At 48.2% G+C, this 143,569-nt stretch overlaps 5 protein-coding genes across 6 annotated transcripts in view; 3 read left to right on the top strand and 2 right to left on the bottom strand.

The window, feature by feature from the left end:
• LOC132828667 (zinc finger protein 239-like) overlaps positions 1-256 on the top strand; it is a 10,602-nt gene extending 10,346 nt beyond the window's left edge. Inside the window, exon 2 of the mRNA XM_060845724.1 lies at positions 1-256. This exon is cut by the window's left edge and continues 2,816 nt beyond it. The gene's annotated coding sequence lies outside the window, so the exon portion shown is untranslated.
• Positions 257-26,831: 26,575 nt separating this feature from the next.
• On the bottom strand, positions 26,832-47,526 carry LOC132828671 (zinc finger protein 135-like). The gene is made up of 3 exons (XM_060845735.1): positions 47,430-47,526; positions 44,491-45,502; positions 26,832-30,016 (listed from the first exon to the last, which is right to left on the bottom strand). Exons 2-3 carry the CDS (start codon positions 45,243-45,245, stop codon positions 29,425-29,427), a joined length of 1,347 nt encoding a protein of 448 aa, XP_060701718.1. The 5' UTR covers positions 45,246-45,502; positions 47,430-47,526; the 3' UTR covers positions 26,832-29,424.
• A 169-nt stretch (positions 47,527-47,695) lies between these two features.
• On the top strand, positions 47,696-72,715 carry LOC132828666 (zinc finger protein 211-like). 2 transcript variants are annotated; one of them, XM_060845723.1, is made up of 3 exons: positions 47,696-47,962; positions 49,294-50,351; positions 72,400-72,715. In XM_060845723.1, the coding sequence occupies exon 2, from the start codon at positions 49,469-49,471 to the stop codon at positions 50,309-50,311; it is 843 nt and encodes a 280-aa protein (XP_060701706.1). In that variant the 5' UTR covers positions 47,696-47,962; positions 49,294-49,468; the 3' UTR covers positions 50,312-50,351; positions 72,400-72,715. The 2 variants fall into 2 exon arrangements, with proteins under 2 accessions (XP_060701706.1, XP_060701705.1); XM_060845722.1 differs by lacking the exon at positions 72,400-72,715 and adding an exon at positions 66,646-67,117.
• A 28,064-nt stretch (positions 72,716-100,779) lies between these two features.
• Positions 100,780-115,574, top strand: LOC132828615 (gastrula zinc finger protein XlCGF57.1-like). The gene is made up of 2 exons (XM_060845672.1): positions 100,780-101,654; positions 114,502-115,574. The coding sequence occupies exons 1-2, from the start codon at positions 100,780-100,782 to the stop codon at positions 115,388-115,390; spliced, it is 1,764 nt and encodes a 587-aa protein (XP_060701655.1). The 3' UTR covers positions 115,391-115,574.
• Positions 115,575-123,028: 7,454 nt separating this feature from the next.
• LOC132828664 (gastrula zinc finger protein XlCGF7.1-like) lies at positions 123,029-124,079 on the bottom strand. Its single transcript, XM_060845719.1, has one exon. It carries the CDS (start codon positions 124,069-124,071, stop codon positions 123,115-123,117), a length of 957 nt encoding a protein of 318 aa, XP_060701702.1. The 5' UTR covers positions 124,072-124,079; the 3' UTR covers positions 123,029-123,114.
• Positions 124,080-143,569: the final 19,490 nt, after the last annotated feature.

Here is a 143,569-nt window from a genome sequence, read left to right as displayed (position 1 = left end):
TTACACTTCAGAGGGTTAGTGTGGACTTGTTTGGCCGAAGGGCCTGTTTCCACACTCAAAAAAAGAAAGAGGAAAAAAAAGTCTTAATAGGGTTGGAGTTGCAGTAAATGTCTCTTGGCTGCTAGTCTCTCGGAGATTTCATTTGGTATGTTTTCTTCTCTCTCTCTCTGTATGCTGCTGGAGTGGGCATATGAGACAATCCGAATTTGCCTTTTTGCTGCAGGGTGTGTTTACAGGACGTTACTATATTGGAGCAGTTAATTAGTAATAGTTACTGTATCTTTTATTCTGTTAAATCTTCTGATTGAATTAAAGTATTCTAAGTTCTTCCTTTTGATGTATTTGAACTATTATTATGAAGTTGAAAGTGCGTACTGCACCTTTAAGAGAGAGTGGATGCAGTTCTGAACTGACAGCTTACAAGCCCCTGTGCATCTGACTAGGTGGCAGTCCCAGAGTGTAATGGAAAATTGAATATAGGTAACATAAGGCTGTGAAAGGGATACCTGAGTTTTGGTTGCTGTTTTGACAACAATTCAAATTTAACTAAGCATTTAAATTATGCCCCGGGATACTAAAACCCTATTGAGTTTGAATTTATTGTTTTGCCAACTTCAAACCAATGAGATGATCTGATGTTGGAGACATGAAAATGTGGATATATTGAAAATGAGAGAGAGAGAGAGAGCAACTCTCATCGAGACTGATTTTAGAATTGAGGAAACCCTCTCTATCAAAGGGACCTTTTCATCTGAAAGATACTCGCAGTGAAAAGAAAGATGATGACCCAGGGAGATCAATAGACAATAGGTGTAGGCCATTCAGCCCTTCAAGCCTGCACTGCCATTCAATATGATCATGGCTGATCATTCCTAATCAGTATCCTGTTCCTGCCTTATCTCCATAACCCTTGATTCCACTATCCGTGAGAGCTCTATCCAACTCTTTCTTAAATGAATCCAGAGACTGGGCCTCCACTGCCCTCTGGGGCAGAGCATTCCACACAGCCACCACTCTCTGGGTGAACCTCAGCTGCAAGAGGGAAGACAGAAGACGACAGTGGCTGTGTGGTTTTGAAATTAAATTGATGTAATTTCAATAAGTGTCTTATTGGAACAGCACATTGTTATAGAGATGGAGGCAGATAATAAGCAGTTACGCACCAACACCCTGGAGTTGTTCAGGAAGAAATAGATGCTGCAGGGAGTGGCATGTATTATTTCTCCCTCCAACTCTATTTTGATTTAGTCCCTGATCTCCCCTTCACTGTTTGATCACATAGCATTGCCCTTTGATGTGAAGGACACTGCTTGTCACTGGGCAACCTAGTGTTTCCTTTCTTCCTGGTGATGGAAACTGAATAAAGGTTCATGCACTTGTGTCTCTCACCTGCACACACACCCCATGGGTGCTGGGGAAAATAAGCACTACCGCAGTTAGGCAGTAGTGTGGGGGTAAAAATAAAGCCGTTATGAGGAAGTTGGGGGTGGGCTTAGCATTGAGAATAATTGTTTAATATTCAAAAAAAAAATGAAAAAATAATTTGATGTTATTTTCTTTAAATAGTGGAATTTGCAAGTTCTGTATCACTCATATTTTAACAGATTACGAGGGGAGCATTTTGGTGCATAATTGCTTATTATCTGTCTCCAATTCTAACAATATGCTGTTCCAATAACTCTCCAAATTTAGGTTCGATTCCCCACAGTGTGGAAACAGGCCCTTCGGCCCAACAAGTCCACACCGACCGAAGGGGCAACGTTTTCACACAGAGGGTGGTATGTGTATGGAATGAGCTGCCAGAGGGAGTGGTGGAGGCTGGTACAATTGCAACATTTTAGAGGCATTTAGATGGATATATGATTAGGAAGGTTTTGGCGGGATATGGGCCGGGTGCTGGCAGGTGGGACTAGATTGGGTTGGAATATCTGGTCGGCATGGACGGGTTGGACCGAAGGCTCTGTTTCCATGCTCTACATCTCTATGACCCTCCAAAGAGTAACCCACCCAGACCTATTTCCCTCTGACTAATGCACCTAACATTATGGGCAACTTAGCACGGCCAATTCACCTGAGCTGCACATCTTTGGACCGTGGGAGGAAACCAGAGCACCCGGAGGAAACCCACGCAGACACGGGGATGGGGGAGGAGGGAGAGAGAGAATGTACAAACTCCACAGAGTCAGTCGCCCTGAGGCGGGAATTGAACCCAGGTCCCTGGCGCTGTGAGGCAACGGTGCTAACCACTGAGCCACCGTGCTGCCCACAAAGGGTGTTGACTCTGTAAAAAGAAAAGTAAACAGGGAAAAAAAATTAAAGAATAAATTAACGGTGTTGGAATAAATGGCTTTCTGTCTAACGTTGACCCGTCGAATTGTATCCGGAACACTGCACCTCAAACTTTAAATAACAAGTTAGAATCTAGGCTACCTTCTTAAAATATGTTGGGGGTGAGGGGGGGCTGGTCTGGTCTGTAACAGAACACACTGACCATTGTGTTCCACTGTTCCTTAAGCTGCTCCAAAGCATGGAAAGGTGTACACCTCTGACTCGAACATCAAGAGGACTGAGTTGCCCGATGGACTGCTGTTCAGGACTTAAGCAAATCACACCCGGTTCCATCAGTAACAGGGAAATAAAAACTCTTTTATTGCAACAAACACTTTAAGAAGAAGCTGAGAAAAGAAAGGGTTTGTAATCGACTTCAACTCCACTTTTGTTCCTCTCTCACCTTGAACCTCTGCCCTCCAGTTTTGGATACCCCACCCTGGGTAAATGACCTTGGCTGTACATGATTGTTTCCAGGTCACCCCTCAGCTTCCAAAGATCCAGCCTATTCAGGCTCTCCCTGTAGCTCAAACCCTCCAGGCCCTTTTGTCTGAGGGGCAGTAAGTGACCAGTGGAGTCTATCAGGGGTCTGTGTTAGGGCCTCAGTCTTGAAAATAATTATGTCAACGACTTAGACAAGGTGCAGGGAGGCATGGTTGTTTAATTGTAGAATCATATATTCAGAAGTGGCCCATCGGCCTCGTGTTGAGTCAGTGCGGTCACAAATCTTAGCAGGACGTAAGGGTAAGGTCCTAGGGAGTGTTGCTGAACAAAGAGACCTTGGAGTGCAGGTTCATAGCTCCTTGAAAGTAGACTCGTAGGTAGATAGGATAATAAAGAAGGATTTGGTATGCTTTCCTTTATTGGTCAGAGTACTGAGTACAGGAGTTGGGAGGTCATGTTACGGCTGTACAGGACATTGGTTAGGCCACTGTTGGAATATTGCGTGCAATTCTGGTCTCCTTCCTATCGGAAAGATGTTGTGAAACTTGAACGGGTTCAGAAAAGATTTACAAGGCTGTTGCCAGGGTTGGAGGGTTTCAGCTATAGGGAGAGGCTTACAAATTATGAGGGGCATGGATAGGGCAAATAGACAAAGTCTTTTCCCTGGGGTGGGAGAGTCCAGAACTAGAGGGCATAGGTTTAGGGTGAGAGGGGAAAGATATAAAAGAGACCTAAGGGGCAACTTTTTCACACAGAGGGTGGTACGGGTATGGAATGAGCTGCCAGGGGATGTGGTGGAGGCTGGTACAATTGCAACATTTAAGAGGCATTTGGATGGGTATATGAATAGGAAGGGTTTGGAGGGATATGGGCTGGGTGCTGACAGGTGGGACTAGATTGGGTTGGGATCTCTGGTCGGTATGGACCGAAGGGTCTGTTTCCGTGCTGTACATCTCTATGACTCTACAGTGTCGTTGCCAGCAGCACAACACAGCAGGGTCAGAGGTCAGAGGCAAGGTCAGAGCACGACATCAGACGATTCAGGGCCTGCGCCACAGAGTGATCAGGGAACTCCCAGAACAGGGCCCCCCTGATCCGAACCACGGATGCAAGCACTGGGTTTACACAGGGACTGGCCACCCAACAGGCCCATCCCTGGCAATGGACTCCTCCAGCTGCCGGAATGGCAATGGGTTGGGGGAGAGAGAGAGAATTGTGGCCACACCAAGGGCGGAGACCCTTTCCGGGCCGTTCGGAAATTCCGACGAGGGCTTTGGCAGAGGAAATGGTCCCGCTGGATTGGAGTCGTACCTCAACGCGCTTCCCCTGAACTTCAGCATCCGTCATTGGGTCTTCGAGAGGAGGGGAAGGGGGAGCTGGACCAAGGCAGCCTGTATCCACATGCCCTAGTGGCACCTCTACTGTGTCGCCTGGGAGGAGTCGGTGAGTGGAATCACTGGGGCAGGCACAGAGGGGCTGACGGACTGCAGTTTGCAACCACTCTTTCCCCCGGGGGGATAGAACACAGGACGTTCCAGCGCAGCACAGGCCCTTCGGCCCTCGATGTTGCGCCGACCTGTGGAACCAATCTGAAGCCCATCGAACCTACACTATTCCATTCTCATCCATATGCCTATCTAATGACCATTTAAATGCTCTTAAAGTTGGCGAGTCTACTGCTGTTTCAGGCAGTGCGTTCCACACCCATACTATTCTCCAAGTAAAGAAACTACCTCTGACATCTGTCCTATATCTATCACCCCTCAATTTAAAGCTCTTGCTAGCCATCACCATCTGAGGAAAAGGGCTCTCCCTGTCCACCCTATCTAACCCTCTGATTATCTTATGTGTCTCAATTAAGTCACCTCTCAACCTCCTTCTCTCTAACGAAAACAGTCTCAAGTCCCTCAGCCTTTCCTCGTAAGACCTTCCCTCCATAACAGGCAACATCCTAGTAAATCTCCTCTGAGTCCTTTCCAATGCTTCGACATCCTGCCTATCATGCGGTGACCGGAACAGAGATTTCCCGTGACCCTGCTGCTCCTCTGTGGGTACCCCCATCCAATCCCATTCCTGGAATCTCATGTTATCCTGGAGCACCGTATCCAACTGTGGAACGATGGGGGTGGATTGTCCATGCTAAATTACCCATAGTGCATAGGGATGTGCAGGTTAGGGTGGATTGGCCATGCTAAATTCCCCAGAGTGCCCAGGGATGTGCAGGTTAGCGGGATTGGCCATACTAAATTCCCCAGAGTGCCCAGGGATGTGCAGGTTAGGATAGATTGGCCATGCTAAATTACCCATAGTGCCCAGGGATGTGCAGGTTAGGGTGGATTGGCCATGCTAAATTACCCGTAGATCTTAATTGGGAGTTTTATCAGATTAGTGTTATAGAAGGGAAGGTAACACATAGGTTAGAGTGAGGCATTGCAAATAGTGGTTAGTTAATTATTCTCTGTTATACTTTTAAGAAATAAAGTTATTAATTTTTACTTCAAATAGTTCTTGGCCTATTTTAGCTGTAAGCTTTACAGATAACTGCACGGGAATCCTTTCTGCGTTGCTGGTTTGAAATTAAGCAGGAGGGTTTACCCCACATCATAACGCAGGAGTCCGACAGTGATGGTGGAAGGTTGTTTTTCAGACTGGAGACCTGTGCTCAGCGGTGTTCCACAGCGATCGGTGCTAGGCACTAGTAGAAATGGTTTGGATGAGAATGTAGGAGGTATGGTTAGTACGTTTGCAGGTGGTGGAGTGGACACTGAAGAAGGTTACCTCAGCTGACAAAGAGGCCTTGGTCAATGGCCGAGGAGCGATGAACTTTAATGTTGATAAATGTAATGTATTGCATGGAGGTAAAGCAAAGGCAAGACTTAGACCATTAAAAGGAGGCCCTTGTGCAGTGGTGTCGAGACCGATGGGTTCAGGTACACAATTCTTTGAAGTTTGGATCGTTTATATGTGGCGTGTTTAAGAAGGCATTTAGCACACCTGCCCTCATCGCTCAGACCTTTGAGTGTAGGCGTTGGGATGCCACGTTAAGGTTGTACAGGACATTGGTGAGGCCTTTTCTGGGTGAACGTGCCCAGTTCCGGTCTCCCTGTTCCAGGAAGGATATTAACCCGGAGAGGGATCAGAAGAGATTCGCCAGGAATGAAGGGGTTGAGTTGTAAAGAGAGGCTGGACCCTAGGAAGGTTGAGGGGTGACCTTATCGAGATTTATAAAACTATGAAGGGACATGGATAAGGTGAGGCGTCTTTTCCCCAGGGTGGGGGATTTCAAGACCTGGGGGCCTGTTTTGAAGGTGAGAGGAGAAAGATTTTAAAAAGACGAGATGGGCAACTTTCTTTTTTTGCACAGAGAGGGGTTTGTGTGTGGAATGAGCTGCCAGAGCAAGTGGTGGGTGCAGGTTCGGTTACAGAATTCGAAAGTTATTTGGATGAGTACATGAATAGGAAAGGCGGGGAGGGATATAGACCAGGAGCAGGCAGGTGGGGCAAGTTTAGTTCGGGATTATGGATTGTTTCTGTGCTGTGTGGGTCTCTGCCAAGCTCATGTAGAAATCTGAAATCTCAGATCGGATGGCTTTCATCGATTGGATCAGTTGCAATCACGGCCATTTGATCGTCTTCAGCCTTGGGGAACGAATACAAGGAATTTTCAGACGGTCCGGGGGAGGCGGCGGGAATATCTCAAGGCTTTTCACCAAGGGACCCAGTAATGTTCAGGGGAGCTGATGGTTCGAGACCCATGGCTCTCTGGAAAGAGGAGGCTAATGGTGACCTTGAAACTATTGCTGAATGTCAGGCAAATCTCACCTGGTTCACTAATGCGCTTTCGGGGAGGAAATCTGCCATCCTTACCTGGTCGGGCCGACATGTGACTTGACGCCCACAGCAACGAAAGGGCGCGGAAACAAGCCCTTCGGCCCAACTTGTCCACGTTTTCCCAATTTAAACCCGTTCCCCCACTTGCCTGCGTTCGGTTCATATCCCTCCACACACTCCGCGGGAGAATGTGAGGTCATGCACTTCGGTGGGAAGAATAGAGGCGAGAACCAATGGGGAGAAATTCAGAAGTCCGGAGTTCAAAGAGACTTGGGAGTTCGAGTCCAGGAGCCTCTCGAGGTAAACTTGCAGGTCGGATTGTTAGTTAGGAAGGCGAATGCAATATTGCACCTTGTTTCAGGAGGACTGGAATATAAAAGCAGGGATGTACCTCTGAAGCTTTCTCAGGCTCTGGTCAGGCCACATTTAGGGTATAGTGAACAATTTTGGGCCCCATACCTCAGGAAGGACATCCTGGCCCGGGAGCGGGTCCAGAGGACGTTCACGAGAATGATCCCAGCAATGAAAAGTTGAACATCTGAGGAACATTTGAGGTCTCTGGGGTCTATACTCGATGGAGTTTAGAAGGCTGGGGTGGGAGCTGATTGAATACCGAACGGCCTGGACAGAGTCGATGTTGAGAAGTCGTTTCCATTGAAAGGAGAGGCTCAGACCCAAAGGATGAAAGGGAAGGCCTTTTAGAACAGAGAGGAGGAGAAACTTTTTCAGCAGAGAGTGGTGAATCTGTGGAATTCATTGCCACAGATGGCTGTGGAGGCTAGGTCACTGAGGACATTTAAGACAGAGATAGATAGGTTCATGTGTATCAAGGGGATCAAGGGTTATGGGGGAATGGGGTTGAAAAACTGATCAGCCATGATTGAATGGCAGAGCAGGCTCAATGGGCTGAATGGCCTAATTTCTGCTCCAATGTCCTACCATTGTATACCTATACCATCCACATCCTTGCGGTAGACCTCATATTTTCAATAATAGCCCATGTAAGGACAGATTTGTTGTGATTTATAACTCAGTGAACAAGCTTTAGGATAACTGTAGAATGTCTTCATGGATTCAGTTTAACCTGAGAGTGGACACGCCCCCCATTCCCCCCCCCCACCCCCTTGATTATGATTGGTCAGCAGTGCTGGGATGTCTCTTTGCAATTGGCTGACGGGTGCAACATCTGACACAGTTCAAGCTCATGGAATCACAGAGATGGACAGGCCTGTGGTCCAATCTGAGCCCTCCGGGATGCATTTCCAGACTCTCTTCGCTCCCCCTTTTTTCAATCACAGAATCTCTACAGTGTGGAAACAGGCCCTTTGGCCCAACGAAGAATAATCCGACCAGACACATTCCCCTACATGTACAGGTACATCAATCCACCCTAACCTGCAGATCCCTGGGCACTATGGGTAATTCAGCATGGCCAATCCATCCTAACCTGCAGATCCCTAAGCACTAAGGGTAATTTAGCACGGCCAACCCACCTTAACCGGCACATCCCCGGACACTATGGGTAATTTAGCATGGCGATTCCACCCTAACCTGCACATCCCTGGGCACTATAGATATTTAGCAAGGCCAATCCACCCTAACCTACACGCCCCTGGGCACTATGGGTAATTTAGCATGGTCAACGTGAAGGCTTCACAGGAGGCTCCTAAGCACTGAGGATGTCACTTAGACAGGGGACAAAACATCTGCAACGCAAATTCCTAGCTCAGCGAACAGAACCACAATAACGAGCTACAAATCTTCTCCCAAACTTTGGGCTGAGAAATGGCCGACGGTGTCCAACCTGGGTAAATGTGAAGTGTTGCATTTTGGAAGGTCGAACTCGAATGCTGAATATAGGATTGAAGACAGGATTCTTGGCAGTGTGGAGGAACAGAGGGATCTGGGTTTTCTAATACCATTGACAAGTCTGTTGATGACACCACCGTAGCCAGTTGAATCTCAGATGGCGACGAAACAGACTACAGATGGGAGGTGGAAAACCTGGAAAAATAGTGCACTGAGAACAACCTAGTTCTTAATGTTAGCAACACCAAGGAACTCATTATTAACTTTCGGAGGGATGTTACTCATGTACCCTACACACTAACAGCACAGAGGTGGAACGAGTGGAGAGTGTCAATCTCCTGTGGGTGTTCGTCCACAACAAGCTTTCTTGAACTCTTCATGTGGACGCACTGGTTACAAAGGCCCAGCAACGTCTCCTCTTCCTCAGGCAGCTGAGAAAATTTGGCACAATGGCGAAGACCCTTACCAACTTTTATAGGTGCGCCATCGAGAGTGTTCTGTCTGGATGTATCACTCCCTGGTATGGCAACTACACCATACGTGACAATAAATTCAATTCAAGTACATGGATCCCTCAAAGTTGCCACCCAAGTGGATAGGATTGTTAAGAAAACAGGGTGTTTTGACTTTCATTAACAGGGGGATTGAGTTTAAGAGCCGCGAGGTTTTACTGCAGCTCTACAAGTCCCTGGTGAGACCACATTTGGAATATTGTGTCCAGTTCTGGTCGCCCTACTATTGGAAAGATACAGAGGCTTTGGAGAGGGTGCAAAGAAGGTTTACCAGGATGCTGCCTGGACTGGAGGGCTTGTCTTATGAAGAGAGGTTGAATAAGCTCGGACTTTTCTCTCTGGAGAGAAGGAGGAAGAGAGGAGACCTGATCAAGGTTTACAAAATAATGAGAGGAATAGATAGAGTCAATAGCCAGAGACTTTTCCCCAGGGCAGGATTGACTGGGACGAGGGGTCATAGTTTGAAGATATTAGGAGGAAGGTATAAAGGAGACGTAAAAATGAACAACTTTATTCTTTAAGTCCAACAGAGAATATTAAAACCAACAACCATTTACAACTCTTCCCTCTTAAATCTATCGTTTACCTCCCACTCGACAATACTCGGCCGATAAAAAAAATTTAAGATTTTATAAAATGAAATAATGACATTTCAAAACCAGCTGCAAATGTGTTGCTGGTCAAAGCACAGCAGGCCAGGCAGCATCTCAGGAATAGAGAATTCGACGTTTCGAGCATAAGCCCTTCATCAGGAATAAGAGAGAGAGAGCCAAGCAGGCTGAGATAAAAGGTAGGGAGGAGGGACTAGGGGGAGGGGCGATGGAGGTGGGATAGGTGGAAGGAGGTCAAGGTGAGGGTGATAGGCCGGAGTGGGGTGGGGGCGGAGGGGTCAGGAAGAGGATTGCAGGTTAGGAGGGCGGTGCTGAGTTGAGGGAACCGACTGAGACAAGGTGGGGGGAGGGGAAATGAGGAAGCTGGAGAAATCTGAATTCATCCCTTGTGGTTGGAGGGTTCCCAGGCGGAAGATGAGGCGCTCCTCCTCCAGCCGTCGTGTAGTTGTGTTCTGCCGGTGGAGGAGTCCAAGGACCTGCATGTCCTCGGTGGAGTGGGAGGGGGAGTTAAAGTGTTGAGCCACGGGGTGATTGGGTTGGTTGGTTCGGGCGGCCCGGAGGTGTTCTCTGAAGCGTTCCGCAAGTAAGCGGCCTGTCTCACCAATATAGAGGAGGCCACATCGGGTGCAGCGGATGCAATAGATGATGTGTGTGGAGGTACAGGTGAACTTGTGATGGATATGGAAGGATCCCTTGGGGCCTTGGAGGGAAGTGAGTGTGGAGGTGTGGGCGCAAGTTTTACATTTCCTGCGGTTGCAGGGGAAGGTGCCGGGGGTGGAGGTTGGGTTGGTGGGGGGTGTGGATCTGACAAGGGAGTCACGAAGGGAGTGGTCCTTGCGGAACACTGATAGGGGAGGGGAGGGAAATATATCTTTGGTGGTGGGGTCCGTTTGGAGGTGGCGGAAATGGCGGCGGATAATACGTTGTATGCACAGGTTGGTGGGGTGGTAGGTGAGAACCAGTGGGGTTCTGTCTTGGTGGCGGTTGGAGGAGCGGGGCTCAAGGGCGGAGGAGCGGGAAGTGGAGGAGATGCGGTGGAGGGCATCGTCGATCACGTCTGGATGGAATCTGCGGTCCTTGAAGAAGGAGGCCATCTGGGCTGTGCGGTGTTGGAATTGGTCCTCCTGGGAGCAGATGCGGCGGAGACGAAGGAATTGGGAATATGGGATGGCGTTTTTACAGGGGGCAGGGTGGGAGGAGGTGTAGTCCAGGTAGCTGTGGGAGTCAGTCGGTTTATAATAGATGTCTGTGTTGAGTCGGTCGCCCGAGATAGAAATGGAAAGGTCTAGGAAGGGGAGGGAGGAGTCTGAGACAGTCCAGGTGAATTTGAGGTCGGGATGGAAGGTGTTAGTAAAGTTGATGAACTGTTCAACCTCCTCGTGGGAGCACGAGGCAGTGCCGATACAGTCATCGATGTAGCGGGGGAAAAGGTGGGGGGTGGTGCCAGTGTAGTTGCGGAAGATGGACTGTTCCACATATCCTACGAAGAGGCAGGCATAGCTGGGGCCCATGCGGGTGCCCATGGCAACTCCTTTAGTTTGGAGGAAGTGGGAGGATTGAAAAGAGAAGTTATTCAGGGTGAGGACCAGTTCAGTCAGTCGAAGGAGGGTGTCAGTGGAAGGGTACTGGTTGGTGCGGCGGGAAAGGAAGAAGCGGAGGGCTTTGAGTCCTTCGTGATGGGGGATGGAGGTGTACAGGGACTGGATGTCCATAGTGAAAATAAGGCGTTGGGGACCGGGGAAGCGAAAATCCTGGAGGAGGTGGAGGGCGTGGGTGGTGTCCCGAACGTAGGTGGGGAGTTCTTGGACTAAAGGGGACAGGACCGTGTCGAGGTATTGGGAGATGAGTTCGGTGGGGCAGGAGCAGGCTGAGACAATGGGTCGGCCGGGGCAGGCAGGTTTGTGGATTTTGGGCAGGAGGTAGAAACGGGCGGTGCGGGGTTGTGGGACTATGAGGTTGGAGGCGGTGGATGGGAGATCCCCTGAGGTGATGAGGTCCTGGATGGTCTGGGAGATGATGGTTTGGTGGTGGGAGGTGGGGTCGTGGTCAAGGGGGCGATAAGAGGAGGCGTCCGCGAGCTGGCGTTTGGCTTCAGCGGTATACAGGTCAGTGCGCCAAACTACCACCGCGCCTCCCTTGTCTGCGGGTTTGATGGTGAGGTTGGGATTGGAGCGGAGGGAGTGGAGGGCTGCACGTTCTGAGGGTGAGAGGTTGGAGTGGGTGAGAGGGGTGGACAGGTTGAGTCGGTTGATGTCACGGCGGCAGTTGGCTATAAAGAGGTCGAGGGCGGGTAGGAGGCCTGCACGGGGTGTCCAGGTGGATGGGGTGTGTTGGAGGCGGGAGAAGGGGTCGTCAGAGGGTGGGCGGGAGTCTTGGTTGTGAAAGTAAAGTTTTGCTGCTTCTCCTCTGTAGATTGTCTGCAGGACGGCCTCGATGTTCTGCTGCACAAACTCCCCACAGGCAGGTACCTTTCAGACAGCTCTTCAGCTCGCAGTCTGCATTTGTTGGGCTTTGGGCAGTTCTCCTCCTAACTATTCAAACGGTCCGGTTTTATACCCCAAAATATCAGACCATTTCATTGGTTTTACTATTGTCAAAATACTAAATTCAAATTTGATTGGATTTTGGTATCTTGGGGCATAATTTAAACCCGATCGGCCAAATTGGAATTTGTTTTTTTTTGTTTCATGGCAACCCAGCTACTGCTATTTGTTTCCCAAGTGTTACATTGTTATCTTGTTCTGTGCTTTGTCTGTCCTTGCTAACATTTCAACTCTCTTAAAGGTACAGTACACCTCTCCACCTTCAGAACAGTCAAATCAAATCCAGAGGAAGGGGTGGATACAGGTGCAGTTACAATGTGTAAAAGACATGTGGATAAGGACATGAACTGGAAAGGTTTGGAGGAATCTGGGCCAGCAGCAGGCAGCTGGGACTAGTTCAATTTGGGATCGTGGTCTGCATTGACTGTGCTGTGCAACACCATAACAACATTCTTGTTTTACATGATTAGCAAGGTTAGATCACGTGGAATACAGGGAGAACTAGCCATTTGGATACAGAACTGGCTCAAAGGTAGAAGACAGAGGGTGGTGGTGGAGAGTTATTTTTCAGACTGGAGGCCTGTGACCAGGGCAGTGCCACAAGGATCGGTGCTGGGTCCACTACTTTTCATCATTTATATAAATGATTTGGATGTAAACATAGGAGGTATTAGTTAGCAGGTTTGCAGATGACACCAAAATTGGAGGTGTAGTGGACAACGAAGAGGGTTACCTTAGAGTACAACAGGATCTGGACCAGATGGGCCAATGGGCCGAGAAGTGGCAGATGGAGATTAATTCAGATAAATGCAAGGTGCTGCATTTTGGGAAAACAAATTTTAGCAGGACTTATACACTTAACGATAAAGTCCTAGGGAGTGTTGCTGAACAAAGAGACCTTGGAGTGCAGGTTCATAGCTCCTTGAAAGTGGAGTCGCAGGTAGATAGGATAGTGAAGAAGGCGTTTGGTATGCTTTCCTTTATTGGTCAGAGTATTGAGTACAGGAGTTGGGAGGTCATGTTGCGGCTGTACAGGACATTGGTTAGGCCACTGTTAGAATATTGCATGCAGTTCTGGTCTCCTTCCTATCGGAAAGATGTTGTGAAACGTGAAAGGGTTCAGAAAAAATTTACAAGGATGTTGCCGGAGTTGGAGGATTTGAGCTACAGGAAGAGGCTGAACAGGCTGGGGCTATTTTCCCTGAAGGCTGAGGGGTGACCTTATAGAGGTTTACAAAATTATGAGGGGCACGGTTAGGGTAAATAGGCAAAATCTTTTACCTGGGGCCGGGGAGTCCAGAACTAGAGGGGAAAGAGATAAAAGATACCTCAGGGGAACATTTTCACGCAAAGGGTGGTACGTGTATGGAATGAGCTGCCAGAGGAAGTGGTGGAGGCTGGTACAATTGCAACATTTAAGAGGCATTTGGATGGGTATATGAATAGGAAGGGTTTGGAGGGATATGGGCCGGGTGCTGGCAGGTGGGACTAGATTGGGTTGGGATATCTGGTCGGCATGGACGGATTGGACCATGCTGTACATCTCTATGACTCTATACAGACCTTCCCACATGCAGTTCCTTAAATGAGTCACACATCCACCTTAATTCCACACACTCCCTTCCTGTTGAGATAATGCTGTCACTTTAAGGTCAACCTGGAAAAGTGTGAAGTGATTCACTCTGGAAGGTCAAATGTGAATGCAGAATACAGGGTTAAAGGCAGGATTCTTGGCAGTGTGGAGGAACAGGGGGATTTTGCGGTCCGTGTCGATAGATCCCTCAAAGTTGCCACCCAGGTTGATAGGGTTGTTAAGAATGGTGCGTTGGCTTTCATTAGCGGGGGGATTGAGTTTAAGAGCCGTGAGGTTGTGCTGCAGCTCTATAGAGCCCTGGTTAGACCACACTTGGAATATTCTCTTCCATTCTGGTCACCTTGTTATAGGGAAGGATGGAGATGCTTTAGAGAGGGTGCAGAGGAGATTTACCAGGATGTTGCCTGGATTGGAGGGCTTGTCTGATGAAGAACGGTTGAGGGAGCTCGGGCTTTTCTCATTGGATTGAAGAAGGATGAGAGGTGACTTGACAGAAGTCAAGATGTTAAGAGGCATAGAGAGAGTGGATAGCCAGAGACTTTTTCCCCAGGGTGACAATGTCTGTCACAAGTGGGCATAGTTTTAAGGTGATTGGTGGAAGATTTAGGGGAGCTGTCAGAGGTCGGTTTGTTCCTCAGAGAGTGGTGGGTGAGTGAAATGCACTGCCAGCGACGGTAGTCGAACCAGAGACATTCGGGACATTTAAACGACTCTTGGAAAAGCACGTGGGAGATAGGGAAGTGAAGGGTACGTAGGTTAGTCTGATCTTAGAGTAGGATAAAAGGTCAGTTTTTCATCGAGGGCTGAAGGGCCAGTACTGTGCTGTTCGGTCCTTTTCTCCCCCTCCAAGAGAGGTTGTAAAGGCAGAGGCGCCGACATGTCAATGGTTTGACAATGGTAAGGGGAGTGGCCAGTTCTCCTAGTTCAGGTTTTCTCTAGTGTTGGTTTAGCTGTAACAGTAAAGCTCCTGCTGTCCAGATGAAGGTTCCAAGCTTCTGCAGATGATTCTTGACTGACTTTTCTCTCTGAAATCTCTCCTGCCCATAAGAATCTGGGTTGGCATTTCCCTTTTTGCCAAGGGTGGGGTGTTGATGGGACATTACTGGATTGGACAGCTCCTTAGTTAAGTTACTGTATGGGGTCAGTTGAGTTTTCCAATAGTTGAGTTATTCTAGATTCCATTCTCATCTGTTTGTGTCTCATCAACCGTGGTATCTGTTTTGCTTATAGCGGAGTGTTTTGACTAACTGCATCAGACCTGGAACATCCACTTCACGTCTGCCTTTACAATAAGGTGGTGGGATCTGGGCTACACGCTTAACATATTTTGAGGCTGGGGGGGTCTGGCCTAATCCATAACACTGTCAAGAGATTCTCCCCCCCCCCCCCCCCACCCTAATGATCCCAGTTGATACCACAATCCTGGCCAAATTGGATCTCAGGCAGAAAATCCGATTTGTGGACGATGCGTTTTATTTTTGCAGTTGGTCACCGTGGAGATTATCCACTGAAGACATTCACACAAACGCCACTACCTTGTTTTCCAAAAGAAAGACAAATACCCTTTTTCTTTAGAAAAACGTCATGCGGATGGCAAATTTGAAAGCTCTCGACACAAAAGCAAGACGAAAAATTCAGACTTTTTCCCAGCGTTATCCTTGACGGATACTCAGTCCCAATGGTGTGTCACCCCTTTCCTAACTTGGCGGCCCCTAATTCAACTGACTTGTTCCCTCCTTTAGGAATTTTTTTTCCAGCTTCCGAGAGTCTGGATCCCTTGCCCACTCTGATAGCCAGATAAATTCTACAAACCCTCTAAATATCTTCGAATGGGAACCTCTCTCCTCCTGCAATGACTCTGTCTTTCAGCCCAGAAACCCGATTCTTCTGAACTGCTCTAAGATTTCCCATGGCCACTGACCCATCTGGACACGGTAAAACCCAGAATTGCAAACACATCGATTAGCTCCATAGGCATCTGATCGAGGTATGAAGTCATGTTTTCTTAGAACTAACATATTTAACTCTTTATAGAGAGGCACGACACAGAAACAGACCCTTCGGTCCAACTCATTCATGCCAACCAGATATCCTGAAGGGGAGAGGGGAGGAGGCAAGGTGTAGTTCTGGATTGGGACAGCGCCCACCCACAGAGACAGCAGGTAGCTCTTTCGGATTTTCGGGCCCTGGCGGGGGGGGCGCTGTCGGCGGGAACCCGATTCCCGGGCGTCACTTGTGGACCCGCTGGTGCCTCCGCAGGTGGGAGGCCCGCTTGAAGGCCCTCCCGCAGGCGGGGCAGGCGAAGGGCCGCTCGCCGGTGTGGGCCCGCTGGTGGGTCAGCAGGGCCGAGGAGTGGGCAAAGGCTTTGCCGCACTCTGGGCAGGGGTAGGGCCTCTCGCCGGTGTGGACCCGCCGGTGCCTCCGCAGGCTGCAGGACTGGGTGAAGGCCCGGCCGCACTCGGGGCAGCGGAATGGCCGCTCGCCGGTGTGGAGCCGCCGGTGGGTCAGCAGGCCGGAGGAGTGGGCGAAGCCCCGGCCGCACTCGGGGCAGCGGAAGGGCCGCTCGCCGGTGTGGAGCCGCCGGTGGGACTGGAGGCCGGCTGCCTGGCTGAAGGCCCGGCCGCACTCGGGGCACCGGTAGGGCCGCTCGCCGGTGTGCTCCCGCTGGTGCCGCAGCAGGGCCGAGGAGTGGGTGAAGGCTTTGCCGCACTCAGGGCAGCCGAAGGGCCGCTCCCCGGTGTGGAGCCGCTGGTGCTGCAGCAGGGCCGAGGAGTGAGCGAAGGCCCTGCCGCACTCGGAGCAGGGGAACGGCCTCTCCCCGGCGTGCAGCCGCTGGTGGGTCCTCAGGCTACAGGACTGGCTGAACCGCTTCCCGCACTCGGGGCAGGGGAACGGCCGCTCCCCCGTGTGGACCCGCTGGTGCCGCCGGGCGGCAGAGCCGTGGGCGAAGCCTTTCCCGCACTCGGGGCAGGAGAAGGGCCTCTCCCCCGTGTGGGCTCGTCGGTGCCTCTCCAACGCCGACGGAGTGCAGTAGCCCTTCCCGCAGTCCCCGCACTTCCAGGGTTTCTCCATGAAATGGGGGGCGGGGGGGAGGGCGCGGAGCTGATGGTCCTCGCTGTCGATCGATTGGGCGGCCCCTCAGCTCTCTCCCGGCATGGGCATCTGCCAGTCCAGCCCCTCGGAACCGACGGAAAGGGGGGCTGCGTCACCCCTTTCGGAAGTTCGCTCCGGAGAACCGAACGGGCTCGCGGACTCCTGTCTCCCAGTTACCCTGAAAAATCAGACTGAGGGTCAGAGAGACGTACGGCAGGGAAACAGACCCGCTTCGACGGCAAAGGATATATTTCCCCACCCCCCCCAGCTCCGACGGCCTGGATCCCTGGGCTGTCGCGACAGCCGGAGGGATTCGAGAGACCCTCTCAATATCTTCCGACGGCCACCTCCCTCCTCCTGCGATCGGTCTGCCTTTCAGACCACTGTTCAGATAGCCCGTGGCCACTGATCATCTGTACATCGCAAATCCCTGAATGGCAAACCCATCGATTAACTCCACAGGCATCTGATCGAGGTGTGGAGTCACACGCTTTCTTAGAAATAATGGATTTAACTTGTTACAGAGATGTACAGCATGGAAAACAGACCCTTCGGTCCAACCCGTCCATGCTGCCCAGATATCCAAACCTAATCTAGTCCCATTTGCCAACACTTGGCCCATATCCCTCTAAACCCTTCCTATTCATTTTCAAACGTAAATATATTCGTATATTTAAAACGTGATCGTCTGGATGGACTGTCAGGATGCATAATTCTAGTTTCTATTCTCCTGTCCCAATAATCTCAACTGACACACCCCCTCTCCCCCCTATCCACAATTGGCTGTACATAATGTACACGCTCAGCATCCACTCGAAGGGTCTAACTGCAGCTGACTGACAGATCCACACTCTCTCTCTGTCGAGCGTAAGAATTTGAAGCAGGATTTGGATAGTTACTTAAGCATCTTCAGCCTTGGATGCTCTCCACAAGTTTGTCCAAGGATGTGCTGGATAGGGTAGATTGGGTATGTGAAATTACCCATAGTGCCCAGGGATGTGCAGGTTAGGGTGGATTGGCCTTGCTAAATTACCCATAGTGCCCAGGGATGTGCAGGTTAGGGTGGATTGGCCATGCTAAATTACCCATAGTGCCCAGGGATGTGCAGGTTAGGGTGGATTGACCGTGCTAAATTACGCGCAGTGCCCAGGGATGTGTAAGCTAAGGTGGACTGGCTCTGCTAACTTACCCACAGTGTCCAGGGATGTGCAGGGTCGGGTGAATTGGCCATGCTACGTTACCCATAGTATCCAGGGATGTGTAGATTAAGGTGGATTGGGCATGCTAAATTACACATAGTGCCCAGGGATGTGCAGGTTAGGGTGGATTGGCCATGCTAAATTACCCAGAGTGCCCAGGGATGCACAGGTTAGGGTGGATTGGCCATGCTAAATTACCTATAGTGCCCAGGGATGTGCAGGCTAGGGTGGATTGGCTATGCTAAATTACCCATAGTGCCCTGGGCTGTGCAGATGAAGACTCACATCAGACTAACAACCCACTGAGATCAACAAGGAGGGAGTTGTGGAAGTAGTAAGAACCAGCATACTGATGCATGATGGGACACTTGACCAAGGTAAGAAGTTAAAATCTCACAACACCAGGTTAAAGAGAATGATTGTATGCAGCAGAGTGTGTGTTTGCATGCTTGGCAGAGTGTCTTCATGAGCGTGACAGAGTATAAGACTTTGAGAGTGTTTGTGCATGGGTGTGAGTGGGGTGTGTGTGTGTGTCTCAGAGACAGTTTCAGAAAGAGTCTGGGTGAGTATGTAAGAGCGTGTGTGTGTCTGTGTGTCAGTGTATAGTGTATCAGGGTGACCTGTAATGTGACATGACCCCAAGGTCCTAGTTGAGGCCATCCTTGTGGGTACCGAACTTGGCATAGAGACAGATTCTAACCTCACATCTGTAATGCATTGTCTGAGATGAAATGTCACTTTTTTTTGTTAAATAAGACTTTTAAGCTATCTTGGGAATGTGAATTGAAAGTAGGAATTTTATATATTAATGAACGAAAAACTGCAACCCATTCTAAAAGATAAAAGACTAAACCGCAGTCTAGGGTTGTTCAATATATCCTACCAGTTGCATGACACTGATCTTTTGCTATAAATTATGTGTCTTATGATCCTGTTCCGCAGCTACCTGATGATGGAGCAGCACTCCGAAAGCTAATGCTTCCAAATAAACCTGTTGGGACTATAACCTGGTGTTGTGTGATTTTTAAACTTTGTCCACCCCAGTCCGACACCGGCACCTCTACACCAAAACGTGGCCTAGTTCTCAAGCTTGCAGCTGGAGTGGAAAGATACTGCTCGAGGTAAAGACTGAGGTTGTGCAATTATAGTTTGCTGAAATGTAGGGAGTGTATCTTATCCTCGTTAATCTCTCTGTCCTTGAGCAACATCGGGAACAAAGGGAGCAGCCCCACTGTGCCTTCCCTTCTCTTGAATTATTGTATTCAACGTTACAATGCACAATAAGCAACGTTGTTGGTATCGCTGTGTTAAATATAGGCTGCCTGAGGCGGCCTCTCCGTGAATTCACGGGAAGGTAAAGCTTCCTGAAACCAGGCTCCAAGTCTCAGACGAAGTCATGTCCTCACCACCCCCTTTACCCCAGTTTCCTTTCCCTGCAAACCAACAGCTGAACCCCAGAATGTAAAAAAAAGAGGGGGGGGGTGGGAAAAGAGAGAGTGTTGTACTCACAGATGTTGGAGAGAGGGAGGAAGCTGCAGTCTGGGCTGAAGCTCAGTCTTCATTCAGAGAGAGAGAGAGAGAGAGAGAGGATCAGGAGCAGCAGCAACATTTTGCTGGGAGAGGGACAAGCAGCAGCTCACTGGGCAACTTCCGCACTCGGACACTGAAGGGGGCGGGAGGCGTTCTCTGATTGGCAGGAGGACCAAGCTCCTTTCGGTCCTCCCAGGTTCCCTATTGGTCGGTGGGGGCGCAGCCCTTTGTGACGACACCGTCCCCCCCATCCAAGCACACGCGCAGTCCCCAACTCTCCCCCTGGGATCCCAGCTGTAGGTTTCGCTGCAGACTGTGTCAGTCTGGTTTGGAAGGACAGCACTTTGCAACGGGATAGACCCCAGGGGCGTTGGTAACTGAGGACCAGCATCAATGCACTCCCTCAGGGACACACACACACACACACGCTGCTGTGTTTTATCCTCCTCCATTCCAGGCACCAGTTCCTTCCTTGGGCGCCTGCATCAAACCCGTTTGCAATCCAGCTCCCACCGTCTGACCTCCACCTCCCACCAATTCCTCTCTGCCACTGTCTCCGCTTCAACCAGCACTCGGTCAGAGACAGACTGAGTTCATCATCCTACATTCACCCCCACCCCACCCCCCAACTATGTTCCAGGATTCCCAGTTTTTCCTGTCCGTGGGTGGCTGCTCCTGGCCCATATCCCTGAGAGACCACTGTGACTGGAAAAGCTCAATGTCAAACCAGTTGGAAGTCATCAAAGCCTTGAACAGTTCCATAGACTGAAAGTACACTGCACTTTCCCTAGCTGCAGAGTTTGTACACATGTCCTGAATGTGTGGCTTCAACTCATCACCGGGAAGACTGACAACACTCACACCATAGATTCCCTACTGTGTGGAATCAGGCCCTTCGGCCCAACCAGTCCACACCGACCCTCCGAAGAGTAACCCATCCAGACCCATCCACCTACCCTATTACCCGACATTGACCCCTGACTAATGCACCCAACCTGTTGGAAAGATGTTGCGAAACTTGAAAAGGTTCAGAAAGGATTTACAAGGATGTTGTCAGGATTCGAGTTATATGGAGAGGTTGAATAGGCTGTTTTCCCCGGAGGATCGGAGGCTGAGGGGTGACCTTATAGAGGTTTACAAAATTATGAGGGGCATGGATAGGATAAGTACACAGTCTTTTCCCTGGGGTGGGGGGAGTGCAGAACTAGAGGGCATGGGTTTAGGGTGAGAGGGGAAATATACAAAAGAGACCCAAGGGGGCAACTTTTTCACACAGAGGGTGGTACATGTATGGAATGAGCTGCCAGAGGAAGTGGAGGGCTGGTATAATTGCAACATTTAAAAGGCATCTGAATGGGAGATTTGAATAGCAAGGGTCTGGAGGGATATGGGCTGGGTGCTGGCAGGTGGGACTAGATTGGGTTGGGATATCTGGTCGGCATGGACAGGTTGGACCGAAGGGTCTGTTTCTGTGCTGTACATCTCTATGACTCTAAATACACATCCCTGAACATTATGGGCAATTTAGCATGGCCAATCCACTTAACCTGCACATCTTTGGACTGTGGGAGGAAACCCATGCAGACACGAGGGGAGAAGACGTGCAATTTCCACACAGGCAGTCACCCTGAGACTGGAATCGAACCTGGGTCCCTGGTGCTGTGAGGCAGCAGTGCTAACCACTGAGTCGCCTGTGAAGTTTGGGAAATGTGAAGACTGTGGGAAAGCATTCTCCAAGCACTCCATTCCTGGGAACATCTCTTTCGATCTCTCTCCAGCTTGATATCCTTCCTATCACAGGGAGGCCATAGCTGGACACAATAATCCACATAAGGCCTCACCAACAGCCAATATGAGGGCGGCATGGTGGTACAGTGGTTAGCACTGCTGCCTCACAGTGCCTGAGACCCGGGTTCAATTCCTGACTCAGGCGACTGACTGTGTGGAGTTTGCAGTTTCCTCCCACAGTCCAAAGATGTGCAGGCCAGGTGAATTGGCCATGCTAAATTGCCTGTAGTGTTAGGTAGGGGTATGGGTGGGTTCCACTTCGGCGGGTCGGTGTGAACTTGTTGGGCCGAAGGGCCTGCTTCCACACTGTAAGTCTAATATCAACTTGGACTGTTGAGGAGACCTGATAGAGATTTACAAAATCCTTAGGGGTATAAATAGGGTTAAAGGTAGATTTTCTTTCCCTCTAGGATGGGGGATTTCAAGATTAGGGGGCAGGTGAGAAGAGAGAAACTTTTTTAAAAAACACAAGCTGCAATTTTCTTTTTACACACACAGGTTCGTCTGTGGAATAAACTGCCTGAGAAAGTGGTGGATGCGGGCGCAGTTGCAACATTTAAGGGACACTTAGATAATACAGGAATAGGAAGGTTTGGAGGGATATGGGTGAGGAGCAGGCAGGTGGGACTAGTTAGTTTGGGTTTATGTTCAGTAGTTGGACCAGACTGTCCGTTTCCCTGCTGTCTGACTCGATAAGAATCTATCCAACCTAGTTTTTATTTGAATTGACTTCCAGTAACACTCTACAAGTCAGCATCCAAGGTGTTTGGATTTTCGCAGACCCCGGAGAATTGGACCAATGGGGTTTTGTGGCACAATAAGTGTCCCTAACTATGGACCAGGAGGCCTGAATTAAAGTTTTGCCTGCTCTAGAGGGGTGTAATAACATCTCTGAACAGGTTGGTTCAAAAATAACCAACATCATACCAAAGGGAAGGTTACTACACACACTGAATAATCAGTCTCTGTTCATGGCTTTGCTGAGTGGACTTTCCAATGTGTAACATGTACAAATAGAAATATCCCCTTGTTGCATTTCTATAGCGCCTTTCACAACCAATGAGCTGCTTCCAAATGTAGTCACTGTTGCAATGTCTGGATTTAGTTTGAAACCGCCATTCACTGTTATAAACATAAGAACTAACACTCTGGAGTTGTTCAGGGAGAGGTGGGCGCCGCAGGGAGTGGAGTGCATCATTTCCCCCTCCAACTTTATTTTGATTTAGTCCCTGCCCTCCCCTTCACTGTTTGATCACACAGCATTGCCCTTTGATGTGAAGGGCACTGCTTGCCACTAGGCACCTTGGTGTTTCCTTTCTTGCTGGTGGTGGGAATTTGAATAAAGATTTGTGCACCTTGTGTCTCACACCTGCATACACACAAAAAAAGTAACATAAGAACTAGGAGCAGGAGTAGGCCGTCTGGCCCCTCCAGCCTGCTCCATCACTCAATAAGATCATGGCTGATCTCTTTGGTGGCCTACGCTCCATTGGCCGACCCGCTCACCATGACCCTTAATTCCTTTACTGTTCAAAAACGTATCTTTACCAGAAAAACATTCAACGAGGTAGCCTCAACTGCTTCACTGGGCAGGGAATTCCACAATCCCATGGGTGTGGTTCCTCCTCAACTCGGTCCTAAATCTGATCCCCCTTGTACTAGTTTCAACCGCCTGTAGGAACGACCTCCCCACTTCTATCTTATCAATTCCCATCGTAATTCGACAGAGTCATAGAGATGTACAGCATGGAAACAGACCCTTCGGTCCAACCTGTCCATGCCGACCAGATATCCCAACCCAATCTAGTCCCTCCTACCAGCACCCAGCCCATATCCCTCCAAACCCTTCCTATTCATATACCCATCCAGATGCCTCTTAAATGTTGCAATTGTACCAGCCTCCACCACATCCTCTGGCAACTCATTCCATACACGTACCACCCTCTGAGTGAAAAAGTTGCCCCTTAGGTCTCTTTTATATCTTTCCCCTCTCACCCTAAACCTATGCCCCTCTAGTTCTGGACTCCCCCACTCCAGAGAAAAGACTTTGCCTATTTACCCTATCCATGGCCCTCATAATTTTGTAAACCTCTATAAGGTCACCCCTCAGCCTCCGACGCTCCAGGGAAAACAGCCCTAGTCTGTTCAGCCTCTCCCCAAAGCTCAAATCCTCCAACCCTGGCAATACCCTTGTAAATCATTTCTGAACCCTTCCAAGTTTCACAACAGAAGATCGCCCTGTCATTCTGATAAGAATATAAGAAACAGGAGCAGGATACCATGTCAAACTCTAATGTACAGTTTCTTGCACAGTTCAAGTCGAAAGCCAGTCAGACAAAAGAATGATGATTCAATGATGAACTTTGATGACAGTACAACAAAACAAAGAACTGCAGGGGCTCACAATCTGACATGAAAGGAAAAGCAGACAACGCTGGAGAAACACAGCAGGTCTGGCAGCAACTGTGAAAACAGAAACAGAGTTAATGTCTCAAATGTTTAGAAGACTGAGAGGGGATCTGATTGAGATATATAAGATTATGAAAGGATTGGACACTCTGGAGGCAGGAAACATGTTTCCGCTGATGGGGGAGTGCCGAACCAGAGGACACAGCTTAAAAATATGGGGTAGACCATTTAGGACAGAGATGAGGAGAAACATCTTCACCCAGAGAGTGGTGGCTGTGTGGAATGCTCTGCCCCAGAGGGCAGTGGAGGCTCAGTCTCTGGATTCATTTAAGAAAGTATTGGAAGGAGCTCTCAAAGATAGTGGACTCAAGGGTTGTGGAGATAAGGCAGGAAGAGGATACTGATTAGGAATGATCAGCCATGATCATATTGAATGGCGGTGCAGGCTCGAAGGGCAGAGTGGCCTACTCCTGCATCTATTGTCTATTGTCTAAATCCTTTCTTCGGAACTGAAGGTCCTTTCCCGGACTGCTTTCAGGTCTGGAGGCAGCTCACAACCTCTTGCTTTCTCTCTCCACAGATGCTGCCAGACCTGCCGGATTTCTGTACGCTCAAACGTAAGGCTGACTGCTTGTGAATCTGTGTTGCTGGAAAAGCGCAGCAGGTCAGGCAGCATCCAAAGAGCAGGAGAATCGACGTTTCGGACATGAGCCCTTCTTCAGGAATGGGGAAAGTGTCGTCATTCCTGAGGAAGGGCTTTTGCCCGAAACGTCGACTCTCCTGTTCCTTGGATGCTGCCTGACCTGCTGCGCTTTTCCAGCAACACATTTTCAGCTCTGATCTCCAGCATCTGCAGTTCTCACTTTCTCCTGCTTGTGAATCAGATTAAACAAGCTATCCTCTGAACCACTATAACCCTGTGTTAACCAAATGCATTAAAAGGTTATTACTTACCAGTCAAGCGCACGAGTGAACCTTAATTCAGTTGCAATCAATCACTCAAAAATGGGTCAGTTGTCATATCAGAACCACTTGAGATTTATTTGCTGCAGAAATGTGTACACGAACGATGTGCGATTAAGACAAACGAGGACTGGAGGTTTGAGTTCGAGGGAAAGGCTGGGCCTGTTTTCACTGGAGCGTCGGAGGCTGAGGGGTGACCACATGGTAAAATCATGAGAGGCACGGATAGGGTGAATAGCCAAGGTCTTTTCCCCTCCAGAGTAGGGGAGTCCAGGACTAAGAGGGGTTTAAGGTGAGAGGGGAGAGATTTAAAAGGGACCACTTGCTGACAAACATGAAGGCTATGACTTTCCCAGCTCTCTCTGCGGGTGATCAGTCCAGCCTAGTATGAAGCCTCTCTGGCAGCTCCAGTGGATTTCCGTATCAAGTGCCTCACTCCTTCTGTGAGAGTCAAGCGCTCGGAGCCAGGCCTCAGGAGCCTCTGATCCTCCAATGAGGAAGTCCTTCAGAACATCTATGTCTATCCCCAAAGTGACCATGACCTCCTGTCACAGGGGCCTGGAAATATTGCGTGCAGTTTCTGGACTCCCTCCTCTGGGAAGGATGTTGCGAAACGTGAAAGGGTTCAGAAAAGATTTACAAGGATGTTGCCAGGGTTGGAGGATCTGAGCTACAGGGAAGAGGCTGAACAGGCTGGGGCTGTTTTCCTTGGAGGCTGAGGGGTGACCTTACAGAGGTTTACAAAATTATGAGGGGCATGGATAGGATAAATAGGCAAAGTCTTTTCCCTGGGGTTGGGGAGTCCAGAACTAGAGGGGCATAGGTTTAGGGTGAGAGGGGAAAGATATAAAAGAGACCTACAGGGAAACTTTTTCACACAGAGGGTGGTATGTGTATGGAATGAGCTGCCAGAGGGAGTGATGGAGGCTGGTACAATTGCAACATTTAAGAGGCATCTGGATGGGTATATGAATAGGAAGGGTTTGGAGGGATATGGGCCGGGTGCTGGCAAACAGGACAAGATTAATTTAGGATAGCTGGTCAGCACGGACGAGATGACTGAAGAGTCGGTTTCTGTGGTGTACGACTCTGCGACCCTCAATAGGCCTTGACATTTGAAACTGCCCGAATAAAGCTTTGTATAGAATCAGATAAAGGGATTGTCTAAAGCAGATTGGCTGTATTCCAATCTGAGATAATCAGAGTCCCCAGTCCAAGGAACTAGGCAGCCAGTTAAATTAATCTGGTAACCAACCTGATCAGAGTCATAGAGATGTACAGCATGGAAACAGACCCTTTGGTCCAACTTGTCCACACCGACCAGATATCCCAACCTAATGCAGTCCCATTTGCCTGCACTTGGCCCATATCCCTCATTTTGTCTCTCCACCCTGGAGGCTTCCTGCCTCTACTCCTGATGAAGGGCTTTAGCCCGAAATATCGACTCTCCTGCTCCACAGATGCTGCCTGACCTGCAGCATCACACTCTCAACTCCGATCTCCAACATCTGCAGTCCCCACTTCCTCCATATCCCTCCAAACCCTTCCTATTCATATATCCATCCAGATGCCTCTTAAATGTTGCAATTGTACCAGCCTCCACCACATCCTCTGGCAGCTCATTCCATACACGTACCACCCTCTGCGTGAAAAAGTTGCCCCTTAGGTCTCTTTTTTATCTTTCCCCTCTCACCCTAAACCTATGCCCTCTAGTTCTGGACTCCCCCACCCCTATCCTAGACTTTGCCTATTTATCCTATCCATGGCCCTTCATAATTTTGTAAACCTCTATAAGGTCACCCCTCAGCCTCTGACTCTCCGGGGATAACAGCTCCAGCCTGTTCAGCCTCTCCCTATAGCTCAAATCCTCCAACCCTGGCAACATCCTTGTAAATCTTTTCTGGACCCTTTCAAGTTTCACAACATCTTTCCGATAGGAAGGAGACCAGAATTGCTCGCAATATTTCCAGGCCCCTGTGACAGGAGGTCATGGTCACTTTGGGGATAGACATAGATGTTCTGAGGGACTTCCTCATTGGAGGATCAGAGGCTCCTGAGGCCTGGCTCTGAGCGGATAGCTCTCACAGAAGGAGTGAGGCACTTGATGTGGAAAACCACCAGAGCTGCAGTCACTGGAGCTGCCGGAGAGGCTTCATACTAGGCTGGACTGATCACCCGCAGAGAGCTGGGAAAGTCGTAGCCTTAATGTTTGTCAGGAAACCTTTCACCTTCAACAAACTTAAAACTTCTCAATTTAACTATCCAGAGATTTCTGCACTTTGAGTCATAGAGATGGACAGCACGGAAACAGACCCTTCAGTCCAACCTGTCCATGCCGACCAGATATCCCAACCCAATCTAGTCCCACCTGCCAGCACCCGGCCCATCTCCCTCCAAACCCTTCCTATTCATATACCCATCCAAATGCCTCTGAAATGTTGCAATTGTACCAGCCTCCACCACTTCCTCTGGCAGCTTATTCCATACACGTACCACCCTCTGTGTGAAAAAGTTGCCCCTTAGGTCCCTTTCCCCTCTCACCCTCAACCGATGCCCTCTAGTTCTGGACTCCCCTACCCCCAGGGAAAAGACCTTGCCTATTTACCTTATTCATTACCCTCATGATTTTTATAAACCACTAGAAGGTCACCCCTCAGCCTCCAACGCTCCAGGGAAAGTGACACAGTGGCTCAGTGGTTAGCACTGCTGCCTCTCAGCGCCAGGAACCCGGGTTCAATTCCAGGCACATTGTCCCCCACCCCCGCCTCCTCACATCTGCGCGGGTTACCTCCGGGTGCTCCGGTTTTCTTCCACAGTCCAAAGGTGCACTGGTTAGGGAGAGTTGGCTGTGCTAAATTGCCCCATTGTGTTCAGGGATGGATAGGTTAGGTGCATTAATCAGGGGTAAATGTAGAGTAATAGGGGTGGGGCATTGGGTCGGGGTGGGTTACTCTTTGGAGGGTCGGTTTGTTGGACCAAAGGGCCTGTTTCCACACTGTAGGGAGTCTATTAAAACAGCCCCAGCCTATTCAGCCTCTCCCTGTAACTCAAACCCTCCAACCCTGGCTACGTCCTTGTCTTTATCACGTCGCGCCTGACCCAAAGCGAATTTATTACATGACAATCAGTGGAGGGGTCTGAATCGAGGTTTGCTCATCAACAGGATAAAAGACCCTGTGCAGGGGATTCCCTTTGGAATCTTCCAGCCCACACCCTGAAAGGGAGCAGTTTTCTCTCTCTCTCTCTGACTCATTTAATTTCATTCTGTCAGTTTCCAGTTGGGTTTCAGTTTCCTGTTTGGGGTCGGACGGGAGGCGGGTTTGTCTCCTCGACCGAGCGTCCCGAGTTCTCAGTTGCACAGGTACCTGAGCTTTGAGGAACAGATCAAAACCATTGGACACAGGAGCGGAACCTAGGCCACTCGGCCCATCGGGTCTGCTCCGTCATTCAATCGTGGCTGATGAGTTTCTCAATCCCATTCTTTCACTTTCTCACTGTAACCCTCGATCCCCTTGATACTCAAGAACCTATCCATCTCAATCTTAAATATCCTCAGTGACCTGGCATCCATTGCTGTCTATGGCAATGAATTCCATAGATTCACCACTGTCTGGCTGAAGACGTTTCTCCTTCTCTCTGTTCTAAAAGCCCTTCCCCTTTACTGTAAGGCTGTACCCTCAGCTCCTTGTCTCTCTTCCCAATGGAAACATCTTCCCAGCGTCCACTCTGTCCTGGCTGGTCAGTATTCTGTAGGTTTCAATTAGATCGGCCCTCAAATTTCCAAACCCCATCGTGGATAGTCCCAGAGTCCTCAAATGTTTCTCATATGTTAAGCCTTCCATTCCTGGGGTCACTCTCGTGAACATTAAAGATTTGCCAGCTGTCTGTTTACCCCACTCCCAGCCTGCGGAGAGTTCCGAGTCTTATTTATCCCAAGCCCCGACTGTCCCAATCCATATTTGTTTTGGATGCGAATTGTGCAAATACATTTTATTTTAGTCTCACTTCCTGAGGTTGGGAAAATGCTATGCCCCGTCCAAGATTAAATAAATCTCCTGCCTCAGCTTCTGGGGATCATTTCAGTGGAAATGTGTAGGCCTGGGCGCAAAGGTGGCTCCGTGGTTAGCGCTGCTGCCTCACAGCGGCAGGGACCTGGGTTCGATTCGACCCTCGGGGTGACAGTGCAAACGCCATACAGACAGTCAACCCCACCCCGTGTCTGCGAGGGTTTCCTCTGACAGTCTAACGATGTGGACTGGCCGTGCTAAATTACCCATAGTGCCCAGGGATGTGCAGGTTAGGGTGGATTGGCCATGCTAAATTACCCATAGTGCCCAGGGATGTGCAGATTAGGGTGGATGGGCTGTGCTAATTTAGCCATAGAGCCCTGGGATGTGCAGGTTAGGGTGGATTGGCTGTTTTAAATTATCCCACCGTGTCCAGGACATGTAGGCTGGGCGGGTTAGCGGTGAGAAATGCTGCGTCACAGGATCAGGGGAGGGGGAAGGTTTGGGTCTAGGTGAGATGCTCTTTGGAAGGTCGGCATGGACTCATCGGGCTGAATGGCCTGCTTCCACGCTGTTGGGATCCTACGATTGCTTGAGCACCGTCCGCGCTGGAAGCCAAGTGGGAGAAGGGGGGGGTGGTCTGTTCAGGAGAAAGGAACTCTCCCACTCCACCCCGTTGTCTGAGTGAACCCGGCTCAGGCCCGGGGGCGACTCACGGCAGCTCGGGCAGGAGGATCCAAGCCCACCCCCTTCCTCCAAGTTTTCACTTGTGCCCTCGCTGGTGCCTCAGTAGGTTGGACGAATGAATGAAGGCTTTCCCGCACCGAGAGCAGGCGAACGGTTTCTCGCCCGTGTGAATCCGCTGGTGCCTCAGCAGGGTGGACGAATCGTTGAAGGCCTTCCCGCAGACGGAGCAGGTGAACGGCCTCTCCCCGGTGTGAGCCCGCCGGTGCATGAGCAGGTTGGAGGCCTGAGTGAAGGTCTTCCCGCAGGCCGGGCAGCGGAACGGCCTCTCCCCGGTGTGCACCCTCCTGTGGTTGAGCAGGTGAGCTGACTGAGCGAAGCCCTTGCCGCACTCGGAGCAGGCGAAGGGCCGCTCCCCGGTGTGGTCGCGCTGGTGCCGCAGCAGGTTGGAGGCCTGAGTGAAGGCCTTGCCGCACTCGGAGCAGCTGAAGGGCCGCTCCCCGGTGTGGACCTGCTGGTGCCGCAGCAGGTTGGACGACTGGGTGAAGCCCTTGCCGCACTCGGAGCAGCTGAACGGCCTCTCCCCGGTGTGGACCCGCTGGTGTTTCAGCAGGCTGGATGACTGAGTGAAGCCCTTCCCGCACACGGAGCAGCTGAACGGCCTCTCGCCGGTGTGAACGTTACGATGCGTTTCCAACGCAGACGAGAAACTAAACCCCTTCCCGCAGTCCCAACACTTCCACGGTTTCTCCATGGCGTGGGCGTCCTTGTGTTTCTCTAGGCCTGATGATCAGTCACAAAGTCATCCATGGCACAGAACCTCCACACAATCTCTCCCTGCGGTGAACAGTGTTGCAACGATTTCAGAATGAGCAACTGATTAAAGCTCTCCCCACAGTCAGGGCACTGGAACACACCCACTTGCGGGATTATTTCAGTGCTTTCCCAGTTAGCCAGCTGCTCAGAACAATCAAACACGTGTCCTCCTCAAATCAAAGGCTGAAGCTATTCAGGTCCCGATGAATCGAGATGTTGCATTTGGTTTGGGAGTTCCATTTGCAAATCCTCTCCTTCAGATATCCTGCAAATGGAGTTTACAAAAGTTATCATTGTCAGGAAAGAATAGACATTGAGAACAGACAATTCTAGCTTCTGGGATCGTTCTATCATTCCATAAAGAGCTGTAAATATCCCTTACACTCACTCTCCCTGCATTCTCAGTTTGCTGTACATAATAAACACCCTGTCCATTTTTCTCTAAGTGCCAAGTCATCCTCAGGACAGAACCTATAAGCTTCTTCCTGCCTTCAATGCAGATGGCTGTAAATAATCCTACAGGCTGCTCACCTATGCTTACAGTCTAGTGTAAAACTCAATTATATGGAGTACTTTATTAGCGAGGTGCTGGAAAAACACAGCAGGTCAGACAGCATCCGAGGAACAGGAGAGTGGATGTTTTGTGCGTAAGCTCTTCATCAGAAATGTGGCTTATGCCCGAAACGTTGACTCTCCTGCCCCTCGGATGCTGCCTGACCTGCTATGCTTTTCCAGCGCCGCACTTTTCAACTCTGACTCGCCAGCACCTGCAGTCTGCACTTTCTGCAATGAGTGAGTGATCATGACCTGAAACTGTTTTCCCATGAGCATGGGGGACACAAAGGCCATTAATAATTATAAAGTGAAAACCAGATCAGCACTTGACGAAAGATAGCTGGGCTAAAGGAATATCAAGGACAAATGGGACTGACTGTGTTTCTGCATAAAGGGTCAATATGGACATGAGCTTCTGAATGGACGCTTTCTGTACTGTAAAACACATCACTGAAACATATAATACAGCAAAAAACTGAAATAACGGTATGATTGAGAAGATGCATTATTACAACAAGGATAGAATGCACATGGACCAGATAATAACAAAAATAAATTGCCAATGAAACTCAGCAGGTCTGGCAGCATCTATGGGAAGAAAAAAAAAGAGTTAATATTTCAAGTCGAGAGAGACAGAGAGAGAGACAGAGACAGAGAGAGAAAAGGATATTAATCCCTGCATGCAAGAAAGAAATTCTTGGACCAACCTTTCCAGAGTCTGTCTCCTCCCTGGATCCAATTCACTTCGGCTGGTGCCATTCAATCTAATTGAGCGTCAGCAAGAGGAATGGGAAAGAGGGTGTTGCACTCACACTTGTTGGACAGAGGAAGGAAGTTGCAATCTTGGGGTAAAGCTCAACCTTCATTCAGAGAGAGAGAGACAGAAGGCGGCATCTTCAGAAGTTCAGGGTCCAACATCCGCATTCAGACAATAGGGGGGCTCTGATTGGCAGGAGGACCAGGCTCCTTCCGGTCCTCCAGGACTTCCCATTGGTCAATTCCCCCACCGAGCGAACAATGGACCCTGATCCCACTCTGGTATTGGTCAGCGGGAAAGCATGCGCAGTTTGTTCGCCTCTGCGACATACGCGCTCTCCCGGGGCAGTGCTCTGCTCGAATGATCAAATGGTTTCTGTGGCGCGCGGCCTTGTGGGAGCTCCAGTCGCCATTACGGGCCTCGCCCCGCCCGGTCTGCAAACACCCAGGACTCAGAATAACTGCGGGGATGGGCGCAAAATGAACTTGACGCAAAGTAATCTTCTCCAACTTTATAAAATCATGAGGAGCATGGATAGGGTAAATAGACAATGTATTTTCCCTGGGGTGGGGGAGTCCAGAGCTAGAGGACATAGGTTTAGGGTGAGAGGGGAAAGTTTAAAAGAGACCTAAAGGGCAACATTTTCACACAGAGGGTGGTGTGTGTATGGAATGAGCTGCCAGAGGAAGTGGTGGAGGCTGGTACAATTAAAGCATTTAAGAGGCATTTGGATGGGTTATAGAAATAGGATATGGGCCAAGTGCTGGCAAATGGGACTAGATTAATTTAGGATATCTGGTCGACCTGTACAAGCTGATCAAAGAGTCTGGTTCCTATGACTCTGTGACATACAGGTAGTCACTGGATTTCTTTGTAACACTATAATTAGCACAAAACAGTTTGTTAACTTCAAGCGTAAGGATTTAACTATCGTGTTTACATAAATTGTTTTACTTAATGATGAGTAGTTTGATCAATCGGATTGCAACTGGAACACAGTGCCTCGCATTTACCTTAGAAATAAGAAAAAGCAAAGTTCTAGGCTTGCCTTCTCAGTATACTTTGAGGGGGTCTGGTCTGGTCTATAATAGTATCTGCAAGTTTGTTACTGACAGAACAAAGGTTGATTCTACATTTCTGATATTTACAATAAGACTGTTTCAGTGTTTCTTGTATCAGGGAACGTAATTTTTTTTCTGTTATGGGTAATAATTGTTATTCATTGTTAAATTACGTTGGCAGCATCCAGAGAACAGGGTTTGATTGCTACGGTAACCAGATTGTAAAATGAAACATGCGACCTATCAATCCAGGTCTCACTGTAGATTCAGGCTTGCCCAGTGTTATATTCAGCTTGGATCATTGGCATGGCATTGACATAAAAGCCAGAGGGGAAATGAAAAAGAGTTTTTATTTCAGTTGTTGATGGGGCATGGATGCCATTACCGACACCAGAATTCATTGCCCACCCCAAATTGCCCTGGAAAATGTGGTGGTGAGCTGCCTTCTTTGACCACTGCAGTCCTTGGGTGTAGGTACACCCATGATGCTGTCACAGTAAGGGGTTTCCAGAATTTTGACATAGTGACAGTGGAGGAATATAATTCCAAATCGGTACGGCTTGCAGCTGACACAGAAACGTACAGATTATTTCAATGGTTGCATCGGTTACAATAACCACTCTGGGTTATATGCTCAGCTGTGAGTCAGAAGACTGGGGATTCAAGACCCACTCCAGAGGCCTGAAAATAGAAATAGGAGCTACCATTTCTTGGATCAGACACTAATTGGTTGGCCCCTCTCTGATGGACTTAAAAGGTTCTCAAAACCATCATTTCCCAGAAGAGCAGGGGAGTTATGGCCAGTATTACCCCTTGATGACTGAACAATAGAAGAGTTGTTAAATTGAAACAAGGGTAATGTGTGTACATGTTCTTTCTCTCTAAAAATACAAGTTCATAAACTATATGTCTTCATATCTGCACCTTCCAGTGCACACATTTGTATAGCTGCCTGGAATAAACGATGCTGGACAGTTAAGTTGTCAGTCATAACTGAACTGGTGCATGCTCCAACAACCAATCCACTTGTTAATCAATTTGCACTCACTTCTCATCCAATATAAAATCATGTTTCCCTTTACATTGATAACCTTGCAAATGCACTGATGCATACAAGGTGAAAATCTTTCATCAAACATGTCTCTTTTCAGCAAGACTCTAAATTCTGAATAAATACAGACTCTCAATTTTGAACAATAACTTGGTGTTTGACATCATTTTGAATGCTTTTTGAACATCCAAACACTATATCCTGAATTATTTGTTGATAAAAGCACGGTTAGTAAGTTTATGGATGACACTAAGATTGCTGGTGTCATGGACAGTGAGGGAGGTTATCTAAGATTACAGAGAGATCTTGATCAATTGGGTCAATGGGCTGGAGAATGGCGGATGGAGTTGAATTTGGATACATCTAAGGTATTGCATTTTTTGTAAAATAAACAAGAGCAGGACTTATATAATTAAAAGTAGGGTCTTTGGTAGTGTTATAGAACAGAGAGACCTCGGGGTTCAGGTATATAATCCTTTGAAGTTTGCATCACATATTGACAGGATGATTAAGAAGACGTTGAGCATGCTCGCTTTCATTGCTCAGACCTTAGCATGTTGCAGTTGTACAGGATTTTGATGATGCCCCTTCTGGAGTACTGTGTCCAGCTCTTGTCACCCTGCTATAGGAAGGATATTATTACGCTGGAGAAGATTCAGAAGAAATTTACCAGGATGCTGCCAGGAATGCGGGACTGAGTTATGGGGATAGGCTGGGACTTTCTTTTCACTGGAACGCAAGAGGTTGAGAATTGGCCTTATAAAATCACGAGGGGCAGAGATAAGGTGCCTTTTCCGTAGGGTGGCCGTGGAACTCCCTGTGAGCTAAGTGAAAACAAAGACGATCATTGGTAACAAAATAAAATTGGATGAATACTTGAGAGAATTGCAGGGTTATGGGGAGATACATTGGGGATAACTGGAGAGTCCTGCAGAGTCAGGATGGATTCGAGTTGCTGATTCGACTCCATCACTGGAAATACAGTCATAGAGATGTACAGCATGGAAACACACCCTTCAGTCCAACCCGTCCCTGCCGACCAGATATCCCAACCCAATCTAGTCCCACCTGCCAGCACCCGGCCCATATCCCTCCAAACCCTTCCTATTCATATACCCATCCAAATGCCTCTTAAATGTTGCAATTGTACCAGCCTCCACCACATCCTCTGGCAGCTCATTCCATACACGTACCACTCTCTGCGTGAAGAAGTTGCCCCTTAGGTCTCTTTTATATCTTTCCCCTCTCACCCTAAACCTATGCCCTCTAGTTCTGGACTCCCCGACCCCAGGTATTTATCCTATCCATGCCCCTCATAATTTTGTAAACCTCTATAAGGTCACCCCTCAGCCTCTGACGCTCCAGGGAAAACAGCCCCAGCCTGTTCAGCCTCTCCCTATAGCTCAAATCCTCCAACCCTGGCAACATCCTTGTGAATCTTTTCTGAATCCTTTCAAGTTCCACAACATCTTTCCGATAGGAAGGAGACCAGAATTGCACACAATATTCCAACAGTGACCTAACCAATGTCCTGTACAGCCGCAACATGACCTCCCAACTCCTGTACTCAATACCCTGACCAATAAAGGAACGCATACCAAACGCCTTCTTCACTATCCTATCTACCTGCAACTCCACTTTCAAGGAGCTATGAACTTGCACTCCAAGGTCTCTTTGTTCAGCAACACTCCCTAGTACCTTACCATTAAGTGTATAAGTCCTGCTAAGATTTGCTTTCCCAAAATGCAACTTGTGTGCAGAAGACCAGAAATAATTGAAAACGAAAATGAGAGAACCTTAAGTAAAAGTCAGATACACATGATAGGATACCAGACATGCTATTGTCTTGTACTGATTTAGCATTTAATAAAATTATATTCCTTTAAAATCAACAAAATTGTACTGGTGAACACGAGGAGGGTCATCCTTTGAACCAGACAAATAAATGTTACAAACTGTAGGAGCAAAAACATGTCATTGTCCATCAGAAAGAGGCAGACACAGAGCAAAACCTTACACAGTCTGCACTCTCCCTGCATTCACTTCCAGACAGAGAACCCACACTCCGCAGCCCTCCAGCTGAGGACACTTTGCAAAACTCCCTCCTCCAAACCACGCAGTTTGATTCCAAACAAAGCACAGGGTTTCACTTTCACTGAAACTTGCTCCTCTGTCCAATACCTGAGCGTAAAACCCTTTATCCCCTCGCCCATGGGAAAGACAGAGTTGTGGAACTGGAATCCTGTCTTTGTTTTATGAACTATATCAAGTTAAATTTATCCTTTCTGTTTCTCTGTTAACAAACGCTCTACTTATGATGAGATAATGTGGCCGAGTAGTGTGACCCATTTGGAGTGACACAGCGGTTAGCACTGTTGCCTCATAGTGTTAGGGACCTGGGTTCGATTCCAGCCTCGGAGCGACTGTCTGTGTGGAGTTTGCACATTCTCCCCCTTATGTCGGTTCCCCCGAGTGCTCCGGTTTCCTCTCACGATCCAAAGATGTGCATTCCAGGAATTGACCATGTGTTCAGGGATGTGCAGCTTAGGGTGAATTGGCTGTACTAAATTACCCATAGTGCACAAGGATGTGCAGGTTAGGGTGGATTGGCTGTACTAAATTACCCATAGTGCACAAGGATGTGCAGATTAGAATGGATTGGCTGTACTAAATTGTCCCATAGTGCACAGGGATGTGCAGGTTAGGGTGGATTGGCTGTACTAAATTACCCATAGTGCACAAGGATGTGCAGATTAGAATGGATTGGCTGTACTAAATTACCCATATTGCACAGGGATGTGCAGGTTAGGGTGGATTGGCTGTACTAAATTGTCCCATAGTGCACAGGGATGTGCAGATTAGAATGGATCGGCCATGCTAAATTACCCAGAGATGTGTAGGTTAGTTGCATTAGTCAGGGGGTAAATGCAGACTAATAAGGTAAGGGATTGGGTCTGGGTGGCTTACTCTTCAGAAGGGTCAGTGTGGACTTGTTGGGCCGAAGGGCCGGTTTCCCTATTGTAGGGAATCCATGTTGTCAGTCTCTCCGGGTTCAATGATAAGTTGAAGCCACAAACTGCAGCGCTTTCCACAGTCAGTTCACTCGACCACTCCCAACTGGTTTGACATCGAGTTTTTCTGGTCACAGTGGTGCCTGTAGGGATTCTAAGTGTGCTAAACTGCCCGTAGTGTTAGGTGCATTAGTCAGGGGTAAATGTAGGGGAATGGGTCTGGGTGGGTGGCTCTTCGGAGGGTCGGTGTGGACTTTTTGGGCCTGTTTCCACACTGTAGGCAATTTCACAAAGCTGGGTACTGATAGTTATATACGGGTGAGAGCAAGTGTCATCAGGGAAGGAATTCCAGGATTTTGACCCTACTGAGGACTGAAGGAACGGTTTTGGAGCATGTGCAGACAAGTGGGGATTAAACATAGAACTGTACAGCATAGAAACAGGCCTTTCAGCCCATAATGTTGTGCCAAACACGATGCCAATTTAACCCAATCCCGTCTGCCTGCCCATGGCCTTGTGTTTACCGAAAAGCCCCTTAAACCTCCCTCCACCCCCAACGTACATTCCAGACTACTTCCACTCTGAGTAAAAAAAACTTGCCTCTCACATCTCCTTTGAACACCCCCCCCCCCCCTCCCCTCCCCTCACTTTAAATGCATGCCCCCTAGTATCAGACATTTCAACTCTGGTGAGAAAAGTCAGTTGAGAATCACATCAGGGCCAGCACAGAAATGCTAGGTGGAAGAGCTCGTTCCTGTGTTGCACGCTTCTCGAGTCATGCAGCACAGAAACAGACCCCTTTTGTCCAATCAGTCCATGCCAACCAGAACCCCGAAGTAAACCAGCCCTAAGCTGCCTGCTCCTGGCCTGTATCTTTCCCAAACCTTTCCTTCCTCCTGTACTTGTCCTTTTAAATGTTGGAACTGTACCCGCACCCACCACTCCCCTGCAGAAGATCATTCCAGGTGTGAACCCCTCTATTCATTTCTCCCCTTGAAGCAGAGGACTGGGAGACCCCCGATTTCTGGTGTCCTTCCTAACAAACAAACATGAAGCACTAGCTGCGCTCATTGTGAATTTGGATTTCCTTTTCCGGTGTTCTCTGCTGGGATTATACCTCTGTGTCCAGGTGGTCAACCAGTGAGGGGGAGGCAGGAAATTGTGAGCCTTCATTGACTGAAAGCTGTTAAAAGGGGAGAAAGGTTCTTCAGAATTCGTCACCCACCCCTCTGACCTATCACCTCCATCCCCACCCCCATTCACCCATTGTACTCTATGCCACCTTCCCCCACCCTCCCCTCTGACCTATCACCTCCATCCCCACCCCCGTCCACCCATTGCACTCTGTGTTACCTTCTCCCCAGCCCCAACCCCTCTCCCATTTATCTTTCCACCCTGCCTCCATTCCTGATGAAACATCGATTTTCCTGCTGCTCGGATGCTGCCTGACCTGCTGTGCTTTTCCAGCACCTCTCTGATCTCGACTTTTCAGAGTTTTGCAAAGGGCTGGAGGGTGCAGTGTGGGCCGACTGCCCGGAGCAGACGCAGTCCGGGTTCTCTGCCTGGAAGTGGAATGCAGGCGGTGTGAGGCTTTGCTCTGTGTCCGCCTCTTTCTGATAGACATTGACAGTTTGTGCCCTCAGTTGGGAACCTTCATTGGTCTGAACGGTGTTCGTGGGAGGAACTGCTCAGCAGAAATTGCAGCAGAGCTGGGGAGAGATGTCTTGCTCTATGGGAACAGGGAGATAAACAGGAGAGCCTGGGATCCTAGCAGACACCCAGGTATCACTGCCACTGTGTTGTCATCCCTTAGCAATTATCTCTGGTCACTTCCAGAATGCGCAGTTTGGAGAGACTGTCTTGCAAATCTTTTTATGTAGTTTTCAGCAACGTTGGTATTACCAATCAGATTTTTTTATGTCAATCTACACATCAATTACAATTACCAGTAATTACTGCTACTCACCCAACTGAAGCTCCCATTATTTCTTGTCTAATTCACCCCACATTGTGGTTACTGTTTGTGGGCTGGTGGATCACTCCCTAAAAATGCCCTCCTCTTTCACAATACTATGAGATTTATTATTTTGTCCTGGGTTGTACTTTTTTAAAATCAGAGAGAGGTTTTGAGCCATAGGTCCCCAGCGGTCTGGTCCAAGCCGCTAAGCAGCTTGTGAGATCCCTGGGTGTATTTTTTTTTTATTCGAGTGGGAACAATACAGGCAGCTTGAATGGGTGGTGTCAGGCTCTCCACACAACCAGGGATTTAGGTTAGCTTTCAGTCATTTGGGGGGGAGCGGGTTTGAAGCTGCTACATCTCTCTCTGTTACAGCTAAAAGCTTCCCTTCCTGCTGTCAGAATCGCATATCTATTTCACTGAATTTGCCTTTGCCAAGGGTGTGATTATGGCATGTTACTATATTGGAACAGTTGCTGTTCAACGGTTAAACAATCTATTGTTGTGTTCAGTTTTCCAATAAAGCAATAAGTTATACCAATCTTTCTTTCTTTCTGCTGTATTTTAACCATGGCAAAAGTGAGGACTGCAGATTGGAGTCGAGAGTGTGGTGCTGGAAAAGCACAGCAGGTCAGGCAGCATTCCAGGAGTAGGAGTATCGATGTTTCGGGTAAAAGCCCTTCATCAGGAATAGAGGCCCTTATAGAGAGAGGAGGAGAACGTTTTCAAGATGCTTGTTCTTGTAGAGAGAGAAGGCGGCCCCATTCCTGATGTAGGGCTTTCGCCCAAAACACCAACTCTCCCGTTGTTCGGATGCTGCCTGACCTGCTGTGCTTTTCCAGCACCACAGGTCAGATGAATTGGCCATGCTAAATTGCCCTTAGTGTTAGGTAATGGGGTAAATGTAGGGGAATAGGTGGGTTGTGCTTCGGCGGGTCGGTGTGGACTTGTTGGGCCGAAGGGCCTGTTTCCACACTGTAAGTAATCTAATCTACTTAATATCTGCTGATCTAGAGTCCAATCTACATTGACCAAATGTCCCCACTCTCTCCCAGACAAAACTTTTCACTGTACCCAGGTACATGTGACAATAATAAATCAGATCAAATCACACACGTTTCTTGAAAAGATGCAGAGATGGTCCTCAATTTAATCCATTACTTTCCTTTCAAGAGACTTCCTATTTTGTTATGAGTCTACCTGATGATAATCCTGGGGGGGGGAAAAAAAGTCAGATCTCAGTGTGGAACCTGGAGAGACAGACCAGAAGTTTTATTTCTGAGATCGGTGGGTAGTTACCCAACAGATCCACGCCTGACTGCCAATTCCTCGAGCAAAGCAACACAGGTTCATCGGAATCATGCAAAGAAAAACCAGAAGATTTACATAAATGCCAATTTTGAATGATCTCAACGTAGAAAGCAGGAGAAAAGGTTCAACTGGTGTCCACCAACACCCTTGAGCTGTTCTGGGAGAGGTGGGTGCTGCAGAGAATGGAATGTATTATTTCCCCCTCCAACTCTATTTTGATTTAGTCCCTGCCCTCCCCTTCACTGTTTGATCACACAGCATTGCCCTTTGATGTGAAGGGCACTGCTTGCCACTGGGCACCCTGGTGTTTCCTTTCTTGCTGGTGGTGGGAATTTGAATAAAGATTTGTGCACCTTGTGTCTCACACCTGCATACACACAAAAAAAGTAACATAAGAACTAGGAGCAGGAGTAGGCCGTCTGGCCCCTCCAGCCTGCTCCATCACTCAATAAGATCATGGCTGATTTTTTTTTTTTTTCTCTTTTTTTTCGGAATTAACCCCCACAATACCGCCTAACTGCGGTAGTGCTTATTATTTTTAACCCCAGCACCCATGGTGTGTGCGCGCAGGTGTGAGACACAGTGAGAGACAAGGTGTACAAATCTTTATTCAATTTCCACCACCAGGAAAAGTAGGAAAACACCCGAGTGGCCTGTGACGAGCAGTGCCCTTCACATCAAAGGGCAATGCTGTGTGATCAAAACAGTGAAGGGGAGGGCAGGGACTAAATCAAAATAGAGTTGGAGGGGGAAATGATGCACTCCACTCCCTGCGGCGCCCACCTCTCCCTGAACAACTCCAGGGTGTTGGTGGACACCGCGTGCTCCTTCTCCAAGGACACCCGGGCCCTAACGTAACCGCGGAAGAGGGGCAGGCAGTCGGCCCTAACGACCCCCTCCACGGCCCGCTGCCTGGACCTGTTTATGGCCAGTTTGGCCAGGCCCAGGAGCAGACCCACGAGGAGGTCTTCAGACCTGCCCTCCCTCCTCCGCACTGGGTGCCCGAAGATCAGGAGCGTGGGACTGAAGTGCAACCAAAAGCAGAGGAGAAGGTTTTTCAGAAAATCAAAAAGGGAGTGCAAACGCCCACACCCAACATACACATGGTCCACGGACTCCACAGCGCCACAGAACAAGCAGTTGGGCTGGGAGTCCGTGAACCACCGCAATCTGCGGTTGCAGGGGACTGCTGCGTGCAGCACCCTCCACCCCAGATCCCCGAGAGAAAGGGGGAGGACTCCTGCGTAGAGAGCCCTCCACTGGGGATCCCCACCGCCCGGTGGCAAATGGGCACGCCAGGGCGTGTCCGGGCGGTGGATGAGGGAGAAGAGGTGGACGGTGTGCAGCAGCAGTCTGTACAGGACCCGCCTTTTAACGTCCTTGAACGGGACAAAACTAAAATTACGGAGGCGGCTCAGGTTGTGGGGCACAGGCTCCCGCGGGAAGTACGGGACCTTGGGGCCGAAGATCATGGCTGATCTCTTTGGTGGCCTACGCTCCATTGGCCGACCCGCTCACCATGACCCTTAATTCCTTTACTGTTCAAAAACGTGTCTTTACCAGAAAAACATTCAACGAGGTAGCCTCAACTGCTTCACTGGGCAGGGAATTCCACAATCCCATGGGTGTGGTTCCTCCTCAACTCGGTCCTAAATCTGATCCCCCTTGTACTAGTTTCAACCGCCTGTAGGAACGACCTCCCCACTTCTATCTTATCGATTCCCATCGTAATTCGACAGAGTCATAGAGGTGTACAGCACGGAAACAGACCCTTCGGTCCAACCCGTCCATGCCGACCAGATATCCCAACCCAATCTAGTCCCACCTACCAGCACCCGGCCCATATCCCTCCAAACCCTTCCTATTCATATACCCATCCAGATGCCTCTTAAATGTTGCAATTGTACCAGCCTCCACCACATCCTCTTTTTCATCTTTCCCCTCTCACCCAAAACCTATGCCCTCTAGTTTAGATTAGATTAGATTACTTACACTGTGGAAACAGGCCCTTCGGCCCAACAAGTCCACACCGACCCGCCGAAGCGCAACCCACCCATACCCCTACATTTACCCCTTACCTAACACTACGGGTAATTTAGCATGGCCAATTCACCTGACCCGCACATCTTTGGACTGTGGGAGGAAACCGGAGCACCCGAAGGAAACCCACGCAGACACGGGGAGAACGTGCAAACTCCACACAGTCAGTCGCCTGAGTCGGGAATTGAACCCGGATCTCAGACGCTGTGAGACAGCAGTGCTAACCATAGTGCCACCATGCCACCCATAAGTGGGGGAGTTCTGGACTCCCCCACCCCAGGGAAAAGACTTTGTCTATTTATCCTATCCATGCCCCTCATAATTTTGTAAACCTCTATAAAGGTCACCCCTCAGCCTCCTACGCTCCAGGGAAAACAGCCCCAGACGCTCCCTAAAACTCAAACCCTCCAGTCCCGGCAATGTCACTTTCTGCACCCTCTCAAGTATAACACATCCTTCCTGTAGCAGGGAGACCAGATTTTTTTGCAGTGTCCTAATCAATATGACACAACATGACCTCCCAACCCCTGTACTCAATACTCTGACCAATAAAGGAAAGCATACCAAACGCCTTCTTCACTATACTATCTACCTGTGACTCCACTTTCAAGGAGCTATGAACCTGCACTCCAAGGTCTCTTTGTTCAGCAACACTCCCTCGGACCTTACCATTAAGTGTATAAGTCCTGCAGAGATTTGCTTTCCCAAAATGCAACACCTCACATTTACCTAAATTAAACTCCATCCACCACTCCTCAGCCCACTGGCCCATCTGGTCAAGATCCCATTGTACTAAGATAATCTTCGCTGCCCATTACACCACCTAATTTGGGTGTCACCTGCAAACCTTCTAATTATACCTTCTATGTTCACATCCAAATCATTTTATATAAAAGTAGAGGACCCAGCACCGATCCTTGTGGCACTCCATTGGTCACAGGCCTCCAGTCTGAAAAACAACCCTCCACCACCACCCTCTGTCTTCTACCTTCGAGCCAGTTCTATATCCAAATGACCATCTGCGCTTGGATCCCACGTGATATAACCTTACTAACCTGTCCACCACACAGAACCTTGCCCCACACTGTGCTGACGTCCATACAGACAATGTCTGTCGCCCTGCCTCCATCCGTCTTCCGTATCACCTCTTCACAACAAAAACTCAATCACCTCAGCGAGATACAATTTCTGTATTCAAAGAACAAATAACCTTACAGAAACTGGACCTTCGGCCCTCCAAGGCTATGCTGATCCAGATCCTCGATCTAAACCTGCTGCCTATTTTCTCAGGATCTGTATCCCTCTTCTCCCTGCCCTTTCATGTATCTGTCGAGATACATCTTAAATGACGCTATCGTTCCCGTCCCTACCATCTCCGCTGGCAACACATTCCAGGTACCCAGCACCCTCTGCGTAAAGAACTTTCCATACATATCTTAAATCTTTCCCCTCTCACTTTGAACTCATGACCCCAGGTAACTGAGTCCTCCACTCTGGGGAAAAACATTTCTTGCTATCCACCCTGTCTATACCTCTCATGATTTTGTTGGCCTCAATCAGGTCCCCCCTCAACCTCCGCCTTTCCAATGAAAATAATCCTGATCTATTCAAACTCTCTTCATAGTTAGCATCCTCCATACCAGGTAACATCCTGGTGTACCTCCTCTGCACCCTCTCCAAAGCATCCACATCCATTTGGTAATGTGGCGACCAGAACTGTACGTGGTATTCCAAATCTGGCCGAAACAAAGTCTTGTATAACTGTAACATGACCTGCCAACTCTTGTACTCAATACTCTGTCCGATGAAGGAAAGCGTGCCATATGCTGCCTTGACCACTCTACTGACCTGCATTGCCATCTTCAGGGAACAATGGGCCTGAACACCCAGATCTCTCTCTACATCAGTTTTCCCCAGGACTTTTCCATTGACTGTACAGTTCGCTCTTGAATTGGATCTTCCAAAATGCATCGCCTCACATTTGAACTCCATTTGCCATTTCTCAACTCAACTCTGCAATCCACCTGTATTCTGCTGCATTCTCTGACATTCAGATCCTCCCCTCCACCCCCCCCCCAAAAAAAAACCAGCTCCCTGGTCTCTAAAGAGAAAAAAAATGCCACCCTCACAAAATTGAAACGTGCATTTCTGTCACCATTTTAAAATCCACATTCCTAAACGATACAATGAATATTTTACATCTTTAACACAACAGGGGGAACAACTGCTGGTGGTCACTTCGACCAATCAGAGGGGGAACGCGCTGCCACCAATCAGCAGCCCTCACTTGGCCCAGAAGAGAGTGCCGTTCCCTCAGAGGCTTGGCATTCTTGCGCATGTGTCCTGACGCGAGGGGGAAGAAGCATCCACTGCGTTACTCAGCAGCAGGAGGACGCCCCCCCCGCCACTTCCGCGGCTAGTTTCCGCAGGAGCGCGCTGGGTTCAAAGGGCATCAGGGCCCTCGCTGCAAACAAAGTGACGGCAGCCAGTCCAGCAGAAGGGAACCCTCGGCCCCTTCCCACTTCCAGAACGGGATGCGGCGCACAGCCCCCCTGGACGTGATTGGCAAAGGCGCGGCCCGCTTAGCTGTGGACCCGCTGGTGCCTCCGCAGGTGGGAGGAGCGGGTGAAGCCCTTCCTGCACACCGGGCAGGCGAAGGGCCTCTCCCCGGTGTGGACGCGCTGGTGCCTCAGCAGGTGGGAGGACTGAACGAAGGCCTTCCCGCACTCGGGGCAGCCGAAGGGCCGCTTGCCGGTGTGGCTCCGCTGGTGCTTCAGCAGGGCGGAGGAGTCGCTGAAGGCCTTCCCGCACTCGGGGCAGGGGAAAGGCCTCTCCCCGGTGTGCACCCGCCGGTGGGTCTGCAGGCTGCAGAGCTGGCTGAAGGCCTTCCCGCAGGCAGGGCAGGAGTAGGGCCTCTCGCCTGTGTGCACCCGCCGGTGCCTCAGCAGGGCGGAGGAGTGGGTGAAGCCTTTCCCGCAGGCAGAGCAGGAGAACGGCCGCTCCCCCGTGTGGACCCGATGGTGGCTCTGCAGGCTGCACGACTGGGAGAAGGCCTTCCCGCAGACAGGGCAGGAGTAGGGCCGCTCCCCGGTGTGCAGCCGCTGGTGCCGCTGCAGGGCGGAGGAGTGGGTGAAGCCCTTGCCGCACTCGGGGCAGGTGTACGGCCGGTCCCCGGTGTGGACCCGCTGGTGGGAGAGCAGGCTGCAGAGCTGCGCGAAGCCCTTAGCGCAGGCCGGGCAGGTGAACGGCCGCTCCCCGGTGTGCACCCGCCGGTGAGTCTCCAGCGCCGACGGGGAGAGGAAGCCTTTCCCACAGTCCGCACACTTCCACGGCTTCTCCATGGGCCGGGGTGGGGGGGTGAGGGGAAGAGGTGCAAAGGGGAAGGCCGGAGGCTTATTCACTTCGAGGACGCATCCCGAGTCTCTCCTCGCTGACAATTCTTCAAAGTCAGAGCGCTGGCCTACGCTCACCGAGTGCGTGCCGATTCTTCCGTTCCTCTCCCAGATATTCCAAACTCGATCCGACAAACGCGCCCCAAATTACTCTGTCAGACGTTCGGTTTCGGCTCTCCATCTGCAAATCCTCCCCTCCTAGAATCCTGTGAAAAGCAGGAATTGTTGTCAGTACTGAAGACGCCAAAGACATTCCAAACAGCCAATCCTAATTTCCACAAAAAACTTTTCTCTCTCTCATCCCCTCAAAGCTGCAAATCTCCAGCCCACACACTCACCCTCAATCTCTCGCTCTGCTGTACCTCATCCTGAAAGGGTCTGATTAATGCTGATACACAAACCCCACCCCACTGGACACTGAGTGTGAGAATCGGGAGCAGGGGTCTCTTGAAGCTTGTGCCAACAATGATCAGGTCGTAACTGTTCTGTTGTGATCTTTAGACCATTTTCTTGCCGTCCTCCCCCATAACCATCTCCTTCTTGGTCGCTCAAAACAATCAGCTGAACTCCACCTTGAATATATTCGACGGTGCCCAGCCTTCACTGCTTTCTGCACTCCACAGACGAACAATCTCCTGAAAGAATAACTTCCTCAGCTCACACTGGAGACACCTTATTTGTAACCTGCGATACCTAGGTAAAGATTTCCCAGTTTGTCCATCAAACAAAAATGTCTCAGATTTCAAGCCATAGATTTAATAACGTCTGTATGCAATCATTGCCACTCCTGCTCTTTGACGACATAAAAAGGAAGTCCGAAAACAAATCCGTACAATTTCTAAAGCTCACGAGACTGTGTCACTGCATCATCGATGCAAGGAGCGAATGAGAAAGGAGCTGCTGTAAATCCAAATCTAACTGTGGAGAGTGGCACACAAAGAGCTCTCAGAAAAGATGTGACCCACCCCCCCAGTTAGTCCCCTTACAGGTTTATTATTCCTGCATCTGTCCTTGATTGTTACAATGCTCAGTCCTTCGAACACACAAGTTGCTTACGCTGGAGGTTCTCTTCTGGAGTGTGGTGTCCAGTTCTGGTTAGAGAAAGGATATTATTAAGCTGGGGAAGGTTCAGAAGAGATTTACCAGGATGTTGCTGGGAATGGAGGGTTTGAGTTCTAAGGAGAGGCTGGATAGGCTGGGACTTTTTTTCAATGGAGTGCAGGAGATTGAGGGGTGACCTTATGGGCGTGTATAAAATCAGGAGGGGTACAGATAAGGTGATTGGCAGGTATCTCTTCCCAAGGGTGGGGGATTTCAAGACTAGGGGGCATAATTTTAAGGTGAGAACAGAAAGATTTGAAAAAGACAGGAGGGGCAATTTCTTTACACAGAGAGAGTGGTTCGAGTGTGGAATGAACCCCCAGGAGGAAATGATGGATACGGGTACGGTTACAACATTTAAAAGACATCCAGATGTGTACATGAGTAAGAATTGTTTGGAGAGATATGGGGCAAGCGCAGGCTATTTTAGTTTGGGATTATGTTTGGCATAGACTGGTTGGACCAACATTATTGCTCAGCACTATTCAATGTTTACACCATCAAGGGATGACAGAGTTTAATATACTGTCCAGTTAACTGATAGCTAGCTCCTGAAGAAACCACCCCGTTTCATGTAGAACATGAGGAATGGGCCTATACATTTAGACAGGCCGAGGGAGTAAAAGGGTGTAAGAGACAAAAAGAAACAACAACTCCAGATCCTCACCAAGGCCCTGTACAGCCACAGGAAGACATCCCACTTCGAAGCTCGATTCCTGCTGTGAGGGAGGCGAATATATAGCACTTGCCTTGCTCATTGCTTGCTGCACCTGCCTGATGACTTTGGTTTTGACTGGACGGGTTTTTGCAGCCCACTTGGCACGCTTTAAACAAAGCTCCTCCTTTCTGTCAAACGTCTTCAACTTCGGATTGAACTGCATCTGCCATGTTGGCCAATTGACCCAGACCACCCTTTCCAAAGTTTGCCCCCCCCCCCTTTGATTCACCTCCTTTCCCTTCACTCCCTGCAAGCCAACAGTTTAATTCCAGAACGAGAAAAGGTGGTTAGAAAAGAGAGGGTGCTGTACTCACAGATGTTGGACAGAGGGAGGAAGCTGCAGTCTGGGGTGAAGCTCAATCTTCATTCAGAGAGACAGGAGCAGCAGCAACTTCAGGAGCTCATGGTCCAACTTCCGCATTCAGACAACGGGGGGCTCTGATTGGCAGGAGGACCTGATTCCTTCCGGTCCTCCAAGGTTTACTATTGGTCAATCCGGACATCGCTCTTTATGACGTCAACGCGCCGTCCTCCCGCACATGCGCAGTCCCCCTCCCCAACTCTTTCCCCTGGGATCCCAGCTGAAGGTTGCGCTGCAGACTGTGTCAGTCTGGTTTGGAAGGACAGCACTTTGCAACGGGATAGACCCCAGGGGCGTTGGTAACTGAGGACCAGCATCAATGCACTCCCTCAGGGACACACACACACGCTGCTGTGTTTTATCCTCCTCCATTCCAGGCACCAGCTCCTTCCTCGGGCGCCTGCATCAAACCCGTTTGCATCCTCTCCCGCCCTTTGTCTACCCGAAGACTTTTCACCTCTCGCTCTATGAGCAGGACAGGAAGAGGTAAGCAGTGGGACGGTCGATCAGACAGCCTTCAGGACAATGGGGAGTGGGATATGAGCTACACCAGAGCAATGAGAAGGAAGGCAGGGGATGTGGGGTGGAGATTTACAGCTTTTGGGGAGGGGTCGAGAGAAGAAGGAATGTTGCAAGGGAACTGGAATTGTCTGTTCTGAATTTCTATGCAAAGGTGGGGACTGCAGATCAGAGTGGTGCTGGAAAAGCCCAGCACCAGTACCCACTCTATTCTAGACTCTGTTCTGAATGTCTGCCCTATCTTTTTGTATGTTCCATTTCCGAGATATTTTAAGGGGAGGAATTTCAGACACAAAAGTCAAACTAAGTGTAATCGAACAGGCCAACCTCCCTCAAAGTATATTGAGAAGGTAGCCTAGACCCTAACTTTTTCTTAGTTTAAAGATAAGTGTAAGGTATTGCATTCCAGATGTGATTCAATTGGCTAAAGCAAAACACAATTTATTCATACGCTCTAGTTAAAATACGACAAAAGAAAATAAAATTGGCTTAGCTGTAATTCTATTGGACAATTGAATAGAATAATGGATTAGTTGACGTTGAAACAGTAACTGTTCCAATATAGTAACATCCCATAAACACACTCTTGGCAACAGGGCAATTTCAGAAGACTGACTATCTCTCATTCAACAGGAAGAGATTCCCCCAGTCTTTAGTTGTAACCAAGAGGGGGGAAAAATAGCTTCTGCTTCTTAAAGACCCCATCAGCAATCGCTGAAAGCTAAAATTTTTTTAAAAACCTGCTTCGGTGGGAGCTGGACCACACCCATTCAGGCTGCTTCTATTGTTCAAACTTTCTTAATAAAAAATAAACAATACAAGGCCTCACAAGTTGTTTAGCTTATTGGCTTTCCAAATAGACATCTTGGCATCTCTGTCTTCAAGTCAAAAACTGTGGAGAGTTAGAAACAAAAAGAGTGGTGCTGGAAAAGCACAGCCTGTCAGTATGCATCAGAGGAGCAGGAGAGTTGACGTTTTGAGCATCAGCTCTTCATCAGGACGGGGAGCCCTTCATTCCTGCTGAAGGGCTGATGTTGGAAACGTTGACTCTCCTGCTCCTCGGATGCTGCCTGACCTGCTGTGCTTTTCCAGCACCTCTCTTTTTGTTTCTGACTCTCCACCATCTGCAGGCCTCACTTTGGCTCTCTCTGAAAACCCTTCCTTTAAAAAGAACGAAATGGATCCCTTAAGGCCGTAGTATCGTCGCGTCAGAGTTGCTTGATTTATCAGGACGTGACTACCATCAGCATTTAAGTTCGGAGGAAGTAACTGTTTGTTGGTTCTGTTTGTTTCAAAAGGTTGTAACCACCTGGGATAGCTTTGAAGTGCACGTAGAGAGCGTTCCTGTGAACAGACGGTGAAGAGAGTTTTACCCAATTGCACAAGCTGATAAGGCAGCATTTATTGTGAGCAGAGACTGTGTGCTTGGCTACTGTCTCGAGACGAGGATCTCGCTTCCCGGGCGCCTGCGTCATGGAGAAACCCTGGAAATGTGGCGATTGCGGGGTTGGTTTCCGCTCCCCCTCCGCGCTGGAGATCCACCGGCGCGTCCACACCGGGGAGCGGCCGTTTGCCTGTCCCGACTGTGGGAGGGGCTTCACCAAGTCATCGTCGTTGCAGAGACACCGGCAGGTCCACACCGGGGAGAGGCCCTTCAGCTGCCCCACCTGCAGGAAGGGCTTCACCCACTCGTCCGCCCTGCTGACCCACCGGCGGGTCCACACGGGCGAGAGGCCGTTCGCCTGCCCTGACTGCGGCAAGGGCTTCAGAGACTCCTCCACCCTGCTGAGGCACCAGCGGGTCCACACCGGGGAGAGGCCCTTCAGCTGCCCCGAGTGCGGGAAGGCCTTCAAGGACTCGTCCACCCTGCAGAAGCACCGGCGGGTCCACACGGGGGAGAGGCCGTTCGTCTGCTCCGAGTGCGGGAAGGGCTTCACTCAGTCGTGCCACCTGCTGACCCACCGGCCCGTCCACACCGGGGACAGGCCGTTCTCCTGCCCGGTGTGCGGGAAGGCCTTCACCAAGTCGTCCAACCTGCGCACCCACCAGCGGGTCCACACCGGGGAGAGGCCCTTCAGCTGCCCCGAGTGCGGGAAGGCCTTCGGCGATTCGTCCACGCTGCTGACCCACCGGCGGGTCCACGCGGGGGAGAGGCCCTTTGCCTGCTCGCAGTGCGGCAAGGCCTTCACACGCTCGTCGTACCTGCTGACCCACCAGCGGGTCCACACCGGCGAGAGGCCTTACGTCTGCCCGGCCTGTGGGAAAGGCTTCACTCTGCTCTCCGTGCTGCTGACGCACCAGAGAACACACCGGTGACAACCAAGCTAAGTTACTCATGCCGCCCAGGCATGTGCAGGTACGGGTGTAATAGACGTGCTACATTACCCAGAGTGCTTCGGGATGTGCAGGTTAGGGTGGATTGGCCGTGCTAAATTACCCATAGTGCCCAAGGATGTGGAGGCTAGGGGGGATTGGCTGTGCTAAATTACCCACATTATGAAGGTATGTGCAGGTAGGGTAGATTAGCCATGCTAAATTAGCCAGAGTGGTCAAGGATGTGCAGGTTAGGGTGGATAGGCCATGCTAAATTACCCTTAGTGTGCAGGGAAGTGCGTATTAGGGTGGATGGGCCATGCAAAATTACCCACATTGTGAAGGGATTTGCAGGTTAGGGTAGATTAGCCATGCTAAATTACCCATAGTGCCCAGGGATGTGCAGGTTAGGGTGTATTAGCTATGCTAAATTGCCCACAGTGACCTGGAATATGCAGATTAAAATGGATTGGCCATACTACATTCCGCACAGTGTGTAGGAATGTGCATGTTAGGGTGGATTGGCCATGCTAAAGAGCCCACAGTGCTGTGGGATTTGCAGGTTAGAATGGATTGGCCATGCTAAATTACCCATACTGCCCTGGAATATACTGGTTAGAATGGATTGGCCGTAATACATTCCCCACAGTGTCCAGAGATGTGCAAGTTAGGGTGAGTTGGCCATACTAAATTACCCATAGTGTCCAGAAATGTGCAGGTTAGGGTGGATAGGCCATGCTAAATTACCCTTAGTGTGCAGGGAAGTGCGTATTAGGGTGGATGGGCCATGCAAAATTACCTACATTGTGAAGGGATTTGCCGGTTAGAGTGGATTGGACATGTTAAAGAACCCACAGTGCCCAGGGATTTGCAGGTTAGAATGGATTGGCTGTGCTACATTCCCCATTGTATCCAGGGATGTGCAGGTTAGGGTGGATAGGCCATGCTAAATTAGCCATAGTGCCCAGGAATGTGCAGGTTAGAGTGGATTGACAGTGCTAAATTACCATAGCGTCCCGGGATGTGTAGTTCCGGAGGGATTGACGGTGCTAAATTACCCACATTGTGAAGGGATGTGCAGGATAGAGCGGGTTGGCTGTGCTAAATTACCCACAGTGCCTTGGGATGTGCAGGTTAGGGTGGATCGGCTGTGCTAAATTACCCATCGTGTCCAGAGATGTGTAGGTTAGGGTGGATTAGCCATGCTAAATTGCCCACAGTGCCCTGGAATATGCAGGTTAGAATGGTCTTGCCATACTACAGTCCGCACAGTGTGCAGGGATGTACAGCTTAGGGTGGATATGCCATGCTAAATTACCCATAATGCCTGGGATGTGCAGGTTAGAATGGATTGGCCATGCTAAATTGCCCATAGTGTCCAGGCTTGTTGCAGGTTAGAGTGGATTGGCCTTGCTAAAGTACCCACAGTGCCCTGGGGTTTGTAGATTACGATGGATTGGCCTTGCTAAATTACCCACAGTGCCCTGGAGTTTGCAGATTAGGACGGGTTGGCCGTACTACGTTCCTCAGTGTGCAGGGATGTGCAGGTTAGGGTGTATTGGCTATGCTAATTTGCCAATAGTGTCCAGGGATGTTGCAGGTTCGAATGGATTGGCTGTACCATATTCCCCACAGTGTGCAGGAAAGTGCGGGTTAGGGTGGATTGGATATGCTAAATTACCTATATTGTGAAGGAATGTGTAGGTTAAGGTGGATTGGCCATACTAAATTGACCACAGTATCACAGGGATATGTAGGTTAGGGTGGATTGGCTATGCTAAATTACCCATACTGTCCAGGAGTGTGCAGGTTAGGGTGGATGGCCATGCTACATTACCCATAGTGCCTTAGGATGTGCAGGTTAGGGTGGACTGGCTATGCTAAATTACCCGTAGTGTGAAGGGATGTGCAGGTTAGTGTGAATTGGGTAATTTAGCATGGCCAATCCACCCTAACCTGCACATCCCTTAACACTATGGGTAATTTAGCATGGCCATAGTGCCCTGGAATGTGCAGGTTAGAATGGATTGGCTATGCTAAATTGCCCATAGTGTGCAGGGATGTGCATATTAGGGTGGATTGCTCATGCAAAATTACCCGTTGTGCCCAGGGATATGCAGGTGAGGGTGATTTGGCCATGCTAAATTGCCCATACTGTCCAGGAATGTGCAGGTTAGTGTGAATTATCCATGTTGAATTACCCATAGTGTGCAGTGATGTGCATGTTAGGGTGGGTTGGTCATGCTAAATTACCCATAGTGCCCAGGACATGTAGGTTCGGGTGGATTGTCCAAGCTAAATTACTCATCGTGCCCAGGGATGTGCATGATAGGGTGGGTTGGCCATGCTAAGGAACCCACAGTGCCCTGGGCTTTGCAGGTTAGAATGGATTGGCCATGCTACATTCCCCATAGTGCTCAGGGATGTGCAGGTTAGGGTGGATTGGCTGTGCTAAATTACCCATTGTGCCCAGGGATGTGCAGGTTAAGGTGGATTGGCCATGCTAAATTACCCACAGTGCCCATGGACCAACAGATTAGGGTGGACTGGCCATGCTATATTACCCATAGTGCCTTGGGATGTGTGGGTTCGGGTTGACTGGCTATGCTGAATTACCCATAGTGTGCAGGGAGGAGGAGGTTACACTGGATTAGCCATGCTAATTTACCCGTAGTGTCCAGGAATCTGCAGGTTAGGGTGGTTTGGCCATCCTAAACTACCCATAGTGTCCAGGAATGTGCAGGTTAGGATCGGTTGGCCATGCAAAATTAACCATAGTGGCCTGGGATTTGCAGGTTAGATGGATTGGCCAGGCTAAATTACCCATTGTGTCCAGGGATATGTAGGTTAGGGTGATTTGGCCATGGGAAATTGCCCATACTGTCCAGGAATGTGCAGGTTAGTGTGAATTATCCATGTTGAATTACCCATAGTGTGCAGTGATGTGCATGTTAGGGTGGATTGGCCAAGCTAAATTACCCACAATGCTGTGGCATGTGCAGATTAGGGCGAATTGGCCATGCTAAATTAATCATAGTGTCCAGGGATGTGCATGTTAAGGTGGATTGGCTGTGCAAATTTACCCGTTGTGTGAAGAGATGTGCAGGTTAGAGTGAATTGGGTAATTTAGCGTGGCTAATCCACCCTAACCTGCACAACCCTTAACCGTATGGGTAATTTAGCATGGCCATCGTGCCCTGGGATGTGCAGATTAGAATGGATTGGCCATACTAAATTACCCAGAGTGCCCTGGGATGGGCAGGTGTGGGCGGATTGGTTATGCTAAATTACCCATAGTGCCCAGAGATGTGCAGGGTAGGGTGGATTGGCCATGTAAAATTACCCATAGTGCCTTGGGATATATAGGTTAGAATAGATTGGCCGTACTAAATTATCCATAGTCTCCAGGGATGTACAGGTTAGGGTGAATCGGCCAAGCTAAATTACCCGTACTGTGCAGGGATATGTAGGGTAGGGTGGTTTGGCCATGTTAAATTACACATAGTGCCCTGGGATGTGCAGGATGGAATGGATTGGCCATGCTAAATTTCCCATAGTGACACAGGGATGTGCAGGTTAGGGTGGATTGGCTATGCTAAATTACCCATAGTGCCCTGGGATGTGCAGGTTCGGGTGGATTGGCTGTGCTAAATTACCCATAGTGCCTTGGGATGTGCAGGTTAGAATGGATTAGCCATGCTAAATTACCCATAGTCTCCAGGGATGTGCATTTTAAGGTGGATTGGCCATGCTAAATTTCCCATAGCGTCCAGACATGTTGCACGTTAGAGTGGATTGGCCTTGCTAAGTTACCCACCGTGCCCAGGAGTTTGCAGGTTAGGATGGATTGGCCGTACTACATTCCGCACAGTGTGCAGGAATGTGCATGTTAGGGTGGATTGGCCATGCTAAATTATCCACAGTGCCCTGGAATATGCAGGTTAGAATGGATTGGCCATGCTACATTCAGCACAGTGTGCAGGAATGTGCATGTTAGGGTGGATTGGCCATGCTAAGGAACCCACAGTGCCCTGGGATTTGCAGGTTAGAATGGATTGGCCATGCTACATTCCACATAGTGCCCAGGGGCATGTAGGTTAGGGTGGATTGGCCGTGCTAAATTCGCCATAGTGCCCAGGGATGTGTAGGTTAGGGTGGACTGGCCATACTAAATTACCCACAGTGCCCATGGACCAACAGATTAGGGTGGACTGGCCATGCTATATTACCCATAGTGCCTTGGGATGTGTGGGTTAGGGTTGACTGGCTATGCTGAATTACCCATAGTGTGCAGGGAGGAGGAGGTTACACTGGATTAGCCATGCTAATTTACCCGTAGTGTCCAGGAATCTGCAGGTTAGGGTGGTTTGGCCATCCTAAACTACCCATAGTGTCCAGGAATGTGCAGGTTAGGATCGGTTGGCCATGCAAAATTAACCATAGCGGCCTGGGATTTGCAGGTTAGATGGATTGGCCAGGCTAAATTACCCATTGTGTCCAGGGATATGTAGGTTAGGGTGATTTGGCCATGGTAAATTGTCCATACTGTCCAGGAATGTGCAGGTTAGTGTGAATTATCCATGTTGAATTACCCATAGTGTACAGTGATGTGCATGTTAGGGTGGGTTGGTCATGTTTAATTACCCATAGTGCCCAGGGCATGTAGGTTAGGGTGGATTGGCCAAGCTAAATTACTCATCGTGCCCAGGGATGTGCATGATAGGGTGGGTTGGCCATGCTAAATTACCCATAGTGTGTAGGATGTGCAGCTTAGGGTGGATGGCCATGCAATATTACTCATAGTGCTTTGGGATGTGCAGGTTAGGGTTGATTGGCTATGCTGAATTACCCATAGTGTGCTGGAAGGTGCAGGTTATGCTGGATGGGCCATGCTGAATTACCCATAGTATCCAGGAATCTACATGATAGGATGGTTTGGCCATCCTAAATTACCCATAGTGTCCAGGAAGGTGCAGGTTAGGATCAGTTGGCCATGCTAAATTACCCATAGTGCCCTGGGATTTGCAGGTTAGAATGGAGTAGCCATGCTGAATTATTCATGGTGTCCCAGGATGTGCACAGTAGGGTGGATTGGCAACGGAAAATTACCCACAGTGCTGTGGAATATGCAGGTCAGGGTGGACTGGCAATGTTAAATTACCGATAGTGTCAGAAATGTGCAAGTTAGGGTGGATTGGCTGTGCTAAATTACCCATAGTGTGATGGGATGTCCAGGTTAGTGTGAATTGGGTAATTTAGCATGGCCAATCCACCCTAACCTGCACATCCCTTAACACTATGGGTAATTTAGCATGGCCATAGTGCCCTGGGATGTGCAGATTAGAATGGATTGGCTATGCTAAATTGCCCATAGTGCCCTGGGATATACAGGTTAGAATGGATTGGCCATGCAAAATTCCCCATAGTGTGCAGGGATGTGCATGTTAGGGTGGATTGCTCATGTGAAATTACTTTTGGTGTCCAGGGATATGCAGGTGAGGGTGGGGTGGCCATGCTAAATTGCCAATAGTGTCCAGGGATGTGCATTTTAGGGTGGATTGGCCATGCTAAATTACCCACACTGTGAAGGGATGTGCAAGGTAGGGTGGATTGGCTATGTAAAATTACCCATAGTGCCCTGGGATGTGCAGGTTAGAATCGATTGGCTGTACTAAATTACCCGTAGTGTGCACGGATGTGCAGGTTAGGGTGGATTGGCCATGCTAAATTAATCTTAGTGTCCAGGGATGTGCAGGTTAGGGTGGATTGGCCATGTGAAATTACCCATTGTGTGAAGGGGTGTGCAGGTGGCCAATCCACACAAACCTGCACATCCCTTAACACTATGGGTAATTTAGCAAGGCCATGGTACCCTGGGATGTGCAGATTAGAATGGATTGGCTATGCTAAATTACCCATAGTCTCCAGGGATGTGCAGGTTAGGGTGAATTGGCCATGCTAAATTACCCGTATTGTGCAGGGATATGCAGTGTAGGGTGGATTGGCCATGCTAAATTTCCCAAAGAGACACAGGGATGTGCAGGTTAGGGTGGATTGGCTATGCTAAATTATCCATAGTACCATGGGATGTGCGGGTTAGGGAGGATTGGCTGTGCTGAATCACCCGTAGTGCCTAGGGATGTGCATTTTAAGGTGGATTGGCTGTGCTAAATTACCCACACTGTGAAGGGATGTGCAGGTTAGGGTGGATTGGCCATGCTAAATTGCCCATAGTGTCCAGCAATGCACAGCTTAGGTTGGATTGGCCATGCTAAATTTCCCATAGTGTCACAGGGATGTATAGGATAGGGTGAATTGGCTATGCTATATTACTCACACTGTGAAGGGATGTGCAGGTTAGGGTGGATTGGCCAGGCTAAATTACTCATCGTGTCCAGGGATGTGCAGGTTGGGGTGGATTGCCCAGGCTAAATTACCCAAGTGTCCTGGGATTTTTTTTTAGATTACTTACAATGTGGAAACAGGCCTTTGGCCCAACAAGTCCACACCGACCTCTGAAGCGCAACTCATTCCCCTACATTTACCCGTTCACCTAACACTACGGGCAATTTAGCATGGCCAATTTACCTAACCTGCACATTTTTGGACTGTGGGAGGAAACCGGAGCACCCGGAGGAAACCCACGCAGACACGGGGAGAATGTGCAAACTCCACACAGAGAGTCGCCTGAGATGGGAATTGAACCCGGATCTCTGGCGCTGTGAGGCAGCAGTGCTAACCACCATGCTGCCCATAATGCAAAGTGGCCCCAGTGGGATGTGCAAGTTAGGGTGGATTGGCCTTGGTAATCACCCATAATGCCAAAGGGCGTGTAGGTTAGGGTGGATTGGCTGTGCTAAATTACCCATAATGCCAAGGGGTATGTAGGTTATGGTGGATTGGCAATGTTAAATTACCCACATTGTGAAGGGATGTGCAGGTCAGCGTGGTTTAGCCATGCTAAATTACCCATGGTGTACCGGGATATGCAGGTTAGGGTGGATTAGCCATGCTGAATTACCCATAGTGTGCAGGGAGGTGCGGGTTAGGGTAGATTGGCCATGCTAAATTACCCATAGTGTGCACGGAGGTGCAGGTTAGGGTGGATTGGCCATGCTAAATTACCCATAGTGCCCAGGGATGTATAGGATAGGGTGGATTGGCCGTGCTAAATTACCCATAGTGTGCAGGGAGGTGCAGGTTAGGGTGGATTGGCCATGCTAAATTACCCATGGTGTACCGGGATATGCAGGTTAGGGTGGATTGGCCATGCTAAATTACCCAGAGTGCCCAGGGACGTGCAGGTTAGGGTGGATTGGCCGTGCTAAATTACCCATAGTGTGCAGGGAGGTGCAGGTTAGGGTGGATTGGCCATGCTGAATTACCCATAGTATTACCCATAGTGCCCAGGGATGTGCAGGTTAGTGTGGATTGGCCATGCTATGGTGTCCCGGGAGGTGCATGATAGGGTGGATCGGCTTTGCTAAATTACCCACAATGCCATGGCATGTGCAGGTTAGGGTGGATTGGCCATGCTAAATTACCAATAGTGCCCAGGGATGTGCAGGTTAGGGTGAATTGGCCATGCTAAATTACCCATAGTGCTCAGGGATGTGCAGGTTAGGGTGGATTGGCCATGCTAAATTACCCATAGTGCCCAGGGATGTGCAGGTTAGGGTGAATTGGCCATGCTAAATTACCCATAGTCTCCAGGGATATGTGGGTTAGAGTAGATTAGTCATGCTAAATTACCCAGAGTCTCCAGGGATGTGTAGGTTAGGGTGGGTCATGCTAAATTACTGATAGTGCCCTGTGCTTTGCAGGTTAAGTGGGTTGGCTGTGCTAAATTACCCATGGTGTCCCGGTATGTGCATAATAGATTGGATTGGCCAAGCTAAATTATCCATAGTGCCTTAGGATATGGTTAGACTGGATTGGCCATGCTAAATTACCCACAGTGCCCAGGGATGTGCAGGTTAGGGTGGATTGGCCATGCTAAATTACCCATAGTGCCCAGGGATGTGCAGGTTAGGGTGGATTGGCCATGCTAAATTACCCATAGTGCCCAGGGATGTGCAGGTTAGGTGCATTAGTTGGAGGAAAATGCAGAGCAGTTGGGATGGGGAAATGGGTCTGGGTAGGGTAATCTTCAGAGGGTTGGTGTAGATTCGTTGGGTCAAATACCTGTTTTCACACCGGGATTTCTATGAGCCCAGGTCTGCACCTTCCCCACTGCAGTGTTCCGCAGAGACTGAGGAAATGCATTTTGTGTAATCTGGGATGTTTTCCTGTATGTGCACATCGATTTTCCATTTGTCTGTGTCCCATCAAGTCTCCTGGTATCCGCCTCAATCTGTCTCACCCCTCGGCTCCCCCGCCCTCCATCAGCGTGTCCTTCTGTTGTCCCACCCTCTCCCCCTCTCCCCCTCACCTGCGCTCTCGCCCCCTCTCCCCGCACCACCTCCCTCTACCCCCCCCCTCTTCCCCACCTCTCTCCCCGCCTCTTCCCCCTCTCTCTTTCTTCCCCCCCCTCTTTCCCCCCTCTTCACCCCTCTCTCTTTTCCCCCTCTCTCTCTTCCCCCCCTCCCCCCCTTCCCTCCTCTCTCTCTTCCCCTCTCTCTTTCCCCCCCTCTCTCTTTCCCCCTCTCTCTCTTTCCCCCTTCTCTCTCTCTTCCCCCCTCTCTCTCTCTTTCCCCCCTCTCTCTCTCTTTCCCCCCCCTCTCTCTCTTTCCCCCCTCTCTCTCTCTTTCCCCCCTCTCTCTCTCTTCCCCCCTCGCTCTCTCCCCCTCTCTCTCTCTCTGCCCCCGTCTCTCTCCCCCCTCTCTCTCTTCCCCCCCTTCCCCCTCTCTCTCTTCCTCCCCTCTCTCTCTTCCCCCCCTCTCTCTCTTCCCCCCCTCTCTCTCTCCCCCCCTCTCTCTCTTCCCCCCCTCTCTCTCTTCCCCCCCTCTCTCTCTCTCCCCCCTCTCTCTCTCTTCCCCCCTCTCTCTCTCTTCCCCCCTCTCTCTCTCTTCCCCCCTCTCTCTCTTTCCCCCCCTCCCTCTCTCTCGCCCCCTCTCTCTCTCACCACCCCCTCTCTTTCCCCCCCTCTCTCTCTCTTCCCCCCTCTCTCTCTCTTCCCCCCTCCTCTCTCTCTCTTCCCCCCTCTCTCTCTCTTCCCCCCTCTCTCTCTCTTCCCCCCTCTCTCTCTTTCCCCCCCTCTCTCTCTTCCCCCCCTCTCTCTCTTCCCCCCCTCTCTCTCTTTCCCCCTCTCTCTCTTTCCCCCCCTCTCTCTTCCCCCCTCTCTCTCTCTCTTCCCCCCTCTCTCTCTCTCTTCCCCCCCTCTCTCTCTCTCTTCCCCCCCTCTCTCTCTCTCTTCCCCCCCTCTCTCTCTCTCTTCCCCCCCTCTCTCTCTCTCTTCCCCCCCTCTCTCTCTCTCTTCCCCCCCTCTCTCTCTCTCTTCCCCCCCCCTCTCTCTCTTCCCCCCCCTCTCTCTCTTCCCCCCCTCTCTCTCTTTCCCCCCCTCTCTCTCTCTTTCCCCCCTCTCTCTCTTTCGCCCCGTCTCTCTCTTTCCCCCGTCTCTCTCTCTTTCCCCCCATCTCTTTCCCCCCTCTCTCTCTATTTCCCCCCTCTCTCTCTCTTTCCCCCCCTCTCTCTCTCTTCCCCCCCCTCTCTCTTCCCCCTCTCTCTTTCCCCCCTCTCTCTCTCTCTTCTTCCCCCCTCTCTCTCTCTCTTCCCCCCCTCTCTCTCTCTCTTCCCCCTCTCTGTCTCTCTCTCTCTCTTCCCCCCTCTCTCTCTCTCATCTCCTCTCTCTCTCTCTCCTCCTACTCTCTCTCTACCCCCCTCTCTCTCTCTTCCCCACTCTCTCTCTTTTCCCCCCCCCCCTCTCGTGTTCCTATTGGGACTTAACTGAATTGTTTGATTTCCCTACTGAAGATGTTCCGAACGTATCGTTTCTGTTCTGATCTGGGAATAACTGCCCTTGGATTGTAGTTGAACATTGCTATCGGATATCCACTGACACGCTCGTGACATTGTGGATGAGAGCAATAAATTAATACCTTTCTCTTGGAGTTAAAAATCACACAACAACCAGGTTATAGTCCAACAGGTTTAATTGGAAGCACTAGCTTTCGGAGCGATGCTCCTTCATCAGGTGATAGTGGAGGTTAAGATTGTAAAACACAGAATTTATAGCAAATGTTTACAGTGTGATGATACTGAAATTATACATTCAGAAAGACTGTCTCTCACAGGGTAGTTCACACCTTCAGTGCATTATCTGAGCTGACATGATACCGGTTGTTAAAGTTCACTTGAGAATGTAATGTTTAAAACAATTTTTGCAATTTAGAGTCATAGAGATGTACAGCGCGGAAACAGACCCTTCGGTCCAACCCGTCCATGCCGACCAGATATCCCAACCCAATCTAGTCCCACCTGCCAGCACCCGGCCCGTATCCCTCCAAACCCTTCCTATTCATATCCCCATCCAAATGCCTCTTAAATGTTGCAATTGTACCAGCCTCCACCACATCCTCTGGCAGCTCATTCCATACACGTACCACCCTCTGTGTGAAAAAGCCCCTGAGGTCTCTTTTATATCTTTCCCCTCTCACCCTAAACTGGTGCCCTCTAGTTCTGGACTCCCCCACCCCAGGGAAAAGACTTTGTATATTTACCTTATCCATGCTCCTCATAATTTTGTAAAGCTCTATAAGGTCACCCCTCAGCCTCCGACGCTCCAGGGAAAACAGCCCCAGTCTGTTCAGCCTCTCAAATCCTCAAACCCTGGCAACATCCTTGTAAATCTTTTCTGAACCCTTTCAAGTTTCACAATATCTTTCCGATAGGAAGTAGACCAGAATTGCACGCAATATTCCAACGTGGAAGAGCTCAAAGCAACGTGGTCATTCTAACATCTGAGAGATTTAACAAGCAATCCAAGTCTTTTTCAATATATCATTTCAGTTACATCACACTGTGAATCTTTGCTATAAATTCAGTGTCGTACCATCTTACTCTCCACAACCACCTGATGAAGGAGCGGCGCTCCGAAAGCTAGTGCTGCCAAATAAACCTGTTGGACTATAACCTGGTGTTGTGTGATTTTTAACTTTATCCACCCCAGTGCAACACCGGCACCTCCAAATTATTTCTCCTGGAGGTATTTGCATCCTTTGTCTTGAAGTGAGGCTCCCTTTGTCTTGAAGTGAGGCTCCCTTTGTCTCACCAGCTTTCAAGATGAGGGTTGTACAAGGGGGAGCAAAGCGAAAATGTCATTGTCCTCTGGCACAAACACTTCGGCCCAACCAGTCCAGACTGAACGGAATCCCAAACTAAAACTAATCCCACCTGCCTGCTCCCGGCCCCTATCCCTCCAACCCTTTCCTGTTCCCGTCCGTTGGGGCTGGGATAAATTATGCCGTGGGGGTGACTCGCTCATAACAGTCCAATTTAAATTAGATTAGATTCCCTACAGTGTGGAAACAGGCCCTTCGGCCCAACAAGTCCACACTGACCCTCCGAAGAGTAACCCACCCAGACCCATTCCCCTACATTTACCCCTTCACCTAACACTACGGGAAGTTTAGCACGGCCAATTCACCTGACCTGCTCATCTTTGGACTGTGGGAGGAAACCAGAGCACCCGGAGGAAACCCACGCAGACACGGGGAGAACGTGCAAACTCCACACAGACCGTCGCCCGAGGCTGGAATCGAACCTGGGACTGTGGTGCTGTGAGGCAGCAGTGCCAACCACTGAGCCACCGTGCCACCCGTAACTTTGGGGAACAATGAACTGCGCCATGCAGACCTTGAGTTCTTGACTGTTTATTGGTGAGCTCACTGGGAGAGACGAGTTGGCCTAATGGTCACAAGTCACTCTGACGAGATGCAGAGAGTTGCGTGATTGTGTAGGTTACGATCATTTAACAATTAGCAAACTGTTAATTGCAGTATAATGAGTAACTGGGCACTTTGCCCAGTCACTAGCCTCAGTTACGTAGTGTCTGGACAGTGCTGGTTAGCAGCTGATAACCAAGTGTTAGTATAACAGTAGATTCTTGTAAATAAAAAGAACCTTCCCATACTGGGAAAGAGTTTCACTATCAGGTGCTAGTAAAGCCTCAGGTTCAGCCACCACACTGCGCCTGGGAATGTACAAGAAGACACGAATATGAAAATTAAAATGGATTCCAGGCTTTTAGTATGCGACAAAGATGGCTGCCTGAGTTATAATGAATCTCCCACAATGCCTTGATCCAAATGTCTTTCAGACGTTGTAACTGTGCCCGTGTCTGCTGCTGCCGCCACAGGAAGTTCATTCCATGCCTTTTGGGTAAAGGAAGTCAGCCCCCCCCCCCCCCCGCCATGTCCATTTTAAATCTCTCTCCATTAAAAACATGCCCCTAAATCTTAACCTCCATCTCCCCCACCCCAAATCCTCCAACCCTGACACTCCAGGGAAAACAGCCCCAGCCTGTTCAGCCTCTCCCTGTAGCTCAAACTCTCCAACATCCTTGTCAAGCTTTTCTGAACCCTTTCGAGTTTCACAACATCTTTCCGATAGGAAGGAGACCAGAATTGCACCCAATATTCCAACAGTGGCCTAACCAATGTCCTGTACAGCCGCAACATGACCTCCCAACTCCTGTACTCAATACTCTGACCAATAAAGGAAAGCATACCAAACGCCGCCTTCACTATCCTATCTACCTGAGACTCCACTTTCAAGGAGCTATGAACCTGCACTCCAAGGTCTCTTTGTTCAGCAACACTCCCTAGGACCTTACTATTAAGTGTATAAGTCCTGCTAAGATTTGCTTTCCCAAAATGCAGCACCTCGCATTTATCTGAATTTAACTCCATCTTCTCAGCCCATTAGCCCATCTGGTCCAGCTCCTGTTGTAATCTGAGGTAACCCTCTTCGCTGTCCACTACACCTCCAATTTTGGTGTCATCTGCAAACTTACTAATTGTACCTCTTATGCTCGCATCCAAATCATTTGTGTAAATGACAAAAAGTAGAGGACCCAGCACCGATCCTTGTGGCACTCCACTGGTCACAGGCCTCCAGTCTGAAAAAACAGCCCTCTATGTATTTGGATTTTTTGGAAAGCATTTATTAAGCCAGCTATGTTGGGTGCTCCTCAACAAGACGAGAGCCCATGGTGTTGGAGGGAATAGATCAGCATGAGGAAGTGGTGGACTCAGGTACAGTTACAACATTTTGAAAAGACGTTTGATAAGAAGGAAAGGTTTGGAAGGATATGGGCCAGGAGCAGGCAGGTGGGACCAGTTTACTTTGGGGTCATGCTCGACGTGGACTGGTCGGACTAAAGGGTCTGTTTCAGCGCTCTCGGACTCTGTGTCCCTCGAAAATCGGCTGATTGCCAGAATTGGGATAAAGGGGGCATTTTCATGAGGGCAACCCCTAGTGAAGTGCCGCCGGGATTACAGCCGGAGCCATAATTATTCCGATGAGGAAAGGGGACTGGGCTGTCGAGACCTACAGCCACAGACAGAGGCACTTGGGCTCATTGAATCTACTGTGGTCAAAAATATCTGTTTTATCTCTGTTCTACCCAAATTGGCACGGTGGCTCAGTGGTTAGCACTGCTGCCTCACAGCGCCAGGGACCCCGGTTCGATTCCAGCCTCGGGCGACTGTGTGGATTTTCCCCTTCTCCCCGTGTCTGCGTGGGTTTCCTCCGGGTGCTCCGGTTTCCTTCCACAGTCCTAAAGATGCGCAGGTTAGGGTGGATTGGCCGTGCTAAATTGCCCGCAGTGTTCAGGGACATGTAGGTAAGATGCATTGGTCAGGGGTAAATGTCGGGTAATAGGGTAGGGGAATGGGTCTGGGTGGGCTACTCTTCGGAGGGTCGGTATGGACTGGTTGGGCCGAAGGGCCTGTTTCCGCACTGTAGGGGATTCTAAGTTTGTGACTGGTGCACAGAATCTGTGGAGGGAAATCGACAGGTCAGGCAACAACTTGTCCGAAGGAATCCAATGTAGGAGAAAGTGACTGCCAATGCTGGAGATCGGAGTCCAAGTGTACAGTGCTGGAAAAGCACAGCAGGTCAGGCAGCGTTCCGAGGGGCAGGAGAACCGACGGTTCACTCAGGGACCTAATGAAGGTCTGAAACCTGAAACGTCGATTTTCCTGCTCCTCGGATGCTGCCTGACCGGCTGTGCTTTCCCAGGAATACAACATAGGCAAGTAAGTCCGTGGAGTCCCATCAGCATTGGAGACAAACCCTCTGGTCCAACCAGTCTGTGCTGACCATAATCCCGAACTAAACTGGTCCCCCCTGCCTGCGCCTTCCAAACCTTTCCTATTCATGTCCTTATCCAAATGTCTTTTCAATGTGTCTGTAATCGTTCCTTCTTTCTCAGGAAGACTAGAGGAGCTGAATATTATTTAACTAGTGTTACGACACAACAGGGAACTCTTCAATCTAATGCCCGGAAACGCTCACCTTGCCTCGAAATGTGAGTGAGAGAGAACTCCCCAATTCCACTATATAACGAAAATAACATCAAGTTAAAAATCACCCAACACCAGGTTATAGTCCAACAGGTTTAATTGGAAGCACACTAGCTTTCGGTGGGGTGTGACTTTTAACTTTGTACACCCCAGTCCAACACCGGCATCTCCAAATCATGACTAACATCAATTTACTTTTTTCTTTTAAATCTAAGGATGAACATTAAACAATTATTCCCAATTCTAAGCCCCTCTTTCCCGTAACTGCTTATTATCTACCTCCAATTTCTGTAACCAATATGCTGTTCCAATAAGACACTTAGTAAAATTACATGGAATCATAGAGATGTACAGCACGGAAACAGACCCTTCGGTCCAACCCGTCCATGCCGACCAGATATCCCAACCCAATCTAGTCCCACCTGCCAGCACCCGGCCCATGTCCCTCCAAACCCTTCCTATTCATATACCCATCCAAATGCCTTTTAAATATTGCAATTATACCAGCCTCCATCACTTCCTCTGGCAGCTCATTCCATACACGTACCACCCTCTGCGTGAAAGAATTGCCCCTTTTATATCTTTTCCCTCTCGCCCTAAACCAATGCCCTCTACTTTTGGACTCCCCGACCCCAGGCAAAAGACTTTGTCTATTTACCCTATCCATGCCCCTCATAATTTTGTAAACCTCTATAAGGTCACCCCTCAGCCTCCGACGCTCCAGGGAAAACAGCCCCAGCCTGTTCAGCCTCTCTCTCTCTAGCTCAAATCCTCCAACCCTGGCAGCATCCTTGTAAATCTTTTCTGAACCCTTTCAAGTTTCACAACATCTTTCCAATAGGAAGGAGACCAGAATTGCATGCAATATTCCAACAGTGGCCCAGCCAATGTCCTATATAGCCGCAACATGACCTCCCAACCCCTGTACTCTACTCTGACCAATAAAGGAAAGCATACCAAACGCCGCCTTCACTATCCTATCTACCTGCAACTCCACTTTCAAGGAGCTATGAACCTGCACTCCAAGGTCTCTTTGTTCAGCAACACTCCCTAGGACCTTACCATTAAGTGTATAAGGTCCTGCTGAGATTTGCTTTTCCCCTCCACCCTCCAGCAACCCTCCAGGCGCCGGACGCAGCTACAGAGACGGAGCGCGGTTTCTGGGCGGGTGCTGGATGCTCCCCTGATCTTTGGCGGCATCCTGGTGGGAGGGTGGGTCTATCCGGCTCCTCCGCTCCATGCCCTTGCCCGGCTGGTGCGTGGGCAGGGGTGTGTCGGACAAGGAGGGATGCTCCATCCCATTGGCCAGCAATGGTTTGCTCCCGGCACATCTCCCGTTTTCAAACACATTTTAACAGGAGACCTGTGTTTGTTCCCAAGATCTTTTCCCAAAATGCAGCACCTCGCATTTATCCAAATTAAACTCCATCTGCCACTTCTCAGCCCATTGGCCCATCTGGTCAATTTAATTTCAAAACCACACAGCCACTGTCATCTTCCCTATTCCAGCTGAGGATCTCCCTGGGTCGTCATCTTTCTTTTTACTGCGAGTATCTTTCATATGAAAAGGTCCCTTTGATAGAGTGGGTTTCCTCATTTCTTGGGGAGCAAGATGTTAGCTCTTCCTGCCTTGCTGTCTTGTTAGCATTTGCTCTCTCTCCAATTTTCAAAATGTCTGTGTTTTTATATCCCCAACATTGCATCATCTCATTGGTTCAAAGTTGGCAAAACAATAAATTCAAACTCGATTGGGTTTTAGTATCCTGGGGCATAATTCAAACTGACTGGTTAAATTCAAATTGTTGTCAAAACAGCAACCAAAGCTCAGGTATCCCTTTCACAGCCAAATGTTACCTCTTTTCAATTTTCCAGCACACTGTGGGACTGCCACCGAGTCAGATATAGAGGGGCTTGTAAGCTCTCCGTTCAGAACAGCATCCACTCTCTCTTAATGGTACAGAACATGCCTTCAGCTTCAGAACACTGGAGAAAAAATACGGAAAGCCATAGAAGTAAAGGGATTTGGGAATTCTCGTCCACCAATCTCAAAAGAGTGAGCATTCAAATTCAGCGGGTGATGGGGAAGACAAGTGGTGTGTTTATTTCGAAGGAAATAGTGAAATCAGGAGATTTTGCTAAAATGTATTCTACGAGGCACCAGTTCGACCACATTGAGAATCCCATGAGCAGCTTTTTTGTCTCTGAAAGAAATTTATTGCAGGCGTCGGAGACGGTCCAGAGATGGATACCAAGGGACCGTCTTTGGAGAGGTTGAGTGCCTTGGGCCTGCCTTTAGAAGGAGAGGCAACCATATTAAAATAAAAGACTCTTTGGGGAGACTTGAGAGGCTAGGAATGGAAAGGTCGTTTCCCCTTGTGTGGGAGAGTGTAGAACCAGACGGGGCGCCATCTCAGGGTGAGGGGTGGCCCGTTGATGACCAGGACGGGCAGGAATTTCCTCTCTCTCCAGGCAGGGGGAGGAGTGTATCTGGAAGTCTTCACTGCAAGGGGCTGCTGGGTTATTGAGGATATTCAAGGCTGAGACCTTTTCTTTCAGCAGTAAGGGGATTATGGGTTATGCGGGTGTTTGGGGGTGGGGGGGGGGGGCGCGCGGAAGGAAGACAGGAAAGTGGAGTGGAGGGTGATCAGATCATTCCGAATGGTAACGCAGGCACGATGGGTAGAGTGGCCGAATTATGTTTCCGTACCTCCCAGCCCAAATGATCTGGGGGGAATTCAGGCCTGCCAGAAAAGGCCATGGAGTGAGTAAAATTAGTGGGAAGAGAGAACAATTTGCATTTGGATGGAAAAGAGCTTGAGAGAGGTGATTGTGAGAAATATTTGGGGTGGCTCAGTGGTTAGCACCGCTGCCTCACAACGCCAAGGACCTGGGCTTGATTCCAGCCTCAGGGTGACAGTCTGTGTGCACACTCTCCCCTCCCCCACTGTGTCTGCATGGGTTTCCTCCGGGTGCTCCGGTTTCCTCGCACAATCCGAAGATGTGTAGGTTAGAGTGGATTGGTCCAGGTAAATTACCTATAATGCCCAGGGATGTGCAATTTAGGGTGGACTGGCCATGCGAAATTACCCACAATGCTCAGGGATGTGCAGGTTAGGGTGGATTGGCCATGTTAAATTACCCACAATGCCCAGGGATGTGCAGGTTAGGGTGGATTGGCCATGTTAAATTACCCAGAGTGCTCAGGGATGTGCAGGTTAGGGTGGATTGGCCGTGCTAAATTACCCATAGTGCCCAGGGATGTGCAGTTTAGGGTGGATTGGCCGTGCTAAATTACCCATAGCTTGATTACAGATCACCGAGGAAGGATTGAAAGAGAGAATTAAGAAGAGCAAAGAGAGGACACGAGCTGTCTTTAGCAAAGTGAATAAAGGAGAACCCTGAAGCTTTCTATAGGTATGTGAGGAATAAAAGGATGATTAGGGTAGGAATAGGGCCAGTCAAAGACAGAAGTGGGAAGTTGAGTGTGGACCCTGTAGAGGTCAGAGAGGTGCTAAATGAACATTTCTCATCGGTGTTCACTCAGGAAGAGGAGAAGAATGAGGTACGAGATATTAGACTAGAAAGGATTGAGGTTAGTTATACACAAGTGTTATCAATTCTAGGAGGAGTGAAAGTAGACAAGTGCCCTGGGCCGGATGGGATTTATCCAAAGATTCTCTGGGAAGCGAGGGAGGAGATAGCAGAGCCTTTGACTTTGATATTTGAGTCTCCAGGTTTAGTACCAGAGGACTGGAGAATTGCAAATGTTGTGCCCTTGTTCAAGAAGGGCAGTACAGATGACCCCGGTAATTATAGACCAGTGAGCCTTACTTTGGTTGTAGGAAAGGTTTTGGAAAGCATTATAAGAGATAAGATTTATAATCATCTAGCAAACAGCTATTTGATTTCAGATGGTCAACATGGTTTTGTCAAGGGCAGGCCGTGTCTCACAAACCTCATTGAGTTTTTTGAGAAGGTGACCAAGCATGTAGATGAGTGTAGGGCAGTTGACGTGGTATACATGGACTTCAGTAAAGCCTTTGATAAGGTTCCACATGGTAGGCTGTTGGAGAAAATGCAGAGACATGGGATTGAGGGTGATTTAGCAGTTTGGGTTAGAAACTGGCTTCCTGAAAGAAGGCAGCAAGTGGTGGTTGTTGGAAAATATTCAGTCTGGAGTCCAGTTACTAGTGGTGTGCCACAAGGATCTGTTTTGGGACTACTGCAGTTTGTCATTTTTATAAATGACCTAGACGCAGGCATAGGTGGATGGATTAGTAAATTTGCAGATGACACTAAAGTCGGTGGAGTAGTGGACAGTTTGGAAGAATGTTACAGGTTGCAGAGGGATTAGGATAAACTGCAGAATTGTGCTGAGAGGTGGCAAATGGAGTTCAATGCAGATAAATGTGAAGTGATTCACTTTGGGAAGAATAACAGGAAGGCAGAGTCCTGGGTCAATGGAAAGATTCTTGGTAGTGTGAATGTGCAGAGGGATCTTGGAGTCCATGTACATAGATCCCTGAATGTTGCCACCCAGGTGGATAGTGCTGTTAAGAAGGCATACGGTGTGTTAGGTTTCATTGATAAAGGGATTGAGTTCCAGAACCGCAATATCATGCTGCAACTATATAAAATGCTGGTGCAGCCACACTTGGAATATTGTGTACAGTTCTGGTCCCCATATTTTGGGAAGGATGTGGAAGCATTGGAAAAGGTGCAGAGGAGATTTACCAGGATGTTGCCTGGTCTGGAGGGAAGGTCTTATGAAGAAAGGCTGAGAGACATGAACCTGTTCTCATTAGCAAGAAGGCGGCTAAGAGGGGATTTGATAGAGACATACAAGATGATCAGAGGGTTAGAGAGGGTAGACAGTGAAAGTCTTTAACCTAGGATGATGACGTCATCGTGTACGAGAGGGCATAACTACAAATTGAGGGGTGATAGATTTAAGACAGATGTCAGAGGTCAGTTCTTTACACAGAGAGTGGTAAGGGTGTGGAATGCACTACCTGCTAAGGTAGTCAACTCAGCCACATTAGGGAGATTTAAACAGTTCTTAGATAAGCACATGGATGATGATGGGATGGTGTAGGGGCAGGAGCTGAGAATAGTTCACAGGTTGACGCAACATCTAGGGCCGAAGGGCCTGTTCTGTGCTGTATTGTTCCATGTTCTATGCCCAGGGATGTGCAGATCAGGTTGGATTGGCTGTGCTAAGTTAGACATGGTGCCCAGGGATGTGTAGGTTAGGGTGGATTGACCTAGGTAAATTACCCATAATGCCCAGGGATGGGTAGGTTAAGGTGTATTGGCCATGCTAAATTACCCATAGTGCCCAGGGATGTGCAGGTTAGGGTGGATTGGCCTAGGTAAATTACCCATAATGCCCAGGGATGTGCAGGTTAGGGTGGATTGGCCCAGGTAAATTACCCATAATGCCCAGGAATGGGTAGGTTAAGGTGTATTGGCCATGCTAAATTACCCATAGTGCCCAGGGATGTGTAGGATTGATGCATTGGTCAGGGGTAAATGTAGGAGAATTGGTCTGGGTTGGTTACCCTTCAAAGGGTCAGTATGGACTCATTGGGCCAAGTGGCCTATTTCCACACTGGAGGGAATCTAACATAAAAATTGTCTGCTGAAGTAGGCCTTTCAGCCCTTCAGGTCTGGCCAACCACGTGATCTCAGTATTCCCGCTCCCATGGGGATGATGCAAAACCTGGAAGAATTCGGAAATTGTGAACAGGATGGTGCAGAACTCCGAAAGGATATCGGCAAGGTGGTAGTTCGGTGGCAAGACCATGTTCAACGCAAAGACCTGTGAGATGATGCACGTTGGTCAGAAGAACCCCGAAAGACTACATAAAAGGCTGAGGGACTAGAGACTGTGTTCATTAGAGAGCAGAAGGTTGAGAGGTGACTTAATAGAGACATACAAGACTATCCGAGGGTAAGATAAGGTTGGACTGTAAGAGCCTTTTTCGTCAGATGGTGATGGCTAGCATGAGTGGACATCGCTTTAAACTGAGGGGTGAGAGATATAAGACAGATGTTTGATTAGATTAGATTCCCTACAGTGTGAAAACAGGCCCTTCGGCCCGTCAAGTCCACGCTGACCCCTCCGAAGAGTAACCCACCCAGACCCATTCCCCTACATTTACCCCTGACTAATGCACCTAGCACGATGGGCAATTTAGCACGGCCAATTCACCCTAGCCTGCACCTCTTTGGACTGTGGGAGGAAACCCACACAGACACGGGGAGAATGTGCAAATTCTACACACCCGAGGCTGGAATCGTCCCTGGGACCCTGGTGCTGTGAGGCAGCTGTGCTAACCACTGTGCCGCCCCCCACCCCCAAGTAGGCTCCTTACTCAGAGTATCAGGGAGGGTGAAAGCGTTGGGACGAGCAACAGTAGACTCGCCAACTTTAAGGGCATTTAAATGGTCATTAGATAGACATATGGACGAGAATGGAATAGTGTAGGTTCGATGGGCTTCAGATTGGTTCCGCAGGTTGGTGCAACATCAAGGGCCTGTACTGCTCTGGAATGTTCTATATTAATTTGGGGGGGGGGGGGTGGATTCTGAAGGGAGTGCAGGAGCGCAGGCACCTGGGAGGGGGGTACATGTGCGTAGCTCATTGAAGATGCAGGACAGTGGGATGGAGTAGTTAAGAAAGCACACAGACTCCTCAACTTTATTAAAAGGGACAAGGAGTATGAGAGTCTTGAATGTCAATGAGATACTTGCTTGTCTTCAGCTGGGGTGTTGTGTACCCCATTGTGGGCACCACTTTATAATTCCCCATATTCTGCGTGGGGGGGGGGGGGGTCTTCCAGAAACCAAAGATGTGCAGGTCAGGAGAATTGGCTGCGCTAAAGTGCTCGCGGTGTTAGTGGGAGGAAAATGGGTCTGTGTGGGGGTTACTCTGCGGACGGTCAGTGTGGACCTGTCCCCACACTGTAGGGAATCTAATCACCCGTCATGGGCAGGAGAGGTTCAGGCATAAGCCCTAACTTTCCTGATGAAGATCCGAAACGTTGCCTGGTATGCTGCCTGACCTGCTCTGCTTCCCCCGGCAACACACGTTTCGAGTCTGACTCTCTAGCGTATACAGAGCGCTTTAGGGAACATCTCCGGGACACCCGCACCAATCAACCACACCGACCCGTGGCCCAACATTTCAACTCCCCCTCCCATTCAGCCAAGGACATGGAAGTCCTGGGCCTCCTTCACCGCTGCTCCCTCACCACCAGACGCCTGGAGGAAGAACGCTTCATCTTCCGCCTTGGAACACTTCAATCCCAGGGCATCAATGTGGACTTCAACAATTTCCTCATTTCCCCTTCCCCCACCTCACCCCAGTTCCAAACTTCCAGCTCAGCACTGTCCCCATGACTTGTCCTACTTGCCTATCTTCCTTACCACCTATCCACTCCACCCTCCTCCCTGACCTATCACCTCCATGACCACCCCCACCCACCCATTGTACTCTCTGCTACCTTCCCCCACCCTCCTCCCTGACCTATCACCTCCATCCCCACCCCCACTCACCTATTGTACTGTTTGCTCCTTTCCCCCCACCCCCACCCTCCTCTCATTTATCTCTCCACCCTGCAGGCACTCTGCCTCTATTCCTGATGAAGGGCTTTTGCCCGAAAGATCGATTTTCCTGCTTTTCGGATGCTGCCTGACCTGCTGTGCTTTTCCAGCACCGCCCTGATCTAGAATCTGCAGTCCGCACTGTCTCCTGGGCACCAATTGATCGGAAAAATGTGAAAGCGTTGGAACGAGCTCGGGAGCGAATTCGGCTAGTGGTATGATCACTATCGAATTATCTTATCAACCCAGAGACCCAAGTAATAGTGTGGGGGGGTGGGGCACAGATTCAAACCTGACTGAGACAAATTGAATTCAATAAAAGTACAGAACCAATGGTGACCCACCAATCCATTCTCCAAAAACAGAAGTCTTCTGGTTCAGTAATGTCCTGCAAAGAAGGAAATCTGCCATCCTTACCCGGTCTGGCCCACAGCAATGCGGTTGACTCTCACCTGCCCTCTGGGCAATTGTAGGGATGGGGCTATAAATTCTAGGCCCGGCCAGTGACGCCTTCGTCCCCTCAATGAGCTTTCAAACGAAAAGTGCACCAGTGGTTGCGGGAACGAGAAACGTCCGGTACAGGTAAATAGTGAACTATCCTCCTCAGAGACAAGGGGAGGGGTTTGACAGAGGTTTTCAAAGTCCGGAGCAGGGGTACACAGAGAGAAGCGGGAACCGCTTTGTAAAAGAGCAAAAAAAGGAGTGTGGGGGAGGGTACAGATTTTAAGTGACGTACCAACAAAGCAAAAATAAGCTTCTTCAAACAGCCAATCATCAAATCCCTCCAGTGTGGACGCCATTCAGCCCGGCGGGTCCATACCAACCCCCGAAGAGTATCCATAAGACCTAGGAGTGGAAGTAAGGCCATTCGGCCCATCGAGTCCGCTCCGCCATTCAATCATGGCTGATGGGCATTTCAACTCCACTTACCCGCATTCTCCCCGTAGCCCTTAATTCCTCGTGACAACAAGAATTTATCAATCTCTGCCTTGAAGACATTTAGCGTCCCGGCCTCCACTGCAATGAATTCCACAGGCCCACCACTCTCTGGCTGAAGAAATGTCTCCGCATTTCTGTTCTGAATTGACCCCCTCTAATTCTCAGGCTGTGTCCACGGGTCCTAGTCTCCTCGCCTAACGGAAACAATTTCCTAGCGTCCACCCTTACAAGGTAATACATGGCTTGGAAAGTTTCTATTAAGTCTCCCCTTAATCTTCTAAACTCCAATGAATACAATCCCAGGATCCCATCCGGGCCCACTCAGTACCCTATCCCTGTAACCCTATGTTTTTCATGGTTAATATCCCTAATCTGCACACCCTTCCCACCACCGCTGCACCCCAACCTGCACATCTTCGGACAACAGGAGATACAAATGTCCATACAGACAGTCACCCAAGGCTGGAATCGAACCTGAGTCCCTGGCGCTGTGAGGCAGCAGTGCTAACCACGGTGCCACCCCATTGGGGTAGATACAGGATAGAATGCATTGCCTAGAAATGAAGTAGAGGCAGGTTCAACTGAAGCATTCAGAGTGTGGTGGTAGATCATAGAGCCCCCCACAGTGTGGAAACAGGCCCTTCGGCCCAACACGTCCTCACCGGCCCTTTGAAGAGTATCCGGCCCAGACCCATTCCCCTACCACTGTACGTTTCCCCTGACTAATGAATCTAACCTCTACTCCCCTGAATACTATGGGGCAATTTAGCAAGGCCAATTCGCTCTAACCTACACATCTTTGGACTGTAGGATTCCTGATGGGGGGCTTATGCCCGAAACATCGACTCTCCTGTTCCTCGGAAGCTGCCTGATCTCCGGCATCTGCTATCCTCACTTTCTCCCGTCGTGGGAGGAAACCCACAAAGGCACGGTGGGGAGGGACCTGCAAACCCCGCACAGACATTCACCCTGAGGCTGGAATGGAATCCAGGCCCCCTGGTGTCATGAGGCAGTGGCGTTAACCACTGAGCCACCGTGGCCCCCCCATTCAAGAGGGTCGCAGTGCTGAATGTTTGAACAGAAATGGGGCCAAGTAATGAGCTTCGCACCAGGCAATTGTCCAGTGCAGGCCCAGATGGTCTCCTGCACTCAAGCAATTCTACGATTCTATGCACGGTTTGTTACGGACTGGGCCAGACCCCCTGGAAATATTTCAAGCAAATAACCCTGAGTTTGCTCGTTGTTTTAAGCAGATGTAACACGGAGTACTGGAACGGGCCTGACCAGTCAGTTTTAAACAAAACAGTGCATTATAAAATCATGAGGGGGCATGGATCGGATAAATAGTCTTTTCCCTGGGGTGGGGGAGTCCAGAATTGGAGGACGTAGGTTTAGAGTGAGAGGGGAAAGATACAAAAGGGATCTTAGGTGAAACTCTTTCACACAGAGGCTGGTGCATGTGTGGAATAACCTGCCAGAGGAAGTGGTGGAGGCTGGTACAATTGTAATGTTTAAGAGGCATCTGGATGGGTATATGAATGGGAAGGGTTTGGAGGGATATGGGCCAAGTGCTGACAAACGGGACGAGATTGGGTTGGGATATCTGGGCGGCATGGATGAGTTGGACTGCAGGGTCTGTTTCTGTGCTGTACATCGCTGAGACTCAGTGAGACCACTGGGCATTACCAAATGAAACACAAACAGACAAGAATAGAAAACCCAACGGACCATCCCGACTTAAGTACGCTGTTCCAAACAATCCCCATAAATCGCCCCTCAGCACAAGAAGATAAAATTGATCACAGGGTCTGACAGGAGGGAGAGGTGGCCGAGAGATTTAGCAGGGAACCTCCTTCTGCTGTCACTGGATTCCCCAGTTTAAAACTGACCGGCCCCTCTGAACAGCTCCAACCAAAGAAAAGCTGAGCCACTCCCCTTTCATTGTAGAAGTGATTTGTTTTTTTTAATTAAAAAAAGGTTTTGAAAGCCTTTTCCTGAGGCAGTATCCGTTAGCTATAATCAATTTGGCCCTAAAACCCTAGGGTGGCACTGTGGCTCAGGGGTTAGCACTGCTGTCTCACAGCACCATGGTCCCAGGTTCGATTCCAGCCTCGAGCGACTGGCTGTGTGGAGTTTGCACATTCTCCCAGCGTCTGCGTGGGTTTCCTCCGGGTGCTCCGGTTTCCTCCCACAATCCAGAGATGTGCAGGTTGTCCATAGGGTTAGGTGCATTAGTCAGAGGGAAATGGGACTGGGTGGGTTACTCTTTGGAGGGTCGGTGTGGACTGGTTGGGCCGAAGGGCCTGTTTCCGCACTGTAGGAAATCTAATCGGAACCCTTTGAAAAAAAAACAATCAAAGACAACATAATCTTGTTAAAAAGAGCAGCGTTCTGACAAGTTATAGGATCATGCAGCATGGAAACTGACCCTTCAGTCAGAACATTCTACACTGACCATAATCCCAAATGAAAGTAGTCCCACCTGCCTGCTCCTGGTTCACATCCCTCCTTTCCTACCCATGGCTTTATCCAAATGCTTGTTAAATGTTGTGACTGCACCCGCATCCACCTGTGGAAGTTCACAAACCACTCTCTTTGTTTAAAAAAAACACACATTAGTGGGTGGCACGGTGGCACAGTGGTTATCACTGCTGCCTCACAGCGCCTGCGACCAGGGTTCAATTCCCGCCTCAGGCGACTGACTGTGTGGAGTTTACACGTTCTCCCCGTGTCTGCGTGGGTTTCCTCCGGGTGCTCTAGTTTCCTCCCACAGTCCAAAGATGTGCGGGTCAGGTAAATTGGCCATGCTAAATTGCCCGTAGTGTTAGGTAAGGGGTAACTGTAGGGGTATGGGTGGGTTGCGCTTCGGCGGGTCGGTGTGGACTTGTTGGGCCGAAGGGCCTGTTTCCACACTGTAAGTAATCTAATCTACAACAAATGACCCTCGTGTCTTTATTTAAATCTTTCTCCTCTCGCCTTATAAAAGCGCTCCCCTCCCCAGTCTTGAAATGTTTCCCCCCTCCCACCAACCCCAGGGAAAAGACAGCCACCTTGTCCTTGCCTCTCATGATTTTATAAGATCACAGGTATCCAAAGGGCAGAAGGAGAAGTGAACTCACTGACCGTAAGGGCAGAGCGAAAGTGAACGACTGAATAGAAGAGGCAATGGCTCCCTCAGGTGGTGATGTGAGGCCAGAACACAACTGGAAATATCACAGAGTGAAACTGAGTGAGAGTCAGAGAGCCACTTGACCCCTCAAGGTGTGGACTGGGGAGCTGGTTTCTTGTTCGTGAGCAAAAAGTAAATGGAACACGCGACGCTGTCCAGTTTCGGTTTTATAATTTCGCTTTGTTACAACACAGCAGGCAGCCCCTCTGCTAATTCCGCCAAACCCCCAGAAAAGCTCACCTTGCCTCCTAATCTGTTAAAATATGAGTGATGGAGAACTCCCCGAATCCCACTGGCTGAAAGAAAAATCATATCAATTTATTCCTTAACTTTAAACAATGATTTACCACTCTAAGCCTCCATTCTTTTCAATACCTCCAACTCTATAACAATTTACTGTTCCAGTAAAAACCCGCATTAAAGTTACATCAACTTAATCCCAAACACACACACACACACACACACAGTGTCCTTTGTTTTGGCTGAAGATCTCCCTGGGTTCTCTTCTGTCCTTAACTGCAACGATGTTTCATGCGGAAAAAAGAGGTACGTTTGATAGAGAGCGTTTTGAATGGCAGTTTTTCTCGATGGCAGTTGCTCTCTGTCGAACGTTTGGGATGGAAAATGAAGAAATTTGACATTTCTAACAAATTTACAGTGAAATTTGAAAGAGAATGCCTTTCTAAAATTGAATGCTGCGCTGAGCTGTGATGAGGTTGGCAGCCAGCTTGTCTCTGTTTGAATTTTGTAAACATTTTGTCGACCTGGCGACAGTCGAACTCAGCACAAGCTGAAGAACTGTTCTGTCCAAGACCAGGGGATGAGAGAATAACAACTTGAGTTTTCCCAGTCTTTGCCCGAAGAGAGCTTAAGAAACAGTACAAGGCAAGTATCTGAACAATGCTCAGGTATTCCTTTACATTGAGGCTGGGATCAATCCTGCAGAATTTAAATAAAGCTCCTTTCTTTGCTCTTGCCAACAGTTGAGTTAATTTCCACGACACTTTCAAAATGCTTGCCTCTTTTATTACCCTAACGTCAGAATGTCTCCTTGGTTCGATGTAGGCAAAACAATAAATGCAAAATCAATTGGCTTTTGGGATCCTGGATTATCATTTAAACTGAGGTTAAATTCGAATTGTTGTAAAAATAGGAACCAACTCAAGGTATCAGTTTCAAGGTCAAATGTTACACATTTTCAATTTTCCAATGTGCTCAGAGACTGCTAGCTAGTCATATGGTAGGTGCTGGTAACCTCTCAGTGCAGACCAGCATTCACTCTGTCTTAAAGGTACAGTACACACCTTCAGCCTCATAACAGTTTATCCGCTATCTTTTCCTTTTATTCCTATCGTGTTTCGGTTAGCCGGAAGGTGAACAGAGCGGGAAATCGTGGTCCGGGGCTTTCGTGGGTGTCGGAATGCTTCCCTGATCCGAACGTTGTGGAAGGGGCCAAGTGGCCGGCAGAGCTGAGAACACACACCTTGGGAACCGGGAGATACACTGCTCAGGGGAAACGTGAGGGTCTTGAATCCCAGCCATCTCCCGAGGGAGGAGACCACCACAATGTTGTTTTTGTGGTATTGTAGCCATTGCTGGCTGGGTCAGTAATTATTCCTGAAATGCCCCACTAGAGAAGGATGCCGTATGAGCTATATACTTGAGCCACTCTTGTCAATGCGCAGGACAAGAGACACCCACAAGACTATTTGTGGGGGGGGGGGGCTAGTTTTCAGACCTCTGAGCCATTGAGACTGAATATATCTTGACCTTCTAGCTGGTAGCGATCACGGCTTTGGAAGGTGCTGGCTAAAGAACCTTGGTGGGTTTTCTGCAGTGCACCGTCTGGAGATGGTGCACACTGCTGCTACTGAGATATGGTCATCAATTCATACAGCGTGGAAACAGACCCTTTGGTCCGACCAGTCCCTGCCGACTATAATCCCAAGCTAAACTAGTCCCCCCCGCCTGCTGCTGGCCCATAATCTCTCCAAACCTTTCCTGTCCGTGTACTTATTTAAATGTCTTTGAAACGTTGTAACTATATACCACCCACCACTTAGGTTAGATTAGATTCCCTACAGTGTGGAAACAGGCCCTTCGGCCCAACCACTCTGAAGAGTAACCCACCCAGACCCATTTCCCTCTGACTAAGGCACCTAACACTATGGGCAATTCAGCATGGCCAATCCACCCTAACCTGCACATCTTTGGATTGAGGGAGGAAACCGGAGCACCCGGAGGAAACCCGCGCAGACACGGGGAGAACGTGCAAACTCCGCTGGAATCGAACCCTTGGCGCTGTGAGGCAGCAGGTGCTAACCACTGAGCCACCCCGAACTGCCTCAGGACGTTCATTCCACACCATAGTCAAAAGAAAAGGTGCCCCGTGTCTTTTTTAAATCCCTCCCTCCTCGCTTTAAAAACACACCAAATCCCCCACCCCAGGGAAAAGACAACTGCCATTCACTTTATCCACTCATGATTTTATAAACCTCTGGAAGGTCACCTCCTACTCTCTGGTGGAAGAAGTCCCAGCCTCTCCTGATCATTCAAACCCTCCACGTCCCCAGTGAATCTCTCCTGAACCCTCTCCAGCTTAAAATACCCTTCCTGCAGCAGGGCGTCCAGAACTGGACCCAGAAGAGTCCTCATCAACACCCTGTATGACCTCGACATGACATCGCAACTCCTGTTTGTCGGCGGGGGGAAGGCAGTAGTCAATTCTTGCTCGTGAGACCAATCGCGGCCTGGACTGCGGACAGAGTGAAGGAGACGCATTGTTTGGAGAGTTTGACGTGACTTGGGCAGAGGCAGACGGTTCAGTGATGGGTTTTGCAATCGGTCCGTCCGTAGGGCGGGCTCTGCAGTGACCGGATTAAATCGGTCACCGTAGACTCTGTAAAGCAGTCTGGGAAGGGATTATTTGGCGAAAGCGAGGACTGCCGGCGCTGGAGAGTCAGAGTCGAGAGTGCGGCGCTGGAAAAGCACAGCAGGTCAGGCAGCATCCGAGGAGCAGGAGGGTCCACGTTTCTAGCACCAGGAATGGTGACCCAAGGTGGGGGGGGGGGGGGCGGGGGCTGAGCGATAAATGGGAGAGGGGTGAGGCTGGGGAAGGGAGCTGGAATGCGATAGGTTGAAGAGGTGGAGCCAAAGGTGATAGGTCAGAGAGGAGGCTGGAGTGGATAGGTGGGAAAGAAGATGAACAGGTCATGAGGGCGGTGCCAAGTTGGAACTGGGACAAGGTTGGGAGGGGGAAATGAGGACACTGGTGAAATCCACATTGATCCCCTGGGGTTGGAGGGTCCCAAAGTGAAAGGTGAGGCGTTCTCCCTCCGAGTGGCAAGACTTTGGGGGTGGAGGGGTGTCAGGGGGAGTTGAAGTGTTCAGCCACAGGGTGGTGGGGTCGGTTGTGTCCCAGAGATGTTCTCTGAAACGTTCCGCAAGTTGGCGTCCTGTCTCCCCAGTGTAGAGCTCGCGGCCCAAAACATCAACTCTCCTGCTCCTTGGATGCTGCCTGACCAGCGGTGCTTTTCCAGCACCACACGTTTTGACCAAGAGGGGATTCCCCAAGCTCAGAGAGTCCTTTGAAGGTTTTACAGACCGCACTGGCTGATCCCTCTGGGGGACATCGAGTCATGGAGATGTACAGCATGGAAACAGACCCTTCGGTCCAACCCGTCCATGCTGACCAGATATCCCAACCCAATCTAGTCTCACCTGCCAGCACCCGGCCCATATCCCTCCAAACCCTTCCTATTCATATACCCATCCAAATGCCTCTTAAATGTTGCAATTGTACCAGCCTCCACCACTTCCTCTGGCAGCTCATTCCATACACGTACCACCCTCTGTGTGAAAACGTTGCCCCTGAGGTCTCTTTTATATCTTTCCCCTCTCACCCTAAACCTATGCTCTCTAGTTCTGGACTCCCCGACCCCAGGGAAAAGACTTTGTCTATTTATCCTATCCATGCCCCTCATTATTTTATAACCTCTACAAGGTCACCCCATAACCTCCAGGGAAAACAGCCCCAGCCTGTTCAGCCTCTCCCTATAGCTCAGATCCTCCAACCCTGGCAACATCCTTGTAAATCTTTTCTGAACACTTTCAAGTTTCACAACATCTTTCCGATAGGAAGGAGACCAGAATTGCACGCAATATTCCAACAGTGGCCTAACCAATGTCCTGTACAGCCGCAACATGACCTCCCAACTCCTGTACTCAATACTCTGACCAATAAAGGAAAGCATACCAAACGCTGCCTTCATTATCCTATCTACCTGCAACTCCACTTTCAAGGAGCTATGAACCTGCACTCCAAGGTCTCTTTGTTCAGCAACACTCCCTCGGACCTTACCATGAAGAGTATAAGTCCTGCTGAGACTTGCTTTCCCAAAATGCAGCACCTCACATTTATCTCAATTAACATCCATCTGCCACTCCTGAGCCCATTGGCCCAACTGGTCAAGATCCTGTTGTAATCTGAGGTAACCCTCTTCACTGTCCAGTACACCTCCAATTTTGGTGTCATCTGCAAACTTACTAACTATTCCTCTTATGCTCGCATCCAAATCATTTATGTAAATGATGAAAAGTAGTGGACCCAGCACCGATCCTTGTGGCACTCCACTGGTCACAGGCCTCCAGTCTGAAACACAACCCTCCACCACCACCCTCTACATTTGTGCCATTTCTGTATCCAAATGGCTAGTTCTCCTTGTCTTCCATGAGATCTAACCTTGCTAATCAGTCTCTCATGGGGAACCTTGTCAAATGCCTTACTGAAGAACCACTCTTTGTGAAAAAGCATTGCCTCTTGTTTTATTCTTAAAACCTTCTGTTTTCACCTTAAAAAATATGTCCCTCAGCCCAGGGAAAAGACCCCTCCTTATCTTTATAAGATGGACAACTTTATAAATCTCCATGACGAAGAGAATCTGGACCCAAAATGTTGGAATGCACTCTCTGCGTGGATGCCAGCTGACTTGTTGTGATCTCCAGCATTTGATGTTTTTAGGACAGATTCCCGCATCTGCAGCAATGCGCTCCACAATTTTGTACCCAGTTGGCTAGCTCTCCCCGGACCCCGTGAGATTTAACCTTACTCAACAATCCACCGTGTGGTACAGTTAATAAAGTTCCCACCTCCCACCTCTTGCAGCACACTTGGGCAACACGATAGATCAGTGCTTAGCACTGCTGCCTCACAGCGCCAGGAGCCAGGTTTGATTCCAACTTCAGGGTGACTGTCTGTGTGGAGTGTACACATCCTCTCCCATGTCTGTGTAGGTTTCCTCCGAGTGCTCCAGTTTCCTCCCACACGTGCAGGTTAGAGTGGACTGGCTATGCTAGATTACCAATAGTGTCCAGGGATGTGCAGGCTAGGTGCATTAGTCAGGGATAAATGTACAGTAATAGAGGTAGGGCAATGGGTCGGTGTGGACTTGTTGGGCCGAATGACCTGTTTCTGCAATATAGGGATCCTATGTGGCATTCCCCCAGCTCCAGAGTCTCAGAACTCTTCGCATTTGCCATGGACACAAAGTTTTACATGGGAGGAAGGTTCAGTGAGTGTGAAACTAAAATTAAACGCAGTGATTTGCAGAACTCGAGCTGAGTGACTTGGTGGGGGAATGAAAAGAAAGCTGGTGGCTCAGTAGTTAACACTGCTGCCTCACAGGGACTTAGGTTTGATTCCAGGCTTGGGGCGACTATCTGTATGGGTTTTCTCCAGGTGTTCTAGTTTCCTCCCATAGATGTGCAGGTTAGAGTGGATTGGCCGTGCTAAATTGTCCCATAGTGCCCAGGGATGTGCAGGTTAGAGTGGATTGGCCATGCTAAATTGTCCAATAGTACCCAGGGATGTGTAGGTGTGGTGCGTTAGAGGTAAATGTAAAAAAAAGGGGCAGGAGAATGGGTCTGGATGGGTTATTTTTCGGAGGGTCGGTGTGGAATTGTTGGGCCAAATGGCCTGTTTCCATACTGTAGGGATTCTGTTCTATGGATATATTTTTTTAAAAGATTCTAGAAACAGGAGTGTGGAAGGGTTCGGTTCATACTGAGGAAGCCAGATCAGTGTCAAGGTGTAATTTAAAAAAGGTGTTAGTAAAGGGTAACTCGGTGTGGGGTTATCTCAGGTATAATCCTAGATCCTAGTACACTGGACCATGTGGATGAGCTGAATGGCCTCCAATGCTTTGACCTTTCCGTGACCCCAGGCCTGGTGAACGTGAGCTCAGTTTATTTATGCCCTTCCCCTCCAGGAGAGGGCGCTGCGAGCCCAGCGTCACCCGGTAAGCGGGCGCGCTGCTCCTCCCGGCCGCAGGGGGGCGCTGATACTCCACACGCTGGGAGTGGGGGCGGACCATCGGGCCCCTCTGCGGCTATATGTCAGCCGGGGCCGGCGGGCGGCTGCAGGGAGCGGAGACGGCGCCGGCAGCGACTGGCTGCGGGTTACCGGGCGGGGGGAGGGGAGCAGTGGCGGAACCCCGGGCCGAAGGAGGGCAAGACTCTAGCTGGAGCCCGGAGGTCGGACCTGGGAGGAAGGCGGGGCCAGGGTAAGGTGCGGGGCTAGGGATGAAAGGGCGGGGCTCGGAGTGAAAGGGGCGGGGCTAGGGATGAAAGGACGGGGCTCGGAGTGAAAGGGGCGGGGCTAGGGATGAAAGGACGGGGCTCGGAGTGAAAGGGGCGGGGCTAGGGATGAAAGGACGGGGCTCGGAGTGAAAGGGGCGGGGGCTAGGGATGAAAGGGCGGGGCTAGGGATGAAAGGGCGACGTTCGGAGAGAAGGGGCGGGGCTAGGGATGAAAGGGCGGGGCTCGGAGTGAAAGGGCGGGGCTAGGGGTGATAGTTTGGGGTTCTGAGTGAAGGGGCGGGGCTATGGATGAAAGGGCGGGGCTAGGGGTGAAGGGGGCGGGGCTAGGGATGAAAGTGCGGTGTTCGGAGTGGAAGGGGCGGGGCTCGGAGTGAAAGGGGCGGGGCTAACCCGCGTCCATGGAAACGGTCGCCGTTCGGATTCTATTTTATGATCTGGGCCCCCACCCGGTGGCCATGTGTGGTAACTGCACCCACCGACTCTTCCCTCAAATAGACTCATGGAGATGTACAGCACAGAAACAGACCCTTCAGCCCAACCCGTCCATGCTGACCCGATATCCCAACACAATCTAGTCCCACCTGCCAACACCCGGCCCATATCCCTCCAAACCCTTCCTATTCATATACCCATCCAAATGCCTCTTAAATGTTATGATTTGGAGATGCCGGTGTTGGACTGGGGTGTACAAAGTTAACAATCACACAACACCAGGTTATAGTCCAACAGGTTTAATTGGAAGCACTAGCTTTCGGAGCGACGCTCCTTCATCAGGTGATAGTGGTGGGCTCGATCGTAACAGAATTTATATCAAAAGTTTACAATGTGATGTAACTGAAATGATACGTTGAAAAATACCTTGATTGTTTAAGACTCTCATCTGTTAAAATGACCATGCTAGTTTCACTTCTTTCATCTGTAAATCGCAAACCTTTTTTTAGAAGTTACATTCTCAGGTGAACTTTAACAATTGCTGTCAGCCCAGATAATGTGTTGAAGATGTTAAGCCCCTGTGTGCTGTTGTCTCTGCCATAATGTTTAGACTGATTCTAATCTAAAAAATGAGTGAACAGAATTTTACATGGATTCATGCAGTGTTTGATCAAAGTACAATGTAACTCTGCAAGTACAAATTCACCCCACAAACATGTGTATGTGTGCATGTGGGTTTTGTGTGTGTGTCTGGGGTGGGGGGTTGTGAGTGAGAATGTCTACATGTGTGTGAGTGTAAAGGGGTCTAAGTCTGTGAGAGGGTGCACGTGTAAGTGTCTGTAGAAGAGTGTGTATGTGTGTGTGTGTGTGTGTGTGTGTGTGTGTGTGTGTAGTGCAATGGGGTCATCTATAGTGTGACATGAACGTGTTTGAGGCCATCCCTATGGGTACCAAACTTAGCTGTCAGCCTCTGCTCAGCCACTTTTTGCTGCTGGGTAGGATGCTGTTGGGAAGGTTGGCGTGAATTTGATGGGCCGAATGGCCTGCCAGAGTTATATGATTCCACCATCTTAGCCTTGCGTGTATTGAGAAATGATTGCCCCAAGGCTGCTGTGGGAGGAGTGGGATCCAGTTTGCGGGACACTGACACCAATCTTGGGGGAGGTGGGAGTTGTGCTGTCTCTCCCCCCGACCTGAGGAAGTTAGAAAGCCACAAAGGGATCAGTTCCATGTTTTACTTCTCTTTCAGGGCATACCAGAGGCTTAACTGTTAAACATTCCACTACTGAAGAGACTCACTGCAGTATCAATTGCATGTCTGTCCTCTTACAGAGTAGACAGAACATCTCAGTAGGGAGGAGGCTGACTGAATCTTAGAGAAGGAATCTGTTGGAGCCACACACGTGGAGCCCTCTGCAGCCTCGAGCAAATGTGTTTGTCCTCCTCAGACAAGACTGATAGCCTTGGCCACAGCCCTGTTAAACTGTCTCCTGCTGCCATTATCTTGGCTCCCCTCTGTATTAGCATAGGTATGTGAATCCCCCATTGAGAACAGGCAAAACCCTTCTGTTTTAATCTCTTCCCGTCAACACAGGACAGTGACATTCACTGGGCCTTGTAAAATTATAATTGCCCATCTTGAACAATGTAACGACAATCAATCATGTGACTTATAGACTTCTTGTAGTATTCCTATAAAAAGTACTGCCTTTGTGTGGAGAGCAGAGATTCGTGAAGAAGTGTCACCGCAGGTAGATGCATGACTACTTTTGGGAACATTGAGAATCTCTTGCCAACTGTCCGATAACAAAGCATCTTACTGTTGTACTGAAACTTGTGTCGTCCAGATTTGTGGAACAGAATAGACATCAACACACCCACTGTCCCTGTCCATTCTCTCCCAACAACACCCCCCCCAATTCTCTCTCTCTCCCCCTCATTCTCTGCCTCCACATTTTCTTATTCCCCCCAGTGTTTCCCTTCTCCCACCACTGTCTGTCCCCCCAGTCTTTCTCTTCCCACACCCTCTGTCCCCCTGTCCATTTTCTCTCTCCCCCTCCCTCCCACACAGCCTATCCATTCTCTCTCCCCTCCCTTCCCTGTCCTTTCTCATGCTGTCTCTCAGCACTGTATCAAGCCCTTCTAAAATGAGAGAGAGAGAGAGAATGGACGGTGATGACTGTACCTGGGAGACGGGCTGGACGAGGAATTGAGAATTTCTTTAAAATTGAGAATAGCTAAAATGATATATTCAGAAAAATCTGAAAGCATGTTCAATTTTATATGTAAAAAACTACAGACATTTCTGAAATTTGCATTGTAATATTCAATTAGACCACAGCTCACTCAGGCTGTGAAGGGTGAATGGCCTATTACTAATTTTGTAAAATTTCTTCTGACTGTGTAAATGTAGAGTTGTAGAGCACGGAAACAAACCCTTCAGTTCATGCCAACCAGATATCCTAAATTAATCTAGTCCCATTTGCCAGTACCTCGCCCATATCCCTCTAAACCTTCTTATTCATATACCCATCCAGATACCTTTTAAATGTTGTATTTCTACCAGCCTTCACCACTTCCTCTGGCAGCTCATTCAATACATGCACCACTCTCTGCGCGAAAATATTGCCCCTTTTAAATCTTTCTCCTATCACCCCTAACTAATGCCCTCTAGATCTGGACTCCCCCACCCCAAGGAAAAGAACTTGTCCATTTACCCCATCCATGCCCCTCATGATTTTATAACCCTCTATAAGGTCACCGCACAGCCTCCGATGCTCCAGGGAAAATAGCCCCAACCTATTCAGCCTCTCCTGATAGCTCAAACTCTCCAACTCTAGCAACATCCTTATAATCATTTCTGAACACATTCAAGTTTCACAATTTGGTGATGCCGGTGTTGGACTGGGGTGTACAAAGTTAAAAATCACACAACACCAGGTTATAGTCCAACAGGTTTAAGTGGAAGCACATGAGCTTTTGGAGCGACGTTCCTTCATCAGGTGATTGTGGAGGGCTCAATCCTAACACACAGAATTTATAGCAAAGATTTACAGTGTGATGTAACTGAAATTATACATTGAAAAAATTGATTGTCTGTTAAGCCTTTCATCTGTTAGAATACAGTGATAGTTTCACTTCTTTCATGTGTAAATCACAAAACCTTTTTTTTAAAAGTTGCATTCTCGGGTTAGCTGTTAACAATGGTGATAGCTAGACAATATGTTGAAGGTGTTAGCCCCCTGTGTTCTCTGTCTATGACCTGATGTTTAGATTGATTCAAATCTAAAAAGTGAGATAACAGAGTTTTACATAAATTCATGCAGTTTTTGAGCTCAGAGTTCTACATGAATGTACGCGGTTTTTGAGCAACGTGCAATGTAAGTCTGCAAGTACAAATTCACCACACAAAATATATGTGTGCATGTGGGTCTTTGTCTGTCTGTCTGTCTGTCTGGGGTGCGGGTTGTGAGTGTCAGAAAGTGTGTGTGTGTAGTGAGTGCAGAGTGTCTTAAGTCTGTGAGGGGGTGCATGTGTGAGTGTGGGAGTGTGCATGTCTGTGTGTACCTGTGTCCGTGTGTATGTGAGAGAGTGTGTGTGTATGAATATCTGTGTGTGTGTGTGTGTGTGTGTGTGTGTGTGTGTGTGTGTGTAGTGCAATGGTGATCACCTGTAATGTGACATGAACCCAAGGTCCCGGTTGAGGCCCTCCCTATGGGTACATTCAGCCTTGGACCTTCGGGTGACCATCCTCCAAGGTGGACTTCGGGACAGGCAGCAGAGGAAAGTGGCCGAGCAGAGGCTGATAGCTAAGTTCGGTACCCATAGGGAGGGCCTCAACCGGGACCTTGGGTTCATGTCACATTACAGGTGACCACCATTGCACTGTACACACACACACTCTCACATACACACGGACACAGGTACACACAGACGCACACACACACACACTTCCACACGCACCCCTCACAGACTTAAGACACTCTGCACTCACTACACACACTTTCTCACACTCACAACCCGCACCCCAGACAGACAAACACAGACAGACAAAGACCCACATGCACACATATATTTTGTGGGGTGAATTTGTACTTGCAGAGTTACATTGCACTTTGTTCAAAAACTGCATACATTCATGTAGAACTCTGAACTTAAAAACTGCAGGAATTTATGTAAAACACTGATCTCACTTATTAGATTAGAAGCAATCTAAACATCAGGTCATAGACAGAGAACACAGGGGGGCTAACATCTTCAACATATTGTCTAGCTATCACCATTGTTAACAGCTAACCCGAGAATGCAACTTTTAAAAAAAAAGGTTTTGTGATTTACACAAGAAAGAAGTGAAACTATCACTGTATTCTAACAGATGAAAGGCTTAACAGACAATCAATTTTTCAATGTATAATTTCAGTTACATCACACTGTAAATTTTTGCTATAAATTCTGTGTTAGGATTGAGCCCTCCACTATCACCTGATGAAGGAGCGTCGCTTCGAAAGCGAGTGCTTCCAATTAAACCTGTTGGACTATAACCTGGTGTTGTGTGATGTTTAAGTTTCACAGCAATATGCTGTGAACAATCTGTTTTGCTCAAGGTGTAAGAGAGGGAATTACTTGAGGTGAGTTAACTTTTCCAGTGTTTGTGTTTCTAATCGTTAGGTTCCCTTTGAATCTTTCCTCTGTCACCCTAAACCTATGCCCTCTAGTTTGGGGCTCCCTTACCCTGGGGAAAAGACATACAAAAGTTAAGTAGCCAGACAGAATGAAAAAGAAATAAATTGTTGAGCCACAGGGGAAAAAATATACAAACTGTGGCTCCAGCCATTTTTCCTCCTGTTGGCATTTGGACACAGAACAAATATTTCCACAGGGCACGCAGCTCAGTGTCTGCAAACACTGCGCATGCTCGCCGGTGTCAGCAAAATTCTGCGCATGCTCGAAGGTGTCAGCAAAATTCTGCGCATGCTTCTAGCTGTCAGCGGAAATGACTCGCGACCTTACTTTGATGGACCAATGGAAAACCTTGGAGTACCGGAAGGGGTCTAGTCCTCCTGCCAATCAGAGTCATCCCATTGTCTGAATGCGGAAGTTGGACCATGAACTTCTGAAGTTGCTGCTGCTGCTCCTCTCTGTCCCTGAATGAAGATTGAGCTTCACCCCAGACTGCAACTTCCTTCCTCTCTCCAACATCTGTGTGTACAGCACGCTCTTTTCTCAACCCCTTTTCCATTCTCTTTCATTCTGGGGTTCAATTGTTGACTTGCAGTAACTGAAAGGAAAGGGAGTGAATCCAGGGAGGGGACAGACTTGGGAAAAGTTGGTCTGTGTCTCAATTGGCAAACACATGGCAAGTGCAGTACCACAATGGGAAGTTATAGCATTTGGCTGTGGAAAAAAAAAGCAGTGCATTGCTTAAATGGTGATATACTGGGATGTACAGGAAGTGAGGACTGGAGATGAGAGTCGAAAAGTGTAGTGCTGGAATAGCACAACAGGCCAGGCAATATCCGAGAAGCAGGAGACTGAACATTTCAGACACAAGCCCTTCATCAGGAATGATGTGTGGATGTACAAAGGGGGCTCAGCGTCCTTCTATACCAGTCAATGACAGTTGTCAGCGAGCAATGAGCAAGGGAACTGGTATGTTAGCAAGAGAAATTGAGTTCAGAAGTGGGGATGTCTTCCTGCTTCACGGGACATTGAATAAAATCAAGGCTGAGTCCATCTGATTTTTGAACAACAAAGAAGTGGATGGTTATGGGGGGGAGGCAAGAAAATGGTTTTAAGACCAATTTGGAAGCACTAGCTTTCTGAGCGCTGCTCCTTCATTGGGGACCTGTGAAGCAGGATACATAGCAAAAGATCACAGTATCATGCAGTTGAAACTATATATTGAACAAACCTAGATTGATATTAAGTGTTTCATCTTTTAAATTGGGTTTTAGGTTTCAGTTCATTTAATATGAAAATCTCAGAATTACTTTCAAGTCGTATTGTAAAGATGACTTAAAGTTTTATAAAAAGAGGTGACATCTCAGCTCAAACAACGCACTAAAGGTTTGAGGTTAGAGTCTGCGTGTATCCCAATCTTAAGTCAGACTGGTTCTATTTGCAAAGTCGGAATGGATAAAATATTGCATGGGTTGACTGCCTGCAGATTGTGCACTTTTTGAGCAAAATAGAATGTATCTGCAAATGCAAATTCACCCCACAGACCTGTGTGTGTGTGCGTGAGAGAGAGAGTTTGTGTGTGCATGCTTGGTAAAGTGTGATGGAGTATAAGGGTGTGTGTGTGTGTGGGGGGGGGGGTTATCTCTCTGGGGGAGAGTGTGTGTATGAGAGGTTCTGTGTCTGTGAGAGAGTATATAAGAAGATGTGGTTTGTGTGTGTATGTGAATGTATAGTGTAGTGGGGTCACCTGTAGTGTTGAAAATGTGTTGCTGGAAAAGCGCAGCAGGTCAGGCAGGAGAATAGACGTTTCGGGCATGAGCCCTTGACGTGAACCCAAGGTCCCAGCTGAGACCATCCTCATGGGTTCCGAACTTGGCTATCAGCTTCTGCTCGGCCACCAGAAATGGTTAAGCAGTTACACAACTTTATTCCGGGAGGTGGTCATTCCCCTCCGGACAGAGACTTCTGCTGGGGTCGGTGGACAGAGTCAGGAGAGTGTGAGCATGGGTCAGGCAGGCTAAGGGGAATCTGAGAGAGAGCTACAAAGGGGAGGAGCCATATGGCTGGGTGATGTGAGTAAGGACAACGTTGGGGTGGTGGAAAGGGACAGGACGTTTACAGGGATAGTTTCCGTTCTCTGCAGTTGGCAGCAGGAGCACAGATGGTGTCTGTTTGGTGCCAGGATTCAGGAAGCGATGTGCTCAGGATGGAGAAGTGGGAAAGGGAGGTTGCAGCAGGTGTGGTCCAACAATGTCAGGAGGAGAGAGCCTCTGCTGAGGGCACATGAGAAGTTAGAAGCTACAAAGACAAAGCAGAACTTCAAAGCTCTGGATGCTCAGTGGTTAGCACTACTACCTCATAGTGCCAGGGACCCAGGTTCAAATCCACCCTCCAGCAACTATCTGTGTGGACTTTGGCATGTTCTGCCCCTTGTGTCTGAGTAGGTGAACTCCAAGTGCTGCAGTTTCCTCCCACAATCCCAATGATCTGAAGTTTAGGGTGGATCGGCTGTACTAAGGTTAGGGTGGGTTAGCCATGGGAAACTGTAGGGTAAGTGGATGGGACTGGAGGGATGCAGTTCAGAAAGTTAGTGTACATTTGATGGGCCAAATGGTCTGTTGGGATTATACATCTCAACTGCCATAGCCATGTGTATATTGAGAAATGATTGCCCTGAGTCTGCTGTAGGAGTGGGTTTCAGTTTGTTGGTCACTGACCCCAGTATGAAGGAAGGTGGGATTTGTTTCCCCCCCCATTCTCTCCCTGCCCATCATTCTCTGTCCCCCAATCTCTTCCCCTATCCTTTGCCCCCCCAGTCTGTCTTTACGTCCCCCCAACACCTATCCATTCTCTTTCCCTTCCCAGCCCCCTCTCGCCCTGAACTTTCTCAGCCTCGAGCCCTCGTTGATTGCTGTAGAAAAGTGAGGGATGATGAATGATGATGACTCTAGCTGGGAGATGTGGGGGGAGGGCAGGGAAGAAATGGATGATCTTTAACATTGAGAACACTTAATGATGTGTCTGAATATATCATCTTTATGTCTGAATGCGTGTTCAATTTTTTTTAAAAAAGTCAGAAATCTTTCTGAAACTTGCACTGAAATATGAGAGGACAGGAAGTATGTTCATGTAGAAATATGAGTTGTAGACCACGGAAATAACCTCTCCGGTCCATGTCGGCCAGATATGCTAATTTAATTTAGCCCAATTTTCCAGCACTTTGCCCATGTACCTGTACGCCTTCCTATGGGGAGACGGGCCACTTACTTGTGGAACGCTTCAGAGAACACCTCTGGGACGCCCGGACCAACCACCCCGTGGCTCAACACTTTAACTCTCCCTCCCACTCCACCGGAGACATGCAGGTCCTTGGACTCCTCCACCGGCAGAACATAACAACACGACGGTTGAAGGAAGAGCGCCTCATCTTCCGCCTGGGAACCCTCCAACCACAAGGAATGAACTCAGATTTCTCCAGTTTCCTCATTTCCCCTCCCCCCTCCTTGTCTCAGTCGGTTCCCTCAACTCAGCACCGCCCTCCTAACCTGCAATCTTCTTCCTGACCTCTCCGCCCCCACCCCACTCCGGCCTATCACCCTCACCTTGACCTCCTTCCACCTATCATATCTCCATCGCCCCTCCCCCAAGTCCCTCCTCCCTACCTTTTATCTTAGCCTGCCTGGCACACTCTCCTCATTCCTGATGAAGGGCTTATGCCCGAAACGTCGAATTTCCTATTCCTTGGATGCTGCCTGACCTGCTGTGCTTTAACCAGCAACACATTTTCAGCTCTGATCTCCAGCATCTGCAGACCTCATTTTTTACCCTATTCATATATCCATCCAACTGCCTTTTAAATGTTGTCATTGTTCCAGCCTCCACCGCTTCCACTGGCATCTCACGGCGGACACCCACCACCCTCTGCGTTAGAAAGTTACCCCAAGGTCCCTTTTAAATTTTCCCCCCCTCACCCTAAACCTGTGCCCCCTCGATTTTAACTTTACCCTGGTGAAAAGGCATACAAACCTTGAACAGCTGAACAAAATGCAAAAGGAATACTTTGTCGAGCCACAGGGGGACTAAAAAAAACGTGGCTCCAGCCTTTTTTTTTCTCTCCTATTGGCACTTGGACCCTTCAAATCTGTCAACATCACCACAGAGCATACTGCGCATGCTCCTCGGGTGTCAGGAAGCCCTGCGCCGGGTGTCAGCAAACACTGCGCATGCTCTTCTCCTCAAAGGCGCGCGACCGTCTTTTGATGGACCAATCGGATGTCCTGGAGGACCGGAAGGCGTCTGGTCCTCCTGCAATTCTGAGCCTAAACCATTGTCTGAATGCGGAAGTTGGACCATGAGCTTGTGAGGCTGTTGGTGCTCTCTCGCTGACGGCACATAGAGCTTCAGCCCAGACTGCAACTTCCTTCCTCTCTCCAACATCTGTGAGTACAACACTCTCTCTTTTCTCACCCACCTTTCTGTTTATTTTTGGGAGGGGGGGTTCAATTGTTGACTTGCAGCAGCTGAAAGGAAAGGGAGTGAATCCAGGGAGGGGGGCAAACTCTGGGAAAGTTGGGTCAGGTCTGTGTCTCAATTGGCAAGTGCAGTACCACAATGTGAAGTCATAGGCTTTGCTGTGGACAAGAAATCGGAAAGGAGGTGCATGGTTTAAATGATGATATGCAGGTATTGGGATGTGGAGAAATCGAGGGCTGCAGGATGATCAGAGTCTGTCAGTGTGGCGCTGTGTGAGAAACAGAGCTCACAATATAATAAATTTCAGTCTGAGTCAAATTCTGAAGCAGCAAATTTTATTGAAATCTTCTTGCAAGAAGGGGTGACTAGCAACTGGCCACACTGATCCAGAAATTACTCCACAATTTATACAGTTTAATTCTCAGTACTTCCCCGTTTACCTCATTGGCCTTCAAACCTATCAATATTCCTTGTTGTGTTCTGCCCCTGCCCAGCTGCGCTCCGCCCTTGTTTACTTCCCTACTCCAAGCTAGGTGACCCTCCCCTCTATAAGTGACTTGGCTCACTTTGGTGCTGACATGACGGAAATTTGCTGAGCTTGGAATATCTTAATGTCCTTTTTCAGCTTATTTATTTGTCTGTAACATCTTCCATTGTTTGCACGTTCCATTCTTGTATGCACATTATAGCTAACTCAGAAGAAACTGTGTATCCCTTTACATAGTCGTCATTCTTGTATGCACCTTTTAGCTAACTCAGCTCTTTGCTGAACTAATTATACACTGGTGTAGGTTAGTTCATTCACCTTTCATCAGCAATTATGATTGCAGAAGTAAAACTGCTTTACCTATATCCCACAGCTGGAAAAACACAGCAGGTCAGGCAGTCGAGTTTTGGGCATGAGCCCTTCATCGGGAATGATGTATGGATGGACAAAGGGGCCTCAGTGTTCTTCTACACCAATCAATGCCAGTTGTCAGAAAGGTGCAGCAAGCAATGAGCAAGGCTAGTGGTATACTAGCAAGAGGAATTGAGTTCAGAAGTGTCTTCCTTTAAGACATAGAGGGTCACTGAATATATTCAAGACTGAGTTCAACTGATTTTTAAACAACAAAGATGTGGATGATTATGGAAGAAGGCAAGAAAATGGGTTTAAGACCAGTGCAGAAAAATTATAGTCTTACAGCACAGAAACAGACCCTTCCGTCCAGCTAGTCCATGCTGAGTATGTTCTCAAACACAACTAGTCCCACCTGCCTGTGTTTGACCCATATCCCTCTGAACCTCTCGTATTCATGTACTTATCCAAATATTTCTTAACTGTACCTGCATCCACCACTTCCTCTGGACATCCATTCCCCACACAAACCACTTTCACAAAAGAAAAAGATGCTCCTCATGTCTTTTTAAAATTTTTCTCCTCTCTCCTTCAAAATTTGCTCCCTATCCTAGGGAAAGGCCATCTGCCTTTCACCTCATGTGTCCTCCTCATGATTTTATAATCCTCTGTAAGGTCACCTCTCAACCTCCTATGCTCCAGTGGAAAAACATCCCAGCCTGTTAATCAGCATGAGCCAGATCCTTCAGGATGAGGTACAGCAGGGATTAGGTTCAGCAAAGTGAGACTGGAGGGAGTGTGTGTGGAATGGAGATTTTCAGCTTTTAAGGAGTAAGAGAGGAACGAAAGGTCGCTATAAAGTAGAATTGATTGGATGGGCTGATGGACCAATGAGTGGCAGATGGAGTTTAATTTAGATAAATATGAGGTGTTGCATTTTGGTAAAACATATCACAGCAGGACGTAGACAGTTAATGGGGAGTGTTGCTGAACAAAAAGATTTTGGCGTGCTGGTTTATAGTCCCTTGAAAGTGGACTCTCAGGCAGACAGGAGAGTACAGAAGGCGTTTGGAATCCTTACCTTTATTGTTCAGTGCACGCAGCGTAGAGTTTGGGAGATCCTGTTGCGGCTGTACAGGAGGTAGATTAGGCCTCTTTTGGAATACTGCATTCAGTTCTGGTTTCCCTGCTACAGGAAAAATGCTGCAAAAATGTGAAAGGATTTGGAAAAGATTTACAAGGATGTTGTGGTTCTGCTCACCGAGCTGGGAATTTGTGTTGCGGACGTTTCATCCCCTGTCTAGGTGACATCCTCAGTGCTTGGGAGCCTCCTGTGAAGTGCTTCTGTGATGTTTCCTCCGGCATTTATAGTGGTTTGTCTCTGCCGCTTCCGATTGTCAGTTCCAGCTGTCCACTGCAGTGGCCGGTATATTGGGTCCAGGTTGATGTGTTTATTGATTGAATCTGTGGATGAGTGCCATGCCTCTAGGAATTCCCTGGCTGTTCTGGGAATTCATTGCAATGTGATCTTTAAGGTTTACTGGCAGTAAGTACAGTGTGCTGAGCGGGGAGCCCAGTGAAGTGTTAGGTGGGTTTTTGTTTTAAACTGCTCATTTCTGTCAGGCTCCAACATTGTATTTCCAACACTGTCCGTCAGAAGGAGCGGTGAATCAGTAACTGGTATTGTTAGAAGCCTTACGGTTTTCAGTACTGCAGGTATTGCATTGTTTCATCAGCATTGTAAAGGTTACTGGCAGCAGCGGGAGGTGTGGGCTGTATTCACTAGAAATGATTAAGCAGTTAGATAACACGTAAGAGAGACCTGTCTTTCAATTTGTGGAAGGTAAGGTGTTTTGGCTGACGTGAACTGGGGCAAACACAACTGCGGTAAACGATTGAAGCCCAATAGCGTGGAAGCGCGCCATTCAGTCCATGCCAACCCTTCCGAAGAGCATGCCACTCAGACCCCACCCTGTCCAGTCATTTCGGCTGGTGAGTGAGTCAAAAACTGGGGGACGTGGCCTCCAGGTTAGGGGGAGTAGTTTTAGGACAGAGATGAGGAGGAACTACTTTTCCCGGAGAGTGGTGCCTCTCCACCCAAGGAAGCGGTAGATGCAGCTTCATTCAGTATATTTAAGACACAGTTGGATGGGTTATTGCGTGGTAGGGGAATTCAGAGTAGTTGGGATAATGCAGGGAGGAGGAGCTGAGACCATGGATAGGATCAGCTGGGATCGTAATGAATGGTGAAGCAGACTCAACGGACCAAATGGCCTATGAAACTATAATCCCACATTTCCCCTTGGCTAACCCACCTAACCTGCACATCCCTGGACACTGTGGGCAATTGAGCATGGCCAATCCAAATCAAAGCCAGTGAGCAAAGTAATGATATGGAAAATGAAGGTAGAGAATGATAGAAAGGAAGGAGGAGGATAATTTTACCAGCAATCAAAGCTGGATTCAAACGATGACAAAAATTGAAACTAATATCTGAGAGTCTGAATGTGTGCTGCATCGTAACGAAAGTGAATGAATTGACTGCACATATTGAAGAGAATAATTTTGATCTGAGACTCCTAACAGAGACATGGCTTCAGGATGACAAGGATTGGATCCTGAATATTGAGGGGTATTCAGGATCGAAGTCGAACGGGAAGCTAGGTAAAGGTAGAGGATTGATACTGCTAATCAAAGCACTGACCACAGGGTAATCTGGTGTCTACTCTGATTTCAGGTCCTGGTTTCTCTGTCCTCTGCTGATCTCCCGGTTCCCACAGAGCTAGATGTCGGTCTGTTCTCCGCTCTGCTGGATTCCTGCTGAAGCTTTGACCCCCCACCTTTTACACCTTCCGGAACAATAAAACATTCAGTCAATCAAGGTCCAACCCACAATCTCCCAGTCTGTCACCCATCCAAACACAGAGAGTCATCATAGCAGGGAATAAAACAAGAAAAACAAAACAAAATTAGAAATAAATACACAGTTAGTGCTAATGGTTAATGTTTGTTCATTGGGAAGTAAACCACAAAAAGGGGTCTCCTAGGAGTCTTATAGTGACCTAAAGAGAAATTCTCTCTCCCTTCCATCTACCTATTAGTACCCAGTTCTGATTTAGAACAACATTTACATGAACAGAAATAAAACACGTTAGCAAATAGACATAGGGATATACAGCACGGAAATAGACTCTTCCATCCAACACACCCACGCTGACTGGATTTCCTATGTAAAGCTAGTTCCATTTTTCAGCATTTGGCCCATATCCCTCCAAAACCTTGCTATTCACATATCCACCCAGGTGCCTTTTAAATGTTGCAATTATACCAGCCTCCACCACTTCCTCTGGCAGCTCATTCCATATACGTACCACCCTCTGCGTTGCCCCTGAGGCCCTTTTTAAATCTTCCCCCACCTCACCCTAAACCTATGTCCTCTGGTTTTTGACACACCTACCCTGGAGAAAAGAGCTTGCTGTTGAGCCTATCCATGCCCCCCTTGATTTTATAACCCTCTATAAATTTCCAACCCTCCAGGGAAAACAGTCTCATCCTATTCAACCTCTGATTATACCACACACACCCCTACACTGGCAACATGCTTTCCTGTATCCTTTCAAGTTTCACTGTATTTTTCATGTTCTGTAGCAGAGATCAGAATCGAATGCAATATTCCCCCAAAAATGGGTTGAGCAATGTCCTGTACAGCTGCATCCCAACTCCTATATCCAGTGCATTCAATGGGCCAAATGGCCTCTTTCTGCACTGCAGGGCTTCTGATTGTATTCTATATTGTGTCCCAATTGTAGTCATCATCTCTGGTATATGGAGTGTCAGGGTGGAATCATTTGGTACCAGAATTGCATGCATTACTCCAAAAGTGGCCTGACCAACATCCTGTACAGCCGCAACATGACCTCTCAACTCTTGTATTCAATGCACTCACAAATAAAGGCAAGCATACCAATCACCACCTTGACTGTCCTGTCTACCTGCAACTACACTTGCAAGGAATGAGGAACCAGCCACAGAGTCAGACATGCCATAGACCCCTTCCGTGGAGTGCAAGGGGGAGTAAAGTGTTGGATTGACAGAGGAGGAGGAGGTTGGTTGTGAGTGCGAAGTTAAAATGAAACCCCGTGCTTTGCTTGAACTCAAACCGCATTGACTTGGAGAAAAGGGAAGGGAGTTTGCAAAGTATGCCCTGAGCTGCAGGGTAGCGCAGGCGCAGTGCGGGCCCACTGTCTGCCCCGCCCACTATTGTAGATGTCATAATGCGGAAGTAGCCCTGTCAGTTTCAGGGTGTAACTTACTTCCCTCCCTCTGGGCAATGTCTGGGAGCAAAGCAATGCCTCCCCTTTTCCAGTCCTCCTCCTGGGAGGGAGGGAGAGAGACACACACGCTGTTCACTTGCTGCAACGGGATAATCCAGGGAGGGAGCAGACTCTGCAGATGCTCTCTGTCCCTCTTATATGTATTTTCATTGTGTACTCCTTCAGTTTGGACCCTAGAAAAGGATTGCTGCTTTCCTCACGTTCACAATCGAAAGGATAGTTTCTCAATGAACTGAGCAGCATTTAAGGGATTGGCACATTGATATAAAATGGAGGCATATATTGTTTCATATGGTGTACATCTGATACTGTTGGTTGTTGTAAAAGCTTCTTTGCAATTGTTATTTGCCTTCTAATGTAGTAATGGAGGTACATACTGTATTTCTTGTCATTTTTTTTATTTAATAAGACAGCAGGAAATCATTCAGCAACTTTACTGGCTTTCTTTTCTCAAGCAGCCTTGACATTTCATTTTGATGTCCTTGATTCAGCTCCATTTCCAACACCTTTTTTAGGCAGCTTGTTAAAGAGCATTATCACTTAAATGAAGTTTTCGTTCGTACACACTTAAGGCTATCTAGTTTATCGAGGGTTTTGTTTTTAAATGTTTCTGCTCTCACCTTAAAAATGTCCCTTGTCTTGAAATCCCTCAGTCCAGGGAAAAGACCCCTGCCATTCATCTTATTGATACCCCCCCCATGACTTTATAGATCTCTGTGATGAAGACTCATCTGGATTTGAAATGTTAGCTTGCTCTCTCTGCAGGGATGCTGCCTGACCTGCTGTGATCTCCAGCATTTGTCGTTTTCAGGAGTGATTCCAGCATCTGCAGCAATGCGCTCCTAAATTTTGTACCCAGTTGGCTAGATCTCCCCAGATCCCGTGAGATTTAACCTTACTCAACAATCCACCGTGCGGTACAGTCAATAAAGTTCCCACCTCCCACCTCTTTCAGCACACGTGGACAGAACGGTGGCTCAGTGTTTAGCACTGCTGCCTCACAGTGCCAGGGACCTGGGTTTGATTCCAGCCTTGGGCGACTGTCTGTCTGTGTGGAGTTTGCACATTCTCCCCACTGTGTCTGCGTGGGTTTTCTCTGTGTGCTCCACTTTCCTCCCACTCTCCAAACATGTGCCGGGTAGAGTGAATTGGCCATGCTTAAATTGACCCATAATGTTCAGAGATACGTAGGTTAGGTGCATTAGTCAGGGGTAAATGTCGAGTAATGGGGAATGGGCTTGGGTGGGCTACTCTTTGGAGGGTCAGTGGGGACTTCTTGGTCCGAAGGGCCTGTTTCTACACTGTAGGGTTTCTATGAAAAAAAACGAATCTATAAAATCCACCCCCCCTCCCCCACACCGACGCGTTGATGCTTCCAAACTTACCCTCAAAAGTTTGGTTTGTTCCTCCATTTTTCCCAGTTGTCTTTTGTGGGTTTTGACAACTTTCCCAAGCGTCTGATTGAGTCCAGGAGTTGGGAGGTAATGTAGCTGTACAGGAAATTGGTTTGGCCACTTTCGGAATATTGTGCGCAGTTCTGGTCGCCCTCATATCGGAAAGATGTTGCGAAACCTGAAAGGATTCAGAAAAAATTTACAAGGATGTTGTCAGGATTTGAGCTAAATAGGCTGGGGCTGTTTCTCTACTGCACTGGAGGTTCAGGGTGACCTTATAGATGTTTATAAAATTATGAGAGGCATGGATAGAGTAAATAGACAAGGTATTTTCCCTGGGATGGGGTAGTCCAGAACTAGAGGGTAATACTTTTAGTTTGGGGGTAGATTTAAAAGGTACCTAAAGGGCAACGTTCTCGTGCAGAGGGTGGTGTGTGTAAGGAATGAGCTGCCAGAGGAAGTGGCGGATGTTGGTATAAGTATGACATTTAAGACATCTGGATGGGTATATGAATAGGAAGGATTTGGAGAGATATGGGCCAAGTGCTGGCAAATGGGGCTAGGTTAAATTTGGATATCCGGTCAGCATGGATGAGTTGGACTGAAGGGTCTGTTTCTGTGCTGTACATCTGAGTCTGCCTTGCCACTAATGTTTTCCACATCTATATGATCAGTTTCTCTCTGGTTGTTGGTGTCAATGCCGTGATTTCTCATTTCCATCACCACATACACCACTGGGGATGTTAACCATTTTGGGTCTGATTGTTTCTCAAGAAGCTGCATTGCAGGTTCATCCTGAATTGACACTTTTTTTTTGCTTCCCAAAATCAGACCTGCTCACTCTCAGCAGTATCCCAGTGTTGTGAAAGATACTAACTTTCAGCTGGAGTTCTCCAAAATTCACAGAGATGTCAGTCTTGACATTTCTGCTTTTCTGCCCCTGTAAGATCCTGAATCAGCACCTTCAGGAGAATTAGTCCAAGTGGAGTGAGAACAGAGAGGGGAGAGAGTGGGATGGTGCTTTCAATTTTGTGGAATAACTAAAGAAAACAATGTTTTGCAGAAAGTAGAATAGCTTGTTCTGAATTTCTATGCTGCACTGACAGTGATGACCTTTGTAATCTCTTTTTGCAGAGTATTTGAAGATCTGAAGACGGAAGTTTCAAAATGAACAGATGAAGGCCTTATGCCTGAAACGTCGACTCTCCTGCTCCTTGGATGCTGCCTGACCTGCTGTGCTTTTCCAGCACCACCACTCTTTGACTCTGACTCTCCAGCCTCTGCAGTCCTCACTTTCATGTCAGTGTCTGACAGTCACTCAATCCACTGGGATGGCAACAATTTTTGACTCTGATTCTGTGAGAAGGAGCAAAGCTTTTTGATTCCTGTTTTACTATGTTTTCAGCATCAGTGGGACTGGATGAGAGACCCTGCTGTTGCAGTGCACTAAGTGTGGAGCCTGAAACAGTTATTCAGATTAGGAGGAGGAATTCATGCCGGGGAGGGACTCTGCACACATATGTGTACGGCTGAAACTTCAGCCATGGAGAAATCTGAGGAATCCCATCCCATGGAGAAACCATGGAAATGTGGCGACTGCGGGAAAGGCTTCCCTGCCCCAAGTGACCTGGAGACTCATCGGTGCAGCCACACTGGAGGGAGGCTGTTCTCCTGCCCCGAGTGCAGGAAGGGCTTTAGCAGTTCCTCCGCCTTGCTGAGGCACCAGCGGGTCCACACGGGGGAGAGGCCCTTCAGCTGCCCCGAGTGCAGAAAGGGCTTTAACTGCTCCTCCAATCTGCTGACCCACCAGTGGGTCCACTCGGGCGAGAAGCCATACTCCTGCCTTGAGTGCGGGAAGGGCTTTACTCGCTCCAACACTCTGCTTATCCACCAGCGAGTCCACACGGGGGAGAGGCCATACTCTTGCACAGAGTGCAGGAAGGCCTTCAGCTATTCCTCCCACCTGCTGAGGCACCGGCGGGTCCACACTGGCCAGAGGCCGTACTCCTGCCCGGAGTGCGGGAAGGGCTTTACTAGCTGCTACACCCTGCTGGCCCACCAGCAGGTACACACGGGCGAGAGGCCATACTTCTGCCCTGAGTGCGGGAAGGGATTTACTAACCGCTATAAACTGCTTACCCACCAGCGGGTCCACACAGGGGAGAGACCGTTCTCCTGCCCGGAGTGCGGGAAGGGCTTTGCTAGACGCTCCACCTTGCTTACCCACCAGCGGGTCCACACAGGGAAGAAGCCATACTCCTGCTCCAAGTTCCGAAAGGCCTTCAGCAGTTCCTCTGACCTGCAGAGGCACCGGCGGGTTCACACGGGGGAGAGGCCCTTCAGCTGCCCTGAGTGCGGGAAGGCCTTCAGCAATTCCTCCACCCTGCTGACCCACCAATGGGTCCACACCGGGGAGAGGCTGCTTGCCTGCCCCACGTGTGGGAAGGGCTTTAAAAGCCCCTACAATATTCTTACCCACCGGCGGGTCCACACTGTTGAGAGGCCATCCTCCTGCCCCGAGTGACGGAAGGCATTCTCCAGGTCTTCTGACCTGCGGAGCCACCAGAGGGTCCACACTGTGGGGAGGCTGTTTGCCTGCCCTGAGTGCGGGCAGAGGTTCTTGTGGTCCAGCAGCTTGCGAAGGGATCAGAGGGGACACCAGTGCTCCCAAGGATCGGATTCAGCCGGTGACGGTGCCGTGGATCACCCCCAGGACTGAACCTCCTGCCCTGTTCTGGCAGTGGGTGCAGTAGGAGAGTCGGTGGGCTTTTTATTTGGACTGCACCTCACCCTCTCCAACCCCACGGTGGCTCAGTGGTGCCAGGAACCTGGATTTGATCCACCCCCCTCGGGGCAACTACATGGAGTTTGCACATTCTCCCCCGTGTCTGTGTGGGTTTTTGCCGGGTGCTCTGGTTTCCCCCCCTACAATCCAAAGATGTGCAGGTCAGGGTGGATTGGCCATGCTAAACTGTCCCGGAGTGTTCAGGGATGTGTAGGTGTGGTGCAACGGTCAGGGGTAAATGTAGAGTAGTAGATCGGGAAAACGGGTCCGGGTGGATTACTGTTCGGAGGGTGGGTCTGAACTTGTTGGGCCAAAGGGCCTGTTTACACACTCTAGGGATTCTATGAACTCTGCGCACTGCTGCTCATTGAGCACGTTCCCACACAAACCTCAGAACACAGGAGCATCGAAGCAGAAGTTAGGCCATTCAGCTCATCTGGTCTGCTCAGCCATTCATTCGAGACAAAAATAAAACCTGCAGATGCTGGAATCCAAAGCAGGAGGCTGGGAGAACACAGCAAGGGAGGCAGCACCAGGAAGTGGAGAAGTCAGTGTTTCGAGTATTAATCCTTCAGGACTGAAGAAGGGTTTTGCCTGAAACGTTGGCTTCTCTATCAGAAATAATTCACCAGGATGTTATTGAGTCATAGAGATGTACAGCACGGTAACAGACCCCTCGGTCCAACCCGTCCGTGCCGACCAGATATCCCAATCTAGTCCCACCTGCCAGCACCCGGCCCATATCCCTCCAAACCCTTCCTATTCATATACCCATCCAAATGCCTCTTAAATGTTGCAATTGTACCAGCCTCCACCACATCCTCTGGCAGTTCATTCAATAAACATACCATCCTCTGCGTGAAAACGTTGCCCCTTAGGTCTCTTTTATGTCTTTCCCCTCTCACCCTAAACCTATGCCCCTCTAGTTCTGGACTCCCTGACCCCAGGGAAAAGACTTTGCCTATTTATCCTTGTATTTTGTAAACCTCTATAAGGTCACCCCTCAGCCTCCGACGCTCCAGGGAAAACAGCCCCAGCCTGTTCAGCCTCTCCCTGTAGTTCAGATTCTCCAACCCTGGCAACATCCTTGTAAATCTTTTCTGAACCCGTTCAAGTTTCACAACATCTTTCCAATAGGAAGGAGACCAGAGTTGCATGCAGTATTCCAACGGTGGCCTAACCAATGTCCTGTACAGCAGCAACATGACCTCCCAACTCCTGTACTCAATACGCTGACCAATAAAGGAAAGCATACCAAATGCTGCTTTCACTATCTTATCTACCTGCGACTCCACTTTCAAGGAGCTATGAACCTGCACTCCAAGGTCTCTTTGTTCAGCAACACTCCCTAGGACCTTATCATTAAGTGTATAAGCCCTGCTAAGATTTGTTTTCCCAAAGTGCAGCACCTCGCATTTATCTGAATTAAACTCCATCTGCCACTTCTCAGCCCATTGGCCCATCTGGTCCAGATCCTGTTGTAATCTGAGGTAACCCTCTTCGCTGTCCACTACACCTCCAATTTTGGTGTCATCTGCAAACTTACTAACTGTACCTCTTATGCTTGAATCCAAATCATTTATGTATTTGACAAAAAGTAGAGGGCCCAGCATCGATCCTTGTGGTACTCCACTGGTCACAACCCTCCACCACCACCACCACCTACCTTTGAGCTAGTTTTGTATTCAAATGGCTAGTTCTCCCTGTATTCCATGAGATCTAAGCTTGCTAATCAGTCTCCCATGGGAACCTTGTCGAACACCTTACTGAAGTCCATATAGATCAGATCTTCTGCTCTGCCCTCATCAATCTTCTTTGTCACTTCTTCAAAAAATTCAATGAAGTTTGTGAGACATGATTTCCCACGCACAAAACCATGTTGACTGTCCCGAATCAGTCTTTGCTTTTCCAAATACATGCACATCCTGTCCCTCAGGATTCCCTCCAACAACTTGCCCACCACCGAGGTCAGGCTCACTGGTCTATAGTTCCCTGGCTTGTCTTTACCACCCTTCTTAAACAGTGGCACCACGTTTGTCAACCTCCAGTCTTCAGGCAAGTCACCTGTGACTATCAATGATACAAATATCTCAGCAAGAGGCCCAGCGATCATTTCTCTAGCTTCCCACAGAGTCCTTGGGTACACCTGATCAGGTCCTGGGGATTTATCCACTTTTAAACGTTTCAAGACATCCAGCACTTCCTCCTCTGTAACCTGTACATTTTGCAAGATGTCACCATCTATTTCCCTACAGTCTATATCTTCCATATCCTTTTCCACAGTAAATACTGATGCAAAATATTCATTTAGTATCTCCCCACTTTCTGTGGCTCCACACAAAGGCCGCCTTGCTGATCTTTGAGGGGAAAATGAGGACTGTAGATGCTGGAGATCAGAGCTGAAAAATGTGTTACTGGAAAAGCGCAGCAGGTCAGGCAGCATCCAAGGAGCAGGAGAGTTGACGTTTCGGGCATAAGCCTGATTCCTGAAGAAGGGCTTATGCCCGAAACGTTGATTCTCTTGCTCCTTGGATGCTGCCTGACCTGCTGATCTTTGAGTGGCCCGATTCTCTCCCTAATTACCCTTTTGTCCTTAACATATTTGTAAAAACCCTTTGGATTCTCCTTAATTCTATTTGCCAAAGCTGTTTCATGTCCCCTTTTTGCCCTCCTGATTTCCCTCTTAAGTATACTCCTACTTTCTTTCAACTCTTCTAATGATTCACTCGATCTATCCTGTCTATACCTGACATATGCTTCCTTCTTTTTCTTAACCAGACCCTCAGTTTCTTTACTCATCCAGCATTCCCTATACCCTCAGCCTTCCCTTTCACCCTGACAGGAATATTTATATAAATGATGAAAAGTAGGGGACCCAGCACCCATCCTTGTGGCCTCCAGTCTGAAAAGCAACTCTCCACCACCACTCTCTGTCTTCCTATCTGTGAGCTGGTACTGTATCTGAATGGCTAGTTCTCGCTGTATTCCATGATATCTAACCTTGCGAACTTGTCCCCCTTGGGGAATCTTGTCAAACGCCTTACTGAAGTCTATATTGTACCCTGGCATGTAGGCCGTCAGGCCCAGGGGACTTGTCTGCCCTCAATCCTAATAGTTTGCTGTGTACCTTTTCCCTCTCAATGTTATTGTTTAAGTTCTATCCTTTCTATCAGCTGACTTGTCCGTTCCAATAGGAATGGTACTATTGTCCTCCAGCTTGAAAACTGAGGAAAAGGATTGACTTAGCATCTCTGCCATTTCAGTGTTCCTCCTATTAACTCACTGGTTTCATCTTCCAAGGGGCTTGAGTAACTCTGTTCCCTTCAGCATGCCAACAGAAGCTTTTGCTATTCTTTTTGATATTTTGCGCTAGGTTTCTTTCGTAATTTACCTTTATTCATTTTTTTAGTATCCCTTCGTTTATGTTTGCAAGTTTTCCAATGTTTCATCTTTCGAGGTCTGGAATAACATTTCGGAAAAGACTGAATTTTTTTTAACTACGTTAAAACTTAAAGAAAACCCACCTTTCAGGTGGCTGGCGAGGGGAGCAGGGAACACATTCGCCCCGCCCCCATTGTCTCCGATTGGTTGGATGCCTCGTCGAACCGCGCCCACTCCACGCGGGGTGACGTCACGGTTTGGTCATCCAGCCCCTTGTGAGTTGGCGCATGTGCAGTGTGGGTCATGTAGTGGGACAAAGACAGTGTTACTGAGTGTGGGAGAGGAATGGCGCCGGCGGCTTAAGGAACAAGAACAGAAACCGCTGGAAAAGCTGAGCAGCCCTGGCTGCTCTCAACGTCTCATTTTCACCTTGGATATCCAATCCCTCTACACCTCCATCCGCCATGAAGCCCTCTGTTTCTTCCTCTCCCGACGTCCCCAACAGTACCCTTGCAACGACACTCTCATTCATCTGGCCAAACTGGTCCTCACCTTTAACAATTTCTCCTTCGAATCCTCCCGCTTCCTCCAGACAAAGTGGTAGCCATGGGTACCCGTATGGGCCCCAGCTATTCCTGTTTCTTTGTTGGCTACATAGAACAGTCCATCTTCCGTCATTAAACCGGCACCACTCCCCACCTCTTCCTCCGCTACATTCATGACTGCATTGGCGCCATCTCGTGCTCCCGCGAGGAGGTTGAGCAAACTTCACCAACACATTCCACCCTGACCTTAAATTTACCTGGACCATCTGACACCTCCCTCCCCTTCCTGGACCTCTCCATCTCCATTAATAACGACCGACTTGACACTGGCATTTTATAAACCATTCGACTCCCACAGCTGCCTGGATTGCACCTCTTCCCCACCCTACCTCCTGCAAAAATGCCATCCCGTATTCTCAATTCCTTTGCCTCCGCCGTATCTGTTCCCAGGAGGACCAGTTCCACCACAGAACACACCAGATGACCGCCGCCTTCAGATACCGCAATTTCCCTTCCCACATGGTTAAAGATGCATCTTGTCCACATCCCACACTGCCGCCCTCAGACCCCACCCCTCCAACTGTAACAAGGGCAGAACGCCCCTGGTGCTCACCTTCCACCCTACCAACCTTCGCATAAACCAAATCATCAGCTAACATTTCCGCCACCTCCAAACAGACCCCACCACCAGGGATATATTTCCCTCCCCATCCCTTTCCACCTTCTGCAAAGACCGTTCCCTCTGTGACTACCTGGTCAGGTCCATGCCCCCTACAACCCACCCTCCGATCCTGACACCTTCTGCTGCCACCGCAGGAATTGCAAAACCTGCGCCCACACCTCCTCCCTCACCTCATCCAAGGCCCTAAAGGAGCCTTCCACACCCATCAAAGGTTTACCATCCACCAATATCATTTATTGTATCCATTGCTCCAGATGCGGTCTCCTGTACGTTGGGGAGACTGGACACCTCCTAGCAGAGCGCTTTAGGGAACATTTCTGCGACACCCGCACCAATCAACCACACCGCCCTGTGGCCCAACATTTCAACTCCCCCTCACACTCTGCCGAGGACATGAAGGTCCTGGGCCTTCTTCACCGCCGCTCCCTCACCAACAGATGCCTGGAGGAAGAACACCTCATCTTCCGCCTCGGAACACTTCAACCCCAGGGCATCAATGTGGATTTCAACAGTTTCCTCATTTCCCCTCCCCCCACCTCACCCCAGTTCCAAACTTCCAGCTCAGCACTGTCCCCATGACTTGTCCAACCTGCCTATCTTCTTTTCCACCTATTCTCTCCACCACCCCCTCCCCCCCCATACCTATCACCTTCTTCCCACTCCCACTCACCTATTGTACTCTATGCTACTTTCTCCCCACCCCCACCCTACTCTCATTTATCTCTCCACCCTTCAGGATCTCTGCCTGTATTCCTGATGAAGGGCTTTTGCCCGAAATGTCGATTTTCTTGCTCCTCAGATGCTGCCTGAACTGCTGTGCTTTTCCAGCACCATTCTAATCTAGACTCTGGTTTCCAGCGTCTGCAGTCATTGTTTTTACCGGGAGGAGACAGTGAGACAGGGGAGGATTGGATACCGCGGGAGGAGGGAGACTGGGGAGTTTATAAACTCTGAGGGGGGTCCAAATCAATAGATTCCCAGTTGTAATGACGTGCTCCGAGGAATTCTTGTGTGTTTCTGGTTGGCTTATAGGATGGTGGCTTGTCATAGGATGGATATATGGTCCCAGTCAACATGGTGTCCTCCTTTGTATGTAAAGATACGAGTGATAGTGGATCGTGTGTTTTTGTGGCTAGTTGATGTTCATATATCCTGGTGGCTAGTTTTATACCTGTTTGTCAGATGTAGTGTTTGTTGCAGTCATAGAATCCCTATGTGTGGAAATATGCCCTTCAGCACAACAACTCCATACCGACCCTGTAGAGAGTATGCCAGCCAAGCCCATTCCTCTACAATTACCCCTGACTTATGTACACTATGGGCAATTTTAGCACGGTCAATTCACTTAGCCTGCATATCTTTGGATTGTGGGAGGAAACCGGATCACCCGGAGGAAACCAACACAGACACGGGGAGATTGTGCACACTCCACATTGACAGTAGCCCCAGAATGGGACTGAACCCGGGTCCCTGGTGCTGTGAGGCAGCAGTGCTACCCACTGAGCCACCGTGCCACTCCCTTATATTTCAACAGTCTTTCAACTTTAAACACATTCATCACAGTCTTCCCAGAGGATTAGACTACTCTCTCTCATTAGAGATGGCTGGTGGTGGTTTATCTTGAGGGTCACCACACCTCAGCCGAGGGGCAAGGCCGAGAAGGAGATCCTCACATTTCTCCAACTTGGGTGATACATAATGTGAAGCACCTTGGTATACTTTTGTTGAAATATTATCATTAGTATTAGCTGCTGCTGTTGCTGTCATTTATTGGCAAGACTCATGTCAAGTGAAACAATTTCAGCAAAAAATTGTCAACTGGCAGAGCTCCCCCATCCAATGCCAAAAAAGTGAATGGTTTTGTTGGTGAAAGAAAATTGGCAAAGAAAAAGAAATTAAAGTGTCATGTACCTTTAGAAAGCGTGGAAGGGTTGATGTTTCAAAATAAATGAAAACAACATTTATGAAGTGGAACAACAAACTAAATTAACAACGCAGATTTCTTTTCACATAACTGCACTACTGCAAATGTCTGTATTATGGGAAAATGTTATGTACTAAAATATGTTCTTATTTTGTCAAGAGTCAGGTCAATAGGTTTAATTTTGTCAATAGTGATCAATAAGATCTTGATTTATACAGCATCGATGTGAGATGCACTGGTAGTTAATATTTGATCGAGTAAGTCTCCACTGACCACCACAAGAACAAAGTTTTTCCCTGTCTGAACTGCTGAAGCCATCCACCAAGGGGAAAAGTTTCTTCCTATCTAGACCCTAAGTGTCTTGTCTGTACAATCCAAACAGGTCCTCACCCAGCCTTCTCTGCTCTAAGGAAAATACCCTCAGCCGATCTAATCACTCACATAGCTGAAACCCACCAACATGCACCACCCTGGGTTCGTATTCCCTTCTGCACCCTTTCTAGTGCCATCACATTTTTCGAATAATGTGACAACAAGATCCACTACTCCAGCTATGGCCCAACTAATGCCTTGTACAGTTCCATCATGATCTCCTAGTTCTCATGTTCAATGCTTTAACTACTAAGGGCAAGTATTTCATATGCCTTCTTAACCATTTAATCAACATGTCCTGTTGCCTTCAAGAATCTATGAACACATATACCTTTCCCTGATCTTCAGTACATTCTAAGTTCTTGCGATTCATCATGTACTCCCTTGCCTGTTGATCCTCCTGAAATGTATCATCTCAATCTTTTCAGGATTGAACTCCATCTGCCATTGTGCTGCTCATCTGACCAAGCCATCTTTATTGCCCTGTAGTCTAAAACTTTCCTCCTTGCCATATATTAGTGTGGGTTCTGAATTTCTTTTGGACCTGATTTATTGAGGTTGCATTGTGTTCATTTTGTGGGCATAGTTTTAGACGATTAGGAGGATACTTGGATCCAGTATCTGTTTATACCCAAAGAAGAAACTCAAACCAGATTTTTTTTTGATCCAATGCTTTCCCTGGTAACATTTTCACAATGACTTCAATTTCCGCAACACCCTTTGCTTAACTTAAACTATGTTCAAATCAAGACATTACTGAATCGAGATCATAACTTCTTGTGCTATTAAATCTGTCTCAAGCAATGCTGCAAATTAGGTAATCTTGCATTATTATTTTATAACTGCTCAAAACCTTTTCTAAAAAGTGACGGGATGAAGATTGAAGTTGACTGACTGAACTGCTTTCTTCATTTTATAATATTGCCAAAAAAAGTAAATGTTCAAACATGTGCAATCTTTTTCTTTCTCTAAAATAGGTAATAAGGTGAAAGGGAATAATGGACAAAGCACTGAAAACAACGCTGACTCTAATTCTGCAAGTATGTTCTTTTCAATAAGTTTAATTCAATGTTTACATTAATTACAGTTATGTGAGTGACACAAATAACAATAAGGCTGTTACTTAAGTTTAGAAATTCAATCACACTCTGTGTAGATGGCTTAAAATCATTGTATCAAAAGCTTAAAGCGCTTGCATGAAACACACAACCTCAGTTATGTTTATTATTTCCCAAAATGGGTTATCAAGTGAAAGGGAAGTATAATTGGAGATTTGATGACAGCGGCAAAATGGCAACTCTAATTTCGCAAGTATGCCAGGTTTATGCTTAAAATGCATGACAGGTTTATTTATCCAAGAAATACGCACCTTTACTCTCTCTAATATTAGCTCCAATTATCAATATTTGATATCAAATTAGAAGATCTAGCTTGAGAAATCTACAACGTATTGCCACACGCTTGCTATAAATACGACAGGGACACAGTAAAAGTCGTGAAAATTAAGTCCGATCTTTGTGGTTACAGATCCATAAGATACAGAAGCAGAATCAGTCCATTCAACTTGTTGAATCTGCTGTACCATTCGATCATGGCCAATGTTTCTCAAACCCATTCTCCTGCCTCCTCCCTGTAACCCTTGATGTCCTTACTAATCAAGAGCCTATCTTTATCTGCTTTAAAAGCACTCAGTTACTTGCCTCGTTTCAGTGGCAATGAGTTCCGCAGAGTCACCTCTTTCTGACTGAAAACAATCTTCCTTGTCTCATCCCAGCATTTCTTGCCACCGAGAACTATGGGGACAGAGTCTATGTCTATATTTCTTTGTATGGTAATTTGTAAATAATATTTGTTTTTTTTTCAGGTTCATTAGCTGCTGCTTAAGTGTGTTGGTAGGTTTGTGGGCTACCATGATGCAGAGAGGTTTGAGTTGTCTGGACATTATTTAGAACATAGAACAATACAGCACAGAACAGGCCCTTCGGCCCACGATGTTGTGCCGAACATTTGTCCTATCCATGTACCTATCCAATTGCCGCTTAAAGGTCACCAATGATTCTGACCCTGCCACTCCCACAGGCAGCGCATTCCATGCCCCCACCACTCTCTGGATAAAGAACGTACCCCTGACATCCCCCCCCCATACCTTCCACCCTTCACCTTAAATTTATGTCCCCTTGTAACACTCTGTACCCGGGGGAAAGGTCTCTGACTGACTACTCTATCTATTCCCCTGATCATCTTTTAAACCTTTATCAAGTCACCCCTCATCCTTCGCCGTTCCAATGAGAAAAGGCCTAGCACTCTCAACCTATCCTCGTACGACCTATTCTCCATTCCAGGCAACAGCCTGGTAAATCTCCTCTCCACCCTCTCCAAAGCTTCCACATCTTTCCTAAAGTGAGGCGACCAGAACTGCACACAGTACTCCAAATGTGGCCTCACCAAAGTCCTGTAAAGCTGCAACATCACCTCACGACTCTTGAATTCACTTCCTCTACTAATGAACGCGAATACACCATAGGCCTTCTTACAAGCTCTATCCACCTGAGTGGCAACTTTCAAAGAGCTATGAACGAAGACCCCAAGATCCCTCTGTTCCTCCACCTTACTAAGAACCCTACCGTTAACCCTGTATTCCGCATTCTTATTTGTCGTTCCAAACTGGACAACCTCACTTGACAGATGTCTTTGATGTAAGGTAATGTGGCTGGGGTTTCTGTGCATGTGTCTGCTTATTTGAGTTTGTTGTTGAGAAATCAGTGGACAGGGTTTATTGGGTACCTGTTCTTCTTGAATATGCTGTATAACTATGCTCTTCATAGTTCCTGGGTGGTGCAGTATGTAGTGGCTCGTTGAAATAGTGTCCTGATGCAGATTTGTTTGGGATAATTTGCTTCTGCATTAGGTACTTGGGTCTGTGTATGTTGTTTTCCTGTAGACGTTAGTCTGAAGTTCCCTATTGACTGTTCACTCTACTGACATCTAAGAATGGCACTTTGTTGTTCTCTTTTGTGAATTTTATGCCAGTAAGGATATTGTTCCTGGTGTTGTAGGTTTCCTCTAATCTGTTTCATTTTGTGATGATAAAGGTGTCATCACTGTGGTGGACCCAAATTTTGGGTTGGAGCGTTGGGAGGACTGTTTGTTCAAGTCTCTGCATTATTGCTTCTGCTAGGAACCTTGATATTGGTGGTCTCATGGGTGTTCTGTTGATTTATTTGTAAGGCTTATTATTGAATGTGAAGTAGGTGATAAGATACGGGTCCACAAGCTTGACAGTGTTATCTTTGCTGATGAAGTTGGTGCTGTTTGGTGTTTGTGTCTTTGGTGGTTTTTGTAGTGTAGTCAGTGTTTCTTTGGCCACGTTGATGTTCATGGATGTGAGCGGGGCTGTTAAGTCAAAGGACAGCATTATTTCATCCTCTTCTATCTTGGTGTCTTTGGTGTTCAGGAATTCTTGGGTGGAGTGAATGGAGTGGCATGAATCTTCTACTCAGTGTTTTCGTCTTCACTGGAGGCCTTTGACTAGTCTGTACACTGGTGTTCCAAGTGGTGAGACTGTGGGCCTGAGGGGGGCTCCTGGTTTGAACAGGAGGAGAACAACAACAAAGTGCCATTCCTAGATGTCACAGTAGAGCAAACAGTTAAGGGGAACTTCAAACTCGCGTCGACAAGAAACAATACACACGGACCAAATACGAAACTACAGAAACAATCATCCCAACACCCACAAACGAAGCTGCATCAGATTATTTCAACGAGCGACCACACATTGCAGCACAGAGGAACTGCGAAGAGCAGAAGAGAAATACGTATACGTACTCAAGAAGAATGGGTAGCAATAAATCCAGTGCGCCATTTTCTCATTGATGCTTCCAAGCTGACCCTCAAATTTGGTTTGTCCCTGCATTCTTTCCTGGTTGTCTTTTTGTGGGTTTTGAAAACTTTCCCAATCCTCTGACTGAGGATAAGAGTTGGGAAGTTGTGTTGTGACTGATAGGACATTGGATAGACCACTTTTGGAATGTTGTGTGCAATTCTGGTCTCGCTCCTCTCAGAATGATGTTGTGAAACTTGAAAGGGTTCAGAACACATTTAAAACGATGTTGTCAGGGTTTGAGCTGAATGGGCTGGGCTGTTTTTCCTCGTGCACCAGAGGCTGAGGGGTGACTGAGAGTCATTAATAAAATCATGAGAGGCATGGATAGGGTAAATAGACAAGGACATTTCCCTGGGTGAGAGAGTCCAGAACTAGAGGGTAAAAGATTTAGAGTGGAGGAGGGCAAGATTTGAAAGGGTCCTAAGGAATAACCTTTTCATGCAGAGAGTGGTGTGTGGAAGGAATGAGCTGCCAGAGGAAGTGGTGGCTGTTGATTCAGCTATGACATTGAAAAGGCATCTAGATAGGTATTTGACTAGGAAAGGTTTAGAGGGATATGGGCCAAGTGCTGGCAAATGGGACTAGATTAGGCTAGGATATCTGGTTGGCCCGAAGGGGCTGTTTCTATGTTGTAGATCTGACTCTGGCTTCCCACGAACATTTGCCATGTCCGTATGTTTAGTTTCTCTCGGGTTGTCTGTGTCAATGCCTTGATGTCTCATTCCGCCACCCACATGCCACCCACATGCCACCCACATGCCACCCACATGCCACCCACATGCCACCCACCACAGGGACGATAACCAATTCATGTCTGTTTTTTATCAAGAAGCTGTATTGCAGGTTCAACCTGAATTTACACTTCTTTTGCTTCCCAAAATCAGACTTGCTCACTCTCAGCAATATCCTGAAAGATATTAACTTTCATGTGGTGTTATCCAAAATTCGCAGATGTCAGTCCTGACGTTTTTGCATTTTCTGTCCCTGTAAGATCCTGAATCAGCACCTTCAGGAGAATTAATTTGAGCGGAGTGAGAATAGAGGAGGAGGAGAGAGAGTGGGATGCTTTCAATTTTGTGGAACAGCAAAAGAAAAAAATGTTCTGCAGAAAGTGGAGGAGCTTGTTCTGAATTTCTACCCTGGACTGACTGTGATGACTTTTGTAATCTCTCTTTCCAGAGTATTTGAAGATCTGAAGACTGAAGTTTAAAAATCAACAGATGAAGGGCCTATGCCTGAATCGTCGATTCTCCCGCTGTTTGGATGCTGCCTGACCTGCTGTGCTGTTCCAGCACCGCACTTTTCAACTCCTCTCCAGCCTCTGCAGTCCCCACTTTCACATCAATGTCTGACAGTCACTCAATCCATCGGGACCTCAACGATTTTCAACTATGATTCTGTGAGAAGGAGCAAAACATTTTGGTTCCTGTTTCAGACCATTTTCAGCATCAGCGGGACTGGATGAGAGTCTGTACTGTTACAGCACACTGTGTGTAAAGCCTGAAACAGTTATACGGCCAGGAAAGAGGAATTTACTGTGGGCAGGGGCCGTACATGGGGCTGTAGCTGCGGCCATGGTGAAACCAGAGGAATCCCACCCTGTGGAGAAACCGTGGAAGTGTTGCGACTGCGGGAGAGGCTTCCATGCCCCATCTGTCCTGGAGATTCATCGGCGAAGTCACACCGGGGAGAGGCCATTCTCCTGCCTCGAGTGCGGGAAAGGCTTTACCTGCTCCTCCCACCTGCCTGACCACCGCCGAGTCCACACTGGGGAGAAGCCATTCTCCTGCCCTGAATGTGGGAAGGGCTTCGCCTACTCCTCCCACCTGATGGCCCACCAGCGCGTCCACGCTGGGGAAAGGCCCTTCCCCTGCTCTGTGTGTGGGAAGGCCTTCAGTAAATCCTCGGATCTGCTGAAGCACCAACGGGTCCACAGAGGGGAGAGGCCATTCAGTTGCCCTGAGTGCGGGAAGGCCTTCAGTGATTCCTCTACCCTGCTGAGGCACCAGTGGGTCCACATCGGGAAAAGGCCGTTCTCGTGCCCTGAGTGTAGGAAGGGCTTCACCCGCTCTTCCGCTCTGCTGACCCATTTGCGGGTCCACACGGGTGAGAAGCCCTTTAGCTGCCCTGAGTGCAGGATGGCCTTCAGCAGGTCTTCCCACCTGCTGTGGCACCAGCGGGTCCACACTGGGGAGAGGCCGTACTCCTGCCTCCAGTGCGGAAAGTGCTTTACCCAGCCCTCCAACCTGCTGACCCACCAGCGGATCCACACCCGCGAGAGACCGTTCTCCTGCCCCGAGTGCGGGAAGGGTTTTGCTGTTTCCTCCCACCTCGTGGCCCACCGGCGGGTCCACACAGGGGAGAGGCCATTCAGCTGCCCCGAGTGCAGGAAGGCCTTCAGCGATTCCTCTGCTCTGCTGAAGCACCAGCGAGTCCACACCGGGGAGAGGCCCTTCAGCTGCCCTGAGTGCGGGAAGAGGTTTACATTTTCCCGCAACTTACGGAAGCACCAGCGGGGGCACCAGCGCTCACAACAATCAGATTCCACCGCTGACACTGCCGTGAGTACCCCCCAGGACTGATTCTCCTGACAGTGGGTGCAGTGGGAGAGTTGGTGCACTGTATTTGTTTTCCGTTGGACTGCAACCCCATGGTGACTCAGTGATTAGCACTGCTGCCTCATGGCACTAGGAACCAAGGATCAATTCCACCCTTGGGGCAACTGTCTGTGTGGAGTTTGTGGAGGGTAGGAGAATGGATGAGATAAGAAACCACTGCCTGCCTTGAGACGAGTCTCCTGGAGAGAACTTGCTGACTGATTGATAGATTGTCTGGTCTACTGATCCTCACAGTGCCCCATTGCCCTCAGTTTACTGGAGGAGGTCCACACAGATGTACCGAAGCCCCTCTTTCGACTGTGGAAGGAAACCTGTGCAGACAGGGAAAACATGCAAATTCCACACAGACAGTTACCTGAGGCTGGAATTGAACTTGGGTCCCTTATGCTGTGAGGTAGCAATGCTAAGCAGTGTGCTACCCCCCAATATGTTATAAAATTTGAATAAACCTACTAAGTTGGAAATGTGTCCATGCCAAGAACTTACTGTAAATGTTTGGAAACAAAAGTCCATTGGAATTGTCTTTGGGATGGATCCAAAACTTACTTTCTTTATGATTGAAAATACTTTGACCTCTGGAACTGTCTGCCAGAGAGTGTGTTGGAGTCAGATTCAATTACAGTAGTCAAAATAGAGGTGGATCATTAAACTGAAAAGGAAAGCAATTGCAGTGTTCAGTGAAGAATAGTGCAAGGTACTGTAGTGGACGTCAGAGTATGAGTTTCCTGATTGGGGCTGTCCACTTGCTCCTGTTATCATTTCAGGTTGCTGACTTTTCGTTAGCATCCTGCACATGTTGGGGTTTTTTCTCCTTACTAGTATCTATTTGAGTGACTCAGTGACAAATCTAGTTTATGAATTGTTCCTATGATATCTCATGAGAGGGTTTATGATATTCACAGTGTTATATAAATTGTTGTGGGTCACAATGTGTCCAAGTGAGGAAAAACAAACAGTTCATTTTAAATATTTGTTTTTAAACAATGGAAATAAACAATGGAAAACACAACTTGCTGTGTAGTGAGATCATCTGTCTATCATTTATCTAAATTCTCTTTCCTTTACTTGTTTTTTCATTACTTCATCTGCTGAAGTGACTACACTCCAAAAGCTTGTGATTTCAACATAAGAACTAGGAGCAAGAGTCGGCCTTCCGGCCCTTTGAGTCTGCTTCACCACTCAATAAAATCATGACTCATCTTTTCGTGGACTATACTCCACTTACCTGCGTTTTCACCTGATCCCTTAATTCTTTTATTTTTACAAAAACGTATCTACTTCTTTTAGTGATCGCTGAAGTAATGTCGAATACTTCCCTGGGCAAGGAATTCCATATATTAACAACCCTCTGGGTGAAGAAGTTTCTTTTCAGTTCAGTTTTAAACCTGCTTCCTCTAATCTTGAGGCCATGCGCTCTTATCTTAGTCTCACCTACCAGTGCAACATCCTATTTGTATTTCTTTTATAATATATTTCTGTAAGATCTTCCAAACAACTTGCTGGACTACAACCTGGTGTCATGTGACTTATGACTAAAAAATTTCTTATTACGCATCCTCAGAGCAGTGGGATTTCAGGGCTCGAAGATTGGGACACTACCACTGCATCATAAAATAAAACCCTCTGCAGCAAATAGGTCCTCTTCTGTTGAATGAATGGGGAGAGGTTTCTTCTCAACACGGGATACAAATATTATACCCTCAGAGCCCATTACACTGAATTGAGTCCTCTTCGGTTGAATGAATGGATGTGGAGGTGCCACAGTTGAAATCGTTAAAAATCACATCTTGCCCCTGAATATGTGACACTACCGCTATAGCCCCAGAGCCCGTTGCAGTAAATTGGGTCAGCTGCTGTTGAATGAATGAACGGGAATGAAAAGGGCGGATACACTGAGCCGCTTGTGACATTCCCCACCAATCCCAAAGCTTGTGGTCAGTACCGACCAATCGGAGAGAGAGAGATTGCAGAGGGTGGGACAACACGACACGCAAACGCGGCCGCCATTGGTCAGATGGAGTAAGGTGCGCTCTGATTGGAGGAGGCGCGGATGACGCGCGTCACTGAAGGAGGAGACGGAAAGGAGAAGAGAAACAAAGATGGCGGCGGGAGGCTGCGGTTTCTGACGGAGGGAGGGGGGCAGACAGGCATCGTTTACCTCAGAAAATACCTTTAAAATACATTTCACATTAAAGTCGGAACTTTTCAAACAAGAGGTGACGGTTACCGGGTGAACGGGAAAACAAATTAAAACTGTCGGCGGTGGAGGAGAGAGAGCCGGCGCCCGCGGCTTCTTCGGCGGCGGCCGGAGCCCAGGAGCTCAACAACCCCCGGAGCTGGAGGAAGGTCCGAGCTCCAAGAAGCGGGGGGTCCGGCTGGAGGCTGGATTTACTCAAGGCTTGTATCTATTAACTTATTTAAATGGTACCTACTGTATGGGGGTATGGTTTACATTAAAACCGGAGGATCATGTCAGAGTGTTTGTTTATGTTGAGCAGTTGTAGTTGGTAAAATACACTCCCTGGAGGAACACCTTCTATGATGCTGCATTTCTTACCTTCTGCCCTTCCCCCATCTGTTATCTCTCATCTCAATTTTACATTTTATTTGGTCAAATTTAATATCATATTAATGAGACTTGGTATTGACTGTGTTATTAATTTGTTTGTTGGATTATTGTGAGAAAAAAATAATGGTGCCATGTCATTTCTGATGTCAGAGTTTGACATTGAATGTGCAGATGTCAATTAAATCAAGAACTTGTGGTTCTAACAAAAAAAAGCAGCTCACTGATGTTAATGGCATTGTCTCATTTGAGGATGATTTGAGTCTGACCAACAAACCATTTCATGTAGTCACCCAATTTAATTAAAATTTTCTTTAACTTAATTAAATAAAATAACTCTGGCAGGCTAAGATTTGTACAATTTGTTTATAAGATTTATTGATACGTCCATTGCTCTTGATGTGGTCTCTGCCACATTGGGGAGACGGAACACCAACTTGCAGAACATTTCAGGGAACAGCTCTGGAATGCCAAAACTAAATGACCTCACCGCCTTTGGCTGGATGCTTTAACTCCCCCTCCCAATCTGTCAAGAACATGCAAGTACTCTGCTGCCACCCCCTCCAAGCTCTAGCTACCTGACGCTTGTAGGAAGAACACCTTGTCTTCTGCCTTGGGACCCACTAACTACATAGGGTCAATGTAGATTTCACCAGTTTCCTTATTTCCCCTCCCCTCCACCCACCTCCACACCACACACCTTGTCCCAGATCCAGAGTTGAAAAATGTGGTGCTGGAAAAATGCTTAGAGGCCATACTTCTAGGAATTCCCTGGCTGTTCTCTGGCATGGCACTCATCCACAGATTCTATCAACAAACACATTGACCTGGACCCAATATACCGGCCACTGCAGCGGACAGTTGGAACTGACAACCAGAAGCAGCAAAGACAAACCACTATAAATGCTGGAGGAAACGTCACAGAAGCGCTTCACAAGAGGCTCCCAAGCACCGAGGATGTCACCTAGACAGGGGATGAAACGTCTGCAACACAAATTCAGCTCGGCGAACAGAACCACAACAAGAAGCACCCAAGCTACAAATCTTCTCACAAACTTTGAATTGAGCATAGGAGTTGGGACATCCTGTTGCAACTGTCACACATGCCACACAACACAAGGCGTGGTCCTTCTCTGTCTTACCATCCCTTTGAGTATTAGGGGAAGACATCCCTTTAATTGTAACATTCAGGAAAGATGCCTTACTTCAACAAAAATATGCTGTGCTCACAGATGTTTGGACAGAGGAAGGGAGTTGCAGTCTGGGGTGAAGCTCAATCTTCATTCAGAGAAAGAGGGGAGCAGCAGTAGCTTCAGAAGCTCGTGGTCCAACTTGTGCATTCAGACAATGGGGGGCTCTTCTGGGCAAAATCTGGGAGTGAAGCAATGTCTCCCCCTTTCCATTCCTTATCCTGGGAGGGGGAGAGAAGGGGGGAAGCACTGTTCACTTGCAACAACGGGAGGCAGAGAGTATGAATCCAAGCAGGGAGCAGACTCTGCAAAAGTCAGTTTCAGTCGGCTTCTTCTAGAATAGTGTGTGCAATTCTGGTCTCCCTCCTATAGGAAGGATGTTGTGAAACTTGAAAGGATTCAGAAAAGATTCACAAGGCTGTTGCCAAGGTAAGAGGGTTTGAACCACAAGGAGAGGCTGAATAAGGTGGGCCTGTTTTCCATAGAGCATCGCAGGCTGAGTGTGTGTTTTTTAAAGAGGTTTATAAAAACTTGAGGGGTGTGGATGGGGTGAATAGACAAGGTCTTTTCCCTGGGATAGGGGGAGTGCAGAACTAGAGGGCATAGGTTTAGGGCAAGAGGGGAAAAATTTAAAAGGGACCTTGCAGTCAACCTTTTTTTGCAGAGGGTGATGTGTGTATGGAACGAGCTGCCAGAGGAAGTGGTGGAGGCATCTGGATGGGTATGTGAAAAGGAAGGGTTTAGAGGGATATGGACTAAGTGATGGCAAATGGAACTAGACTAATTTTGGATATCCGGTCGGCATGGACAAGTTTAATTGAAGAATTTGTTTCTGTGTTTTATGTCTCTGACTCTATGACTGGCATTCGTCAAAACATTTATGCAACAGAAAATTATACGAGGGTAAAGATAAGCCTCACGTCACTGATCCATGAATCCTGGTGTAATATAGATGTATTTCTAGTAATAGAGTCAGTATGGTATGGAAGGAGTCCAAAAGACGGCTTCTTTTACAAAAAGTTACACTTGAAACTTAAATCTGAGTCTTCTGGAAATGTAAGACAACCGTGCGTTAATATAAGACAGATAAGTCTGGGCTTTCTGTTCCATACTTGAAGGAATGTTTATGGCTCTAAAAGCCTGATTTGCAGTTGTTTCAGGGCTCATAATATTGTATATCTTCAATAAGAACGTCATTACCGCATGATAGATGTCCATTCAGCAACTTGAGTGAACTCTTCATGGAGTATGCAATCCACCACATTACCCTGCTGTATACATTTACATATAGATCAGCACAAAGATCTTGGGTATTAACAGAGGAAAAAATGTTCCACAGAAACAAGAATTGTGTGTTTTGATTTTCTATTGTGGACTGACAGCGATGACCTTTGTCATCTCTTTCCACAGGAATATTACAAGAGAAGAATTTGGAGGCAGAAATCTCAGACCAAACATCACATCAAAGTCTGACAGCCGCTTGATTCACCAGGACTTGGATATTGATGGCCTTGAAAACAAAGGGGAGAAGGTCTGTCTGCTTTGTTAGGTTTTAAATGTCAGTGTGACTGGAAACTCAGAGTCTCACATACTCATACACCAGAGTAGTGACTGGGACATGCTTTACAGACTGAATGAAGTCCTTCAATTATCAGAGGGTTCACCAGTAACATCACATCTATGCTGTAAGTGTGAACGAGTTTCAACTGATTGTTGAACCTGGAGAAATAAGAGGACACCTGCACCATGGAGAAATCATGAAAATGCAGGAACGGTTTCCCTTCCCCCCGCCCGATATTCATCAGCATTTATACACGGGGCAGCAGTACTTGGAAGAACAACACTGCAGTGAATCCCTGGACACTTCCAGAGACAGATACTGTTGATGGAAACTCAGTTAAATTCTGCCATCAATTGGGTGATAGCCAAGTTGTGAGTGAGGTTGAACTTGGTTACTTGAGGAGTTTTATTTTTGGTTGCTACATACAATAAAGTGTAAATGATTGTTTCAGCAGTTTATTGTGTGCAGTTTCTGAGTTAAGAGCCAAATTAAGGCGATTCACCCACAACCACAGTGAGAGGCTGGGATTCATGTTGACTCCATTGCATTCAGCAGTACATCACGTCAATACCCTTATAAAGCGAAGGCTGACAGCACCACCTTTCTCAAACAGAAGCACCCAGAGGAGCGTGTCACCCAATAATCTGTAAATTTAGCATGAAAAGTGGTGTAACCTGCTCTAGTGATAAGAGTAAATCCCCAACACTTTAAACTCAACAATCAGCAATTTATTTATCCAACTCTCGTGGTGAACAAATGAACAAAACTATTCACAAACTGTTAACAGGCTAGGAGCAGATGGGTGGCACGGGTTTAGTTGGGGATCATGGACTGGCTGGTTTGAAGGGTCTGTTCCAGGCTGCATGACTCCATAGCACTGAATGAATGGGGATCCATCCCAAAGATGATAAAGGTTTCGAGCACCATCTTAGGCAAATGTGTGGACTCAGTCAGCCAGCCAGTTCTCTCCAGGAGACTGTCTCTCAAGAAAGGAAGTGGTTTCCTGTCCCATCAGCCAGATTATCCAGTTTGGATTAGGTCCTATATTTCCAACAAAGTAGGTAGACAGGGCAGTGTCTATAACAAATATGTTATTAAACTTGGAAGAGTGCTGAAGACATATCCAAGGATGTTGCCAGGACTTAAGGGTCTGTGTAAAAGGGAGAGGTTAGACAAGCTAAGATATTTTTATTTAGAGCATTAGAGACTGAGAGGCCCTTAGAGAAGTGAAGAGATCGTGAGACGCATGGAGTGGGTGAATGCACTCACTTTTACCCCGGGTTGGGGAAGTGAGGGCTAGTGGGCATCAGTTTAAGGTTAGAGGAAAAAGAATAACAGGGAATGTGAGGGGCAACTTTTGTTTTTACACAGACGGTGGTACACATATGGAATGAGATGCCAGCGGAAGTGATTGAGGTGGGTACATTAACAACATTTAAAAGGCATTTGGACAAATACGTGGATAGGAAAGGTATGAAAGGAAATGGGCCAAGTGCAGGGAAATGGGCTTAGTGTTGATGGACAGTTTGGTCAGCATGGACCATGTTGGGCAGAAGGGCCTGTCTCCTCCTGTAGGACTCTGATTCGCGTTTCTTTGTAGGTCCGACAGTTTTGAGATTCCAAATGAACATCTCACTAAATCAGGACGAATAAAATCCAATCTCATTTGTCAACTCTGATGCAGAGGTGCTGGTGTTGAATTGGGATGGACAAGGTCAGAAGTCACACGGCACCTGATGAAGGAGCAATGCTCCTAAAGCTTGTGATTTCAAATAAACTTGTTGCACTGTAACATGGTGTTGTGTGACTTCCGACTTCTTCACCTCTGGGTTTGTCTCAAACTTGATGGGATACTTTGTCCAACTCGGCATATTTCATCAGTATCGCTTGGAGGAATTTTTTTGAAGATTAGATTCCCTACATTATGGAAACAGGTCCTTTGGCCCAACAAGTCCACACTGGCCCTCCGCAGAGTAACCCAGCCAGACCCATTCCCCATCCCTATTCCTCTACATTTACCCCAACTAATGCACCACACCTACACATCCCTGAACACTATGGGACAATTTAGATGGGCCAATCCATCCTAACCTGCACACCTTTAGACCAGGGGAAGGAAACTAGAGCACTCAGAGGTAACCCCTACAGATGTGGGGGGCATTGTGAAAGCTACACACAGACTGTCACCCTGAGGATGCAATTGAACCCAGGTCAACATCATGAGGAAGTGGTACTAACCACTGAGTCACCATGCCACCCCTGAGCCACATAGGTGGGCTTGGGAGGTGGTGTTGGGGGGGGGGGGAAGAGGGTGAGTCCAGCACAAAACAACAAAAGCCCACTGCACCCACTGTCAGAATAGGCAGGAGGTTCAGCTTTGGGGGTGACCCACTGCAGCATCACTGGTGGAATCTGATTGTTGGATGCACTTGTGCCCCTGCTGGTGCCTCCGCAAGTTGCAGGACAATGTGAACCTCCGCCCGCAGTCGGGGCAGGCAAACGGCCTCTCCCCGGTGTGGACCCATTGGTGGGCCAGCAGTTTGGAGGAGCGGGTGAACCCCTTCCCGCACTCAGGGCAGCTGAATGGCCTTTCCCTGGTATGGACCCGCCGGTGGGATAACAGGTCAGAGGAATTGCTGAAGGCCTTACCACACTCTGGGCAGGCGAAAGGCCTCTCCCCCGTGTGGATTCGCCGATGTCTCAGCAGGTCGGGGGAATTGCTGAAGGCCTTCCCGCACTCTGGACAGCTGAAGGGCCTCTCACCTGTGTGAACCCGCTGATGGGCCAGCAGGTTGGAGGATTTACTGAAGGCCTTCCCGCACTCTGGGCAGCTGAAGGGCCTCTCCCCTGTGTGGACCTGCTGATGGGCCAGCAGGTTGGAGGAATTGCTGAAGGCCTTCCCACACTCTGGGCAGCTGAAGGGCCTCTCACCTGTGTGAACCCGCTGATGGGCCAGCAGGTTGGAGGATTTACTGAAGGCCTTCCCGCACTCTGGGCAGCTGAAGGGCCTCTCCCCTGTGTGGACCTGCTGATGGGCCAGCAGGTTGGAGGAATTGCTGAAGGCCTTCCCACACTCTGGGCAGCTGAAGGGCCTCTCCCCCGTGTGGACCCGCCGGTGCCTCAGCAGGTTGGAGGAGTCGCTGAAGGCCTTCCCGCATTCGGGGCAGCTGAATGGCCTCTCCCCCGTGTGGACTCGCCGGTGCTTCAGCAGGTCGGAGGAATTGCTGAAGGCTTTCCCACACTCATGGCAACTGAAGAGCCTCTCCCCTGCGTGGAATCGCTGGTGGGTCTGGAAGTTGTCCACCCAAGTGAACCCTTTCCCGCACATGGAGCAGTAAAACATCCTCTCACCAGTCTGTATATGCTGGTGGGCCAGCAGGACACAGGAGCAAGTAAAGCCCTTCGCCTGCTCGAGGCAGGAGAACGGCCTCTTCCCAGTGTGATTGCACTGATGAGCCGCTAGGACAGGTGGGACACGGAAGCCCTTCCCGCAGTCGCCACACTTCCATGGTTTCTCAACGGGGCGTGTTTCCTCAGGTTTCTCCATGGCTGAAGCTTCAGCTGCACACACACACACGTGTACAATCCCGCAATGAATTCCTCTTTCCACGCAGTAGAGTTGTTTCAGGCTCCACACACACTGCGCTGCAACAGTAGAGTCTTTCAACCAGTCCCCCCGTACTCAAACAGGAACCAAAGAGAACGCGTTGCTCCTTCTCACAGAATCAGTTGAAAATTGTTGCGGTCCTGATGGACTGAGTGACTGTCAGACATTGATGTGAAAGTGAGGACTGGAGACGCTGGAGAGTCAGAATCAAAAAATGCGTCGCTGGAAAAGCGCAGCAAGGCAAGCAGCATCAGAGAAGCAGAAGAATCAACATTTTGGGCATAAGCCCTTTATCTGTTGACTTTGAAACTTTTGTCTTCAGATAGTCTGTAAGAAAAGATTACAAAAGTCATTACTGCCAGTCCGGTTAAGAATGAGACATCAAGGCATTGACACTGACACCAGAGAGAAACTGAACATATAGATGTGGCAAATGTTAGTGGCAAGCCAGAGCGATAGAGATATGTAGCACAGAAACAGACCCTTCGGTCTAATTCATCCGTGCCAACTAGATAACCTAACCTAATCTCGGCCGATTTGCCAGCATTTGGACCATATTGTCTAAACCCTTCCTAATCGTATATCCATCCAGATGCCTTTTCATGTCATAATTGTGCCAGCACTCACCACCTACTCTGACAGCTCTTTCCTTAAACACGCCACTTTCTGCATGAAAGACTTATCCCTTAGGTTCCTTTGTTAAGTTCTTTTGCTTGAGCTTCTTACACTGCAATACGCCAACTTCTGTGAACAACCAAACTTTACTTAATAAAGTACAAGCTGTGGAGAAACTCTTAACACTCTTCGTAATGCTTGTACACAACAGTACCAAAAAAAACCCTTAAACAAAGTAAAACTGAAACAGAGGCTTACAGTTGAAGTTAGAATGGCAGAAGGAGACAGTGCTAGCAGCCTTTCTCCACACAGTCCACTGCTTAACTCACCCAAACGAGACTTCAGCTTTCAGGACTGACCACTCCCCTTTCATTGTACAGGTCACTTCTAAAACATAAAAGCTTTGGCCTCAAGTCTCATCTGTTCATATCTGACCAAAAATGCCTCCCAATACCGTTTTTCATCTCTATACTAAACCAGTCGCTTTGGAGCCCGGGTCTTTTTACCACCCCTCTGAAAAAAAACCAAGGACACAGCATCCTTGAGAAGAAGGACCAGCTTTGTGACAGAGGGATATAGGCCAAACACTGGCAGGTGGAATTAGATTAGTTTGAGAACATAGCATGGAGTAGTTGGACTGAAGGGACTGTTTCTGTGCTGTTTGACTCGGTGACTGTTCTGAAATGGCCTGAAAACTATTTTCTTACCTTCCCCCATAAATATCCACTTCTTTGTTGTTCCAAAATCAGATGAACTCAGCCTTGAACATATTCAATGATCCTATAACTGCAGGAAGACTCCCCACTTCTGAACTCAATTCCTCTTGCTAATATACCACTTGCCTTGCTCATTGCTTGCTGCACCAATCTGACAACTGGCAGTGACTAGTATGGAAGGACGCTGAGGCCCTTTTATACACATTCCTGATGAAGGGCTCAAGCCTGTAACGCTGACTCTCCTGCTCCTCGGATGCTGCCTCATCTGCTGTGCTTTTCGAGCACCACACTTTTTGACTCTGATTTCCAACATTCGCAGTCCTCACTTTCTCCACATCCCAATAAATCACCATTTAAACAATGCATCTCCTTTCTGCTTCCACCCTCCAAGGGAATGCTATCACTTCACATCGTGGCCCTGCATTTTCCATGAGTTTGCCAACCGCGACACAGACTGGCCCAACTTTTCCAGAATCTGTCCCCTCCATAAATTGTGATTGAGCGCGAGAGATAGACACAATAGGGGGGTCTCTGATTAGTGGGAGGACCACGCTCTTTCCGGTCTTCCAGGACTTCCTATTGGCCCAACAAAAGAAGAGCACGCGCAGTTTCCGCGGACAGCCAGGAGCACGCACAGGTTTTGCTGACACCGGCGAACATGCGCAGTGTGTGTTGTCACCGAGGAGCACGCGCAAGGTGCTGTGTGAAGTTGCTGGTGTTCCTGACAGATTTTGTACCCAAATGACAATCAGAGACAAGAAAGGCTGGAGCGACGTTTTATATTTATCCTGCGGCTTGACATTTTATTCCTTTTGCATTTTATTTGACTACCCATCTTTTCCTCAGGGTAGGGGACTCCCAAACTGGAGGGCATAGGTTGAAGGTGAGAGGGGAAAGATTTAAAAGGGACCTAAGGAGTAGGAAAAAAGTGAAAGTTAATTCCCCTCAAGAAATACTCTCTCCAAACCTGCACATCTTTGGATTGTGGGAAGAAACCGGAGAACCCAAAGGAATCCCACGCAGAGAAGGTGCAAACTCCACTCAGACAGTTACCAGAGACTGGGATCAAACCTGGGTCCCTAGCGTTATAAGGCAGCAGTGCTAACCACTGAGCCTGTTCAGAAAAAGCAGCAATTGATTTATATTAGGGTGACAGGGGAAAGGATTAAAAGGGAACTAAAGGGCAACTATTTCACGCAGCGGGTGGTGCGTGGATTGAATGAGCTCCCAGAGGAAGTGGTGGAGGCTGGTACAATTACAATATTCAACAGGCATCTGGATGGGTATATGAACAGGAAGATTTGGAGGGATATGGGCCAAGAGCTGGCAAATGTGTCCTGATTAATTTAGGATATCCGATTGGCACGGAACAAACAGTTTGTTTCCATGATCCACTACTCTATGACTCTATTTCTACATAGTCAGAACTGTTATGACACGGACTGCACCCCCCCCCCCCCCCAACCAGTAATTTGAAACCAAAAAAAAGATTTACCCCATGTGCTAATGTGAAAATTCAAGAGGTAAGGAACTGTTTCCAAGTCACTATTTAAAGTTTTATTTAATGATCTAGGACACTAACTTGCAAGTGTTTAAATCTGCTGGGATTTTTCGTACTCCCAAATCTATTCAAATCTGTCTAAACCAGTTCAAATCTCGGGCGAAAGCCCCCAAATTTTACAACCCTGTGTGCAATCTCCCCCACCTAATTTAAACCAGCAACATAGAGAAGGTTTAACCCTTGCAGTAATCTGTGAAAATTCAAGAACCAAGAAACTATTCCCAAAGGTCAGTATTTAAAGTTAATTTTAACAACTTTATTTCTTAAAGTCTAATGGAGAATAATTAATTAACAACTATTTACAACTCCTTTCTCTAACCTATCTTCTACCTTCCCCTGTATGATACCAGTTCAATGAAAACCCCTGATTAAGATTTACCGAAAGATTCAAACTTCAAAACCAGCCAGCTGTTAAATCTTCTCTTTGTATCTTCCTCTGTAGGTTTGCTCTCCAGGTCGGTGTCAATGTTTTCTTCTGTGCAAACTCCTTCTCTGGACAGGTACCTCTCAGAGAGTTCTCACTAGCAGCCTACATTTGTTGGTCTTTTGGCAGTTCTCTGCAACTGTTCAATTTTTTTTTGATTTTATACTCCAAAGCATCAAATCATTTCATTGGTGTTAATATTAGATTAGATTAAATTCCCTACAGTGCGGAACCAGACCCTTCGGCCCAACCAGTCCACACCGACCCTCCGAAGAGTAACCCACCCAGACCCATTTCCCTCTGACTAATGCACCTAACACTATGGGCAATTTAGCATGGCCAATTCACCTGACCTGCACATCTTTGGGCTGTGGGAGGAAACTGGAGCACCCGGAGGAAACCCATGCAGACACGGGGATTGGAATTCAGTATTTTGGGGCAAGATTTAAATCTATTGGCCAAAATTGAGTATGTTTTTGTCTCCAGGCAACCCAGCTACCTAGCTGTTCGACCAAATGTTAAATTGTTACCTTGTTCAGAACGCTTGGTGCTATATCAGGTGGTTCTCCTCGCTTTTCAACTCTCTTAAAAGGTAGAATACACCTCTACACCTTCTAACAGAACCCAATTTTTCAAGACTAGGAATCGGCCATTCACCCCTAACAGGTGAAAGTCAGTACTGCAGATGCTGGAGATGAGAGTCAAGAGTGTGGTGCTGGAAAAGCACAGCAGGTCAGGCAGCATCCGAGGAGCTGGAAAATTGACATTTCGGGCAAAAGCCTCATTCACCCCGAACAGCCTGTCCTCAACTGCACATAGTTCAAAGCAAGTTTGAGAAAGATGGCTGCAGCTTTGTCTTAATATAAAATTGAACATGCGTTCAAACTTTAATGCTGTTTCTGAATATATTATTGTAGCTATTCTCAATTTGAAAGATTAGTCATTTCTTGTGCACCCCCACTTCCCAGGCAGTGTCATCACCAAACATTCTCTCTCTCTATCTTCTGAGAAGAGCTTGATACAGCAATCAAAGACTGCTCGAGGCATGAGAATGTTTAGTGGGGGTTGGAAGAGAATCAGAATGGACAGGGTGACAGAGTGTGGGGGCCATTGAGAGACTGGGGGGAACAGAGGGTGGTGGGGGCAGAAAGGAAAGACTCGGGGGTCAAAGGATGGAGGAAGAGAATGAGGGAGAGAGAGAGAAAATGGGGGGCAGAAAGTTGCAGGGTGAGAGAGAATGGATGGGGGCAGTGAGTGGGGAGAGACACAGCACAATTCCCACCTTCCCCAGGACTGGGACAGTGTCCCATGAACTGGAACCTACTCCTCCCACAGAAGTCATTTCTCAATCTACATATGGCTAAAGCAGAAGAATTATATAATCCCTGCAGAGCCCATTTCACCTATCAAATTCACAACGACCTTCCACACAGCATCCCACCCGGACTCATCCACTTACCCGACAGCCCTGCAGTTCCCCATGGCTAACCCACTCTAACCTGCACATCCCTGGACACTTTAGCACAGCCGATCCATCCGAAACTGCAGATCTTTGGACTGTGGGAGGAAACCGGAGCACCCAGAGGTAACCCATGCAGACAGAAGGGGGAGAACATACCAAAGTTCACACAGACAGTCACGAGAAGGTGGAATCAAATCACTTCTAACAATTCTCCCAACCTGCAAAACCCTGAACACTGTGGGTAATTTAGCAGGGCCAATCCACCCTAACCTGGGCAAAGATAAAAATCACATGACACCAGTCCAACAGATTTATTTGGAAGCACTAGCTTTTGGAGCGCTGCTCCTTCATCAGGTGGTTGTGCAGTATAAGATCATAAGACACTGAGTTTACAGCAAAACACTACAGAGTCTGCCACTGAAATGATACATTGAAGAAACCTGGATTGTAAAGTCTTTCATCTTTTAGAATGAGTTGCCGGTGTCATTAATATGTAAATCCCAGAACTTCTTAAAAGACACCTACTCGAGATAATTTAAGGTTTTATAAGAAAAGGTGACAACTCAACTCAGACAATGCATTAAAGGTGTGAGGCCAGATTCTGTATGTATCCCAGTTTTTGAGTCAGACTGGTTCTATTTCCAAAGTGGAATTTACAAAATATTCCATGTATTGTCTGCCTGCAGATTGCATTTTGCTCAAAAAATGCACAATGTATCTGCAAATACAAATTCACCCATAGACGTGTGTGTGTGTGTGTGTGTGTGTGTGTGTGTGTGTGTGTGTGCGCGCGCGTGCGCGCACACATGAGAGAGAGAAAAAGTCTAGTTCCATACTGTATATCTCTATGTCTATTGCATAACAGATGCTTCATTTCTGTTGATGTAAATATTGTTATAAATCATAGCTGGGTACTAATACTTAGACGTAAGGGAGAGAGAATTCTTCAATTAGGGCACTACAAGAATCCTAGCAGACCCCTATTTCTAGTTTACTTGCCAATGAACAGACACAAGCACCTATTTAATTCTAATTTTTCGCCTTTTCTGTTATATTTTCTGGTATTATGATTCTGTGTGTGGATGGTTTACAGGCTGGGAGATTGTAGGTTGGACTTTGATTGAGTGAATGATTTATTGTTCCAGAAGGTGTCAAAGGAGGTTAAAGCTTCAGCAGAAATGAAGCACAGCTGAGAACAGACAACAACTGTGTGGGAACAGGAAGATCAACCAAGGACAAAGAAACCAGGACCTGAAATCCGAGCTGACGCCAGATTGCCCTGTGGTCAGTGCTTTGATTAGCAGTGTCACTCCTCTACCTTTACTTAGCTTCCCATTCGACTTGAATGCCACATCTCCCCTCAATATTTAGGATCCAATCCTTGTCATCCTGAAGCTATGTCTCTGTAAGGAGTCTCAGATCATAATTATTCTCTTCAATGTGAGCAGTCAATTCATTCACTTTTGTTACGTTGCAGCGCTATTACGACACGGGTAACCCCCTCTGCTAAATTAAACCAGCAATATAGAGATGATTCACCCCATGCAGTAATATGTAAAAGTTCAAGAGGCAAAGAACTATCCCAAAGGTAAATATTTAAAGTAAAAATTAACAAGTTTACTCTTTATGTCCAACAGAGAATATTAAAACTCATAAAAATGCCCGGTTTTATAGTCCAAAACATCGGATCATTTTATTGGTGTTAATATTATCAAAATACTTAATTCAAACTTGATTGGACTTTGGTATTTTGGGGCAAAATTTAAACTGATTGGCCAAATTTAAATTTGTTTGTGCCTCATGGCAACCCAGTTGCTCTATTTGTGTTGACCAAATATTACATTCTCATCTTGTTTATAACACTTTGTTCTGCTCGATTTTTTTTAACTCTCTTAAAGGTACAGTACCTCTACCCCTTCATAACAAGCACACAGTCAAATACTGACCTTTTAGTTTTATTGTTTGTAATCTTTTGAATCCAGTTTTAATTGCTGGTACGTTTATTCTCCTTGTTCCTTTCTATTGTTCTCTGATGTCCATTTTCCACATCACTCCATTGCTTATCTACCTTGAGTTGGATTGGCTTGCTAAATTGCCCATAGTGCCCAGGGATGTACAGGTTAGGTGGGTTAGCCAATGGGAAATGCAGGGTTATAGTTTCATCGTAATAGAAGCAGGAGTAAGCCATTGGGCCTGTTGAGCCTGCTTCACCATTTATTAAGATCGTGGCTGATCTATCCATCATCTCAGCTCTTCTTACTTGCATTATCCCGACTACCCTTGATTCCCTAAGGGGTGGGGGCGGGAGCAGGATGCTCTTTGGAGGGGTCAGAATGGACTTGATGTGCTGATTGGCCTGCTTCCACACTGTAGGACTTCTAAGATTTACCACAGTTGGGTTTGCCTTAGATCACAGCTCCCAGAATCTCCCACCTTCTGCAAATCAAAAGACAAGTCCCCCCCTCCCCTTGTATGTATGTTATCTAAATGCTTAATCATTTCTAGTGAATACAGCCCACGCCTCCCGCTGCTGCCAGTAACCTTTACAATGCTGATGAAATAATGCAATTCCTGCAGTACTGAAAACTGTAAGGCTTCTAACAAGACCAGTTACTCATTCACCGCTCCTGATGGACAGCATTGGAAACAAAACATCGGAGGCTGACAGAAATGAGCAGTTTAACTCAAAAATCCACCTAGCCCTTCACTGGGCACCCCAATCAGCACACTGTCCTTACTGCTCACCCCCACAGTGCAATGAATTCCCACATTCCACCAAAATCCTAGACGTACTCATGTACTCAGTTGCTGTCTCACCAATGAAAGGTTTCATTGTAACTTCTTCTGCTTCCAGTAAAGGCAAAACATCTTTGAAAGCTGCTCTGAAACTCCAGTCTTCACAACAACACTTCTGCTTTCACGTAAGATGATTAAAGTCATACAGCACAGAAACACAGCCTTCAGTCCAACTCATCCATGCCGACCAGATATCCTAAACTGATCTAATCCCACTTGCCAGCATTTGGCCTGTATCCCTCTAAATCCTTCTTATTCACATACCCATCCAGATGCCTTTTAAACGTTGTAATTGTAGCAGCCTCCACCACTTCCTCGGACAGCTCATTCCAAACATGCACTACCCCCGTGTGAAAAAGTTGACCCTCAGGTCCGTTTTAGATCTTTCCCCTTTCACGTGAAACCTATGCCCTCTAGGTTTGGAGTCGCCTACCATGGGGAAAAGATTTTGGCTATCCAACCTATCCATACCCTTTATAAACTTCTGTAAGGTCACCCATCAGCCTCCAATGCTCCAGGGAAATTATCTCTGGCGTATTCAGCATCTTCCTATCGCTCAAACCCTCCAACTCTGCCTACATCTTTGTAAATCTTTTCTGAACCCTTTTAACTTTCACAACATTCTTCCAGAGGGCGGCAACTGGAATTGCACACAGTATTCCAAAAGTGGCCTAACATGACCTCCCAACCCCTGTACTCAATGCTCTGACCCAAAAAGGAAAGTGTACCAAATGCCTTCTTCACTATCCTGTCTCCCTGCAATTCCACTTTCAAGGAATTATGAACCTGCAAGGACACTTTGTTTAGCAACACTCCCCTTTAACTATGTAAGTCGTGCCCTGATTTGCCTTACAAAATGAAACACCTCACATTTATCTAAATTAAACTCATTTTGCCACTCCTTGACCCATCAGCCCACCGATCAATTCTAATTTGTATTGAACTTTGTTTCCTCTCTCATCCCCTAAAAGCTGAGACTCTCCATCCCACACACACTTCCTCCATTCTGACTTTGCTGAACCTAATTCCTGCTGTAACTCATCCTGAAGGGTGTGGTTCATGCTGATTAACAGGCCCACACTCGGGGGAGGTGGAGATCTAATTGAAACAGACAGAATTCTGACTGGCCTGGACAGAGTTCAGGGGAAGATGTTCCTATTTATAGGAGAGTCTAGGACCTGAGGGCACAGCATCAGAGTAAAAGGAATATCTTTTAGAACAAAGATAAGGTGAAACATTTTCAGCCGGTGAGTGGTGAATATGTGGAATTCATTGCTACAGAAGGCTGTGGAGGCCAGGTCACAGAGTAGATTTAAGATGGAGATAGATGGTTCTTGAGTATCAAGGGGGTCGAGGGTTACAGGGAGAAAGTGGGAGAATGGGATTGAGAAACTGATCAGCCAGAACTTAATAGTGGAGCAGCCCTGATGGGCTGAGAGGCCTAATTTCTGCTCCTGTGTTTTATGGTCTCTTGCTGTCCTGGACTAGGAGTGTGCAAATTGGGAGCAGGAATAGGCCATTTAGCCTGTCGGGTTTGCACCAGCATTGAACAGATCATAAGTAGATATGAGTATACCTACGTAAAGGGTAAAACAAGGACTGCACATGCTGGAAACCAGAGTCTAGATTAGAGTGGTGCTGGAAAAACACAGCAGGTCAGGCTGCTCCTTGGATGCTGCCTGACCTGCCATGAATATACCTACATTCAGGTTAATAGGCTGGAATTTTTTCCACTGGAGCAGAGGAGGATTATAAAATCGTGAGGGGTATAGATGAGGTGAATGGCCAAAATCCTTTATCTTGGCTGGGGGTTCAAGTCTACGGAGCAAATTTTTGAAAGAAAGAGAGGAGAAAGATTTTAAAAGGACATGAGGATCGCCATTTCTCTTCTCTCTCTCCCCCCCCCCTCCCCCCCAGCTATAATAGAAGGGGTTCGAAGGATATGGGCCCAGGGCTGGCAAATAAACTAGATTAGGATAATTGGTAGGCATGGACAAATTGGACCGAAGAGTCTGTTTCTGTGCTGTACATCTCTATGACTCCAATATAAAAGATTCAGAGGGATATAGGTTAAACACAGGCAGGTGGGTCCAGTTTAGTTTGAGAACATAGTCAGCATGGATTAGTTGGACTGAAGGGTCTGTTTCTGTAACTGATCTGTACTGGTCTTGCCTTCCCCCATAACCATCACTTCTTTGTTGTTCAATAAACAATTGGAGATATTCAATTACTCCCAAACTGCAGGAAGGCGTCCTCACTTCTCAACTCAATTCCTCTTGCCAATATCCCACTTGCCTTGCTCGCTACTTGCTGCACCTGTCTGACAACTTGCACTGACTGGATTAGAAGGACGCAGAGGCTCCTTTGTACATCCACACATCATTTCTGATGCAAGGCTCGAGCCTGAAATGTCAATTCTCCTGTATTTTCCATTGACAAAAGACCTGGACTCACTTTCCCAGAGTCTCTCCCCTCCCTGGATTCACTTCGTTTCCCTTCAGTTCCTGCAAGTCAACAGCTCAACCCCGGAATGGAAAAGGGGTTGAGAAAAGAGCGTGCTGTACTCACAGATGTTGGAGAGAGGAAGGAAGTTGCAGTCTGGGGTGAAGCTCAATCTTCATTCAGAGAGAGAGGTGCAGCAACAGCAACTTCAGAAGTTCATGGTCCTACTTCCGCATCCAGACAATGGGTTTGCTGTGATTGGCAGGAGGACCAGTCTCCATCCGGTCCTTCAGAGCTTCTCATTGGTCCATCAAAACAAGATCACGGAGTGCTTCCGCTTTTTGCGTGAGCATGCGTAATATTTTGCTGACACCGTGGAACATGCGCACTGCGTTGCTGACACCGAGTAGCATGCGCAGTACGGAGATGTTGGCATTACTGACAGATTTTCAAAGTTAAAAATCACACAATGCCACGTTGTCGCCCAACAGGTTTATTTGGAATCACTAGTTTTCGAAGCGCTGCTTCTTCATTGGTTGGTTGTGGAGCAGAATCATTACACACAGACTTTATAGCAACAGGATTGCAGTGTCATGGAATGTAATATTAAACAACTTCAGCTGACCTCTACCATCTTTTAGAATGACCATGTTAGTTTTGATTCCTACATCTGTAAATCCCAGAACTTTTCAAAAGTTACGTTCTCAAGATAGCTTTTAACAATAGGTGTCATCTCAATCAGATAATGCATTGAAGGTGTTAAGCTAAAGTCTGTCTGTGTCGCAATGTTAGGTCAGACGGATTCTATTTCTATCGTGGTATTACAGAATCTTACATGTATGTGTTTTTGTGCAAAATAAAATGCGATTCTGCAAGTACAAATTCAACCCACAAACTTGTGTGTGTGTGTGTGTGTGCGCGCAGGAGAAACCGAGTGATTATATGTGTGTGAGAGAGTATAATGGAGTATAAGTCTGTGAGAGGGTGTATGTGTGAGAGAGAGAGAGCATTTGAGAGAGTGCATGTGTATGAGAGAGTCTGTGTGATTGTGTTGGCTTGAAGGTGTGTGTGTGTGAGAGTGGGTGAGTGAGAGACAGAATGTATAGTGTAGTGGGGTCACCTGTAGTGTGACATGAACCCAACGTCCTGGTTGAGGCCATCTCCATGGGTATTGAACTTGGCTATCACACTTTCCTTTTTTGCCTATCCTGAAGTCTACCTTGAAGGATGGTCACCCGAAGATCCAAGGCTGAATGTCCTGGACTCCTGTAATGTTCCCCGACTGGGAGGGAACACTCCTGGCTGGTGATTGTTGTGCAGTGTCCATTCATCTGTTGCTGTAGCCTCTGCTTGGTCTCATCAATATACCAAGACTCAGGGCATCGTTGCCTGCAGCATATGAGATAAACAATGCTGGCTAAGTCACATGAGTACCTGCTACACTCATGGTGGGTGGTGTCCCCATGTGTAATGGTGCTAATTGTGTCAACACTCTGATACGTCTTTCATCATCTGCCGTGACAGAGTTGTATCGTGTTGTCCTGAAAGCCAGGTGGTTTTCTGCGAACAACTATCTGTTTAAAGTTTGGTGGTTGTTTGAATGCGAGAAGTGGAGGCGTGGGGAAGGTCTTGGCGAGGTGCTCATCCTCATCAATAATGTGTTGCAGGCTGCGAAGAACGTGGCGTAGTGTTTCGGCTCCTGAGAAGTACTGGACAACAAAGGGTACCATTTTGGTTGCAGCTCGTGTCTGTCTCCTAAAATAAGTCATTACAGTTTCTTGCTGTGACACATTGGAACTGGCAGTTGATGAGTTGAACATTGCACCCCGTTCTTATGAGAGCATGCTTGTGTACTTCAAAGTGTCTGTCACGTTCCTCCTCACCTGAACAGGGCTTGTCCAGAGGGGATGGCTGTTTTAATATGTTTCACTAGAGAAGTGTAGCACTGTCAGGTTATCCATGGTTTTGCGGTATAGAGAAGTGCTGAGACATCCATTCTTGATAGAGCTGCATGTGTTCAAAAATGAGACAGATACTAAATAGTGTGGCGAGTGTGATGGTGGGATGAAACTTGTTAATATCACAGTATCGTTGTTTCAGTGACTCCTCACCATGGGTCCAGAGGAAGAAATGTCATTCATATATCTAGTGTATATTGTTGGTTGGAGGTCCTGTGCAGAAAAGAAGCCTTGTTCGAACCTGTGCATGAAAGCGTTGGCATACTGGAGTGCAAATTTGGTTCCCATGGCTGTTCCATGTGTCTGGATAAAGAATTGGTTGTTAAAGGTGAAAATGTTGTGGTTGAGAATGAAGCGGATGAGTTGTAGGACAGTGCTCAGAGATTGGCAGTTGTTGGTATTGAGTACTGAGGCTGTTACCAAGATGCCATCATCGTGAGGAATGCTGGTGTAGAATACTGACACGTCCACGGATTCAAATAGTCTGTGGATGCTGAGCTTCTGGAAGGATTGGATCAGAAGTCTTGATGAATGTTGTCAGTTCATGGTTGTATTTTTTGGTCAGATCAGCTGGTAGTTGCCTGTCGTGTTCCTGTTCAGTTGTTTGTACACTTCCTTGCAAAACTGAAAATGTGTTGCTGGAAAAGCGCAGCAGGTCAGGCAGCATCCAAAAAGCAGGAAAATCGACGTTTCTGGCATGAGCCCTTCTTCAGGAATGAGGAAAGTGTGTCCAGTAGGCTAAGATAAAAGGTAGGGAGGAGGGACTTGGGGGAGGGGCATGGAAATGCGATAGGTGGAAGGAGGTCAAGGTGAGGGTGATAGGCCAGAGAGGGGATGGGGGTGGAGATGTCAGGAAGAAGATTGCAGGTTAGGAAGGCGGTGCTGAGTTCGAGGGATTTGACTGGGACAAGGTGGGGGGAGGGAAAATGAGGAAACTGGAGAAATCTAGGTTCATCCCTTGTGGTTGGAGAGTTCCTAGGAAGAAGATGAGGTGCTCTTCCTCCAGCCGTTGTGTTGCTATGGTCTGGCGATGGAGGAGTCCAAGGACCTGCATGTCCTTGGCAGAGTGGGAGGAGAAGTTGAAGTGTTGAGCCACGGGGTGGTTGGGTTGGTTAGTCCGGGTGTAGGTTGGTGGGGTGGTAGGTGAGGACCAGTGGGGTTCTGTCCTGGTGGCGATCGGAGGGGCGGGGCTCAAGGGCGGAGGAGCGGGAGGTGGAGGAGATGGTGTGGAGCGTATCATCAATCACATCTGGGGGGAAATTGCGGTCTTTGAAGAAGGAGGCTATTTGGGTTTTACTGTATTGGAACTGGTCCTCCTGGGAGCAGATGCGGCGGAGACGAAGAAATTGGGAGTATGGGCAGGCATTTTAAAAAGACATGAGGGGCACCTTTTTATTTTAAGACAGAGAATAGTTCTCATGTGGTATCAATGTCCAGGGGAGGTGGTGGATGCAGGTACAGTTAGTGTTTAAAAGACATTTGGATAAGTACATAGAGTCATAGAGATGTACAGTATGGAAACAGACCCTTCCGTCCAACCCGTCCATGCCGACAAGATATCCCAACCCAATCTAGTCCCACCTGCCAGCACCCGGCCGATATCCCTCCAAACCCTTCCTATTCATATACCCATCCAAATGCCTTTTAAATGTTGCAATTGTAATAGGAAAGGTTCAGAGAGTCTGGGCCAAACACTGGCAGGTGGGACTAGTTTAGTTTCAGAACACAGTCAGCATGGACTAGTTGGACTTAATGGTCTGTTCCTGTGCTTTATGACTGTAACTATCTGCAGTCCTCACTTTTTACTCGAAGATTTTAACCGACTGCGAATCATCTTGCAAGGATGCCTTCCTTGAAGAAGCTCTCTTCCTCCCTCTACAAGGATTTCAGTGAATCTCTCTCTCACTGCACCCCCCAGGTCATCTCCTCTGCACAGAAACTCTTACCTATCACATCTCCATCGCCCCTCCTCCAAGTCCCTCCTCCCTACCTTTTATCTTAGCCTGCTGGACACACTTTCCTCATTCCTGATGAAGAGCTTTTGCCCAAAACGTTGAATCTCCTGTTCCTTGGATGCTGCCTGACCTGCTGTGCTTTAACCAGCAACACATTTTCAATACTGGTCTTAAAACCAGTTTCTTACCTTCCCCAATACCCACCCACTTCTTTGTTCTTCAAAGTCAAGTGAACTCAGCGTTGAATACATTCAATGGCTGACCTAACTGCAGGAAGACATCGCCACTTGTGAACTCAACTTCTCTTGCTGATATATCATTGGCCTTGCTGATTGCTTGCTGCTCCTGACTGACAACAGGCAGTGACTGGTGTAGAAGGATGCTGAGGCCCCTTTGTCCATCCACACATCATTCCTGATGAAGGGTTCGTGCCTAAAACATTGACTCTCCTCCTCCTCAGTTGCTGACTGACCTCCTGTGCTTTTCCAGCGCCACACTTTTCAACTCTGATCTCCATCATCTCACTTTCGCCACATCTCAACATATCACCATTTAAACAATGCGCCTCTTTTCTGCGTTTTTTTTAACATCAAAGGCTATAGATTGTGTCACTTCATTTGCCATGTGTTTGCAAATTGCGACACAGACCTGGATCAACTTTTCCAGAGTCTGTCGCACACACACACCTCGCCCACCTCAATTCACTCTTTCCTTTCAGTTGCTGCGTATTAACAATTGAACCCCAGAATGAAACAAAAAATGGATAAAGTGGTGATAAACAGACTGTTGTACTCACAAAAGTTAGACAGAGGAAGGAAGTTACAGTCTGGGGTAAAGTTCACAGAGGAAGGAGCAGCAGCAACTTCAGAACTCACGGTCCAACCTGCACATTTCGACAATGGGCGGCCCTGATTGGCAGGAGGACCAGTCTCTTTCCGGTCCTCCAAGGTTCTTCATTGGTCCATGGAAAGGAGCTGACGCGCAGTTTCTGCGGGCACCAAGGAATACGCGCAGTGTTTTGCTGACACCGCCGAGCATGCTCAGTATGCAGGAATTTGTTACAAATTTTAAAGTTAAAAATCACAAAACACCTGGCTATAGTCCGACAGACTGATTTGGAAGCACTAGCTTTCAGAGCGCTGCTCCTTCACCAGGTGATTGTGGAGTATAACATCGTAAGACACAGAATTTATGATCTTATACTCCACCACCGCCTGATGAAGGAGCGGCGCTCCGAAAGCTAGTGCTTCCAAACAAGCCGATTGGACTGTAACCTGCTGTTGTGTGATTTTTAACTTGGTACACCCCAGTCCATCACGGGCAAGTCCACATCATGACAAATTTTAAGTGTCCAACTGCGAATACGAGAGAAAAATACCAAAGCAATTTTTTGTCGAAATGTTTTTTCCCTGTGCCTTGACATGTTATTCCTTTTGCATTTTGTCTGGCTGCTCAATGTTTCTGTCTTTTCCCCAGGGTAGAGGTATTCCAAAACTACAGGGTATAGGTTTAGGGTGAGGGGAAAAGATTTTAAAAGATTTAAAAGACTAGGAATATAACATTCACCCCTTACAGGGCGAAAGTGAGGACGGCAGATGCTGGAGATTAGGGTCGAGGCTGTGTGCTGGAAAAGGAGCAGGAGAATCGATGTTTTCGGCAAAACCCTTCATCAGAAAATAGCCATGGGGAACTGCAGAGCTGCAGCGTAAATGAGTGGGTCTGGGTGGGATGCTGTTGGGAAGGTCGGTGTGAATGGCCTGTAGGGATGATATGCCTTAGCCATGCTTATATTGAGAAATGATTCCCCCAAATCTGCTGTGGGACGAGTGGGTTCCAGTTCGTGGGACACTGACACCAGTCCTGGGAAAGGTGGGATTTGTGCTGTCTCTCGCTTCACATTCTGCCCCTTGTCCATTTTCTCCCCACCCACTGCCCCCTGCCCTTTCTCCCCTTTTCACACTGCACCCCGATTCTCTCCCCAACCCTCTAAACCCCAGTCATTCTCTACTCCCCAACCACTGTCCCCTCTCCATTTCTCTCCCTTCTCCACCACCACCAGTGCCCCCGCCCATCCTGTCTCGTGCCTCAGCCCTCTTTGATCTAGTGGCCGAGCAGAGGCTGATAGCCAAGTTTAGAACACATGAGGATGGCCTCAGCCGAGACCCTGGGTTCATGTCACACTACAGGAGACCCACCTACACAATACACTCACACACACACAAGCACACTCTCTTACATACTCACACGCTCGTGCAGACCCTCACTGATAGACATGCTCTCTCTCTCAGACACACAGTAACATAACCCCACACTCAAACCCACGCACACACCATCTCACATGCTTATACTCCATCACACACACATACACACACTGTACCGAGCATGCACACGCAAACTCACCCACTCTCTCTCATGCATGTACTCACATAGAGAAGTATTTGGGGTGAATCTGCGTTTGCAGGATTATATATTTGGAAATAGAACCAGTCTCACTCAAGATTAGGATACAGAGAGACCGTACCCTCACAGTTTTCATGCATTGTCTGACCTGAGGTGTCACCTCCTTTTATAAACCTTAAGTTACCTGGAGAATGTGACTTTTAAAACGTTCTGGGATTTACAGATTAATAAATCGAAATCTACAACCCGTTTTAAAAGATGAAAGACTCTACAGCAATCTAGGTTTCTTCAATATATCATTTATGTTACATGACACTATAATCTTTTATTCTATATCCTGTGTCTTATGATCCTCCTCCACAGAACCAGAGGTCCAAGGAGATCTGTCCCAACTTTCCAATCTACCTTCATTGCTGCCACTCCTCAGGCACGGCACAATTCACGTCAACCTGTTCATACCCTGAGACCAACGAGCCACATGCCATGGGCGCAGCCAGCTCCAGAAGCAGCTGAGACTTGCTCAGTATGAAATACATTGTACATTCCTCCCAGAATTTCAAGCAGCAAAGCGTTTGAAGAACATCTGCTTGTCGATCTGTCTCCTGCTCCCAGAACACTGCTGTTTGTCCCGTCCCCAGGGACCGGGCTCTCTCCACTAGCGGATAATTGAACCATTTTGTTTCTACTTGTACGCTGTGCTGGTGGAAGGCAGAGCCCATTCGCTCTTCTGCTCTCTCTCACTATCACTTGAGGTAGGAGACGAATGCATCAAAGGACAACTTTGAACTTGCTCCAAAGGTCTGTTATGGGAGAAATGGAAAGGTGATGTGCTATCGGTACAGACAGAAATGGAGACCGGAGAGTCTTCCCTCAGGTAAATTGATACGAGTGCCTTCTTGTGCAGCCTGTTTGGTGTTCAGAATTTGCCTTGACACAGCAATCCTGCAGAAAGTATTTTGTTACACGGGCGTCTGTTTCTTTACAGCAGGAAATGGACAAAAACAGCAAGTCATGTGTTTCAACTTCACCAGTTCATTACCATCTGAGAGAAGAGGTTTCACACTTGAGGTCAGAACACACCGACAGAAGAGGACAAGACAACTCAGAGCTCCACAAGGGAGCCAGCGCAACTGTGTAAATCTGAACCGAACCACTCTCTGCACGAAAACGTCCTTTATAATGTCATTTTACCTTCCTTTTTCTCGGTCCCACATGACTTCGGTTCACACGTCAACCTGTTCGACAAGACATCCAACCATTTCACTTCCCTGTTTTCTGCCTTGTCCGTACTCCAGACAGCCCAACCTCGTTTCACCAAGGTGCGTTTTGAGAAAATTAATCAGGTAGTTTTGCACAAGTCAAGTTTTAGAAAAACCTAGGGCTTGTCCGGGATTTGAACCCGGGACCTCTCGCAACTCATCACAGCAAAGCACCCAAAGCGAGAATCATACGCCTAGACCAACGAGCCAGAGAGCCGGCCCGAAACGGCTGCCCCACACCGCTTGAGTGACCTGAGACGTGCTCACTATGAAATACATTTGAGATTGCTCTAAGAATTGCAAGCGGCAAAGAGTTTCTCGAACAGTTGCTTCTCATTCAGTCTCCCTGCTGCTGTTTGTCACGTCCCCAGGAACCGGGCTCTCTCCACTGGCAGACAATTCAACCATTTTGTTTTGAAACTCTTCTATGACACCCGAGCGGCCAGTGACAAGCATTGCCCTCCTCACCATGGGATACAGAGAACAGGAGAAGACCACGCAGGTCTCCACGAGTGTATCAACTCGACTGTGCACATTGGGCCAGTATATCACTGTGAAATATTTATGTCCAAGCTTTTTTTCGGAAGCAGATGAGAAGGCGAGGTGCAGAACAGAGCGCAGTTATAAGGGAAAGCTGCTAAAGACGACATTGAGTGAATAGGAGAGAGTGGGTTATGGTCCCAACACGCACCCGTTGCGCCAGGGGTTACACTTCGGGTCCACTCTTCCTTCACTCGCAACACCCCACACCCACCTCCCATAGTGCCAAGTCGCTTTCGCCTGCAACCGCCGAATGTGTAACACCTGCCCATTTACCTGCTCCCTCCTGAATATCCAAGGGCTCAAACATACCTGCCAGGTGAAGCAGCACTTTTGCCACAACCTAGTCCACTGCATTCGCTGCTCACAGTGTCGTTTCCCCAATGTAGCATGAAGCATAAACTGGGTGACTGCTTCGCAGAACATCCCGGTTCTGCCCGCAGGATAAAGGCCCTGACCTGGCGGTTGTCTGCCACTTTAACACATCACCCTGTTCCCTGACCAACATCTCTGTCTCAGGCTTGCAGCAGTGTTCTAGCTCCAGATGAAAGAACAACACCTCATTTTCCACTTGGAGACCTTACAGCCCTCCGGTCTTCAATATCGAGTTCCATAACTTTAGGGCCTGAACTCCCCCATGTCCTTGACCCCTACCACACAAACGACTCCTTGTTATCACCTCGTCTGCTATGACACACTACGTATTGTTAGCCACTAACAGTCTCCATGAACATTTATTCGCCCTCTCACGCGGATCGTTATTCACTCCTACGTCCTTCCTATTGTTCTCTCTCCCTGAGCTGGCGGCAAACACAGCAATGTACATTGGAGACTCTGAGCCAGCTGAAACTTGCTCAGTGTGAAGTACATTCCACATTGCTCCAAGAATTGCAAGCAGCAAAGCGTTTCCAGAACTTTTGCTTGCCATTTTGTCCCCGGGGCGATGATGTTTGTCTCATCCCCAGGAACTGGACTATCTCCACTGCTCGATAATTAAACCAATTTATTTCTACTTGCACGTTGTTCTGGCGGGGGGCGGGGGGGGGGGGGTGGGGCGGGGTGTAGGGTGGGGGCGGGTAGAGTCTCTCTCT

The sequence above is a fragment of the Hemiscyllium ocellatum genome, chromosome 27 (assembly GCF_020745735.1).
Source record: "Hemiscyllium ocellatum isolate sHemOce1 chromosome 27, sHemOce1.pat.X.cur, whole genome shotgun sequence".
Classification (NCBI taxonomy): domain Eukaryota; kingdom Metazoa; phylum Chordata; class Chondrichthyes; order Orectolobiformes; family Hemiscylliidae; genus Hemiscyllium; species Hemiscyllium ocellatum.
This window is presented reverse-complemented; position numbering and strand designations above follow the sequence as displayed.

Bases quoted from the DNA above. Each gene is read 5' to 3' on its own strand.
- LOC132828671 (XM_060845735.1), bottom strand. From the start codon at position 45,245: ATGGAGAAGCCGTGGAAGTGTGCGGACTGTGGGAAAGGCTTCCTCTCC. The intron at 30,017-44,490 runs CTAAGCGGGCCG...TAACGTTCACAC, and splicing joins AGGCACCAGCGGGTCCACAG to CGGCGAGAGGCCGTTCAGCT.
- LOC132828666 (XM_060845723.1), top strand. From the start codon at position 49,469: ATGGAGAAACCCTGGAAATGTGGCGATTGCGGGGTTGGTTTCCGCTCC.
- LOC132828615 (XM_060845672.1), top strand. From the start codon at position 100,780: ATGGAGAAATCTGAGGAATCCCATCCCATGGAGAAACCATGGAAATGT. The intron at 101,655-114,501 runs GCTGCTTGCCTG...CACCGGGGAGAG, and splicing joins TGGGTCCACACCGGGGAGAG to GCCATTCTCCTGCCTCGAGT.
- LOC132828664 (XM_060845719.1), bottom strand. From the start codon at position 124,071: ATGTGCGGGAAAGGGTTCACTTGGGTGGACAACTTCCAGACCCACCAG.